The following is a 124,789-nucleotide window of genomic DNA, read 5'->3' as shown; positions in this document are numbered from 1 at the left end:
ACAAATTTAACATCCGTTTAAGTGTTCTTGTGCAAGTGGACCTAAGTAGCTAGGTATTCTGACTGAAGTAACAAAGCGTTTTAGCACTGCATTTGCAACTTAGTGGAGAGCTTAGAGCGCCTTCACACTCACGTTTGTCTCAAAAAAAGAAAAACCCGCGTGTGCAATGTGAAAATACCTCCAAACGCGCTTTTTGTATACGATAGATAGGCTGTAGTTTTAAAAATATTTGAAATCAATTTAAGCAAAAGAAAACACCAAACCAATATACCGACCTAAAGGCCACTATACATTTATCTAATGCATTCGGCTAGTGGCAGACAATGTGTAAATGCTGTTTGCTGCACTCGGCTAAGTAAACCATATGGTCCTGCACACATTCGCCGAGTAAGTTGGGCCAATGTGTAATAGGCTCTTACTATGGTAAACAAAACCTGCAATGCCTACTCCAAGCGAAGCACGATTATGTAGTAAATGAAACGATTATTCGGTGGTCTCGTACCTACTCGTTTCTTGAGCGCAAAACTCAATTTTTGCGGATAAAAGCGCTTCCGAAGCTAATGCCTAGCCCTCACAGCGATTTTTATTCGCGCGATTTATTTTCTGCGTACGTAATTTCACTTAGCAAGCACTGCGAATGCGGTGAGCGCCACACAACACCATGCTGTACAAAATATTCGCGCGAATTTAATTCGCACCGCACGGCACACCGGGTGAAATTTGTATCAAATCGCAGATTTTTTCGCATGATTGCAAGTGTTAGAATTGCGATAAAAAATCGCGTGATTTTTATTCGTTGTGTGAGCTCTAAAAAAGCTGATAACCATCCACCCTCGCGTTCTCGGTGCGTGTCTGGAACCAGCTTAAATATCAATTAAACTTTGAATAACTTTGCTTTGTATTTTTGCATTTTTCCCTTATTTATTGACCTCTGAGGTCTGATATATGCATTTTGGCAGATAGGTATTGCAATTTTGTTTACCAAATTCTTGAAATTATTGAGTACCATGTTTCAAGTATTTATTTCTTTAAGTTCAATCTTCAAGTATGTATTTATTTAAGTTTTAACAATCCAACAAACATTTCGAAAAAATCTCAGATTTTTTGTGTAAAATTCGACCAAACTCAATTATGTAGATATTCCTTAATCAAGCAAAAACAGTTGGACGCCTAATAAAATAAATTTAAATTAAAAAAATTAAAATATTTTCGTAAAATCGAATTCGTGTCGATAACGATAAGCATTGAATAAGCATTATTTTATAAAAACTCGCTCACATAATCAACAAGCCTCTAAGTTAATAAATATTTAGCCGGGTTCACACTAAGCACAGCAGCTTCCTGAGGCTTTGTTTCGTCACAGGCGCCGCGCCATACAGCCGAGCGATGCGGTTTTCATCTTAGTCGAGGCGTATCGAGGTGCCTTGCTGGCATGCCAATCAATGCCTCGTTAGGTTGCCGCGTCTTATAGGCACCTAGCTAATGATGTTCAGCGATAATATGTGTTATAGTTAGATAAGATGAATCGAATCAACAATATTAATCGTTAGTGCTAAGATTTTGTGTCGGTGTTTATTTAAACCAATCGCACATTACAGGACGAATAGCACGAGTCGCAAACGCGATGTAAGTACCTAATACCTACTTATTAGTACCTACTGAAAATGCGAGGACGTCTTCACTCGTCGACCGCATCGGTATAAAGAAATGAATAATTAATAATTTCACGGACGTCCTATAATGTGCGAACAATATTATTAAGCAAAATGAATTAGACAACAGCTAGAATTATACCTCATGGGTCGAGGAGGGGAATTGACTTAATTTATTTTAGAATTAAATAAAGTTCAAAGTGAAAGATAAAATTGTGCCTTAGTGAGTATCAGCCAATTTTGGGTCAAAATAATGGAACGCGCGGTGTTACAAATTGTTACATTAAAACAATTGTCTTACTATAACAACTTAAAAGTAATGCATTACAATCAAAGTTTTGATGTGACTTCATATTCTGTACCCGTGATCTCAGAGTTAAGGACTAACTAGAAACCACGAGACGAAATCTGAAGCTGAAATTTTTATGTCAGGTAAAACTTTCCAAGTCAAAATCTCTTTCCGAGAGCGTGGTACCTATCTAAAACTTAGATGCTTAAAAATTTAAAACCACATCCCTTGCACTATTGACGTAGCTACCTATTTTTCAGTACAAGCAACTGATAGCTGTTATTTAAACTCTATTCGAATTGAATAAGGTTAATACTAAAGTATCCGCAGGAAAGTGCTCGTGGAGTTAACCTACAGTCTGTCTACTCTGGCGCAAGGCCAGAACAGATCTCGCAGCTGGGCCTAAAAATCAGTTTCAAAAGCGAGGAGCACAGTTGGTGCGCTTTAGTAGATGGGTTCCCAGCATTAGAATGCTTCTACCCTTATTTGAAAAAAAACCGGCCAAGTGCGAGTGAGACTCGCGCACTACTACAGTACCTACTAATTTTTCACACACACATTTTTTTCTCGTGTGATGTAACGACAAATTCACGGTTTTCGGATTTGTTCTTTACTTGTGTATAAGACCTACCTATCTGTCAAATTTCATGATTCTAGGTCAATGGGGTTCCTTTTTCGTTTTGATGTACGGAACACCAAAAATGACACTATACTTACAATAATATTCTCTCATTAAAAATGTAGGTAGGTAAAGCGAAAAGTTAAGCAAACACATTAAATCTAATGACTTAAAAATATCTTTTACTTTTGGGATTTCGGTATTCTAAGGGATTGCCTTGGAAACCGCGTCTCAGGTCGTATCAAAAGTGTTTTAGCAGCCCAAACACTCACTATCAGTGAAGCGACAACGCTTTCCACGGTTATTTCATCAAGTATTGAAGAAAAAGTAAAAAAATGTCTCGCACTGGTTAAAATCGGACTGCAGGCGTGTAGTGTGGTTTTTAGTTTCGTCCTTATTCTGAGCCCATGTTGTATCTCTCGCACTTCACACAAACAAAAAATGCACGAAAAATGTTCTAGACTATACTAAATATTGTGTTAAAATAAACCCCTTCTGATTTATAGTTGAACTAAAATAATGCAATAATATTTTGTTTTATTCGATGTTGTAATGGATTATTGATTATTATATTTACATTATATTATTATTATTATTATATTATAAAAAGTAGATCAGTCTGTATATGTCGTAGCAATAATTTAAGAGTGGCAATAAGTCTAGTGGATTTGCTTTTGTGTCTTTGAATATATTATTATTAATAAGGTGTATAGAGTTCCCTTCTCCTCACTAGTCCACCCAAATCCTGAGGCTATGTTGAGACAACGATATTTTGTAAAAATAATTGTCAGTGAAATTATTCAATTTAATCAAACTTGTCTAATGCCTACCAGATTTTACCTTATGACTATGGAAACAATTTTGATAAAATGTCGCATACAAAAGGTTTTCGTTATTTATTTCGTTAAGTTATTAATTATCGTTGTCTGAGCCTAGCCTTACGCTGTACACTGCTTACTGAACCCCTACAATTAAGTTCGAATTATTGACGTTTTAAAAATATATTTTATGATAATATCGAAAATTAAGTATCTAGAAACGATTTAACTTTAAGTATGTAATATTTCATCGATGTGCGTGGTTCCAATCATAATAAATTAAGTTTTTATTTGCTAATTTTTAGCTGAATTATTCTGCTTCATACTTCGGTCTTTGTGCGTGTAATGCTAAATCCAGACGCGACGAAAATACGCGATCATAAAAGATCAATGAAAGAAAAAATTAATTTTGTTACAGAGTTTTCAAAAATCATTGTAATCTCGTCTTATAACAAAGCAATAGATTTATACCTTCTGTCAGCTTTAATATTTATTAATTTTCTGTTCGTTTTTCAAATTATATTGATTAGTTATCTTATAAGATAAAGTGCCAAGAGACGCAAACCTTTCCTAAGTGCAATTCCTTCTCAATTACTGTACCTCTGTGTGTTTTATACGATGTACTCACCAAATCTTCTAAGATACGAGTAGCATTAAAATCATGTTATATTGCTTAGGACTAACATTTCACAGGATACTTTGCAATCATTCAAAAACATTTTCAAATAAAAAATCTGATGCTTATTTCGCCAAGTAATTAGCTTTAGTGCAATTAATGAGATCAAATAAACAATTTTTTGGAGGTATCCTGTGAAGAAAAAGTGAGAAAATTTAATCGAAATTTTGTATCAAGTAGATTAAAATTGTAAAAGCCGATATTCTAAATTATGTTTTGTAGTCGATGTTTTTTCGAATATAGTCGATAGTGAACGGGATCGGGAGAATGGTTTACGCAGAATTCGGCTTCGTGTTGTATGTATTGTCCGCGATGTGCGCTTAGCGTAAGGTCATTGTCATTACGGTTCGTCTAGGCATCGCTGCGTAACTTCGCAAGGGATATTAAAGCGTCGGGCCGTTTCATTTAAGGTAGTGCGTGTTAAATGTAAGTGACAAACTAATGATAGTATAAAATTGTTTACCACACGCCCCCCAGCGGGCGTTAGACGAAAATATTATTTTTCTTAGATCACATTATATTGTAATAAAATGGTAAAGTCTAGCGTACGCGGGAGCTGGCGAGGCTGGGGCCGCTTCAGAAAAGAGTATTTTTTTACGAGCCGCGCCCCCCTCCCGCCACATATTTGTTATGTTTAAGAGGAAATATCTATTGTCTATTCCAAGGGTTGAATAACTACCAACACTTTTTTATATTACAATAATTATAGAAATTATTATTGAAATCTGTTGTTTTCTTTTACGCATATATTACCTTTATTTTGAAAAGAGTAATCGCAGAGTTCCTTTCTGCCTACTGATTCGCTAACACATAAGAGTGGGAGCGGTTTTCACCCGTGCCCGCCAGTGCAGCGGGACCCGCAAACAACCGTGCATTCCGGGGGATAAATCGCGTCAAGAAAACTGCTATCCACATTTCCATATATTTCATGTTCGTACGAATGTTGTGGTCCTGCAACCACGGCGCAAACACCGCTTCGTGAGTTCCTAGTTATCTTTTTCATATTTTTTTATTTTTTTTGTGATGTAACCACAAATTCACGGTTTTCGGATTTTTTGGGCTAGAAGAGCTACCTACCTACCAAACTTCATGATTCTAGGTCAACAGGAAGTACACTATAGGTTTTGATTAGTTTTCTTGACAGACACGACACAGACAGACAGACAGACAATAAAGTGATCCTATAAGGGTCCCTTTTTCCTACTGAAGTACGGAACTCCAATAAATGAAGTACAGTACGCGGCAGAAAGTAATGTACATCGACCTTTCGAAAGAGGTAGCGGTTTTGTAGAGCATTGTCTCAGTCGTCGAGACCGACGAAACGTCACATAGGTATGACTGACAGAGACAACGCTCTACAAAGCCGAAATGACATTCTAAAGATCGATGTAGCCTTCTGCCGCGTACTGTACGGAATGTGGTTACTTGAATAAAACACCTCTTACAGTGGAACTTATAGCAAGTTTATTGATTTCTCACATGCTTCTTCTTTTTCTTCTTTGTATTGGAGTGTGCTTCTATCAGCTCGTCGATCTCTTTGCTGTCTTCTCCCAAACGCTTTTCACCACTGGAAGGAGAAAAAAAAATTATGTTGGATTATTGCTTTGTATCGTTAGAGCTTTGCATTTCATTCGTTGGTTGTACCGTCAATCAAGGGATATAAAAATGTCTTGTTAATTGGTTTTTTTTTAAATGAAGTGACCAAATAAAACTTCCTCATTTTGTTGGAGAAAATCGATTTTCGATGTCTACAAAATTGTTTTCGGATTTTTTGAAGTCAACGGGAAGTAATAAGTCTACCAATCCGCACATGGCCAGCATGCCACTAGCAAGGGTTTTGGCACTATGGCCGAAACCCTTCTCACTCTGAGAGGAGACCCGTACTCTGTAGTGAGCCGGCGATGGGTTGATCATGATGATGATGAACGGGAAGTACCCTCTATAGGTTATGGTTCCTTTACGAATGTCAAAAATATCATGCGGCATAAACGGTCGTATCTTTTGCTTTCGTCGACTTAAAACTTTCATAGTTCCAAGGGATTGTAGAACTGAGTATTTCATATTGTTTTCAAGTTGATACCTTCACGCGTTCCTGAGAAAAATGATTTTGATAGACACGACAGACAGACAGACAACGAAGTGATCCTATAAAGGTTCTTTTTTAAGGGCTCCGTACCTCAAAAGGAAAAACAGAACCCTTATAGGATCACTTTGTTGTCTGTCGGTCTGTCAAGAAACCTACAGGGTACTTCCCATTGACCTAAAATCATGAAATTTGGCAGGTAGGTAGATCTTATAGCAGACATTCGGGGAAAAATCTGAAAACCCTGAATTTGTGGTTACATAACACGAAAAAAAATTAAATTGTGGTCATAAACAAATATTGCTATTTTCAACTTTCAAAGTAAGATCCAATTAATGAGATCAAATAAACAATTTTTTGGAGGTATCCTGTGAAGAAAAAGTGAGAAAATTTAATCGAAATTTTGTATCAAGTAGATTAAAATTGTAAAAGCCGATATTCTAAATTATGTTTTGTAGTCGATGTTTTTTCGAATATAGTCGATAGTGAACGGGATCGGGAGAATGGTTTACGCAGAATTCGGCTTCGTGTTGTATGTATTTTATATGATATGTTTCATATGATACCCAGTCGGGTATCATATGAAAGGGCTTTACTTGTACATTCTAAAACAGAATTTTATGTGCAAAATGTCGAAAAAATACGACTGTAATACGGAACCCTCATTGCGCGAGCCTGACTCGCACTTGGCCGGTTTTTTTTCCTTTTGAGTTACCCTAAAATACTGACCTCTTAACAGAGACGATGTGTTTTTGATTAGAGGTGGTAAGGGCTTGTCCCCAGTCGAGGTCGCTTCCCTTGATGCGGTATTGTGCGAGGTCTTCGCCCATCAAACGAGACAGCTCTTTGCGTTGCTTTCGTTCAAGGTCCTGTAAAAGTCCACAAGGTAATATTAGAACTAGCTGATGCCCGCGACTTCGTCCGCGTGGAATTAGGTTTTTAAAAATCCCGTGGAAACTTTGATTTTCCGGGGTGAAAAGTAGCCTATGTCACTCTCCAGGTCTTTATCTATACCAATGCGAAAAATCACGTCAACCGTTACAGCGTTGCGACGTGATTAAAGGACAAACCAACAAACAAACACACTTTCGCATTTACAATAAGAATACTGATAATCTCTTCAACCGCGTCTCCGTTGTGCAAGTATCTTTAGTGCTCGACCGAATCTTCGGCTAAGGCCACCTTCAGTCCACGGATCTATAATATATACTTGGATTACTTACTCGTAATAAGCCTGTGATAGCCTAGTGGTTAGGACGTCCGACTTCTAATCGGAGGTCAGGGGTTCGATCCCGGGATCCACTAACTTTTCGGAGTTATGAGCGTTTTAAGTAATTAAATGTCACTTGCTTTAACGGTGAAGGAAAACATCGTGAGCAAACCTGCATGCCTGAGAGTTCTCCATAATGTTCTCAAAGGTGCGTGAAGTCTGCCAATCCGCACTTGGTCAGCGTGGTAGACTATAATGGCCAAAACCCTTCTCACTCTGAGAGGAGACCCGTGCTCTGTAGCGAGCTGGCGATGGGTTGGTCATGATGATGAATACCTACTTGAAGCAAAATCTACTTATCGCTATCTCACTTCAACCGCCGAGCGAGAGCAGTTCGCATCTCACTGGGGTCCGATCTCTCGCTCTAACTGGGCAGTCGAAGTGGGATAGTGATAAGTAGGTATTTGCTTCAAGTAAGTAGACAAAACAACAAACCAAACAAAACAATGCGATTCTTTTTCAAAAACCAAATTTATTCTTTACTTTCCATATACTAATAATAACACCACAGACTAATAATACCTTGGCAGCCTTCGTCAGTTCTTCGTGAAGACTCTGTTTCATTGGCTCTCGAGTTGTAGCTTCTGATACTTTATCTTCTATGCCCATTTCTTTAGCCACGGTTACTTCTAGAATGGAGTTTAGTGCCGAATTTATCTTCTTGCAAGCTTCGTAGAATTTGGCTAAGATTTGTGAGGCGGGGAGGCCTAGTTCGCTTGCTATGTCATCTACGTCTTTCATTTGGAAACCCATTGCTACAAAGAGAACCTATGGAAGGGAAAAAGAAGAATATGAATATCCCAAACACAATGTCTTCACGATAAATTACGGCAACTTTTACGACTTTAGGACTATTTACTTGTTTGACAAACATAATCAAATCGAGATGATAATAATCGGTTTTGCTTTTAAAATCCATCATTATTTTATAGTTTTGAGGTGCATAAAGAGTAATAGAGCATGAAATACTATGCCGCTGTCGTTGTGACGTCACAGCGCATGAGTGATACTGACAAAAACTTCGGATGGAAAAGCGCACTTTGATCTTCATTATTCCTTTTTATAAAAAATACGAGCAGTTTTTCGCGCGCTAATGTTAACAGCAAAGCAGTTATGTGCCTTTGTAGGGCTCAAATAAATCTACAATTAAATCTACACTACATCGTTTTCACTCTCTGAGATATTACCAAGAGCAGTAACCATAGAAAAAACTATGATATATAAGAAAATATTTACGCGCTGTTAGCCAAAAATATCAACTTTCAAGTTCAATCTGCTTTTACACATAAGCTAAGTCACTGTGACGTCACAGTGCATGAGCGATTCTGACAAAAACTTTGGATGGAAAAGCGCACTTTGATCTCACTGATTTTTAAAGATATTATTTAAAAAAATCCACTTATAAAACTTGGTTAAAAGACTTTACACTATGTTAGGTTCTAACATCTTCGCTTATAAAGTTCTTACCTGTTGTATAGCGTCCAATTTTAGCTTGACTTTGGTATGGAATATGATATTCGCTAGCGGCGCCAACAGGTCTGTTATGAGTCGATAGTCTGCTTGTTGTCTGCAGTACGACTCTATCCGGGATTGGTCGTGCCCGGACAAGTATTGTTCTATTATTTGTTTAGTCAGTTCTGAAAAAATATAATTACTTAAGTATGAGTTGCCTGGAAGAGATCACTGTAATGATCTCCTTGCTTTGTTTTGCTTTTTAAAGTGTATCCTGCACTCTTACTCTTTATAATTTTGTTAACAATAAAGATGTTTAAATAAATAAATAAGATCAGCGGTATAGGATAGCTGCTTTAGGAAAAACGAAGTAGGTTCCCACATCAAATGTGGGAACATTGATAAAATAAACAGATACAATTAATATTATAAATTTAACTGGCAACGAATAGACCTAAAGTTATTATCAAAGTCAAAGTCAAATGATTTATTCAGAATAGGTAGCACGTTCGGTTCTTCACGAGATACAGCCCGCTGCCAAACAGACAGACAGACGGACGGACAACGGAGGCTTAGGCCTTCGGGAACGGAATCCTACAAACGTACCTGGCTTATTAATCTTCACACTATCGTTGAGTAAAGTAGACAGAGCCAGAGATGCGGGTAGTTTCCTAAACGCTCTCCCCAAAAGCCTCGAGAACCGTTGTCTAAAATCCGCATTATACGCTGCAAGCCATGTGGAGTCTTGTAGCGATCTCAACATTATGCAGGAATGTTCACCCGTTAGTTCGTTTGCTTTTTGGCTAAAAAGGTTAATAAAAATAGTCAAATGTGAGTCGGATTCGTACAGGAAGGTTTCTGTACCATCGTGCAATGTATGTATAGAAATGTAAAAACCCCTAAATAAATAAAGAAAAAAAAACACTTTCTAGTTTTTTATAGCTAGAGCCTCAATAGCTCAACTGGTAAAGGAGTGGACTGAAAACCGAAAGGTCGACGGTTCAAACCCCGCCCGTTGCACTATTGTCGTACCTACTTCTAGCACAAGCTTTACGCTTAGTTGGAGAGGAAAGGGGAATATTAGTCATTTAACATAGCTAATATTCGTTAAGAAAAAAGAAATTTACCACAACTTCACGATTTTGGGATTCCTCCCTATACTTGTGGGTTCCTTTATTCCCTACAGACACGGGCAAAAAAACGGTAAAATTAACGGTAAACAAGCTAAAACTAACCGTTCATTAAGACTGAGGACTTTAAATTCTAAGTATAATAAGTTCAAAAATCCAGTTAGAGCATAAATTAATGCATTTGGGGAAATGCTTAAAGTTAGTATAATGCGTAATTTGAGGAAGGACTGACGTATAAAGGATGTGTCCATGTCAACTGTCATGCCCAAAGTACGGTTTAGTATGGTAAACAGACAAGTAGTACGGAAGGACAAAGAGAACAAATGGCGAGTGTTTCTCAAATTTTAAGCATTATAGTATTTATAGTACGGATTTTAATTTTACATTATGTTTACAAAAGTTTTGAATAAGGCGGCAACGACAATAGCTGTAAATAACTTTATAGAAAAAAGTAAATAATCTTACCTGAGATAAACTGGCATGTATTTCTGAGATTTCCAAAATTTGAGGAGTTCCTCAGTGAGTCCGAAACTAGTTCCCAAATAGTCCAAATGTTCTGGTTTCATTTCAGTTAGCCGTTTTAGCAAAGTTGGCGGTTTAGCTCTGTAACATACAATAGGGATGTTGCCAACTAATCAGCAAGTCTTTATAGTGCCCGGCAAACAACTTGGACATGCATCAGGGTAGTGGGAGAAAGTTGCCGAATCCGGGAAGCGAAAGTCGACGTATCAACCAATCGCGTGCACTCGCACTGACTGATCAACCAATCGCGTGCACCCGCTATTCGCCAGCCAATCGTGTCAATACTCAAGTTGTTTGCCGGGCACTGTACCAAACCTCAAAATGCGCATTTATTGGGAGCTTGTATGAAATACGACGTCGTAAACAGTTGACGTGTCGGATTACACGTCAAATGTTTACGTTCTATAGATCACATTCACAACCTCATTCTGATCCCGGCAGAAAACCAGCGTATCATTTATAAAAACCGGTTGAGTCATTGAGTAGATACGAGCGGACACAGGAACGGGTATAATATATACATTCAGGTCAATATTTATTTATACAGATACAAGTTAGCCCTTGACTGCAATCTCACCTGGTGGTAAGTGATGATGCAGTCTAAGATGGACACGGGTTAACCTGGAAGGGGTATGGCAGTTATTTATTAAACCCACACACCTTTGCTTTCTACACTGCATCGTGCCGGAACGCTAAATCGCTTGGCGGCACGGCTTTGCCGGTAGGGTGGTAACTAACCACGGCCGAAGCCTCCCACCAGACAAAAAATTAACCATCCTTTTGGGCTTCGCCGCAGTCGAGTAATAAAGAAACCCTTTCCTATTGCTTCACAACGCTGATAATACTATTGTTAAGAAAGAGCGTCTAGTCTTCTGATTCAGGGGTAGTTCTCGTACTCCTAAAAGAAGGCTCCAACCTCCTAGAGCTACCGTAAACTTAAGTTATCAGTACCCATATTAACCCATATTATAAATACGAAAGTGTGTTTGTTTGTTGGTTTGTCCTTCAATCACGTCGTAACTGAGCAACGAATGGACGTGATTTTTTACATGTGTGCAGTTTATGACCCGAAGAGTGTCATATGCTACTTTTTATCCCGGATGATCAAAGAGTTCCCGCGGGTTTTTTAAAAAGAATATTAGCCAAGTTTATCATGCCGACTAATATTCCCCTTTCCCTCCAATTAAGCATAAAGCCTGTGCTAGGAGTAGGTACGACAATAGTGCAACGGGTGGGGTTTGAACCGGCTACCTTTGGGTTTTCAGTTTGCATCTTTAACCGTTGAGCTATCGAGGCTCGGCATCAGCGAGTAAGAAATATGTCTATCCTATTGTGTTCCTACCTTGGAACGATAGTTTCAGTGTGCAGCGACGCAGCTTTGGAGTCAGTTTGCGCGTCATCATCATCGCTAGCTGCGTCGTCAAGGCAGGGGATGTCTCCTGCATAGTAAGCCGCTAGCTGCTGTAATGCACGCTTGCCGTACCCCATCTGTTTGGATCAAAAATATGTTTTCATCTCAACCAGTACCCATATTATAAATGCGAAAGTGTGTTTGTTTGTTGGTTTATTGGTTTGTTGTTTTGTTGGTTTGTCCTTCAATCACGTCGCAACGGAGCAACGGATCGACGTAAATTTTGCGTGGAAATAGTCAAAGACATGAAGAGTGACATAGGCTCCTTTTGATCCCGGGAAATAAAAGAGTTCTCACGAGATTTTTACAAACCTAAACCCACGTACACACGTACTAGCTGATAAATAAAAAATAAAATAAAATAGTTTATTTCAGACTAGCTGATGCCCGAGACTTCGTCCGCGTGGTAAATCCACGCGAACAAAGTTCGGGCATCGGTTTCGGGTTTTTGAAAATCCCGTGGGAACTCTTTCCGGGACAAATTTCATTATTAAATATCAGTGAGTCAGTTTCTAAATATATAAAAGGAAAAGGTGTCTGAATGATCTATCAACGCCCAGCTCGAACTACTGGACAGACCGGGCTGAAATTTGGCATGCAGATAGCTATTATGACGTAGGTATCTGCTAAGAATTTTTGAAATAGGGGTTTGAAATGTGTGTAGTCCACGTGGACGAAGTCGCAGAAATAAGCTAGTCTTCTTATATAAAAAAAGATAGATTAACATTTATCGTCAGTATCAAACCTACCAATAAAAATACTCTTACCCTCTGATATGAAGGATGTGTAGCTATCCTAACGACTCTGGCTCCGGATAGTTTAGGGAAGTCCTTATCGCCATACTGTTCACAGATGTTCCAGGGTATCAAGTCGCCCGCTGCTTTTCTACCTCTGCCTAGACTGTCTTTTAAAGACCTAGAGAAATCAAAATACTGGTCAATAAATAAAGTAATTTCACCAAAAAAAAATAAACATCGAAATGAAACCCTTTTTTTGGAAGTCGGTTAGATAAAACTCTAATCTGTTTGCAGTTTTTGGTTCTCAGAAGAAAACAAAATGAGGTTTTAGATTATACCAATGTTTTTTTTTAATTTATAGACTAGCACTTGGCTGCAATCAGACCTGGTTGCAAGTGATGATGCAGCCTAAGATGGAGCGCGCTTGCCTAGAAGATGCCTATTCACTCTTGACTTGAAGGTAGGTGCCTATATTATAATTGGAGGGGAAAACTGATGATGTGCGCGCGGCCTTATAACCATAAGGTGGTTTGCGCAAGTCACAATTTTTCTCCAATGCACAGTCATACGCCTTGTGTTCAGATTGGACTACTTATTTTACGTGCACTATAAAATTGAACTAATATCTCCCAATATGGTTTCAATTCGATAGCAGTATCCTTCCGCCTCAGGAAAGTCCAAAAGTCATTTGTGGGTATTGGTATTACCTTTTATAATAAAATCCCGCAAACTATTTTGGACTTACCTTTGCACAAGTTTAAAAAATCTATTAAAAATATGCTCCTGAAAAAAGCATATTACACAATTGAAGATTATCTAAATGATAAAAGAGCGTGGATTTGACCTGCAGCTCGTTCCAGCAACGCACAAGACTGCAAATACTATTTTATACATGGCATAATTTTGTACCTATATCAAATATTTGAAAAGAGCAACCGCCGAGTTTCTTGCTGGTTCTTCTCGGCAGGAAAGGCATTCCGAACCAGTGGTAGATGCATCCGACTATTCGTAAGCACTTGTAAAAGTTTATACGAATAAAAAAGATTTTCATTTTCATTTTCATTTTCATTTATATCAACTTGTTTATTTGAAATAAATGAAGAGGTTTTAAAAACAAAATCGGTAGCCCAGGTAGATACCTATTGTAAATACTCATACCTGTGTGACATTTTGTCGGTCCCAACGACAGAGACAACGCTCTACGAAACGAAAGCTCTTTCGGAAGGTCGATGTAATAAATTTCATGCCGCGTACCTACTGTATCTTAAAATTTTAGTTCCACTCATATTTAAGTAGATAAATGGAAAACTAAAACATACAAAAATAATTACAAGTTGAGTATCTTAAAATTTTAGTTCCACTCATATTTAAGTAGATAAATGGAAAACTAAAACATACAAAAATAATTACAAGAGTATTTTAAAATTTTAGTTCCACTCATATTTAAGTAGATAAATGGAAAACTAAAACATACAAAAATAATTACAAGAGTATCTTAAAATTTTAGTTCCACTCATATTTAAGTAGATAAATGGAAAACTAAAACATACAAAAATAATTACAAGAGTATCTTAAAATTTTGAACATCACAGCAATTTTTCTCTACATAGTATAAAATAAAGTCGCCTCCCGCTGTCTGTATGTAATGTATGTATGTATGAACGCGTAGATCTTTTAAACTACGCAACGGATTTTAATGCGGATTTCACCAATAGATAGAGTGATTCAAGAGGAAGGTTTATAGATATAGTTTAATTCTCAAAAACTTAGAGATCCCTAGGGACATTGAAACAATATGAATTAGGTCCGAAAAAATCTTCTCATTTGAGAGTTTCCGAGGCGTGCGCTGTCTAAAGGCATGGCATTGCATTGCATAGATAAATTAGTTTTTAATAAATTAACAAATACCTGTCCGATAAGTTTCCTTCGAGGCAGAGTTGAATGACGCACAGGATTTCCGGCATAGTTGTGGATTTGGGAGGCGTGGGTGCGAGCAAAACGAACAGACAGTGTGCAGGCGCGTCCGCTAACAGTTGAATGTCGTTGGGGCTGTTCTGTTAGGATTTGAAAATGTTAATTAATTATAGCATAAGCTAGTCTGTCCAATATTTCAGGGAAATAAAAATTCTGCTAAATGACTGGGATCAAAGAAAATCAAAGCTTTCCATATCAGTTTACAGATAGCTTTGATTTCCTTCATAAATTGGGAGCGTTAGATAAGTCAATTTTGGTTTTTTTAAAATAAAAATAGCGAACAAACGAACAGGCGGTGCCAATCATTATTTACTATATATAAACTTGACTACTGTGAAACACGCACGCTGGCGATTTTTTTAAATGTCCAGGAATGTGCTATTAAAATATCTCCATCTGTTGGTGTAATACTTTTATGGTACATTTCTGGAGGTCGAAAGTGCCTATAAAAAGTTCTTTATGCACACGTCTATTACTACTGAACTATTAGGCTATACAAGAGGATCATAATAATTATGTATTTACCTTATAATGACTGGCGACGTATATAGCGACGAGGCGATGTAGAAACGCCTCCGCAGCTCGATGGTAGCAAAACAACGCATCGCGGTTGACCCTCAACAGTTCACAGGACGCCGGAGGAGGGGACCCCACTCCTAATGACGGAGCTGGTGCCTCGAGGCACAGAAAAGAGTTCAGCCAACTCTCTATGGGATCTCCCGCACGGTAACGGATTGGTTCCTCTAATTTAATCTGTAAAGGAAATGGAGGTCAATAAAACAGAGATTGCAAATAGGACCATGAAAATCTAGTTTTTTGTCAACAGTTTCGTCATTAAACATTTAATCCAATTTTTAGGCATTTTAAAAAGGTATATTCAAAAAGGCTTCAATAAAATGCTTAAAAGAAAAGACTAATTCATACATAATTTCTTATTTTTAAGATAAATTATTTCTCTTAAAATCAAAATTTTCAAATTTATCTTTAAATTTAATAAACTTAACATGTTTTTGGCTAAAATCGACATTATTTAGACTGATTTTGCAAATATTAAAATGGGTAAAAAGTTGCATGTCTTTAAAATGCATATTAAAATGGGTAAAAATATCTAGAAATCACTTTTACTTCCTGTAATGAATAATTTTCTATATATAAATAAAAAGGTATACAAAATTTGTAGGACAAGTTGTACCACTTATGCTATGTCGAGACTATCCTTCTTCATTCTTTTGAATCCTTAGGCTGAGATTATAGAGCACACTTTGACTTTGCTCAGATTTAAGATTGAGTCGAATTGAAACGAGACAGATTTATGTGAAAGATATAGCTCTCAGCGGCGAAGAGTCAATATAACACGATTCCTATCGGCTTCCCTTTAAGAATTGGCATAATATAGCGTAAGTAGGTACTATTCACATAAATTCCGTAATACATTCGTAAATACAAAGGTTCGATCGTCACAAATGCTATTTTTTTTTTGTTGTTATTAAGTACTAATTTAAGTTAAAAACATAACAGCTAATGTAAGTAACATACACCTACAGTCCTACACCATACAAGCCGTAAAATATCGGATTCCCTAGTTAGATTTTTGCTTAGTATTTATCTCTTTCATTTCCCTAGCGAAAGCGAAAGGAACGAACTAGGTCTGTCTCGCTCTACGGTCGACTAATAAAGAGCACACCAATTTAGTCTGGCCCAGTAGCGAATACGAATTTGGAACTCTGACAGGTCAGACAAATTTGACGTAAATAGCTCGGTTGGATCCGAGTTACCCTATAATACCTCCAAATTAAAAATTATATTAATACTATTGTTTTAACAGGTACATGCTACTATTTTGAGTATTTTGTATTTTGAAGGGTGATTTGATATCGATACATTTGTTTTTGTGAAGCGGCCATGCTTGTTTGTTTAAGTTGTTAGTGGTGTTTTATTTTGATATAATAAATTGGGGATGTGATTAATAACTTATAAGTGGTAAGTTCACGGTAATTTTGATTCAGTTTGGTAAGCCAAAATCAGAAATGGCCTTAATTCACATAGATTGTTGTTTAACAGATTTCTTGTTACGTAACGATAGTAATTTTTCTAAATTAAGTTTTGAAAACAAAAATCGAACAGCTGATATTCTTTTAGGTAAGTACGTTTCCGGCTTCCCTTTATCAGATTTTCACCCTTCGCCACTGATAGCTCTGTCTCGTTTTAACTCTGTCTTAAGTCTAAGCAAAGTCAGAGTGCGCTCTATAGATCTCACCATTAGATACGGCAAACTTACCGGTGGTGGAGCGTTATTCTCTGTCTGCAATTGAGCGAAAAGTTTCAAGGACAGCGCTCGTCCCGTTCCCTCATACCCCGACACCGTGGACGAGAGGAAGGCCAGGGGTGCTTTGGCAGCCGCCGCGGCCACGTGTACCAACGGGATGGCCGCTGCCTCGTCCACTAGTACCAGGTCCGCCACAGAGAGCAGAGAGTGGTCGTCCGGGGTTATGTACTGTTTTGAAGAAATGGGGTAGTTTTTAAGCAATTTTTAGGCGAAAATATATTATTATGATTGATGACTGTTGTATGCTTAATTACTTAAGCGCACCGTTAGTTAGTACAGTGCGACAAGGCTGTGTGTGTGGCGCGTGGTGAAATCGGAAGTTGCCGTCAAGTGTCCCCTTTATTCTTGTTTGAATATACCATGAATATTCTAAGCCTTTGTTCTGGAGAAGCGCCCTCCTGTCAATGTCATTAAAGTACCAAGAGAGCCTTGTCGCACTGTATAGTTAGTCCTCAATTAAATCGTAATACAATGATTTTTTTATGTTAATTCATATAGCATCGAAAAATCTATTATTAGCTCCTAGTTACCTAATATTAAGATTATTAAGATCAATTTAAGCTGTTGGTTTTCCAAATAAAATAAAATAAATAAAATTAAAAGATAATTTAAAATGGTTATCACACATAAAACTAACAAAGGACGTGGATTTTACGTACTTTAGAAGACCCTCTATTTAATAATCACTGAGAAACAATAATTTATCCTTGATATCGTCAAATACCGTATTACTTTCCACTTACCTGTACAGTCTGCCTCGAATTCCTAGCAATATTAATCCTCACAACAGCCTTCTTAAAATCTGGATTAGTGGACCTCACGATGTTATAGTCTATATGCTCTTGGTATAGGCACGCATCCAGCCCTCTTAGCACAAACTCGAATAAAGTGATCAAGTTCTCAGGATGTGGGGACGTGACGTAGATGTTGACATAGCCTAAGGCTACGGCGGCGGCTACGGCTAGGCCTAGACAGGCTGACTTGCCTCGGCCTCGAGCCGCTGTGAGGCAGTGAGGTGGCCTAAAAGGAAAAGTATTTTAAGCCTTTGATTGTATCAGATTTTGGTTCAAATGAAGGTACCTTAGGTATTGAGGCTATCTTAGGTATTGAATCGATCGATGGTCGACTTAGAACGCCTTCAATTTTGCCGCATAGTACCGCGCGGAGGCAGCGCGGCTGCAGCGCTGCCAAGCTGCTTTGTAAACTCATTTTTATTAGGGTTCCGTACCTCAAAAGAAAAACGTAACCCTTAAAGGATCACTTTGTTGTCTGTCTGTCTGTCTGTCTGTCAAGAAACCTACAGGGTACTTCCCGTTGACCTAGAATCATGAAATTTGGCAGGTAGGTGGGTCTTATAGCTGGCTTTAGGGGAAAAATCTGAATACCGTGAATTTAGGGTTGGATCACACAAAAAAAATTAAATTGTGGTCATGAACTAATAATTACTATCTTCAATATTCGAAGTAAGATAACTATATCAAGTGGGGTATCATATGAAAGGGCTTTACCTGTGCATTCTAAAACAGATTTTTATTTATTTTTATGCATCATAGTTTTTGAATTATCGTGCAAAATGTTGAAAAAATACGACTGTACTACGGAACCCTCAGTGTGCGAGCCTGACTCGCACTTGGCCGGTTTTTTAACTAGTAGTAGTAATATGGGCCTTTGAAAATAGTTTCGATAACTGCAAAAGTGTCGCTACTAGGTGGCATAAACAGTAGCTGCAGTACTGAGAAACACGAATTTCGTCACTGGCAGCAAGCGTGCCGTAGCTTAGTGGTCAGAGCGTCGGGCGCGATCCCAGGAGACGCGGAGTCGATTCCTGCCGGTCCGCAATTTTTGATATTGTATTTAAAGTTATTAACCTGGATTGTTTGTCAGCCAAAGTGTTGATGAGCGCAACTAGCGCTGTCGCCTGTTCGTACGTGCGACAGAGAGCCACTAAAGGACCAACGGGCGGGGTGTCGGACAGGGATGACACTAGTTCTGTCAGTTTTGGATTTACTCGCTGAAAAAAAATAATATTATCATTATCTTATTACCTATGTAGGTACATTAATATTGTATCTATGACTTTTAAATAATTGCCTTTTCCTCTAAATATATAAGCCATATAATTAGAAGCTCACTGTCGGGAACATAATATCTATGAAACTACTATGAATATGAAAATTTACGAAAAACCAAACGACTACTTTGTAAGTCGCGGCTATTTTGTGAAATAGCTTAGCAAACATTAAATCCTGAAATATCAGAATGTTATTTACCTCTGGAACAGCATCAACAGGTTCGATTTGAGCAGTTTTCGAGGATATAGGCAGGACTGTCAGCGCGTCATCCAGAACAAGACATCTCGGGTTATCAGCTAGTGATAATAGAAACCGCTCGTTAAAACGATTCACTACTGTGTCGTACGCTTCTGTTTTGAATCTAGATGAAAAACAAAAAAATCGGTCAAGTGTGAGTCAGACTCGCACAGGAAGGGTTCCGTACTTGGTGCCATCGTGCAAGAAATCATCATCATCATCATAATCATCAACCGAATTAATTATCAAAGAGAATATTTTTTTTTAAAATAAATTAAAAGAGAAATCATGATTTTTATTTATTTTTAACGTGAGCGGAAGGTGAAAAACTGAAAAATATTTGTCGTTTACGCCATGTGACGTCATTAATCGCTTACTGTACAGCTGACGTTAAAAAATTAATTATTTTAAAAATGAATAAAAATCATGATTTTTTAAAATATTCCCTTTAGTAATGAATTCTAGCCCCATAAACTACCGCTATACAAAAATTCACGACATTTTATTACCTACTACAGTCCAAGACCCTATTGATATGATAAGTAAAAAAAAACTATGTGTAACTTAAAATTTAATTGTTAACTACCAGCCAAAAAGCCAAACTAAAGGACGGGGCACTACGTACCTTTTCTTGATTAACTATTTATTTCTAATAATACCTTGAATGCACATCCATAGTGATAGAGTGCAATTGCCTCAAGGAGTCCATAGTTTTGAGCAGGAATATAATAAGACCACCTCCTTCTACTGTTTCTATTGTGCGAGCCATCAAGTTTGGTGTTAGGGCTTCAAAGTCCTGTTAAAATATTATATAAAAAAGTATACCCATCTAGTTACTGGAATAATATTTTATATGTGAAAGTGTGGATGTTTGTTACTCAATCACGCAAAAACGGCTGAACGGATTTGGATGAAATTTGGAATGGCGATTATATCCTGGATTAACACATACTTTTTATCTCGGAAAATCAAGGAGTTGCCGCGGAATTTAAAAAAATGTAAATCCACGCGGACGAAGTCGCGGGCATAACTAGCTAGGTATAAAACAGAAGAAATTTTTGTGTCTGTTCATTTTTTATGCATTGGCATATATTGTTCATACAATTGATTTGAAATTATATTGTTGGTGTTGCCATACAGTTGCCATACGGGACTAAATAATCTTTAAACCCCTTTTTTCTCCCCCTTTGGGATTGTAATTCAAAGACCCTTTCTTAGCAGATGTCATAACAGGTATCTGCACACCAAACAACCTGATCCGTTCAGTAGTTTGAGCTGTGCTTTGATAGATCAGTCAGACAGTCAGCTTTTCCTTTCATAATATATATATAGAAGACTTACTTGTAAAACACACACACCATAAGTCTGTCCAAGCATAGCATGGCTCTCAGAGTAGTATCGTCCATGTATTGTTGTAGCTACCCTGAACGAGTCGAATAGAGATTCTTCTGACACTTCCAGTTTACCAGCTGCTATCTTCTTTGCTCTCTTACGTCCATGACTAAAATCAAAATAATTATGATTAAACATAGTAAGAGAAATAGAAAAAACCGGCTAAGTGCGAGTCAGGCTCGCGCAACGAGGATTCCGTGCTACAGTCGTATTTTTTCGACATTTTGCATGATAATTCTAAAGCTATGATGCATTAAAATAAATAAAAATCTGAATTAGATTGCACAGGTGAAGCCCTTTTATATGATACCCCACTTGATATAGTTATCTTACTTCGAAAATTGAAAATACTAAGTAATTATTAGTTCATGACCACAATTTAATTTTTTTTTGTGTGATGCAACCCTAAATTCACGGTTTTCAGGTTTTTCCCCAAATGTTAGCTATAAGACTTACCTACCTGCCAAATTTCATGATTCTAGGTCAACGGGAAGTACCCTATAGGTTTTCTTGACAGACACAATAACAGACAGACTGACAGACAGAAAGACAAAAAGGGTTCCTTTTTCCTTTTGAGGTACAGGACCTTAATAAGTATAATTATTAAGGTTAATAACACTAATTAACATCAACAGCATTATCAAAGCCGGAAGAAGATTAATTAAATCAAGAAAACTTGAACTCACTTGCTGATAGCTTCGTCTTTATTCTTGTAGCACCATAACACTGTAGGCCTCGCTTTTACTGTTGACTTAACAAGCATGTCATATAAAATAGGTACCTGAAACAATCATAAACAGTAAATTAAAAACAAAATCATAGACTTATAAATCACTTGGATAACTTAAACACAAGTAGGACTTACAAGAACATACATGACAGAATATTGGAAGAGCCGTTCAGCATTCTCAAATGTTCAATACAAATATTGTTATCTAGATATACTCTTTACTCAACAAGTTAACAAGCCAGCAAGCTATAATAATAATAACATATTGTTTATTATTCAAAAAAGTATTGGTACAAGTATAAGTATTTAGTACAACTACAAATTACAAGTCATGGTGATAAGTGACTAGCTAGGTGTATATTTGCTTACCTGTACATTACATAAAATTTTACCAGTGGACCCTACACTAGGAAAAGCAGAGTAAGGATAGACATGTTATTACCTACAGAGGTTCAACGAAGCTATCTAGACAGAGCAATCGTGCGGCAAGGGAGCGACCCGAGACGGTCTCAGTATTAACGGGACTGTTGGGATCCTGGCTAAGTCGTGGTAGTCATTTACCATGAGATCAAAGGCGTTGGATTACTGTGTATACTGTGGCAAAAGTATGACTTCTTTGACATGTTTACTATGCTTTTTTTATACGATTCGATCTTACCTAGTGGTGATGATAGTCTAAGATAAAAGCAGGCTAGCTTGGAGGGGAACCAATACCCCTAATTGGTTTCTACGCAGCATAGCTTGGCGGCATGTCTTTTCCAGTAGATAAGTATAATACCTAACTCTCGTCTTTTAGTAGTTTCTGGTAATAATATATGAACTTACTTGATCCCTGCTTTTGTCTCCTACCAGGAGAAACATAGTTCGGTGGCCTAGCTTCACCCCATTTTCTATCATAACCCTTATACGGTTATCTATTTTTTTCTTCACCATGTTTGAAGTGTATTCTAACACCTTTATAAAAGTTAAATTAATTTAGGTTTTTATAACCTAAAACCGCATGTCTGTTTACAATTTTCCACCCACAGCAATTTTCATAGACAAAACCACAGACAAAATTGTAGAATTGACACTGACAGACGCTGTGGGTGACAGTGATAAATTATGGATACACAGAACCTCATTAGAGTTCGGTGATGACGGGTAACTTTAGAAGCATATTATAGTCACGCGTAAGTCAACAGGGTCAATGGAAAGAGTTGCCTGCGAGTTGCCACTGCCCAGCAACTAGCAAGGTTGCCCGGAAGACCGGCAACTCCGTGCGCATATACACAAGATGACTTCTTATATCGGTCGACTGTGCGCTATGACACTTAATATCAATGTTACCCGTCTCTCCGTTCAGCACGCTGCTGTCACTGTCAATGTCAAACGCGGAACGCCGTCAAAGCGTCAAAGGCGTGAAATTCTACTTTAGTTCAGGGCAAAGCTTTTCTAATTAAATCATTTAAAACAATTGGTAAATCATTATTTAAATGTATTATCATGTTTCGTGATTAGTTTGTTCGTAAATAGAGTCGCTTACTTAAAAGCCAAAGTGTGTTTGCATTAGTAAATCCTGCTTGCTTCTTCGCCACTTTGTATAGTGCAGAAATGGCCAAATCCCAAATAAATACGAAATCGAGAAACTATTCGCGCGATAAAGAGACGTTTTTAAAGGATTTGAAGCAGTTTAACGAAAGTAAAAAGTAAGTAACCCTTATAGCTTCCTATTTATGATCTTATACAATGTGATTTAACTTAGTATGATGATATGGGATAATATAAAAAATGTGATGTTTATTTCAGTATACCGTATAAAATACCGGTAGTAAATGGAATCGATATAGATTTGTACCTACTTTATTCACTTGTGCAACAGAGAGGTGGTCTTAGTAGGGTAAGTTGACTTGAAATTCTAGCGCAGTGCTATAAATATTACTTATGCTATTGTTGCTGTAGGAGCAGTGATAGACAGTAGTTAATACTGGCCTCCTATAGGTCTGGGGTTCAATTCCAGGCACACACTTCTAACTCTTTGGAGTCAAGCAATTAAGTATCACTTGCTTTAATATATTAAGGTTATTTTATCACTTATTATCACACCAGGTAATAAGTAATTGCTAACCTAATAGATGTAATAAGTAAGATGTATAAAAAAAATTCAAAATTTATGCAAACTTCTATTATATGAAAAACTCCTTAAAACATAGAAATTGATAAGGTTCTTTTAGTTTACATTATTTGTTTTCTACTATCTGTTTAATGAAAACTCGTCATAACACAATAAAATAACTTCAATTCAATTTTGCTATATTATTTATGATCAGGAGGTGGATCGCCCAATAAACTCAATCTTTATAAATACATAAAATATAATTTATTATATTAACAGAAAGACATTACTTTTTCCAACGATAACGATAACTCACAAGTGACAGACTTACAAATATAGAACGCTATTTTATTCTTTCTTTACTTTAGATGTAATGAGTTTACATACAAGTATATCACGTTCTAATATATATAGAGTTTACACTATATTTAAAGTTGTTTCTGTCTTAAATTCAATTTACCCAAGTTAATTAGCTTGGCAAGTTGCTATGATTGGTTTATAAAGAAGTTTTATTTACAGGTTAATCAAAATGATAACTGGGAGTCATTTTTACGTCAGCTGAGGTTACCACATCCTTGTATCAATGGATCTACCTTGCTCAGAAAAATCTATGGCACCTATTTGGAGAAGTAAGTGTTTGTATGAATATTATTTTGTCAAGCTATATTTACAAAAAAGTAGGTATTTTAAAGTACCTAGTTACTGTATATTGTGTAATACTAAACTTGTTGGGACAATGCATGGGTGAAGTGAGGGGGGCCGGCGCTGCTTAATGGGGTCATATAAATAAATAATATATTATAGTAATGACGAAATTCATAATAATAATTTTATAATGTTTAAGGTATGAAAAAGCAAAGGGGCCACCTCGTCTGGATGATGATAATGATATGGATGAAGATATATCCAGAAGGGGAAGGGGTGGCGGAATGCCAAGAATCACGTTTGGTGGAGGCACCTACATATCAGGTTATTTTATACTTTGTTAATATTACCTCTCACTTGACCAGTTTTTTAAAGTTGTAAAGAGCAACCGCCGAGTTTCTTGCTGGTTCTTCTCGGTAGGAACGGCATTCCGAACCAATGGTAAATTAAACTTGTTAACGATTCATAAGAACTTGTAATAAGTCTACTTGAATAAAAATAAATTCTATTCTATTCTATTCTGTTGGTTAATAAAATTAAAAATTACTTACAGCATCAGGCGAGCCTCTTCGCACAGGCCATAAAGTGGCTGGTCCCTCAGAAAGATTGACTTTGTCGTTACTATCGCCTATGCCTAATGAACAGGACTTCGCCGTCAACGTGTGCACGGTTCTAGCAGCGGACCACTCTAACAGACTGCCTTTAAGCACCACTCCTCATATATTGGACTTCTTACTGGCTCATGCGGGAGTTTATAACCACCGTAAGTATTTTATCATGATCAACCCATCGCCGGCTCACTACAGAGCACGGGTCTCCTCTCAGAGTGAGAAGTGTTTTAGCCATAGTCTGCCACACTGGTAGACTGTGTCTTCCGGTGCGAGGTCGCCATTCCAGCACCTTGGGACCCCAACCTCTATCGGTTTTCCGAACTATGTGCCCTGCCCATTGTCACTTCGCAAGCTTCGCAAGCTGTTGAGCTATGTCGGTTACTCTAGTTCTCCTACGGAGCTCCTCATTTCTGATTGAAGATTATATTTGGAATAATCTAAATATAATCTTTAAAAAATATTTAAAACTGTGGATGGTGGAAAAAATATTTGACATGAAATCTTTCAAATAGCTTTTCCAAACACCTCTATAAAATAATCAATAGAAATAGATTAGTTACAATAAAATCATCTCTTTCAGCAAGTCTTAGAGACACGATCGGCCGATCATACTTCGAAGCCCGTGGCAGATATCCTCACGATTTCTGGCAGCTCAGAGCAGGAGGTGGTGGAGCTAAGGAGCTAGCAGATGAGACCAAGTTCATGCAACCTGGTCTAGAGCAGCCTGAACTGATGGTGCAAGCGTTGGCTGCTCACAATACACTGACTGACTGTCTGATGCAAGGCGAGGAGGAAGATGATAGCTTGGAGAAGATTGTTGAGGAGGTAAGAACTGTGATAAACTCTTAAGGAGCTAGAAGGTGAGTCTTAAGTTAAGGCAACTTGGTATACTAAAAATTTAGTTTCATAAATTACACACAATAAAAATAAATTGTGTTTTTTATTCTTTACAAATACTTAATAATAAAAGTAGTAGTAGTAAATCCATCCATAGTAAGTATAAATGCGAAAGTGTGTCTGTCTGTCTGTCTGCTAGCTTTTCATGGCCCAACCGACCGACTTTGGTGAAATTTGGTACAGGGTTAGGTTATATCCCAGGGAAGGACATAAGCTACTTTTTATCCCGGAAAATTAAAGAGTTCCCACGGGATTTTAAAGAACGTAAATCCAAGCGGACGAAGTCGCGGGCATCATCTAGTACTTAATAATAGTAGACCACATCAATGTAGATATTATAAAAACCCTCTAACCAAAGTCTTAATTCATATAAAAAATGTTGGTAACATTGTATTCATGATTTCCATAGCATAAAAAATACTGGACTTTTCGTCTATAAAATTGCTGAAAAGTAAATTGCACTTGTTTATAATATGAGGTCTCATAGTTTTGTCTGATCTCTTTAACGAGACATTTATTTTAAGGATCTGCTGGAAGACTGGGTGACGGAACCATCGGAGGAAGACCAGCTGTTCGCACCAGAGCTATCAGGTGGAGCGAGCTGTGTGTACACACAGCGTGTATTGCAAATTGCATCTATTGTACGCTCGCTGTCTTTCCATGACGAAAACGTGCAGTATCTCGCCAGGAACACTACGCTTATAAGGTACTGTTGGTGTCATGTAAACAGTGGTGATGTAAATAATAATCCATACTAATATTATAAATGCGAAATTGTGTCTGTCTGTCTGTCTGCTAGCCTTTCACGGCCCATCCGTTCAACCGATTTTGACGCAATTCGGAACAGATATAGCTTGCATCCTGGGGAAGGACATAGGATACTTTTCATCCTGGAAAATTAACAAGTTCCCACGGGATTTTGGAAAACTTAAATCCATGCAACGAAGTTGCGGGCATCATCTAGTCAAATAATAAATCATATATTGTTTCACCAAAACTTACAGCCAAGATTAGGTTAAACCACTGATGCCTAAAATAAGTTGTACACTCGTGTTATAGGCATCAGTGCTCTCCCCTTACAGACTAGAATATAAAAACAATAAAGGAAATTTATGAAAAATATTATTCAAAACAAAATCATTTTTGACATTCTCTCATTGGCAGAGGATGAATATCCTCTGCCAATAGGCTGGAAAGATTCTCTATCTTGATAACTCAAACTCAAACTTAAATTATTTACTCAGAATAGGTAAAATTTTATGCTTCCTGATGTGAATATTATATTGTAGTACAATATTTGAATAATGGAACACTGTTCCAGTTCCATTATTCAAATATTGTTCCAATATTGTTAAAATTGTAAATATTGGAATGTAAAATAATAATATTATAACAATGAAAAAATATCGTAGTTTCTGCAATGATATATTATATAACAGCTAGCCAGGGAAACTTCAAAATTATTATTGTATAATTTTTATTTTTATTTTTTTCAACACTTGCATATAGCTATTATTATTTATTGTATTACAAAACACTTTTGTTGTAGGTTCTTGTTGCTATGTGCAAATTGCTGGGTGGGAACATTGCGGCAGAGTGGTTTGGACACTCTTGGAAATGTTTCCACAGAACTGATTATTAAGGTAAACATAATTATTAGAGATTCGTCATCATCTTATCCATCACTGAGCCGCACCGCACGGGTCTCCGCTTAGAATGAGAAGGGCTATAAGCTGCCACGCTGGCGAAGTGTGGATTGACAGACTTCACACACCTTTGAGGATGTTATGGTAAAAGACAAAGCGGTGATAGCCTAGTGGTTAAAACGTCGGTTTCGTATTCAAGTTCAATCCCAGGCACGCATATCTAATTTTAAGCAATTGAATATCACTAGCTTTAACGGTGAAGGAAAACATCGCGAGGACACCTGCATGCTTGAGAGTTTTCTTCAACATCTTCAAATATATAAAAGGAAAAGGTGACTGACTGACTGACTGACTGACTGATCTATCAACGCACAGCTTAAACTACTGCAAGGATCGGGCTGAAATTTGGCATGCAGAATGCAGATAGCTATTATAACGTAGGCATCCGCTAAGAAAGGATTTTTGAAAATTCAACCTCTAAGGGGGTGAAATAGGGGTTTGAAATTTGTGTAGTCCACGCGAACGAAATCGCGAGCATAAGCTAGTTAGAGAGAAAAAACCAATTATACCTATTCTTTACCATACAGGCTATCGTGTATGAAAGAGTATTTTATATGTATTTTGTTCCAACCAGGATCCGGCAACATGTTTAATATCTCGCCACGTGATATCAACAATCCAGTCGGCGCTCATATCGCAGGACCGCGCCAGAGTTCTAGCGGCTTTAGAGCTGCTCAATAAACTGGCCCAAAACGAGGCCAATGAGGATGCTTTGCTTAAAGCGCTGGAAGCTAAGGTTTGACATGGTCATTTTACTATAATAAGTATACTTTAAATTTTACTCTCTTCTAACGCGTCTAAACACAAAAAATAGAATAAAAGTGCCAATTGTTTGCTTTATTGCGTCGGCTAAATCTTAGTATATAATGACTACGATGTATGGCTTTCTATAATTTTATATGACCTTTTCGTATGAACTTGGTTTTGAGTAAATATTATCTGTGGTTGATTGGTTCATTCAGATTCTTTTGCAAAGAATATTAAATTCTATTTCTATAGGCATAAATCTTAAAATCAACTGAAACGCGACAGCATTTTCGTGGATATTATATGGCCGTGCGACGTGCGCGCAACGCATGTCCTTATATGTTCCTTAAAACAAACTTAAATTGAGCCTTAAAACAAGGCTGTTTAGTTCCATTTTACTTTGATGTTATAGTGATTTGAGACTTAAATTATATCAACTTTGTCAAGAATCGAGGTGTACCTAGAGAAAAAAATATCGACGAAATCGATTCAACACAGATTTACAAAAATAATTTCATTTCCAGGTGTACAGTGACGTATGCGCATTACTAACTCTACGTGATATCATGGTGCTGGTTTGCACGTTGGAATGCGTATACGCACTGACGGCGCTAGGTGACCGCGCGTGCGAGGCGGTCGCTAGAGTTCCCGGGTTACTGCAAACACTAGTCTCTTTAGTTACGGTCGAGGTAAGTCACTGAAATAATATTAAAATACCAATCTGCAGTACGTCAGATATCCATGCATCATCATCATCATCATCATCATGATCAATCCGGATTGGTAGACTTCACACACCTTTGAGAACATTATGGAGAACTCTCAGGCATGCAGGTTTCCTCACGATGTTTTCCTTCACCGTTAAAGCAAATGATATTTAATTAATTAAAACGCACATAACTCCGAAAAGTTATAGGTGCGTGCCCGGGATCGAACCCCTGACCTCCGATTAGAAGGCGGACGTCCTAACCACTAGGCTATCACAGCTTATCCATGCATACTAAACTTAAATATATAAAAGGAAAAGTGACTGACTGTGTAACTGACTGACTGACTGACTGATCTATCAACGCACAGCTCAAACTACTGGACCGATCGGGCTAAAATTTGGCACGCAGGTAGCTATTATTACGAAGGCGTCCGCTAAGAAAGGATTTTTGAAATTTCAACCCCTTAGGGGTAAATAGGGGTTTGAAATTTGTGTTCTATAAGCTAGTATTTAGATAAGAAGGATTTTTCTTATTATAGTTATTATTTTTACAGGCACAAAGCTACGGGCCCCGTGCGTGCATACTAATGCGCGTAGTGGAGACCGTGAGTGGGCCGCAAGCCGTCGCCGCTGTGAGTGAAGCCCCACCACACCAGGCCCCAGCTACGCAAGTAAGAGATATATCATGATATATGCCGCACGATCCAATAGAAAAATGGCGAGTGGATCATTTGATTCCTTAGTACACGCTCCGAAATATATCCTAAATCCAAATGCCTAATAAAGGTCAGGGGTCGTACAACCGACAAGTTTTGTATGAAAATGTCAAAACAATATTGAAGCATTACTTTAAGCGATGGTAGTAGGGCCCCACCCCAGGTCAGCCATGTACTTACTGTGTTTATGAGCAGTGCGCTAACTGAGGCTTGGTCTCGAGGCCCATACACCAATAGACTTTAGCTTGTCGAAGACACAACAACAATTAAGGCATTAAATAAATAAAAATATTTTTTCTTCTATTAAACTTGTAGGCACGCATCCACCGTCGTTGTGAGACTATAAAATCGGATACGCCGTTTGTAGTGATTATACCTTCCCGATAAAAGACGCCCTAAGCACGTCCTCAACGATCCCGACGATCAAATCATGACCGACAATGCTCCCTATCTCGTAGGGCTACACAATACAATCTCATCACAGCGTCTTCGCCGGCGAAGACGAGGTCCCCGATTTCTAACGTCACCCGGACGTGGACTCACGCCACGGCCTCGGGGGCGTACGGACTAACCAGTAGTCCAACAACTCCACCCATCCCAACATCATCCTAAGCCGTGGTCCGAGCCTCACAGGAGGCGCCCTTAGGAGGACGTTGCCCCCCGACCTCTCGAATTATTTGCTCTAGCCCTAGGGCTCACCCCCAGGCGGAGCTTCGCGCTCGCCAACCCCCCCCGGTGACGCTGTAGCGGCCATTAGAGCCTACGCAGCATAGTCAATCCGAAACAACACACAAAAAATTGTAGTGATGCATTATTCGTGTGGCTCTTGTCGAGGGCACTACTCAGTAGACACTGTACTGTAGGTTATTATAATTGTTGTTGTAACCTAATGTGGTTTAAGATGTTGAGGTTATAGTACTAGGTTGTGGTGTGCTAGGTTAGATGGTTGGTCTGGGACCGGTATGGGGATGGAGGAGCCGGTGTAGGTAGGGCCTTAGTTAGTGTTGTCTATACTCATAGTAGACGTTGGTGTCACGACTCATAGCTAGTGAGGGTTGCTATAGTTATCGTCGAGGGTAGATTGTGTTGTCTCTCGTAGTGTGCGAGAATATTGTCAGTGCGCCCACGAAGGCTCGGTTAATCTAAAGGTTTTAATCCTGACGTATCCGGTTAACCATTACCTAAGGTTACTTTTAGTGATTTAGTCTTCAATCTCAATCATAATCGCATCCTTCTGGAGGTGAAGAGCCTGCAAACTTTTACAACTATTTATGAATCGTCACTTACCAAATTTACCACTGGTTCGTAATGCCTCATTAGTTTTCAAAAACCTTGAAAATAATATGTATTTCAGTCGCAACCAACTACGCCATCGAAACCGACTGCAGAGCCCCCGCCCTTGGCCGCAGCATCGAACCCCACACCCACGGCCGTGCCTGCCTCGGCGCCCATGTCCACTCTGCAGCAGTCACACTTACAGCAACGAACTGTGCAGGTATAACCAGTGTTGCCAACTTAGTGCTATCTCCAGGGAAAAATAGGCCAAGTGCGAGTCTGACTCGCGCACCGAGGGTGCCGTACTACAGTCGTATTTTTTCGTCATTTTACACGACAAATCAAAAAATGTCACTACTCCTATTATAAATGCGAAAGTGTGTTTGTTTGTTGTTGTTTGTCCGTCAATCACGTCGCAACGGATCGACTTGGTTTTTTGCATGGGTATAGTTTAAAACCTGGAGAGTGACATAGGCTACTTTTTATCCCGGAAAATCAAAGTGATCCCACGGGATTTTCAAAACCTAAATCAATGCGGATGAAGTTGCGGGCATCTGCTAGTTTCTTTACAATAAAACCGTTTAATTAAAAAAAAAATGTAGTTACTTTATTGCGGTCAGTTTAGTGCATTTTTCAGGTTGGTTTTGGTAGTGATTTTTATGAAAAGTAGTTGTTAACACTCCATATAACAAGTACGCGTTACCAACGCGCATTATCTCTTAGGACGTTTGTGCACTCATCCGTATTCGGTTCGTATCCGTGATTCTTCGACATTGCCGTCATACAAATACGTACAGTACGCGGCCGAAAGTGATGAACATCGGCCTTTAGAATGACATTTCATCTTTGTAGAGTCTTGTCGTTGTCTCTGTCACTCATACCCATATGACGCTTTGTCGGTTTCAGCGACCGAGACAGTGCTCTACAATTCTGCTGTCTCCTTCTGAAGATCGATGCTTATCACTTTTGGCCGCGTACTGTACTCTTTCGATTCGTATTTTTACGGAATCCGTGATTTCACGGATGAGTGCACAAAGGCCCCTCTATATTGTATCTTCCGTGTATTTTCCAGGAAAACGAGCATTTCGTGCAAGCGTGGCTGCGTGCTACGTACGAGGCTCTACCGCCCAACGACAACAGCACATGCGATGCGGCAGACGTGTACAGGCAGTACCTGACGTGCTGCACCAAACTCTCGCGGAAAGGGGTCATTGCGCCTGCGCACTTCCCAAGGCTTGTTAGGTGGGTAAACGACCTAGCTTGCTAGTCCTATCCACTCGGTGAGATAAGACCTTATTAAAGATCAAAACTTCATTGAAGTCTTCACAAAAGTCGCATCCGTAAAATTCGTTTGCGCAGAAAAGAGTAACCTAACGCCGACTGAAACCAAATGTACACCAATGAAATGCAGACCTTATTGCTCGACGTTAAGATTTTAAACACAAGAAAAAAGAAAAAAATCAAGCAATTCGTCCTGACCAAGAAGTCTTGGTCAGCACGAAATGCTCGTTTTTTTTTCTTACACACCTGACTCTTATCTTGCTAGTCCTATCCACTCGGTGAGGATCGAAACTTCATTCAACCACCTGGATGCCTGGTACACGTCGACCGCCCGTTGTGCTAGATCCCTTTTTCTTCTTATTTTTCGTCGTAACACTCTTTGCAGTGTGGTTGTGGTCATCACGAAGTGATGTTTTTGCGGGCAGATGTTATACGCCTCACGAACATTCGCCACTTCCTGATGGCCGATAGTCTGGTACATTCGTGCACGGTACCGCCCACAGCGGACTTAATATGGTCGGTCCATCGCGTAGGTGACCTTCCTCGCCCTGTGGTACTCTCCACCTTACCGTGCACTACAAAACGCTCAATGGACTCTGACGCCGGGAGACGTATCCGAAGAACTTTAGTATGCGACTCTGTTTTGACGCTAAAAGACGATTTTTTGGAGTATAGATACTTTGGTACGAAATTCAGTCCATGAGACTCCTAGCATTCGCCTACAGCACCACATCTTCAGAGCATTAATCTCGACCAGTCGCAAATCCAAGTCTAAAAATGTGGAAAAAACAAGTGTTTGAACGAACCAGATCTCGTAGCTCCTTCCTTCTTCCACGCACATGGAAACTGTGGAACCAACTCCCTTCGGCGATGTTCCTCCACACTACCTGTGAAATGGTCTATCTCTAATGAAAACTATTGTATAACAAGAATATTTTTTCTAATTTTAGAACTGTATTCGGAGGCACAGTGGGACCTAATACCATAAGCACATCGACCGGTGAAACTCAGCACGTGTACATCGGCATACGACTGAAAAATCCGCCCACTAGGACCAACCCACCTGCTGGTAAGTGACACTGATTTCATATTTATCTGTATAAACAGCCCCCCGATTGTGTAAAAAAAACCTATTCATCGTAACCGTAATCGGCAGCAAATCTACCCCTTGATTGGCTGTGAAAAAATGTAAACAGCTAATTCAACCAATCAATGGGCAAAAATAGGGTCTTGCACTGTAGTAATAAAATGACGTGATTTTTTTGTACAGCGGTAGTTTATCGGACTAGAATTCTTTATTCTAGACAATAATTTAAAAATTTCATGATTTTTATTTATTTTTAAAATAAATCATTAAAATCAATAAAAAAATCATTTTTTTAAAATTATTCTCTTTAATAATAAATTCTAGTCTCATGAACTACCGCTATACAAAAAATCACTTCATTTTATTACTACAGTCCAAGACCCTATTGAAAAACATCTTTCTCATAAGCAGGCCCATCGTCGCCCATTCTGAAAGCTCAGCTGACGAATAAGCCCGCAGTAAGCGAGCCCAAGCCACCGCCGCCTCAGCCTCAGGTAAACTATGACTTACAAATTATACTATGACTTGGTGGGATTTCTAAGCTTTAACCTCCAGTACGATTAAAATGGTCGATTTTATATCAATTTTATATGCCAATAAATTACGCTCGGGCGCTCGACTGGCGCCACCCGTCATGTCCACAGATCCGCGCGCTACGACTTTGAATGCTTTCCTGTTTTTTGTATGAGCTTAGGTTTGAGTGAATGTTGTATATATCTCTATGGTTCATTCAGATTCATACTCAAAGAATATTAAACTCTATTTCTATAGGGATAAGGCTTATAATCGCCTGAATAGATCTGAAAGGCGACCGCATCTGCGTAAAAAAAGTTGGGTCGGATCCGCCCCGGCGACACCGAGGCGGCGCGCGCTTTTTGGTCACGTGGCTCCGGTCGGAGCGGATACAAATCGTAGAGAAAGTAGCTTAGAACATCCACGCAAGGTTTCACCATTGTCAACCGATATAGGTCTGCTGAAAATAGGTCTGTTGTAGGGACTTTCAAACGCCACACCATTAATCTTTTTCCGTTGCAGCGTGACGTTAATATAATTAATTATGTTAAAAAAAAGAGTTTTTTTTTTTATATTATGCTCATCAGTACCCTTATTATAAATGCGAAAGTGTGTTTGTTTGTTGGTTTATTGGTTTGTTGGTTTGTCCTTCAATCACGTCGCAACGGAGCAACGGATCGACGTGATATTTTGCATGGGTATAGTTAAAGAATTTTTATCCCGGAAAATCAAAGTTTCCCCTGGATTTTGAAAACCTAAATCCACGCGAACGAAGTCGCGGGCATCACCTAGTTAATAATGAATTCTAGCCCCATAAACTACCATTATAAAAAAAATTACATCATTTTATTACTACAGTCCAAGACCCTTTCCTACTTTAAGCTAAAGTCAGAAAAGCAGGTTAAATTTAACTAATTTTATAAGTTATTAAAATGTTCCCTCATATAAAGTTTGCACGTGGATATAGATCACGACGCGTAAAGGCTCATCGGGAGTTTTAATCTTTAAAATAACCCAACTGCAATATTAACTTGATTAGGGCACAATTGCTATTGCAACCACATAATCAAAGTAGCGACCTAAACACAAAAAGTATTTAATAGTCGTCGAGTCTCGAGTCGGAACGAGACTGGCTTTTTAAGCCAGTTTCGTTCCTTTGTGTTGTTTCGGATTGACTATGCTGCGTAGGCCCTACTGGCCGCTACAGCGTTACCGGGGGGGTTGGCGAGCGCGAAGCTCCGCCTGGGGGTGAGCCCTAGGGCTCGAAGAAATAATTCGAGAGATCGGGGGGCAACGTCCACCTAAGGACACCTCCTGTGAGGCTCGGACCACGGCTTAGGATGATGTTGGGATGGGTGGAGTTGTTGGACTACTGGTTAGTCCGTACGCCCCCGAGGCCGTGGCGTGAGTCCACGTCCGGGTGACGTTAGAAAACGGGGACCTCGTCTTCGCGGCGAAGACGCTGTGATGAGGTTGTATTGTGTAGTCCTACAAGATAGGGAGCATTGTCGGTCATGATTTGATCGTCGGGATCGTTAAGGACGTGCTTAGGGCGTCTTTTATCGGGGGGGTCGTTTCGGTCAGGGTCGCGCTTAAAAACCTTCAAACACCGGTATTTATACAAATCGATTCAAGATGGCTCCCCCGCCACAGATCGTGTGACATCGGATGAGTCAAATATTGTCTAATTCATTAAACTACCTTCAATAAGCTAACACTACTTTCAGATCGTGCAGCAACCCCCCCACCCCGTGCTGTCGCAGGCGTTAGAGTCGACTCCATCCAACACGTCCCTCATCAAGCACCTGCTGGCGCACAAAGTAAGCCCCGCACCTGCATCGCACGCGCAAGTAAGTCCACTAACACTACTAACTTACACACAGCACTTATAGATTTGATACATGATTGTTTTTAGTATAATATACATATATCGGAGAATCGTTTAGATTTAATTTTACGTGGTCTATTCCAATGTCTGCGATGTTGTTTTTCTCATTTTTTAGCAGTCAATGCACACATGCGGTGCAGTCAGTCTCTCGTCACGAATGTGTCGACAGAAAGCACTATGAGGAAGTTTCAGGGCGAACGTTCCGTAAAATTTTCATATATGGCGCTGTTTACTGCACCCACTAAAAACAAAAAATGATTTCCGAGCGAAGGTATACGCTATAATAATTTGTACGTAAAGCATCCTGCAAAACAACGTCAATAAAACATACAGACAGCCAGACAGCTCTTTCAGCTCTGTCCTCTGAGGTTGTTAACTCAAGACTGGTTGAAAACTGCAGAGACACCCTGGCCCAATACCGGGTGGTTCTACGCTAGGTACCAGAGCATGCTGGAATAGTTAGCAACGAAAATGCTGACATTCTGGCTAAATCATATAGATATTGGCATTATTTTTCTTTTTTAGTGGGTGCAGTACACAGCGCCATCTATGAAAATTTTATGGAACGTTCGCCCTGAAACTTTCTCATTGACTGATAATAGTTTATTATCTATGGATTGTACTTCTTAATTTACGAGTAGGTTCTATTCAAATCATTTTAGTAAGGATTATGAAGTCGTATGTTCGTATGCATTATAATATTCTCCGACATATTATAGTACTTTGATTTCACGTAGGCATACTTTACTTATGGTAACCAAGTGTACAGACACGCTACTTATGTGTGTGTGAAGACGAGTAGCGTCAGTACGTAAATCTTTTTTTAATTTTGATTTTTAAAATTTTTTTTTTTTAGTATTAATTTTAGCCCCATAAAATGCCGTTATACAAAAAATCACGTCATGTTATTACTACAGTTCAAGATTCTGATTTTCACTATTACTTAGATAAATAGATAGAATAGAATAGCCACTAGAAACATGAATGAAATATTTTTAGATCTGTTCATTAAATGTGATTTTATTTTAGATTTCTTATACTCTAGACAGGAGAAAAGGTTGCGACCTGATAATAATATGTTGACCATATCTGGTAAAAAACGTTTATAAAAAAACAAAATTAACAAAATGCATGTACAAAGAGTACTTATTAAAACACTAAAAGATATGAATTTTGATACGTAGTAGCAAAAAATAGTTGCGCATGTCAAAAAAACTAACCGTAATTTTGGGTAGAAATCGAAACTAGGCATGCAAAGATAGCTTATTGGAAGCATGTTAAGGTTTTAGCTTCTTTTTTAGGGTTCCGTAGCCGAATATCAAAAAACGGAAGCCTTATAGATTCGTCATGTCTGTCTGTCCGTCTGTCTATCCGTCTGTCCGTCCGTATGTCACAGCCACTTTTTTCCGAAACTATAAGAGCTATATACTGTTGAAACTTGTAGATGTATTCTGTGAACCGTATTAAGATTTTTACACAAAAATAGAAAAAAAAACAATAAATTTTGGGGTTCCCCATACTTAGAACTGAAACTCAAAAAAAAAAATTTTCAACAAACCTGTACGTGTGGGAATATCTATGGATAGGTCTTCAAAAATTATATTGAGGTTTCTTTTATCATTTTTTTCTAAACTGAATAGTTTGTGCGAGAGACACTTCCAAAGTGGTAAAATGTGTGGTCCCCCCCCCCCCGTAACTTCTAAAATAACAGAATGAAAAACTAAAAAAAAATATATGATGCACATTACCATGCAAACTTCCACAGAAAATTGGTTTGAACGAGATCTAATAAGTAGTTTTTTGATTTATCGTGCAAAATGTCGATAAAATACGATTACGATACGGAACCCTCAGTGCGCGAGTCTGATTCGCACTTGGCCGGTTTTTGTTGTTGAATTTTACTAAAACTTAGATATCGTTTGATTTAGAAATAACTATGAATACAATTTATTCCGTAGGAATGTAAAATTATGTATTTTTTGGATGTTTATTACGAATTTGATATAATGTTTGATGACTGAATCTAAATATATAAAATGGAAGAGGTGACTGACTGACTGACTGATCTATCAACGTACAGCTCGAACTATGGACGGATCGGGCTGAAAATTGGCATGCAGATAGCTATTATGACGTAGACGTCCGCCAAGAAAGGATTTACGAAAACTCAACTCCTGAGGGTGTTATATAGGGGTTTGAAATTTGCGTAGTCAACGCGGACGAAGTAGCGAAAATCTTCTTTCTTCATTCTGGGCTGGTTTCCGCACTTAATTAAACGTTTAAAACGAAACGTTTCCGTCTGTTGTGCGTAAATCGCGAACATAAGCTAGTATATAATATAACAAAGAATTAAAATGTATATAGGTTGCGCAAAGGCAGCAGAGTCAACAGAGGGTGGGGCCGGCCCAAGCTGGGACCGTGCTGGTGCAGTCTAATCAGACAGTAAGTTACTGTTTACGTATTTTTACTGTTTAAGGATTCGTACCCAAAGGGTGCCCAACGGGAACCTGTTACTAAGCTTCCGCTGACCGTACGTCTGTCTGTCTGTCAGTGAGTTGAAATTATTACAGAGTGTGTATTTCTATTGCTGCTATAACAACGAATAACCCAACCCCCGACAGACGACAAGTGGGAACCGGATCTTACTAGCACTTGACCGCACACACACTAGAATCCTGAGCGTAGCGAGGATTCTATTGTGTGTGTTTTTGAACCACTCGCTTCTATTGTGGTTCAACCTTCGGGCGTTTGTGCACTCACTCCGTATTCGGTTCGTATTTTTGTTTTTAGGTAGGTAACCAAAAAAAGGGATAGTCGTGTTTTTGCTTACATTAAAAAAACTAATACGAACCGAATACGGATGAGTGCACAAACGCTTTTAGAGTCCTTCGCTGGCTCGGAATTCAATACACACTCTCGCCGCAAGACCGCAAGGCGTAAGGCGGCAAAATAACAACTTTGCAGCCTTGCGTAACAAATAACTATTGTAAGTATTATTCTGAAATAGTAACTAGAAAAAGTTGTGGACTTCTTTCATTGGGCACGTTTGAGATCCTCGTTACTTTAGTTTTAAGTTTACGTAATTAATTACGTCAATTATTATCAATTGACAGTCAAAAATTGTATGATTTCACCTATTTTGAATAGCTTCGAATTCGAAAATAATACATACAAAGCTTATTTAAAATAGTTGTAATACCTAGCTGTTAATTATTAACTATTCATATCTTATGTTTGGGAAGGCATTGGCCCCTAAGACACGGGATTTCCTAGTTTAGGGGTCAGGATTCCAGAGAGTTGATTAATGTACTGAGTTGTTCAAATAAATAAATATATTATTATTAGAGGGTATTTTTTAAAATATTATAGACCAGCGCTTGGCTGCAATCAGACCTGGTGGTAAGTGATGATGCAGCTTATTATTGAGATAATTGGAGGGGAAAACTGATGCTGGAAGGGCGTTCCAAATCTTAGCAGTTTGAATTAGAAATGAGGAGGCATATTGCTTCGGACATATGGTATTATTAACATTGCACTCTTTCGTCTATTTTGCTCGTAACTTGTATGAATTTCAGAGTATGGAGGTAGACCCAGAAGCTCTGATCAAGTGTACAACAATAATTCCTGGCGGAGGAGTTACTACCAATCAAAATATGCAAGGGGAAAAGGTAATAATGCAGTGACTCGACAGTGGTGTTAATTCTTTAGGATAAATTCTAAACTCAACTAAATTGACAGATCTATTGCCATCCTTTTCCTCAGGGAAACAAATGGAATGGGAAATATAAGGGGAACGAGGGAAAATATGACGTTTTGTCGGTCTCAACGATCTATCAACGCACAGCTCAAACCGCTGGACGGATCAGGCTGAAATTTGGTATACAGATTACAAATAGTTGTGACGTAGCATCCGCTAAAAAAGGATTTTTGAAAATTCAACCCCTAAGGCGGCAAAATAGGTGTTTAAAATTTGTGTTATTCACGCGGACAAAGTCGCAGGAATAGGGTAGTTCAATGATAAAACATTTGCGTCAGTTTTCGTTTTGGTACTAATAATAGTTTCTGTTGTCTCCACTAGATGGCGATGTACGCTATTTGCACCGCGCGAAAGTTAGATGTTTTCTGATATACAAAGGCCTGAGAAACTTTGCTTATCGTTACAGACAGACACTTTCGCTATTTTTATAGCTGATGCCCGCGGTTTTATCCGCATATTTTTGCAAACCTCATAATAAAGAGGTTAATAATTAATATAATATTCATGTCATGTCACTTGGCAGTTGGCCGTTTTTATCATTATTATTGGGTCTTGTTTGGACTTTGGATCGTCTATCTACTATCTAGTATCTGGAGACCGACGCCTTACAAGTTACAGCCGAATTCTCATTGTCTATAATGAAAGCTGAGTGAAAAATTGATGCAATAATAAATCGGTCAAGTGTGAGTCAAGACTCGCACACGAAGGGTTCCGTAATTCGTGCCATCGTACATGAATTAACTTTCTAACACTTTTTTTTTTTGAATTTTGATGTCGGCAATATCGAAATTTTTATTACTTATTTGTTGGTATTGCGGCCGTAGAAACTAAAAATACATAATATTATGTGAAAATTTCGACTTTCTACCTATTACGGTTCACGAGATACAGCCCGCTGACGGACAGACGGACGGACGGACAACCCTCCACCTCCCATGGCCCCATCAACCTCTCGGTTATATGGGCCGAATCGCGGGAGGGCGCCCGTTCGGTACTTGCTCTTGGACGGACGGACAGCGGAGGCTTTTTAATAGGATCCCCTTGGCACTTTTCGGGTAGGGAGCCCTAAAACTTAGGTCGTCAAGTTCCTTGTTAATCCAGTCAGGATTAACAAGGAATAAGCGTAATTGCTACTTTATACTTTAAGGGGGTGCCCCGCACGTCACCCGCGCTCGCCTGCACAGGGTTAGCGCGGGGGCTGTGCGGGTGTGTTCAACCTGTCGCGTATACGTTTCGTTTTTTCGACGACGACAGGGTCTTCTCCGGTTGGCCGAAGGCCAAGCGGGGGTACGGGCCTCGAGGCGTAGCCTCCTTACCCGGGTAGGGCGCGGGTATTCATGTTACACCGGTGTTGGTCTTCTAGCCGGAATTTCACTGGCTAGGGCCCGCCATCTTGGCTTGGGGCCTCGTGGCTGGTTGCGTTCCCCGTGCTGCGGGCGATAGATTCGCCGTCGCGCACGGGGGTGGTGTCTGGTCCGGTGGAGATCTCCGCGCTGCGGTCGATAGGCTGGCCATCGCGCGCGGAGATAGTGTCATATCCGGTGGGTCTCGCGTCGTCATCATCATCGCTAGGATCGCCTGCGTGCCACGCTAGTGGTGGCGGTCGTAGGAGTTCCCGAGGCAGAGGACGCCCGGTCGGTGGTCGAATGGTCAGCGGAGCGATGCCGTGAAGGTGTGTGTAAGGTCCGTAGTCCGCGCGCGCTTTTTTTCATTTGTATTCACAATATAGTTTTCTTTGCCTGTACTAGATGGCGCTGTAAACTTTTGCATCATATTAAAATTTACCTGTGCTCTGACATACAATGCCAGAAAACTTTATTTTCATTACAGACAGACTTTCGCACATTTTTATATGATGATGATGATGCCTGCGGTTATATCCGCATATTTTTGAAAACCTCAAATAAGAGAGGTCGTAAAATCTCCAAATTGAAATATAGTCCCGAGTCCGTACAAAATGACATGATATTTACACAAAACGTTAAAATGGCGCGTGAGAAGTTAAATTTTACGCGCTATACGTAGAATAAACAGTACCTACGACTTATTGCCTGTTTCACGACCGCCAAATAGAAGAATGAATTTGTCATTTTCACAGATTCCCAATACAAAAAGAAAAACCGGCCAAGTGCGAGTCAGACTCGCGCACCGAGGGTTCCGTACTACGGTCGTATTTTTCGACATTTGTCCCTCGTGGCGTTTCAACGTCGTTTCTGAGCAAACGATAATAATTAGTTTTTTAATTTTTTCTTTCAGATGGTTGTGAGCGCAGTGGAAGAAGTTTTAGGTAAATATTCTGATTTTTTAAATGATAAATTAAACTAGTCCTCCATACTATAATTCCATCCTTCCTTAGTTCCTAATATTTCTTTTTCTTTTTAGTTCCAAAAGAGGAGCCGGTACAAATTCAGATTGACGAACAGGCGCAGTTGACTATCGTATGTAAAAATTATTGTAAAACTGTCATTTTTTGATTCTAATAATTTGTTGTTATAAATCAATTGTACTACCAATCTGAAATCTCAAACATTTCACGCTGTATAAAAATAAAAAACCGACCAAGTGCGAGTCAGACTCGCGCACCCGAGGGTTCCGTACAGTCAAATACAGTCGTATTTTTGCGTCGTTTTGCATGATAAATCTAAAACTATTATGCATAAAACTGTACAGGTAAAAGCCCTTCATATGATACCCCACTTAGTATAGTTATCTTACTTTGGAAAATGGAAATATTAATTATTTTTTCATGAACACATTTAAATTTTTTCGTTTTCAAATTTATTCCTCTACCTGACCTATGACCTGACCTACCTACCTACAAAATTTCATGATTCTAGGTCAACGGGAAGTACCCTATAGGTTTTCTTGACAGACGGACCGACAGACATCAGACAGACAGCAAAGTGATCCTATAAGGGTTCCTTTTTTTCCTTTTGAGGTACGGGACCCTAATAATTGCAACTTTTTTTAATTCAATTGAATAAAAAGTACAATATTAATTTTATGAAAAATGGTCTACAGAAAACGGCTCAAAACAAAATGTTAGCAGACCTCCTAGAGAAGAAGTCCAATCCGCCAGTACAAGTTGTACCAATGGGCCAACAGATCAACGCGCCGACCATACAAATAACAGAAACGGGACAAATAGTACAAGTCAAATCCGAAAACCCGCTCATACAAATCAATACCGACAACATGCAATCAAGCGCACCTTTCTTCCAAATCAAAAACGAACAAGGGCAACTGATACAGATTAAAAATGACCAAGGGCAGATAATACAACTCAAAAACGATCAACTCCAAGGTGTACTTCAGTTCAAGAACGACCAGGGTCAAATAGTGCAGATCAAAAATGATCAGTTGCTCCCTCAAGTTGTCCAGCAAAGTGTGATCCAAAGTGTGAAGTCGGAGAAGGAGCAGTTGATTGAAACAGTGATTACTGATCATTCGTATACGGAGCCTCCGAGTAAGAAGATGAAGATTGAGGATAAATCTGAGGTATGTTTTATGTGATAGCCTAGTGGTTAGGACGTCCGCCTTCTTATCGGAGGTCGGGGGTTTGGTCCCGGGCACGCACCTCTAACTTTTCGGAATTATGTGCGTTTTAATTAATTAAATATTACTTGCTTTAACGGTGAAGAAAAACATCGTGAGGAAACCTGCATGCCTGAAAGTTCTCCATAATGTTCTCAAAGGTGTGTGAAGTCTACCAATCCGCACATGGCCAGCGTGGTAGACTATGGCCAAAACCCTTCTCACTCTGAGAGGAGACCCGCGCTCTGTAGGGAGCCGGTGATGGATTGATCATGATGATGATGTTTTATGTTATGTTATGACTATGAGGTATGGTTGAGGTATGATAATATAATAAAAGTTTAGTCGCCGAATTGGGTAGTTGACTACATCAAAAATAAATTATTTATCAGTGATTATTAAATAGAGGGTCTTCCAAAATACGTCAAATCCACGTCCTTTGTTAGTTTTAAGTGTTAAACCATTTTAAATTATCTCAGCCGGGTATTTTTTCTCTTCGTACGTGCCCATAGAATGTCGCGTACATAAAAAGATCAAGACTAAAACATGAACCCCTTTTTACAAAGAGTTATCCAATTTTTATTTCTAGAGCAATTCTCCACAAGAGAGCGTGTCGAAAACTGCAGCAAATCTGTACGCGGCAATCGCAGCCTCCGCTCTCGAGGACGAAGACGATTTGGTGAGTGAATATTTTTAACAACAAGGGCGCGTCCATAAATTACGTGAGATGTTTAAGGGTGGGAGGGGGTCGAGTCAAATCTCATCTAATCTTACGTTGGAGAGAGGGGGGGGGGGGTCTCGGCAAATATCACGCAATATTTTTTTTCTGAATGAAACGAAAAAATTATACTATTTTGGTCTATTTAATCCAGATTGTACATGCTTAAGATTTAATCTTAAGCGTAATCGTAATACGATTTTAGTAATCTATTGTTAAATTTTTATTACACTTATAACTCAGCAATATTGATTACTAGTCTTAACTAGTAAATAAAAGCACGAAGCAATTTTTTCGTGTTTCCTTTAGTGCCTAAGCCTTCAAGAATGGATTGCTGCGCAAGCGAATTGAACTAGGTTATCGGGATATGTAACAAACTTCTAACACCCCCTCTTTTTCGGGGTTAATAATAATGAGCTACTGACATGATAGGGCTCGTTTTAACCCCCGACACAAATAAAGGGTTGTTGTGACGGATACTTCAACAAAACCACAACGTTTTGGCACAGCGTATGCGCTCTTCAGCACGTATTTCGTATGCAATGAAAATATCAGTCAAGAGCGAGTCGGACTCGTACACAGTGTTCCGTACCATATTACAAGATAAACACTTTTTTCATGGCAGTCATTTTGATTTTTTTATTATTTGTTAAAGCAGCAATAGAAATACACATATGTACTGTGAAAATTTCAACTCTACCTATTACGGTTCACGAGATACAGCCCGCTGACAGACAGACGGACGGACGGATGCACAGACAGCGGAAGCTTAGTAATGGGTCCCGTTGGATGTGGAACCCTAAAAAGTGCGGGTAATTGCCGCTGCTATTCGCCTCGTCCTCTTCTTTCAAAAACAATGTGTCAATTCTGACATTTTCTACACCTATGTAATATACGAATTACGTTGCGTTTCAGCGGCGGTCTAAGATATTGTTGCAATAAGTAACAAAAACAATAAACAATGAGCAGTATAAACTACACAATGATAATTCAGATTATAATTGTATTTGTAGGTTAGGTTATACTGGGTGTAACCAGAACGCTGGTCATTGCAAATAACTTGAAAAATGACGGATTTTCATACAAACTTTTACCCCTATTTAAGGGTTGGAATTTCGAAAAATGTGGCCGATTCTCTTGTACACAATCTCTAAACTAACTTAACAGGTCTAAATCTAGTGCCTATCCTTTTCCGCAAGCAACATTATGAAAGGGATAGCAATAGATTTAGACGTGCCATTTTAGTTTAGTTTAGAGATTGTGTACAACGGAATTAGCCACACTGGTTACCAAAAACACACCCTCTAAATTTCATGTCTCTAGGACCGGCGGTTTAGGCTGTGCGTTGATATATAAGTCAGTCAGTCAGTCAGTCAGTCACTCAGGATTTTGAATTTTATTTAATATAAAGAAACAGTAATCGTTTGTCTTTTTTCATGTCTGTACCAAATAGCGACCCCGTGGGATCATATTGGCTGGTGCCTTGGCTAAGGTGTTTAGGATAGAAAATTGTATATTTTTTGATTTTTTGCATATTATGTTCTACAAAAATCTGATTAGTAAAACTATCTTTATCTTTTATATATTGTTGCTTAGATATATTATTTACAGTTACAGTTATATAATAAAAAATCTATATCGTTTTCATAGTTAGATTTAAATAGTAGTTTTTTTTTAATAAAAAGCTTTTAAGAAATGACAGATTGCAATATATTTCTTGCTTTAAATCCTCTATAAAAGATCCTGAAACAGTTAGCTTAGCTGGCATAACGAGACAGATTTATGCCAGCAGTATAGCGCTGTCTCTTTTTCACAGGAGTGTTATAGTGAAATTCAGTACAACTTTATAACACTCGTTTGGATGCTTTAATGGTTATTAAGATATTGGGTGTTTTAATGTTAGCAATAAGCTAACTGTTTCAGAATCTTTTATAGAGGATTCATAATATTATGGGTGTAGATAAAGTCTTGTATGCAACTGTTGATAATTAGGTATTAAACACTCAAGTCTTACTATTATCACACTCGGCTTCGCCTCGTGTGATAAACCGACTTTCGTGTTTTAATGCCCCTCGTTATACAACAGTTGCATAAATAACTATTAATTAGATGTATATAGTCAATGGCCATCTTTAGCCGGTATATAGTAGTATCAGATTTTAAAATTGATTGAAAAATATCTGTACAAATCTTAATATTTAAGTCAGATGAATGTGCTAATTAGATGCAGACAATCTCTAAACCAAACTAAATTAACAGTTATAAATCCAGTGCTGTCCTTTTCCGCAGGTAGCATTATGAAAGGTATAGCGAAACACTTAGAACTGTCATTTTAGGTTAGCTTAGAGATTGTATAGAATAGAATTAGCCACAGTGTGTTCAACCGAATTAGCAGCATTGTAGTTTTGTATTGAAATAACTAAATTACTAATTATAATTTGGAATATTGTCAAGGTACAACAACCAACCATGCAAGTGCAACAACCCACACTGCAGGTACAACAACCAACTCTGCAAGTGCAACAACCGACTTTGCAAGTACACCAGGCTTCGGCTATGCAGGTATGGAAATATTGTCAAGGTACACCAACCAATCATGCAAGTGCAACAACCCACGCTGCAGGTACAATAACCAACTCTGCAAGTGCAACAAACGACTTTGCAAGTACACTAGTCTTCGGCTATGCAGGTATGGAATATTGTCAAGTGTTGAGTTACAACTCTAAACACCCGTGCAAAGCCGGGGCGGGTCGCTAGTTTATAATATTAGGGTGTTTGTGCACTCATCCGTGATCTTACGGATTCGTGAAAAAAATACGAATCGAATGTACGTATTTTATGACGGCCACTTCGAAAAATCACGGATACGAACCGAATACGTATATGTGCACAAACGCCCGAGTGCACTCATCCGTATTCGGTTGTGTGGTGTGGCCGTTATACAAATACGTACATTCGATTCGTATTTTTGACGGATCCTGGGACAACTCTCCACCTCCCATGGCTCCACCAACTTCTCGGTTATATGGGCCGAATCGCGGGAGGGCACTCGTTCGGTACTTGCTCTTGGCATTTTCCCGGGCTCCTTTTTGACTCCCTACAAATTATTTTGTCTCTTCCTTATGCTTATGCTCACTTGCCACACGCTGCTGCTCCTTCGTGGTGTCGGCTTGGCATCCGTACGCTCCGAGCTGCTAAGCTCTTATGCCAATGTTGTAGTTCCCCCGATGAGACGAGGTTCGTGTAGAAGACGGGCCGGATTTTTGACGGATCCGTGAAATCACGGATAAGTGTACAAATGTCCTAAAGTTTGGATTATTATTTTGTGCAGATGCAACAACCAACTCTACAAGTACAACAGCCGATGCTCCAAGTACAACCGATGGACGTCCAAAACATTCTCGCTTCTCAATCGGGACAGATTATATTACAAGGTAATTAGTCTTCTCCTTTGCCGACTACCTTCTTTTTTAGGCATCATCATCATCACTATCATCATCATCATTATCATCGTCATCATCATCACCATCACCATCATCATCATCATCATCATCAACAACCGATAGACGGCGGACGTCCTAACCAATTTGCTTTTAAATGAACTTAATTGAAATTTCGCGTAGACACTCCCGTAGTTGTATATCCTCATAAATGTTCCATATACCTTTCACCAAATCACATCTCGGAAATCAAGCCCCAATTATGCGTATATGTGCAAAATTTAACGAAATATCAAAAAAGATACCTGGCCATATTTTATGACTCAGCTACTACATTCAAAAAAAAGCTATTGTCATTTTACGATGGGTTCATCTTCTAAGTAACTTAGTTATTTGTTTAGTTAAGTTCTTTTTATTTTTCAAGATATTTTGCAAATGCTGTGTACACATTTTATAGATACATTTATCAGCCTGTGTTTTTATATAAGTGTCGTAGTTTGTGTTAAATTAATGTATTGTATGTGTTCCTAATAAAATAAAATAAAAATAAAAAATAAAGAAATTTCTGTGATCAATAAATTAAAAAAAAAACTTGACCGGGTTTTTTTTTTCAGAAAAGCAGATGCCATCACAAACGACGCAGTTCATGCAACAGCCGATGCAATTCATTGCAGCGCCGGGCACTTCGCAGGGTAAAACTCATAATAATATTTTAAGAGTGCTCTCCATGGTCGCTTCAAGTCAAGCGGGAGAGCATGCTATTGCAATCAACATTTACAGGCGGGACATAGTCGAGAGTGAGATGCATGATGTGTGAACAACGCAAATCAACGTTTGATATTGCGTCATTTTTAACGGACTTCCAAAAAGGAGGTAGTTCTCAATTCGGCTCGTTTTTTTTTGAAAATTAATTCATATTTTTAACAAACAATAGACATGTGAATTCATTATTACGTAATGTTTGCCTTAAAGCCAATTGTGTCGCAATTTTGCAGTTTCTTTTTCTTCTTTTAAAATATGGCTTTTTTCAGTGCCATATCATAGGTGACACAAAGGAGATTGACCGGTAAAAATGTGCAGTTAAAATTTTGAACTGTTTACTGTAATAGAAGAGTTAAACTATTAATAGAGATGTCTCACGGGTAATGAATAAGTTTCACAAAATATAGTTTTACTATATTTATTGTTTTAGGGCATAGATAATGAAGAAATAAATCGATATCTTGGCCAATTTTAGATTTTAAACAACAAATAATAGAATAATAGGCGTAATACGTTTGTATGGAGAAGCGCAAAAGCGTAACCTTAATGATCCAAACGCACTTACGTACATCGGCCTTTAGAATGACATTAAGGCTTTGTAGAGCATTGTCTCTGTCACATTTTCGGTCTTAACGACAGGGACAGCGCTCTACAAATCTGCTGTCTCCTTCTAAATAAATAAATAAATAAATAAATAATTTTTATTTCAGGCAATGAAAATACAACCCATAACAATATACACAGTATGAAGCGGATTAAATTAATATTAGAATCGATTAGAATATAATATAAATGTAAAAAAAAAATGGAGCTAACAATTTAAAAAACTAATCTAAGTAAAGGTCGATGTACATAACTTTCGGCCGCGTCCTGTACTATAGTATTGGATAGTTAGAAAATTTCACTTATTCTATATCCGCAGGTGGTCTCAGCTATATATCACAAAACATACCCGGCAATATGATGCAGAAAACTATCATTATTGTACAAGGCACCGGCGGCGGACCGCTTACTCTAACGGTATGTAATTCCAATATAAAGCATAAAACTAATAATCTCGTATTTTTATATTGCATAGTTAAAAATTAAAATACACGTAAATTATGTGTATAATCTGTCTCTATTAAAAACGGTTCTAAACAAAAAAAAAAATTATCGTAGCATAGAAACTAAATTGAATAACAAAGAGTATCTGCATCTTTTTCTTTTTAATATTGCTAAAACGGGACGGAACATGAATTTTACATTTAAAGACTCTTAATTTTAGTGCACGCTACTTTAAACAATAGGCTCGCGACTGGCAGCTAAAGTCACGAAGTTTGACAGCTCTAAATTAAATTTGATACTGTCAAACTGTGTCTGTCCTTTTCACATCACGTTAGTAAGAAGGGGATGCAAATACTCTAAAATTTGATTGTGCTACCACAGTACCAATGATGTAATGCTGATAATTAATTACCTTATCTTGAAACTAAAGCTACGAGGGTTCCAAACGCGCCCAATTTATTTTAATATTTAACAGTGGGGATCCACATGACAATGAAATGTAACTTGGCTAGACGTCTTGTGGCGCCCTCTGAGATCAGTTTTGCCTGTGGATCCCCATTAACTTTTAAATCTAAGTATATAAAAGGAAAAGGTGACTGACTGACTGACTGACTGATCTATCAATGCACAACTCAAACTACTGGACGGATCGGGCTGAAATTTGGCATGCAAATATTAATTGTGACGTAGGCATCCGCTAAGAAAGGGGTTTTGAAAATTCAACACCTAAGGGGGTGAAATAGGGGTTTGAAATTTGTGTAGTCCACGCGGACGAAGTTGCGGGAATAAGGTATAGTATTTGATATAAATAATATTTGTCCCGGCTGTACTCACGTGTCTAGTCGACGTTAGCCCGACTAGTGTCGCGGCCCGCAGTCACATCCGCGGCGCGTGCGCGAACTGACTCCCTTGAAAAAGGATCCCGGATGGGTTCGAAACTAGTCGGGCTAACGTCGACTAGACACGTGAGTACAGCCGGGACAGATATTATTTATAATGGAAATCACTCACGGTAGTTTAAACGCTAAAATAGTATTTGATAATTTATAACAAATATACTATTAAAGAAACCGATTGAGATGCTGATATGTCTCTATAAACCCCATTATAATAAAATGTATCATGTCTTATTATTGATATTTCCACGCAAGGTGAACAACCCGGCTGGTCTCGACGAGGCGACGCTAAACAGCCTTATTGCGCAGGCCACAGATGCGATAACCCAACAGCAAATCATTCAGGTTAAACACTTGAGGATTTAGCCGCTGTACTAACCCGCTGCTGCCCGACGATTTTATAATTTTTTTGACATTAGCGATTCTTTTTTTTTTTTCAACTTGGTGTACGGCTCTGGGAATTAGCCCTTTTGAGCCTATGTAGCGATTCTTTCGAACTGTGGCGAACTGTCATATTATGGATGCGAAAGTGTCTGTCTGTCTGTCTGCTAGCTTTTCACGGCCCAACAGTTTAAACGATTCTGATGAAATTTGGTACAGAGTTAGCTTACAGCCCGGGGAAGGACATAGGCTACTTTTTATCCCGAAAAATTAAAGAGTTCCCACGGGATTTTTAAAAACCTAAGTCGCGGTCATCATCTATTCACTTATATAATACTAATCTAATATGGTATAGACAGTCAACACTTTAATATAGTTCTTGCATTTCACGAAGGCCACTGACTCATGCTTGTGTTTAAGTCGTATACGTAAGGTACACTAAATGTGTGCGTTTGACAGCGCTTGCTCGCGACTGATTGGTCCGACATGCACGCACACTTACGCAATGACTATGTAAACGACGTTACCACAAGTAAAGTTCGATAGCCTTCGTGAATTACTAGAGCTGTAACAACACTGTTGTAATGTGCTCCAGTTAGTCAAGTCAGAGTACTCTCTATAGATCTCAAAAAGAAAGAATATAATCACTAATGTTCGGTATTTCGCCCAAAGGAGGTGCTAAATGTCGAACAGATTACAGAATCAGGGCCCTGGTTATTTCTGCCTCGACTTATCACCACTTTTTTTTTACTAGACTCGTTAACAAATATCATTCTAGACTCTTTTCTGTTGCACATTTTTAATGGCTGGAAGTCTCGTACTGAAAACTTTGGACTAAAGTTTATAGTCACCTATTTTAGATAAGGCAGTGGTCCGACCGCCGACGATGAGCGAGAAACGAGTAGAACTAGAAACTTAAACGAGTTGGCGATCAGCGGGAAGCGAGTGTGTAGTTTCGATAGTTTTGTCGCCGAGCTATAAGCGAGTGTGCAAGTGCGACGAGCGATTACTCGCGCCATTCGCCCGCGGTCGCTCAGTCCTGTGCAAACTGCGCGCGCGTTCAAGCGAACAAGCATCGCTGAACGAATATCGCTGAGCGAGTTTATATTTGAAAGCTCGTCGCTCAGCGAAAAAACTAGTAAAGCGATTCGTCGCCGGCAGTGTGAACAGTCATAGAGCAACTTTTGATATATGCTTCTTTTTCGTCTACACGGAATGTACATTTGTTGTGCGATTCTTGAGAGACAAAATCGCCGATAGTTAGTTGTTTTCTCGCCGGCGGTCGGACCACTTCCTTATTAGGATGGGTCTGAAATGTAACTTTTCCTTGAAAACTTATAATTAGATTTTAGCGTCTGTATGGTTAAAGGTGTCCATAATAATGACAAATATTTTATAGTCCAAAGTTAAAGTCTTACCCTCTAACAAATAAACCTGGAATAGCGCTGGAATAGTTATACTCTGTTTTGTCTTTCTCTGTCATCAGTAATTTGACATTTGAAGGAAAAAGACAAAACAGAGTATAACTATTCCACCGCTATTCCAGGTTTATTTGTTAGAGGGTATAAAATTATGTTCAATTACTAAGTTTCGCTTTTAGATTTCCACTCATTTTTTCTGAAAATTTTCACAGTAGTATTTCTAATTTTGATTATAACTTGAATTGTCTACCATCTCCTTTCAAGTTAGTCCGCTTCTATCTGATCCCCCGTTCCTACTTGTCGTCTGTCGGGCCTGGATTATAATCGAATGTTCCAATGGCAGAACATTTTATATGAAGCTATTCACACTTGTCGGAAACCGATTTTGTGTCAAAATCTTCTACCACTGCAACATTCCGGCTAAAATCCCGGCTGATAGACGACAAGTGGGAACGGGGGGTTAGACTGCATCATCACTTACTACCAGTTGAGATCGCAGTTAAGGGCTAACTATGTATGAGACTAAAAAAGACTACAAACATGTCTAAAAAGGGCAGCACAATGCTTACTAATAAGTGCACATATTTTACTAATTCTGTTTAACTACTTGTATATTTTTGTTTTTTACTAATTACCATAATATGGTGTTAAATATATGTGTTCTATTTTTATCTTTTTGTCTGATCTTAACGAATTTTCTATTTCTAAGGTCAAGGGCGAATTTTAATTGTCAAATAATTTCCGAGGAACCTTTCCGAGGAGGAGTTCTTAGGCTTCCGTACACAGAGGTTGCCGAATTTGTTGCCTTGATGTTGGTACGCGGCATCTATTTTGTTATTTACTAGAAGAATTTATATCCTGAAGTGGTACGGAACTCTTTGTGCGCGAGTCTAATTTGCACTGTATATAAATCTGGCTTTATTCCTCTGTCAATTATTTCAATAGAAAACAGTCCTTAGATATTTAATAATGAATAGAGGCGTTAAAATAAACGTTAGGTTGGAAAAGTAATATCACAAAAAATGGAGGGATTTATAAAAATAATACAAAAAAAAGTATTAAGAGCAATATCGATAAGCAGTGATATCAATTCATAGGAGATAGGATTCAGAAGAGAATATAGGAGCCTTTTATAGGCATCATACATCCACATTTCTTTATATAACTAATCTAACATAAAAAGTGCTTGTTGCATACAGAATTCGGGGGTGATTCAGTCGACGCAAAGGGTGATAGTGAGCCAACCTACCCTCGTCAGCACTTCTCAGCCCATAGCCGTGGTGAAAACCACCTTTACACAGGTTCATACTGCACGGCTTTTGTCACATGTACTACATGCATGACCACAGAATTCTAAATAAGCTTATAGAAATGGAATCTGCTGTCTTTGATACCGGGTTAGGTAGTGTTGACGTAAAAATCAAGGAATTCAACGTCCCTGTCACTCTCCCACAACCCGCATCCAGCCGCACGAGCCAACCCAGTCAAGCGGGACACCTATATAAAACTTATTTCAATATGTAAGAGCGTGCTAAACGCTTACGATTTTTTGACATAATAGTATGTTATATTATGAATAAAATGTCAGAAATCGGGCACTTGACAATTAAAGAGATGTTTGTGTAGGTATTGCCGTCACTCATACATAAATAAGACATCTCTAAATTCTTGCATCCAAAGCAATGTAAATTCAACTGTTACTTCATGATACGTCTGTTTTTACAATAACGCGCACTGATGTTTCACAAGACATCAGTGCGGCAACGATCTCACGCTTCTTTGCCATTTCTATACTTATTTTGAATTCTGGGTGCATGACCGAGTATCTAGACTCGTAGAGTGTTTTACGGGCTTTCCTAGTTTTTGGCGGCTGAAGTATCGATGATGAGATTAGAATTTAGTAAAGGTTTTATTTATTTAAAATCTGGAATAGTCTCCAATCGAAAAGATTAGTCTGTAGAAAAACTTGAATATATGTATTAGAAGTAAATTTTGTACTATGGCATTATAGCCACAAATGTATTTAGTGTAGTTATCATTCTTTTATTGTATGTATATAGCTATTTAAATATATAATATAACAATTTCACAGCCAGTAGTATAATTATTATTATAAGTCAATTATTTTTTATTTACGTTGTATACCCGTACTTTGTAGATTTTGTAGAACACACAAGTAGACCAAAATTATTTACATGGCATATTATTTCTGCTAGCTGGGTTTCTTTATTACACGGTTCATGGTATATATTAATATACATAATATCTTTGGTTTTGGGTAGTTTATAAGTGTGGGTCATGTTTGCACCGCTACTTATTACTGTTTGTATAAATGTTTATATGTACTTAGTTGGAAATTGTAGTTATTTTTTTATCTTAACGTATCAAAAGTATAATATTCCTATAATGTATAACTTTTGAAACTCACTCGCCATATTTGCTCTAATTGTCAACTGTCATGTCAAAATTACGTTTTAATCTTAGATTATGGACTAAAATCGTACTTTTGACATGACAGTTGACACATAGAGCAAAAATGGCGAGTGAGTTCTCAAAATGTATGCACTAAGTAAATACTGATTTTTGTTTCCGTAATCTAGAACGCGCCACAGATAACACCGAGTCAGCAACCAATAATAACAACCCAGCCGCAACCTCACAAAGCTCAAATAGTCAACCAAGCGCCAACGCAACAGATCGTTGTAACCCAAAAACAACCACCCGCTTTGATAAGTACGTCAACCAACAACCAAATTATCGGTAACCAGATAGTTGGGAGCAACCAGCAGATAATTCAAGGTAACTTACACATAAAAAAATACATTTTCTTATACCATTGTTTTCTTGGCCATTGGACATATTTTACTGTTCAAAGATTTTGAGATTTTAAGTAATAAGAACAACTATTATTAATTTCTAAAACTTATCAAAAGATCATTTTGAAATATTATTTTATTTTTACAATGTGATGTCAAAAATCCACGTTGGCCTAACGCGGGATATAATTTTTTCGCGACGGCTTAAATTCTAAAATTGGCTATTTTTTTAGGAAACCAGCAGTTATTGCAAGGCAACCAGCAGATTATAGCAGTGTCGAACAACCAGCAGATCATTATGAACGCACCGATGAAGCAAGGCATGCACAGAGTGGTGCAGCAACCACAGAGAAGCCAGGTTGCGACTGCACCCATAACCAGCACGGCGTCCACTGGTGATATTAAGAGTGGTGCAATACAAAGCATTGTTAGTAAATATTATTCGTTTTCGACTATGGTAACCTAAATAAACCTGACCTACTCTAACAAAACCTATAATACTGTGATTAAGCAAGGAGTTCACAAAGTAGTGCAGCAACCACAGAAAGAGTAACCTAATGTAATACATAATCTACTTGACGCTTATATGTGAAAATTGCCAAACGCAATCTCAGAATCCATTAAATATGTTTTTACCCTCAACTTAAATATTTGCCCTCTACATAAACGTCTCGGATAAAATGGCTTATTTTATGCCCTTGTTGTAAAATCTACTATTTTGTTGTGCCAAATAAATTTATCTTATCTTATTTTTTTATTTTTGTGATACTACAAAGGATTTTTTTTGTAGAAGGGCCAGCAACCAGTTATGAGGCAAGTTATAACTCGACAACCAGTTATGGTGGGCAATACCAAGATTGGCGATAAGGAGATGGTTATCACGCAACCTGTTACAGAGGTAACATCCAGCATTACAGGCATAGGCATAACTGAGAAGGTTCCTGCGGTAGTGGAGCGGTGCGGGAGGGGTGTGATGACGTCACGCGAGGTCAGTGATTCGTCAACTTGTGACAACTGTCACCCTCCCGCACGGCTCCACTACCGCAGGAGCCTACTCAGTTCTGGTTATGCGCTATATACCTACAGTAGTTCTAAAAAAGTCAAATCAAAAATCAAGTTTTTTCAATTAGGACCTTAGGACTCATAGAAAAGAATTTTTCAACATTTTGCACGATAAATCAAAAACTATTATGAATAAAAACAAATAAAAATCTGTTTTGGAATGAACAGGTAAAGCCCTTTCACAATATGATACCCCACTTGGTGTAGTAATCTTACTTTGAAAGTTGAAAATACTAATTATTTGTTCATGAACACATTTTAATTTATTTTTGTGATATATAACCACAAATTCACGGTTTTCAGATTTCCTTATGTCTGCTATAAGACCGTACGCGGCCGAAAGTGATGAACATCGGCCTTTAGAATGACATTGCATGTTTGTAGAGCGAGCGTTGTCTCTGTCACTCATATCCATATGACGTTTTGTCGATCTCAACGACTGAGACAGTGCTCTACAAATCTGCTGTCTCCTTCTAAATTTCATCAGTTCATCACTTTTGGCCGCGTACTGTACCTACCTGTACATGACAGTTGACTCAGAGTTAAAATGGCGAATAAGATCTCAAAATATACGCACTATAATTATGTTTTATACCTCTCTCTAATTTGATTAACTGGGATTTACATTGCAGACCAAACCACCACCCCTCAAGAAGACAGTGACTCCGCCTCCTCAACCTTTGCCCGCTGGAGTCGAAGATACACCGTGGATTTGTCACTGGAGGGGATGTGGAAAGTGAGCTAACTAGGCCCCATACTGTTCCTTACTGTTTTATTTTTAATTTTACATTGTTATAGAAAGAAAGAAGACAAGAAAGAAAGTTGTGCCACATATCCCAGGATCTTCCTTGGACTGGGGGCACACGATACGTTGCGGCGCCGCACCGCAATGATTTCACTGTATTAGCGGGCACACGAGCGGTGCGGCGCCGCAACGTTGTTATGTCGCAGTGGCGCCGTAGCAGCGTTGGATAGTCTGTTAATAAAAACAACTGAGCGGCACCGGTGCGACGTCGCAACGCATTCACCCCTCCCCGCCTCGTCTCGGTGGTTGCAAGTCCGGTGCGGCGCCGGAGCCCAGCGTGTGACATGCCACAGATACTTCTATGTTACGACGCAGCGAGACCGCTCCGGCGCCGCACCGCCGCCGCAACGCATCGTGTGCCCCGCTCTAAGGGTTTGGTTATCCTTTAAAAAGTTTACCATATTTTGTAATAAAAAAAGATTATATTTGATATTGACTATTGATATGCTTTTTTCCTGTTCCTTAGGATATTTTCAAACGCATCGGAAGTCTTTAGTCACGCTGCGCGCACGCACTGTCCCAACACAGCGGGTGGCGAGGCGCCTTGCATGTGGCTGGACTGCGATAGGGTGCCACGACGAACCTTTGCCTTGCTCAACCACCTCACTGACAAACATTGCAGCCCACACGTAAGTATCCCCCCCTTTTCTCTGTCTTTCTCTCACTCCCTCTTTCTCTTCCTCTCTTTCTCTAGTGTCTCTCTCTCGTCTCTAGATATACAGAAAGTGTCGAATCTTAAACCTTTTCTGAGATACAGTTTGAAAATTGGGTATGTTCAAGTCAAGAGTGAATCTATATGCAAGTACGTTCCAACTTAGGCTGTGTCATCACTTGCCAGCGGGTCTGCTTGCAGCCAAGCGCTAGTCTATAAATTTAAAAAAATACGGGACCTACACACTGACTCATCAAAATGCATTCTAATGCAAATGGTTATTTTAGTGAAATAATCGTAGAAGCACTTTAATAAAACACTTCCCGTGTATGTAGAAATTTGAACGGTGGGATTAGTGAGGTTTTAGCTTATAAACAAAGGAAAATAATACCAAAATTTGCATTAGATCGACCACTTCTAAAGATACATTTCTCAAACGTATCGGAACTCGGTAGTATTTAGTCACGCGCACGCACTGTCTCAAACACAGCGGTCAATATGTGTAATGCGTGTTGCAGGCACTCAAAGCGATATTCAACTCGCGGCGTCACATAGCGGCCGAGGCTGAAGCCAACAAACCAGTATCCGTGGGATACCCGCCCAACGCAGCGTTGGCGGCCTTGAACAAACACGCCACCGACACTCTAAACCCACGGGAACTTATGGTAATAATTCCTTTGCTAATATATTTGACTATCACAGTGTATATATGGGCCGAAACACAAAACGTTGCAACGCGATGCGAAATCAGGTCAAAGCACACATATCAACTCGGGAAGGGATCATCACCGTATCAATTCGAGCGGTCCAGTATTCTTTGTATGAAACTCCTTATTGCAACGCACACTAATTGGAATCGTAGCGTAATCGCCTCGCCTCGGGACAAGCTCACGAACTGCGGTGCGGTCAACTTGCAGTTCCCGCGCCTACGGCTCGTCTCCGCACTTACAGTCTCTCTATACGTCTCTTCGTCCACGCTTGCCTGTGTGCGGTCAGAGAACTGTAAGCGCGGCGTTGCCTGAGCCGTAGCCGAGTCGACGTACTGGAACTACTGATCGGCGTTTACATTAGGTTGACGCCTGGTTAACGTCTAGGCGAAATGCAATACGGTGACGATACCTTGCCGAGTTGATATGTGTGCTGTCACCTGAACGCAACGCAAAAACTGTAATGCGCTGCGATTTCGTGCCGTAAGGCATCTTTCTGCTATTGAGGATTTGTGTTAAGGATTGGAAAAAGCGTGTTGCAATTCAGTTACGTAAAGAAGTTTTTGCCAAGCTTTTCCTTCTTCTTTTTGGGAAGATAGGCCTTTTCCAATGATTTTTTTAGGTCCACGTGTACAAAAGGTGCTTAAATACGTTAAAGTTACTGTTAAAATTTAACCGTGAATAAAAACAAAAAAGGTGGCACAAGTCAGAGTTTGTTGATTTTGGCTATTTTACTTTAATCATGGAGGTATGAATACTGACTTGTCTAACCCACTTTGCTTTTTATTGCTGGGCAAAGTTTAACGGTAATCGTATCGTAATTTTAACCGCCTGCCATGCAACTAGGCTTTAGACTTGTCAATTCAGTGAGATATCATATTAGATATCAATTCAGGTAGAGATTTGTATCAGCTGAAAGAGAGGTAGTATTATTTCAAGCTTATAGTTTTTTCAGTTTGCTTGGCTTTAATAAATAAAATCGGTAAATAACAGATTTCTCACTAAGTAAATAGGAAAAGGCAAAATATGTTTTCTGCACATTGAAATTATTGTTTTGCAAATATGTATATATAACTAGCTGAACCGGGGCGGCTTCGCTCGGGTGGAGTTTAGAAAATTGAAGGGGAGGTTGAATTAAATTTTTCTGTCCGTAAGAACCATCCTCGTACTTCAAGGAATATTATAAAAAAGGAATTAGCGAAATCGGTTCAGCGGTTCTCGAGATTTGCGATGACCAACACATTTGGTGATTCATTTTTATATTATAGAATGATCAGCCTATTCTACAATTATGTGCAAGCATAACATTAAAATTACACAATTAATTACACACTCTCTAAACTAAGTTGACGGGTCTAAATCTAATGCTATCCATAGGGAGCATTTTGAATGGGATATTCAACACATTTTTTTTTTTCAAGTTAGAGATTGTGTACAACAGAGAGACACAGACAGACTTTGTGACAGAGAGTCACAAAGGCAGATAGTAATTCGGTTGATAGGTCTAAAAGCATTTATTTTTAGATCTGTCAATGTAATTTAGTTTAGAGAAATACACAAATGGCTTGGCATAAATTTCGACCTCAATCTATTCATTTAATGTACCTACCTATTGAATGTATATAATTTAATTGGTATAAGGTTTTTATTTAATAAATTACTAAACCCAATCTGTTAATTTAACACTGGGTTTTGGTCGTTAACATAATATAAATTTTAATTTAAAGTCCACTTTTGTAGCAAACACACATTTTAATGTAAAGTCCACTTTTGGGTAGCAAAGATATAATATTACCAGTGGTCTCTCTGTCACTCTCTTCATACAAACGTAGTTTCATTCTCATTTGAATACGAGGCAACCAAAACCAATGAAATTTGTAGACACGTTTTAGAAAATAATATCTGTGGTTTGACAGATCTCCGTTAAAATGTCTAGTTTTAAAAATATTGAGTTTGATTGGTTAGTAGGCAAATGAGAGCTAAACTACACTACTACCACTTTTATAAGTTACGTCGATGTACCTGCGCAGAATGGTGCGAAAATATCTCAGCCAACAATAGCGCGCGTCCATCCGCTATTGGTTGTTGCCTACGCGCCATGTTTTGTACAACGTGAAATAAGAGCGGGATAGCACGAGTTTCTGTTGTTTTTGTTGAAAATCTTAACGTCAAGCAATAAGGTCTACATTTCATTGGTGTAAATTCGGTTTAAGTCGGCGTTAGGTTGCGGTATTCTGCACAAACGAACTTTGCCGATGCGACTTATAAAAGCGGTGGTATTGTACGCTACGAATAACAATATCTAAGCAAATGTAACTCAAGCTGACAACCGGCCAAGTGCGAGTCAGGCTCGCGCAATGAGGGTTCCGTACTACGGTCGTATTTTTCGACCTTTTGCAGGATAATTCTAAAACTATGATACATAAAAATAAATAAAAATCTGTTTTAGAATGCACAGGTGAAGACCTTTCATATGATACCCCACTTGATAACTATCTTACTTAGAAAATTGAAAATACTAGTTATTAGTTCATGGCCACAATTTAATTTTTTTGTGTGATGTTACCACAAACTTCCTCATTGACGTTGAAACAGTGTGAGCGTTTAATATTGTAATGCTTATGTTGGTATGCGTTATGGTTCCAAAGGAGATGGACAAAAATTGTATAGACGCGTGCCCCAGAATGTACAGAGATGATATATGTGCCATTTAATAGGAAAAACTTCTACTTTAAGAAAAAAAGTCGCATGTTGTTTTGCAGTCGTGGCATTAAGTTTGTGATAGGCTTAAAAGACTTCCATCCAGGGCCGCAAAGTTAAAAAAGGGAAAATCTTGGCCAAAATCGATTTAAATTCTTATTTTTTTCAATTATTTTCAGTGACTGTTTTTGAATGTAAATAGTAAAATTTAAAATTCATTGTATATTTTATCTGAATTTATTATAATACGTTTATATTTGTTCAGCCTGGGACAAATTTTGTCCATCTCGTTTAAAGGCGTCATTGTATGAGGGTTACATTTCTTTAGATATTGTTATTCGTAGACTGTACGTTTGTTTGGAGCGCACTAGGAATTAACCCATCTTAATGTCAATCACTGGTGCTGTGCCCACTAGTCAGTAACCCGCGCGCGCGCGCAGCACAGGGACGATGTGAGTTGCACGCCGGACCAGTTGGTGAGATTCGTTTGCATTGCTTTGTGACGGGGCTTAGGATAAAAACGCCTCGACGAAACGAAACAAGATAGAGTAAGCGACAGGTCGAGATGGCAGTCGAGGTAGACACAACCCCGTGCTAACCCGCGGGGTGATTAAGTAAAACGTTGCAATAGCGACAGCAACGTGACAGCAGTAGCAATGCGACAGTTCATTTGCTGTCTCTCTTCTTCTTCTTCTTCTTATTTTGCTTTGTGGATATTGCTGTCTCTCTCTAGCCGGACGTTTGACAGCAATGATCGCGAGTGTCGTGTGGGTGTGCCCCCGTCCCCTTGCCTCATACCCCGATTGCCATCTTGACTTATCGCGAACTATACGTGCTATGATACTGGATACCTTGATTTACCTGTTTCTGTGCTGGAGACTCTTGGTATGAAGTAGCGAGTGTACTGATTCGGAATGGAGACATGTCCTTCAGTTCAAAAGGTCCGAGGAAGTCCTGAAGCCCCGTTACGCATGTTGTCACCGAGCACTAGCTGTTTTTTGTCAGTGTTGTCCGTCCTTTGTTTTTTTTTGCAGCTTACTGTGTCATAATACTCTCGAATACTTATATTCATTATATTTGGTGTTTGTTCTCATCCCATTGGGTATAGTTCTTGCATTTCAATTGTATAATATTGGGTAAGTGAGGTACACTCATGGCCTACAGAAAGTGGGTTCACTCAATATATGGGTTTGCGAGCGCTTGTTCGCGACTCATTGGTCCGATATACACGCACACTTGCGCAATGCCCATGTAAACGACGTAACCACAAGTTAAGTTCACTCGCCTTCGTGAATTGCAAGAACTGTAAGAAATAATAAAAGTCAAAAAGGTGGGTGAATGATCTTCGTCATAGAGCGGCCATACACGGAATATTTTAGTATGAGACTTGACATCTCAATTCTCATCCACGTTAATCGAATTCGAGAGTCGAAACACACAGCGGGAGTAAAATGGGCCTAAATATCCTTGATTTAATGTCGAAAATTCAGTATCATCGATTTAATAATTTCTTCAAGGTACCTGTATATGGCCGCTCATAAGCTTTCATATAAATGTATCCCATTTACGACTTTTTTTCAAATAATGCTTTTTTTGTATCTGTGTATTAATCGTCGTTAATACGTCTTTTCAATCAAAGTATGTTTTTTTAGATGATTCATCAGAAGTATCTAAATCATTCACAAGAGTTATCTTCCTTCATCATTATTATGATTTAAAAAACCTACTTTAGTTAGCAGGTTATTAATGTTAAATATATTTTGATATTTATTTAAATTTTTAATATAATTATTGTAGCGTACTAATATTAATTAAAAGAAGATGGAATTTGTGTACTTTTGATTGCTTATAAATAGTTTGTTGCTTTTATTCGCTTAGTGTGCGTCCGCGTCCTTGCAATGTGCTATGAATTCTTCTCAAGTAATGATATGTTGTTTATTATTTATCCTAGGATGAAAACGAAGGCCCGGTCACGAAGAGTATAAGACTCACAGCTGCACTTATATTGAGGAATATCGTCATTTACTCCAATACTGGTCGAAGGTAAGGTAGCATTTAACTTAATAATATACTAGCAAGGCCACCGATTGCTAATCTAAACATATAAAAGGAAAAGGTGACTGACTGACTGACTGATGGACTGACTGACTGATCTATCAACGCACAGCTCAAACTACTGTACGGATCGGGCTGGGCATGCAGATAGCTATCATGACGTAGACATCCGCTAAGAAAGGATTTTTGAAAATTCCATCCCTAAGGGATAGAAAGGGATAGAAATAGGAGTTTGAAATTTGTGTAGTCCACGCGGACGAAGTCACGAGCATAAGCTAGTGAAAATATTTTTTCAAAACGATCTGACGGTGTTGCAACACTTCTTCCAAGTTAGCCCGCTTCTGTTTTTAAACTGCATCGTTACGTCTAACATAAGAAAAATAACGTCTGCTAACTTGAGAGACTTAACTTGACATAAGAAAAATAACGCCAAATGCAGTAAACGAACTGTCTAGTTTAAACTCATTCTTGTGATCATAATTATGATAACTTTATATTTAAAAATAGTTCCCTCAAATCCTACAAATCGGTTAATTTTATTCGGCACTGACTAATATTTTTTTACAGACTGCTCCGTTCCTTCGAAGCGCACCTAGCAGTAATAGCGCTCAGCAACGTGGAAGCTTCTCGAACGATCGCTCAAGTTCTATACGATATGAACAACATTTGAGAATCGCTTGACGGACTGCGGTCCGCCAATAACTGACTGTTGTTTTATATTGTGTGATGCAGTAAATAAAGTATTTTTTAAACCACTGTTTCATCAGCATACTTACACTGGCAAACAAATTAAGCAAAGTGCAGTATTGAGTTTTGGTAGACCGAAAGAGACCACGCGATTGGTTGATCAATCGCCCCTTATAACGATGCGCCGATTTTCCCCCTCTACAGTGATTTTTGCTCAAGTTGTTTGTCGGACACTACTTGGCTGGTCCAATGACCCAAAGAGTATCGTGGTCTCTAACACTATAGTCGACGCATTTTAAACTGAGTCGTCGAGTTATGTCTGTTTCGCTCGCACTTACAGGTCGTAGGTAAGTGCGAGCGAAACACACAGATAACTCGACGACTCAGTTTAACATGCGTCGACTATAGGGCTGAAATCTATAGGTCGCACTTTGACTTAGCTCAAACTTCAACCCGAGTTAAAACGAGATAGATTAATGTAGAGATATAAGTCTGTCTCGTTTTAACTCTGTCTTAAGTCTGAGCAAAGTCAAAGTACGTTCTATAAATCTCAGCCTGAAAGCCACCAATATATGCCTGTCTTGCTTTACCAAAAACGTTGATAACCTAAACACAATTGTTTTAAGGTTCGATTTTGGCCATTGATGACTTCGGTAAAATCAAAATGTTGAATAGAAAACATTAAAACAACGATCTCTAGGCCCTTTTCCTGATATCTATGGTCTAATGTTTTAATGGTCGAAATCTATCAACGTCGTTGAAAAGTGAATACATTAACTAAGAGCTTATACTTTTGGTTAATGTATTCGCAAAACAACAATTGCGCGCAAAACAAGTAGTCTAATCTGAAATTATTACATGGCGGTTTGCGCAGAGTGCAGACTAAATATCTAATCCCGACTAATCGCGAGATTTACGCCTGTTGCAAGCCTGTCGCGAGACACGTAATCACCCCGCCCGGCTGAGATATCTTTTTGCACAGTCATATACGAGGACCTCGTAGTCAAATTGGAGCATTTTACTGTATGGAAAATTTAGGGAGGTGTAACTGGCCGACCGAGCATATACTAAACGGTGTAGCATACTTTGTAGCATTAACATTATTGTCGATTAGTGTCGCAAATTATTTTTACACTATTTAATTAGGTTAATATTAAAAATAGAACGTAGAACAAAATATTGTACCTACCTATGTACTTACTGATTAATATAGTATTTTCCTACTTTTAATTAAAAGATAATCACCTGAATCTACTGTGTAGTGTGCACTAATTTTATCTAAATCCGTCCAGTATTATTTGAGTGAAAAAGAACTTGTCTTAAATCATCAGTTGTTACGAAAAACTTTGCAGTTTTTGGGCTTATCCACCCAATAACAGCTGTAATAAGGTGTATTCTCAGAAACGTGTGTTAAACATACTAAACTAAACATACACGAAATCGCACTAAAAATAAACGAGATGGTTAAACGAACACAAGTTTCCGAGTATACACCCTAAGAGCGCCACCACCACCACCACCAAGGTACACACTCATTCGATCCGAATCCGTGAAAATATGGATATAAAAAATATCTACGTCATATGTCCACAACCACCATACAAATAGTTCTATGACAACTTTGGAACGTATGTATTTTCACGGACTCGGATCGGACGAGTGCGTAACCGCTGTAAGGTGGCTGCTTTAGTGCGAATAAACAGAATAACCCGTTTTTTATCTATCCCTTACCATTTATTATTTATTTATTTATTTATTTTATATCTTATTAGAACGGCAGTGCCACTTACACTAACTAGATGATTAATAATAAATTTAAATACAAATAAAGGTACAAGAAAAAAGACATAAAATACAAAACGATAAAAGATCAAAGGATTTTGAATATGTACGCTGAATGAATATGAACATTGAATGACATATTAATGCAAATGTGTTACTAAGTACTTTTTGTATATGACAATATTAATATAGATATTGTGGACTGTAAATTAGGTGTATGAGCATTATGAACAGTGAACATAGTACCTACTATATAGTATGTATACTGTTCGTATTATACATTTTGAAGCTCATTGTGAAGGAGCAGACTTCGGATAGATTCTAGGTTCTAATACCAAGCGAGAGTGCCGTCATCCGTACGCCTAGCACGTCATGCTCTACATTTAGTTAATATTGGTAATATTTAATATGCCCAATAATTTTAAGGATATTTCGTAATTCGAAGACAATATAAGTAAATAGCGGGAACCGTAGTCTGAATAAAAAAGCTAGACTAAAGTACTGTGTAACCATCGCTCGCGACGTAACGATGAATAACACGACATTGTGGCTAATTCCTTTGTACACAATCTCTAAACTAAACTAAAATATCACGTCTAAATCTATTGCTATCCCTTTAATAATGTTGCTTGCGGAAAAGGAAAGCACTAGATTTAGACCAGTTAATTTAGTTTAGTTTAGAGATTGTGTACTAGAGAATCGGCCCCAATAATTACCATTGTTTAGTAGTCAATATTTGTATTAACCGATCAACAATATTTGTATTAAACGTTTTTCATGTGAAAACAAGTAAATAACTAATGAGAAATACAATGATGCCACGAATTCTCAAAGTTTGTTTTGCAACTAAAGTTGTATTCCTTGAAAAAATCGGTTACACGATAAGGGACAAAAAATAGGTTAGCTGCGTCTCTGTTTATCACATTAGTAACTTTATCTGTGCTCTCTTTTTAGTGTGAATGAGAAAGCAAAACTTTCCTTTGTCTAGATTTTTTACTCCGTCTACGGCGGGAACGTAAAAAAGAGAGCAAGAAAGCGGGTAGTTCGATACTGCCCGTGACTGCTCTAACTTTACCTCTCGCAGCACCGCAGTGCCCTCGTGATCACGCAACTGGGTCGAAATATCGATAATTTTAAATTGTCATAATATTGATCGTGGTACTATTGCTATTTACCTTATATTATGCCCACAGAGAATTCAAACCCAAGAGTACGCATATACAAGGTAGTATAATAATTATAGTTGCCAATAGGGCCGATTCTCTTGTACACAATCTCTAAACTAAATTAACAGGTCTAAATCTAGAGCCATCCTTTTCCGCAAGCAACATTATGAAAGGGATAGCAATAGATTTAGGCGTGACATTTTAGTTTAGTTTAGAGATTGTGTATAATGAATTAGCCACAAAATCTGAAGCAGTAGTCTGAAGTAATTATTAGATCTGAAGAAAACTCCCTGTACAAAACTAAAACCAATGTGCAAAAATTTAATCATTATACTCGCATAATAATATGTGTACTGTACTGATTGTATGTTGGTACAGACCTACCTAATATGTTATGTAAGACAAAATAGTCATAAGAAAAATTTAGAAATAAATAAGTTTAATATTGCGGTATTTTTTATTTACCTTCCTTCTTAAAAATTTAATACTGCCCGCGACTTCTTCACACTGAGCACAGATATTTTCTCAGTCTGAGTAGATTTTAGGCCACAGTCCGCCACGCTGGCCTAGTGCGAATTGGCAGATTTCACACACTTTTGAAAACATTATAGTCTCAAGTATACAGGTTTTCTCACGATGTTTTCCTTGACATATTTGCATAAAACGCACATAACTCCGAAAACAATCAACACTAAACACAAATCAGATGCGCCGAAGCACATGCTATCACACGCACGTGGGCGTGAATCTGCATGAGAGGAATAGGGTCCTTACGCAAGCGGAATACTTAGTACACGACAGGTCGAGATGGCAATCGGGGTGGGGAAGCCCCGCCTCATACCCCAATTGACATCTCGACCTGTCGCAACTCGCATACTTACCTATTACTATTACGGTAATTACCAATTCTTTCTTTTCTTGTTTGGTGGCATTTGAAGTGCCAGATCAGCACAATGCCCTTTGCCAATGTCTAAGAAGGCACGAAGATTGGCAGGTAAAAAATATAGTATAAAAAATAGTTTCTGAATATTGTTCTATAACAGGCTAATATTTCTGATTGTTATCATGAAAGAAGTTGAAAGAAAATTCAATAGCATCTTATTTCAGTACAAATCTGTGCAGTTGAGATTAAATCTGGGAACTTACGAGTTGCGAAGTGTTTGCAAACAAAAACGATGTCTTAGTTTGTTTTATTCAATAGAACTTGGCAAGAAAGACAGATTGAGTAAGTTTTATCCAGTTTTACCTCGATAGACGCTCGCGAGTTGCGAACTACTCAAAACTGATGGAAATAGGTCATTTTGTGGGGCTCTTTTACCACCTTTCCACGAAACACCCTTACTAAGTAATACCTACCTAGGTATAGCACACTTTTGGAGTTTATACCTACAAGCGAAGTGATTTAATTACCTATATTTGGACATATAGTCGGGACAGCGGCCTGCCCGCACACGATTAAATTGTTTGTTATTTGGTAGGGCTGAGGTCTTAGCGAAGCTATGCTAAGCTAATAAATGTACACAGAGTACAGTACGCGGCAAAAAATAATGTACATCGACCTTTAGAAGGAGATAGCGGATTTGTAGACTATTGTCTCTGTCGTTCAGACCGACAAAACGTCATATAGGCATGAGTGACAGAGACAACGCTCTACAAAGCCGAAATGTCATTCTGAAGGCCGATGTACATTATTTTCTGCCGCGTACTGTACTACAATAATTAATATTGAGCCTAACCTTTCTAGAATGAAAATGAAAGATAAACAGCTTAGCTTATTAAATCTCAAGTAGGTATAAACCCTACTGTATGCTAGGTATACCTTATTTACCTAGAACCTTGGTATTTCAAAAAACCAGCATTTTTTCAAACTGTGATAGATAGTGAAGCTGTTAGCCCTTGACTGCTATCTCTCCTGATGGTAAGTGATGATGCAGTCTAAGATGGAAGCGGGCAAACTTGGAAGGGGTATGGCAGTTACTATATATGGCAGGTACTAAGCCTTATACCTACCCTCCCCCCCGATAAAAGACGCCCTAAGCACGTCCTTAACGATCCCGACGAAATCATCAACTCATGACCGACAATGCTCCCTATCTTGTAAGTTGTAGGGCTACACAATTCAACCTTATCACAGCGTCTTCGCCGGCGAAGACGAGGTCCCCGTTTTCTAACGTCACCCGGACGTGGACTCACGCCACGGCCTCGGGGGCGTACGGACTAACCAGTAGTCCAACAACTCCACCCATCCCAACGTCATTCTAAGTCGTGGTCCGAGCCTCACAGGAGGCGCCCCTAGGAGGACGTTGCCCTCCGACCACTCGAATTATTTCTTCGAGCCCTAGGGCTCATCCCCCAGGCGGAGCTTCGCGCTCGCCAACCCCCCCGGTGACGCTGTAGCGGCCAGTAGGGCCTACGCAGCATAGTCAATCCGAAACAACACACAAACTTATACCCTTGATCGGTTTCCACATGGCATTGTACCGGAACGCTAAATCACTTGACGGCACCGCATTGCTGGAAGGTATTTCGTTAAACTGTGCTGGTAGGGTGGTAACTAGCCACGGTCAAAGTCTCTCATCTGTGGGGTGATTCTCTAACTCAGTGAACGACACTGAACGATAGCCACCGAGCTCATTTTTTAATCCGTTGAAGGTTTTCTGCGAAAAACTATTTTACTACCACCCAGTGAAGCAGCAATGTAGAACAAACCAACCTCGGTGGCTAACATTCTGTGTTAGACACTGAGTTAGCGAATCACCTAGCTGAGCATTAAAACTTCCTATTCTGAGTTACTTTCTTATTCATTTTTTTTAACATGTCAACCACCACACATTCATTACGAAATGTTCATTATTTCGAAATGCAAAGTTTCCACAAATAGTCCGCGACAAATCGAGATAGCAATCGGGGTATGACGCGGTGGGACGCCCCGCACACGCGCACGTCACCTGCTCTCGCCCGCACCGGGTTAGCGCGGGGGCTGTGCGGGTGTGGGGCGTTCTTTCCCCGATTGCCATCTCGACCTGTCGCGTAGTTACTTTATGTAGCTCCAAGCCCTGAAAACAAATTTAAATGTGAATATTTGAATCAACGTCTTATTCAAATGTTTCAAACCTTTGAATGTTTTGAATGCAGCAACATTTCGACGTTTGTAACTTAATTTGTTTCATAATCCCGACACGAGAAAATTTTGAAACCGCAACTGTAAATGTGGTAGAGATAGATATACTTAGTCGTATTTTTGAGTGGTAAGTATGCAAAATATATTTCAAGAAAATTTCTCGAATATATAAGATGTGCTTCAGATATTTTCTATCCTACTTATTTACTTAGTGTTTTTTAATTAAAACCAGTTAAAAGCGTAACACGTATCTACTTACCTAATAGCAAAGAAATTAATTAGACCACGGTTCCTTCACTGCCGATGACGAAATTTTCGAGTAGATGTTACTGTGATATTATAGAAAGTATATGTGATAGAAGCTGTTATCCGTGAGCCGACCTCACAGCTTTAAACTTTAAAATCAGTAGGTACTTCTTATTATAAATGCGAAAGTGTGTTTGTTTGTTGGCTTGTTGGTTTGTCCTTCAATCACGTCGCAACGGTGCAACGGTTTGACGTGATTTTTTGCATGGGTTATAGATAAAGACCTGGAGAGTGACATAGGCTACTTTTATCCCGGAAAATCAGAGTTCCCACGGGATTTTTAAAAAACCTAATTCCACGCGGATGAAGTCGCGGGCATCAGGTAGTTTTTAATAAAATTATGATAAGTAAAAGAGCTACTAACTAAACTACTTACTTTTGTTTTTAGCGCACTACGAATAACTTTGATCTAAGTACGCATAAGTGTGCCGTGTGCGTCTTATCGTTGTTGCTTGAAGGCCTTGAAGGTAGAAAATAATATCAAACATCCACATGGGAAAGGCCTCCAGGCGATCGTCAGTCGCACGGTAGAATATAAATAGGAATCCGCCCTTTGAAATCCCTACCTACACAGAATCTCTGCAGAATAAAATAACTTATAGCACTTACCTACTATAGGATAAAGTGGGTACCTCGCACTTACCCACTAAGTATAGGAAACAAATAAAGAAAACTTATTATTTTAGGTTAGCTTGGGACACGTGATGATAATTTTAATCATGTATAAGTATTTAATACGATTTAGTTATATTGATTGATTGAGTAATATATGTACCTACCTCTACTTAATAAGTCTTTGCCATATTTTTCCCAATAAATATTTACTTTACAATAAATATTTTTAGATAATGCCTAAAAAACGCTCGCAAGAGGGTCCATCATGACATGAAAAAATATTCGTGTAAAACTTTATTTTTCAAGTTTGCTATATTATATAACTTAATACCTATTCAAGGTAATGGTGCTTTTTTGTCGCTTGATGTCGGTATGGCGTTACCAATATTGAAGATCTACTGAGCACGGTCATCCTCTCAGAATAAGAAGGGCTTAGCCATAGTCTACCACGCTGGCCAAGTGCGGATTGGCAGACTTCACACACCTTTGAGAGACCTTCACACGCCTTTATGGAGAACTCTCAGGCATGCATGTTTTTTTACGATGTTTCCTTATCTAGAAATACGTAGATAGAAGAAATAAAGTCCGCGACAGGGTGAGATGGCAATGGGGTATGAGGGGTATGAGGCGGGGAGATGCCCCGTACACCCGCATGTCACAGGAGGCTGTGCGGGTGTGCGGGGCGTTCCCTCCCCGATTGCCATCTCTACCTGTCACGTACTATAGGTAGACAAATGAGCAGTACAATAAATAATCCTTAGAATAAGAACACTGGAAATAATCAATCTTAAGTGCTATTTCTGAAGGATGGAAGAATCTATTATTTATATTACATGCATTTTTGTTCTGGACACTTTTGACGTGAAATCGATTGCGTCTATTCAGAGGGCGATGGGAATTAGGTCGCAACATGTCACGTAAGACGGCTACGCGTGACATGGGATTACACACATCGCCGAAGCCATTCTGCAATACTGAGATAAGAATATTTAAATGCAAACAGGCATAACAAATTGTGTAGGTATTATGTGCCTACTATTAGATCAGTTGCACAGAGTTCTAGAAATAATTAAACTAATCGTTCGCCACAATGCAATCTAAGATCTCGTGTTCCTAATTGGCAAAGAGGAACCTTTTGCTAGGAAAACGTGTATTATTTACTTCTTTATTTGAGAAATGTTTCACATTAGGTAGTAAGATTATGGTATAAATTTAATAAAAACTAAAATAAATTAAATTGAACCGTAACCTCATCAAGAACATCGTAGCAAGGCAAATTAAGGCGATATGCGTCCCAAAAGTGAGACACATTTCGAATGTTTAAAGAATCAAGTTTTGACTTCAAAAACTACAAATTTGTATATTTATTTTAAATATTATAAAAATTAAAGATATTCTTTATTGAATTACGAGAGCCAAAACATGCTTGACACAATTTGGTTCGATACGAATCGCGAAGTTTCACCAAAATACTTTCGCATTTTTTACACGTTCATTAGGAGAAAAACCAGTTTTATTCGACTGATATAAAACCAATTTCAATAAAATTTCGTATTTACGTTCAACGGTCATACACTACGCACACGCGTCTCAGAGAGCACCCGTGTACAACTTCAATCCCATTTCGCCTTAAAATTTAAAATTATCTACAGCTTTTGTTATAGGTAAAGGCTGACTCAAAAAATTGTTCCATTTATGGTACAATAGATACTCAGCATTTCTATTGATGGAGTGTGCGCGGAGTGGGAAAAATAATATGTGCAAGCCTTAATCATGATGACACATTAGCCTCAACTAGCAGATATGCAAGTACTTGTAATATCAATAGGAAATAGGATAAGTATTTATTAGATTTTAAAAATGAAACCTTTAAGAAGTCCTTGTTTAAATAAGATTCCTACTTATTGACGTAGCTTCACCTTTTTATGTCATGTCTGTTGGTACGTCTATCTAACCTCCCCAACTCCACTCAAGGAATAACAACATAACATAACTTATATAATGTAATTGAGCTTTTACGAAGTTTGCGGAGCTTCCTTACAAGTTTATATTAGTTTTGAGAGTGATTGCGTTCTTGCTGAGAAGTTTATCCGCATTTCGTTTTAATACTTTTGGCTGCTTTGGTTTTTTTGGGGAAAAGGGTTTCGAACAATTGATCCCATGATCTCACGCTCGACTTGGAGCGACTAATGGAGAGCACTCTTAAGAAATGATATCAAATTGATGTGGGAAAAATATTTACCTACTTAAGTACCTAATGATATTTAATGTGAGAGCAACATGAATTTGTAATAGATTTCAGACATCCATTACCCTAATGTTTGCTCGTCGGAAACGTTTAAGGCTCTTAAGGCAAAGGCCACCACTAACCCTTTCGCTACCGGCTGCAATAACACTTAAGCCGTGAGCACACTCTGTAATGCATGGACAAACATACCGAGTGAACAAATTCACACTAGCAAAATTTGAATTGGTAATACTATTATGTTAGGACTTAGGAGAGCGTTAGATAATATAACATCCAAAGTAAAGTAAAGTAAAATGTTCTTTATTGTACACCAAAACCAAAACAATAAAAATATATACCTAACAAGGATGTTTGCAAGTACAATAGGCGGCCTTATCGCTAAAATAGCAATCTTTTCCAGGCAACCTTAGGGAGGATATAATAAAAATAAAAGAAAGTTATTCTATATTAATTCTAATTCTAGAATACAGGCTACATAGCTACTTCTTCAATAAGTTTTATTCTTCCTTACTACAGAAAAAAAACAAAAGGCCTCATCATAACAAAATGATTGTACCTAACTACAATAAATTATTTCCCTTTTACTATAAGGTTGAAAATCGTTTACTTAAATAAAAAAAACACCTTTTACGCGTAATTTTACTGACGAATCTCTGACGATTTGTACATTTTTATCAGAGACCATTTTTAAAATATGACCGAATATTTCTGCTCATTTTCACGTTGAAAAGAGATATGGACATTTTTGTCAGTTTTATCTTTTACTAGCTTATGCTCGCGACTTCGTCCGCGTGGACTACACACATTTCAAACTCCTATTGCACCCCCTTAGGGATTTAATTTTCAAAAATCCTTTCTTAGCGGATGCTTACGTCATAATAGCTATCTGCATGCCAAATTTCAGCCCGATCCGTCCAGTAGTTTGAGCTGTGCGTTGATAGATCAGTCAGTCAGTCAGTCAATCAGTCAGTCAGTCAGTCAGTCAGTCACCTTTTCCTTTTATATATTTAGATTTTGTAGGTAGGTAGGATTCCATACCTTTTTCTCATGTTTTCTAAGATAGTTATCATACATATTTTTATGACAAGGAAAAATATCGAAAGCCCTTTAGATCTGACAATAATTAAGTAGGTATACCTAGTCCGCACAAAATGACTTTTCACGTGCCATTTTACATTGCGACAAGGCTCTCTTGGCACTTGAATGACATTGGCAGGGGGGCGCTGTTGGAGAACAAAGGCTTAAGAATATTCAAACAAGAACAAAGGGGACACGTCTTGACGGCAACATTAGTTTCGATTTTCGCTACGCGCCTAGATAGCCTTGTCGCACTGTAACTCTATGGGTCAACTGTCATGTCAAAAGTACGGTTCATTTTAAATAAGGACTAAAATCGTACTTTTGACATTTTGACACGTAAAGTTAAAATGCCGCGTGAAAAGTAATTTTGTTCGTATAATATTTGCATGACGTATGGACAATATGCGCAACATTTTAGTTTAGGGCTACGGAAAAAGCGATAAAGTAGCTAATAGTGCTTTATGGTGATTATGTTTGGGGTGCTACCCTCATAAACAATGGGGTAGTAGACACTGGCACTTTGTGTTTAAATTTTACATAAAAGAAACCCCGTGTGCGGGCGAGCTTTATTTAAATAATATAAGTCCTTACCCTTTATAAATAAAAAAGAAAAACTGTTTGGCGTATCAATCAATGTGAGTACCCACATTAATTGAACCACAACAGAAACGCTGGGTCTAGAAACTATTTATTCGTAAGACTGACCATAGAGACTGACAGTATAGATAATTTTGTAAGTATAAAATCTCTAAACTAAACTAAAATGTCTAAAGTACCTAGTATTGCTATCGCGTTCGTAATGCTTTCTGCGGAAAAGGATGTCACTATACTCTATCCGCGGAAATAAGTTACAATACTTAGTGCGCTCTCTGTCACGTAATCCCATACGAATGATAGAGCGAAAAATCTCAGTGGGCGTTAACCATTTTGAGTCACCAACTAATCACAACGAACGTATCTACTCGTCATGTACGACTTCCTTGGTGCGGTGGTAAGCGCTGTGGTCTTGTTAGTGGGAGGTCCCGGGTTCGATTACCGGTAAGGTTTGTAATTTTGTTATTTCTAAATCTCTGGCGATCAGACCAGACCAGAGTCTGGTGGGAGGCTTCGGCCATGCCTATTTACCACCCTACCGACAAAACCGTGCCGCCAAGCGATTTAGCGTTCTGGTACGAAGCCGTAACCAAAGGGATGTATCATGTATGGGTTTAATAAAAATTGCCATACCCCCTCCAGGTTAGCCCGCTTCCATCTTAAACTGCATCATCACTTGCCACCAGGTGAGTTTGCAGGCAAGCAATCTTGGATCTGAATATAATAAAATAAAATGTTTATTTCAGGTTTAAATGCATATTGGTTTCCAACTATGTATTAGTAACTGCAAAGTACTTAATAATAATTGTCCATTTTTTCTTCAGGCCACATAACATTGTAATGTGGTAACTTGGGCAGTTAACCAAGATAACGACCACTTTCTAGGGTAGACTCTTTATAGACCACTTAAGTTTTTAACTTATGCTCCTTACTTTGTTAGCGGCGTATAAAATATGCTTTATGATAGCACCCTTGACTTTGCAACGTTGTGGCAGATTTTGTTTTACAACAATTACCTAATGTATTTGATGAATAATTCAAGCGATGATAGCTTCGTGGTGAGCCTACTTTTAGAGGGGTCGGTGGTTTAATTCCAGATACATTTCTAACTTTTCAGAGCTACCTACATACCTATATGCAGCAATTAAATATCGTTTGCTTTAACGGTGAAGGAAAACATCGTGAGGAAGCCTGCATGCCTGAGAGTTCTCCATAATGTTCTCAAAGGTGTTTGAAGTCTGCCAATCCGCACTTGGCTAGCATGGTGGACTATGGCCAAACCCTTCTCATTTTGACAGGAGACCGGTGTTCAGTAGTGAGTCAGCGACAGGTTGATGATGATGATGATGATGATGATATGGAAACATATCTATATAACATTTTCTGTATGACTAGGGACATAGCAAAATCTGCATTAGGTACAATAAAAACAAAGGACTGTACAAACATTAATTTCCCTCATTAAAACAAAAACTGGGAACATTTGACAAGGCCTTTGATTTCGTTAACCAAATGTCGTTTTTGGGGTGTTCTTAATTACGTGTACCCAAGCGTGACTAAGCGGTGCCCGGCGGAAAGGAAAGAAGGTAATTACCCCAGTTTTGACACCTCACTTTACTGCCAAGCCTTTTATGGCGGCCCCAACAAGTTTTTTAGGCTGTGACTGCATATAGGCGGACGCGAGTTGATTTATTATTGTAGAATTTTAAGTAAGTATCGTATGTAGTAACTCATATTATGTACTCAATGCTTATTAATACCTATTACCTTTATACAGAATCGTAAAGGTCGTAAGGTGACAACCGGTACTACTTACAGAAAGAAAAGATGTTTATTTTACAACTGTGCCTCACATCACGTCTTATAACTAAAAGCTGGTTACTTATGTAAAGCAGTAGTTTCAATAGCTACAAGTTTTGTCAACATTCATAGTCCAAAGGTAAGTTTATTACTTATTCGATAGCGGGATTAACTAAGTTGGTTCTTAGTTAAGTTTGATGAAAAGTATAGTTCTTATCTCAGTGTAGATATTTCAGTCTTACAACGATGATAATTGAAGGAAAGAAATTAGAAAAAAAAACCGCCCAAGTGCGAGACAGACTCGTGCACCGAGGGTTCCGTACTACAGTCGTATTTTTTAGTCATCACAAATTATAATTTTCTTCTTGTGATGTAACACAAATTCACGGTTTTATTGAATGAATTGTCTTGTGGTCGCCGTGTCGTTGTCTTGTCATTGCCGTGTCGTTATCTTGTCGTTGCCATGTCGTTGCCGCGTCGTTGCCATGTCGTTTATACTCATGTTTAGATTCTGTGAACTCGGTCTGTTATCTCATTTTACATGCTAATTTCTCAGAGCTTATCTTTACTTTGAATGTTTATTCAATGTCCAATGGACATTTAGCTTTACACCTCACCAATTAAAGTTTCCATCCTAAAACAATACTTTAGAAAATCAAACTGTATATTCACCAAAGTTACTAAGTTCACTAAGTTACACTACTTCACTAAGTTACACTCGTACTAATGGTGAAGTTATATTTTATTTGGGAAACAAACCTACTATAATTTAGATTTTAGATGTTTCCTATCATAGCATTTTACCTACTGTGTACGAACGAATAGTATAGGTATAAGCCATCAGTGTGCTTACTTAGTATGAGATTTTACATCTCAGCAACGTTTATAGAATTCGAGCTTCGAAGTATGTACCTACTTAGTGTTAAAGTAAAATAGCTTGTTCGTCCATATATCTACATCTACAGCCAGTGTTCAAAGCAGAAACCGTACGAAGTTAAACTCAGCGGTGCTGAATTATCAACTTTAAATCTAGAAAATTTAAGTTCCCTTTCCTCTGGCAATTTTATGTTTCTAAGTATCATCGTTATGCCTGGAAGAGATCGCAAGGTCAAGGATAAAAGTGGTCATGAGCAGTTTACCAGATTTTCAATTCACCAGATTTGCAATTCACAAGTAGACCTACGGAAACTTCAAGCATAGCTCTGAGGCCCATAGTTAGCGACCATGTCTCGGATTCATGTCATCATTTGCGTTTGTACGATCGATTTCTATCAACGCTGTTAGATTCTATATCGTTGAAACGTTGGTGAGATCTAAAAACTTATACTAAGCCTACTAGGTCAGGCCCTTTTCATGAATTAAATGAGGGTCAGTCGTACAAATGTCACCGGTATAATTCTCTCATTGGCCCGTTTAGTTGTATGTTCCACTATTTGGACAATGGGTACATTTATTGTGACATTTTACGGACAAAGGGCATTCAGTGTACACAAAAGGGTAAGTGCGAAAAATAGGCTGACGTTAAAGAGCCAGGTATTATACCGAGGCTTTAGTCGTGGCCTCTATTGCTATTATTACAATGTTAGTTAAGAGAAATACTAAAACAGGGGTATATCCCGAATACCTACTAACGAGGTGGATGTTTTAATGTTAAAAAAAATTATGTCAATCCGTTGCACCGTTGCGACGTGATTGAAGGACAAACCAACAAACGAATAAACCAATAAACAAACACACTTTCGCATTTATAATAAGGGCACTGAAATAAGGGCACTGATAAGGGTATACCTACTCATAATATGTGTAAGTATGTTTGTCTTGAAGGTATGTAGGTACGGGCCGTCCATTTTACTGATTTTGACGAAACTTGATGCACAGGCTGCATTCTGTATATGGATATAAACTACTTTTTATCCCGGAAAATCAAAGAGTTTCCATCAGATTTTTAACAGCCCCAACTGTTAAACCGATATTTTTTAATTATATTATTACAGAGATAGATTGCATCACAGAGATCGTGAATGCCACTTTTATCCCGAAAAATCAGAGCCCTCACGGGATCTTTAAAATCCACGTGGACAACGTCGTAGGCATTATCTAGTTTATAACAAAATTGAAGAGGGCCGAACGTAATATTTGATAAGGCTATTAAATTATATTTGGGAAGTATATTGATTTGGTTCCAAAACCAAAAAAATACGAAGTCTTTGAGATTCTTCAGCACTAAACCAATAAAAAACCTCTCTAAGAATTTATATGTCTACTCTAACCTTGACAAATACCCTAAAAAAATCAGCCATTACTTCAGTGGATTCACAAAACAAAGTTGAGGGGAATCTATATTTTATGAGGAAATTATGTACTGTAGGCTTAGTACGAGATTTTATGTCTCACCAACGATGTTAGTATTCGAGTGTCGAAACACTTCCGGTTATAGTAAACTGGATCTTAATCACTTAAAGCTCAAGCTTGTCTACACATCTACAGCCAGCGCTCCAAGCGGAAACGTTGAGAAATTAATATCGGTGGCATTGAATTTTTGACTTCATTTCAAGGCTGTTTACGTCCATTTCACTTTGACGTTATTGTGTTTCGAATCTCGAATTCTAGCAACGTTGGTTGGTGAGACGTAAAATCTTATACTAAGCGTACTGTAGGTACCCCGTGACATTGTAGTTTCCTACTTCCTACTGCAAGGTCGTGAAAACAAATAAAAGTTTCCCTTTGCCTTCAAATATCTAGGGTTGTCACCACCTTAGTAAAAATATAAGTAGGTAAGTAGGTATTTGTGTGCAAAAAGCCATATTAATATAGAGAAGCTAAGTTCTCTACTACTACCTACTCTGCACTTCGCTAGTATTTCGCTTATGTAGGTACTCACATGGGCATATAAATAATAAATAAATAAAAATCTTTTTTATTCGAATAAACTTTTACAAGTACTTTCGAATAGTCGGATGCATCTACCATATATATATCATCTATAGGAAGCTGTGCTAGCCTAGTGGTTAAGACGTCCGCCTCCTATTCAGAGGTCGGTGGTTCTATCCCGGGCACGCACCTCTAACTTTTCGGAGTAATGTGCGTTTTAAGTAATTAAATATCACTTGCTTTAACGGTCAAGGAAAACATCGTGAGGAAACCTCCACACATTTATACGGCTTTACTCACGTATTCGCGTGCGGGAACTGAGCTGTGAAAAAGGACCCCGGATGGGTTCGAAACTAGTCGGGCTAACGTCGACGAAATACGCGAGTAAAGCCGTTTTATCATACATGTATAATGGAAATCACTATAAGGAAACGCTAAATTACCTATTAATACCTACTGAAAAACAGAAAATTTCCTCCAGTCGTTTTGACCTTTTGCAACCCTTTTTTTTCGCTGGGAAATGCTTTTACGCATCCTCCCCGGAAGAAACGCAGCTGAACCACGTTTCTTCCGGGTGAGGTATGTGGGACTCACTGTAGACTTTTTGCAACCCTAGAATTAGCTAGCACGAGTAAGTAAGTAGAAAAAATCTGTTTATCTATCGCACCCCAGGAAATATTATTATTGTTGGCTGAACCCTGGATATTATATCCTTTGGCAGGAATCAGGATGTAACGTTATGTAGGAGAAACTGATTCGATGATACGGTTGTCTAGAAGCAGAGTGACAGACTACGAATAACAATCATCATCATCATCATCATGATCAACCCATCACCGGCTCACTACAGAGCACGGGTCTCCTCTCAGAGTGAAAAGGGTTTTGGCCATAGTCTACCACGCTGGCCATGTGCGGATTGGTAGACTTCACACACCTTTGAGAACATTATGGAGAACTCTCAGGCATGCAGGTTTCCTCACGATGTTTTCCTTCACCGTTAAAGCAAGTGATATTTAATTAATTAAAACATAACTCCGAAAAGATAGAGGTGCGTGCCCGGGATCGAACCCCCGACCTCCGATTAGAAGGCGGACGTCCTAACCACTTGGCTATCACAGCTTATACAACAACAATAGATATTGTTATACGTTGGTGACAATAATGGAAGCTAAAAGCTGATGCGGTACGATTAGGTATATCTATCCCAGCTGCGCGATTGCGGCACAATGACAGCTACAATGTCACGATAGCAATCACCTCTGATTGGTTGACGCTCGCTCACTATTGGCTACAATGCATTGTTGCAAGAAGAATAGCACAAATTCAGCCAATCACAACAATTGAGATTGTAATAATGATTGATGCAGGTTTTACGAAATCACCCAACTGATCAGTGATCACAGATCACGACGTCTAACAATGCTATTGTATAGCAATTCATATAATACGCCTGCTTCTATTCAGGAGTTTTTAGAAAAATGTACCTACCATTTATGAAATAATGACCACCAAAATTTTTAGCAACTAGCATAGTTACAGAATCCTACCATATGTTTTCTGACACGCACTTGACCAGTTTTAGGGTTCCGTATCCGAATGGTGAAAACGGGACGATATTGCTAAGACCGCTGTCCGTCCGTCCGTCTGTCTGTCAGCGGGCTGTATCTCGTGAATCGTAATAGGTACCTAGAGACCTGAAATTTTCACAAAATGTATTTCTATTGCCGCTATAACAACAAATAAGTACTAAAAATTTCAAAATGATCCCCATAAAAAATTAAAAAGTGTCTTGTACGATGGTACGGAAGTCTAATTCACGTAACCTAAGTAGGTATAAAGTAATTTGTAACATAGACTCTCAACTTCAACTAATGTACCTATAAGCTCATACACACATAGATTATAATTAACATCCACCCGCTACGCCGTACTTTCCTTAACATCTTGTTTCCTTGAAATGTATTGTAATTAAATATATGTTACCTTAGGGAATTATATTATACTAGCTTATGCCCGCGACTTCGTCCGCGGGGACTACATAAATTTCAAACCCCTATTTTACCCCTTTAGGGGTTGAATTGTCAAAATCCTTTCTAATCGGATGTATACGTCATACCTAATAGCAATCTGCATGCCAAATTTCAGCCGGATCCGTCCAGTAGTTTGAGCTGTGCCTTGATAGATCAGTCAGTCAGTTAGCTTTTCTTTTTACTCATATATTAGGGACAAAATCCGTAACCAGGAAATCCGTAGGAAAACCAGAGTGACAGACATAGCTCAACGAATCATTCAGCTGAAGTGGCATTGGGCAGGCGCCACGTCTACCACAGAATCGATGGCCGCTGGGGCAGCTTTCTACTGGTGAAATAATTTCCAAAATTGGTTCAGTAGTTCCAGAGATTACTACAAACAACCTTACAAACTTCATCTCTTTATTATATTAGTATTGATTAAAGAAGTAGGTAGGTACTCATCCCATACCTTTACGATGTTTTCTGGTAAAATGCAGCGAGCTGGTTTTGTGCTTGCTCTATTTTCTGGAAAGGTTGAAATTATAAAGAGCAAACTATATAGAGCGTGGTATGGTGAGGGGAAAATGGCTTGGCTCAAAAATGTTGGCTTGCAATTTGGAGGGAATTTGGCTTTCTGTACGTTCTCTGCAGCCTAATGTTGCTTAATGTAATCCAAATCTCAAATGTTAAATAGGTAGGTTTGACCTTTACTCGTGCTATAAGACCTACCTACCTGCCAAATTTCATGATTTTAGGTCAACGGGAAGTACCCTGTAGGTTTTCTTGACATACACGACAGACAGACGAACAGGCAGCCAACCGGTGATAAGGGTTCCTTTTTTACCTTTTGAGGTACGGAACCCTAAAAAGACTTAAAAGTAATTATATTACTTTTAAGTCTTTTTAGGGTTGCAAATTATAAATATAGGGTTTTAGGGTAGGGACCCAAATCGCGTCGAATGAAGCTTGCTCGCATAATTTGGATCGAACTTCACTTACAGGTAAGTTCGTTTGATCATAAATTTTGTAAACAAATTAAATTTTCGTTAGGAGTCACTTGATGTTGATGATCTTGTTTATAGTAATATGCAACTCGTTTCAACAAATAGGTACCTATTTAGACGTCTAGACTGAAAAACGATCTCACTTCTGATATTGTGATACAAAACAACATCAAGGTTATGTCGTCACTGTGCATTGGCATAAAATATAAAAGTAAGTAAGTATCTATTTTATGGAATTGCATTAAAGCTATAAAACAACTTTTTTAGGCGATTTATGATTTAAAGAATATTTTAGAACACGAAGAGCCGAAAAATTTCTGATATTCCTTTCTTAGTAAAGTTTTACTTTATAAAGAAAAGCTACATGGAAGTCTTTAAGTTTGTAGATCCAGCAGTCCATACGTTGATATGTCGTTCATCATCATAATCATCCATCGCCAACCCATCGCCGGCTCACTACGGAGCACGGGTTTCCTCTCAGAATGAGATGGGTTTGGCCTTAGTGCATCACGCTGGCCAAGTGCATATTGAACATTATGGACAACAGCTCTCAGGCATGATGTTTTCGTTCACTGTCAAAGCTAGTGATTAACGCATAATATGATTTTGATAAGTTACAGGTGCGTGCTTGGGATCGAACCTCGGACCTCCCGAATAGGAGGCTGACATCTTAACCACTAGGCTATCACCATTCTTCGCCATTCGATTAATAAAAACCGGCTAAGTGCGAGTCAGGCTCGCGCACCGAGGGTTCAGTACTACAATCGTATTTTTCGATATTTTGCACGATAAATCAAAAACTATGATGTATAAAAATAAAAAATAAATCTGTTTTAGAATGCACAGGCGAAGTTCTTTCATATGATACCCCACTTAATACAGATATCTTACTTTGAAAATTGAAAATACTAATTATTAGTTCAAGACCACAATTTAATTTTTTTTTGTGTGATGTAACCACAAATTCACGATTTTCAGATTTTTCCCCTCATGTCTGCACTAAAACCTACCATCCTGACAAATTTCATGATTCTAGGTCAACGGGACTACCCTGTAGGCTTCTTGACAGACAGACAGACAGACAATAAAGTGATCCTATAAGGGTTCCGTTTTTCTTTTGAGGAACCCTAAAAAAACCTTTAACCTAAAATAAGATAACAACATTGTAGTCGCTTACTCAAGCATGTAATTCCACCACCAAATACATATATGCATTAAATGTCTTTTTCTCTTCTGAATAATTCAGCAGTCACTAATGATTTCGGCACATGCGGATGAAAAAGCGTTATTATGTTGATATGTGAGAGTTGACACCACAGAATTTAGAATAGAGATAGAAGTGTTAATAGAGCGTGAGATTATCGCCACGATGATGATGTGTAGTCGAACATCAGTGTGCGTTATTGTTAAAAAATCATGTAGGTATCTATTTGCATTTCGTTGAATGCTAGAGATAATTTCACACTCACTACCTGGGTGCATGGTGCACTTCAATCACTCATTGTGGCAGATTTTACTTTTCAAGCACATGCGAATTGTAGAACCAACTCCTTTCCCGCTAGATTTCATCATGGGGTTTTGCAAGGGACGGATTGAAAAATTTCTGAAAAGCCGGTAACGCATTGGCGGTTCGTCCGGTGCTGCAAATGTTATTGGGCGCCGGGCTGCGTTGATTACTTATTACCAGCTGACCTACCTCCTCCGAGTAGACACTCGCTATTTACAAAAAAACTTTATGTTCTTCAGAACAGTTGTTGCACGAGTGAGTTTCTCAAAATTGGCAACACGCTCGCGCTATCTCGACTATCGATATTAAAGACAGCAGTTAGGTACTATTTCTATTAGCTTACTTAGAATTTTGTGTTCCCTACTTTCGTTTCAATAAAAATACAATTTGCTCGTGTATTAAGTACAATTTCTTTGAAAAATGTGCGTAGCAAGGTCATTACGTTTAAGTGAATAAGTTGATTTAACGATTTTTAAGCTGTTGTATAGAAGCAGGCGTTATTTTGCGGAAGTCCATGATATAAGTACAATGAATCAAAAGCTTAATTTGCTATAATCCGCTGAAACAGGTCGAATCTGTATGATGCACTGCTAACCACGCAGGAAAAAGCAGCTACCAGGCAAGCAATACGCACTCGCACCACCACCACGCAGCATGCATCATACAGATTCGATCTGTTTCAGGCTTTCGATTCATTGATTTTTAAGCTCCTTTAGTTATGATTTGAGTAGAGTCGATTTTTCCCTTCACCGTTAAAGCAAGTGATATATTTTAATTACTTAAAACACACATAACTCTGAAAAGTTATAGGTGCGTGCCCGGGATAGAACCCCCGACCTCCTAATAGGAGGCGGACGTCCTTACACATATTATGCTTGAATTAAATTACTAACATCGAACATGTTTGCACGTGGTGGAAACATATCCAAATAGCAAAATATGAGGTCAAAAGACGCGATCAAAACAATTCCATCTTCCAAAAGGAAAATTTAAGAAAATATCTCGTATCCAAAAGTTTGAACAGAAACTCCAGTCAGAGTATTATAAGTAAGCATTATTATTTTAGTGGAACATTTTTCCCTACTCCAAAACTGTCAAACTTTTATTATTGCTCAGTATTATTGTAACGAAACACTTCCCAATTTAACGGCGATTTCTCCGTCACTCGCTCCATACAAACTTTAGGTTCTGATTTGAATATTAGCCAATCAATGTGGCTAACTCCGTTGTACACAAACTCTAATCTAAACTGTCTAAACTAAAATGACACGTCTAAATCTATTGCTATCCCTTTCATAATGTTGCTTGCGGAAAAGGATAGCACTAGATTTAGACCCGTTTTTTTTAAAGAATATTAACTGACTAATATTCCCTTTTCCTCTCCAACTAAGCGTCAGGCTTGTGCTAGGAGTAGGTACGACAATAGTGGGGAAACGGGCGGGGTTTGAACCGTCGACCTTTCGGTTTCAGTCTACTCCATTACCGGTTGAGCTATTGAGGCTCTAAATTTAGTTTAGATTAGAGATTGTGTACAGGAGAATCGGCCCCAATCTCGATTTAATTTTGTGGACACGTTCTAAAAACTAATATCTATGTCTGTGGTTTTTCAGATTTCCGTAAAAATAACTAGTTTTAAGATTTGTATGCGGTGATAGCCTAGTGGTTAAGAAAAGACTACGGGTCCCTACGTTATGCGTGTTCTGAGCCCTTGACCAGTTTTATAGTTTCAAGCCCTTTCTACTTTGAAAGGGAAAAGTTAAAACAATACGCGTATATAAATAAAAGATTTCTTTAGAAACTGACTGTGAAATGGACTTTATGAAATTGTAAATAAATTAATAAACAGTTTTTCACTCAGTCCAAGTTTCAAAGCAAATTAGCATCAACTGTTCGGAGTCTTTCATATTTTAATTTTATTTTGTGCCTACCTACTTAAATTGTTCGTTCTGAAATGATTTTATATACATTATCCTGTACCTACTTATTTACATTTTATTTTTTTCATTCAGTCTACTCATAGAAATGGCGTACACGGAATTACGCGATTGTGATGTTAATAAAATTGGGCTCTATAGAAATTATAAGTCTTTTAAGAATTTAGGTCTCGGTAAGAACGGCATTCTGAACCAGTGGTAAATTATTTTGACGATTCAGAAGCACTTCTAAAATTTATTTGAATAAAAATCTATTCTATCCTATAGATAATGGTCTCAAATCTCATAAAATCTGTGAATTAGATTTAGAAATTAATCATAAGTACAATACAATTACAATTTCAGCTAGGTACAATATTATTACTTACTAGCTTATGCTCGCGACTTCGTCCGCGTGGACTACACAAATTTCAAACCCCTATTTCACCCCTTAAGGGTTTTGGAAAAGGTCTTGAAAATTCATTTCAACAAGCCTTTCTTAGCGGATGCCTACGTCATAATAGTTATCTGCATGCCACATTTCAGCCTGATCCGTCTAGTAGTTTGAGCTGTGCGTTGGTAGATCAGTGAGTCAGTCAGTCACCTTTTCCTTTTATATATTTAGATTAGCCCAAGGCTAGGTAGATGGTAGTAGGAAAAAAGCTGTCATTATACAATGTGCTAAGTGACCGCCCGGCATTTCTTGAATATTTGTATAATGGTGTTTTATAGTTAAAAAACCTTTTTGGCGCAGCCCGATGTAAACAAGGCCTGAATTCTTTCAATTCTGATGATGAGTCTGCCACTAAACACACTCTGTTTTGTGTTAACACGACAACTTTGCCTCAAGTATATGGTACTGAAATATGCGGGACACAGCGCCTCGTTCACAAATGCAAAGTCACTAAGCGACCAATGGAGAGATATGTGTTAGGAGTTTCTATTAGGGGTTAAGATCCGAAATGAGGAGATCCGCAGGGAAACCAAGGTCACTGACATAGCCCAAAATATTTGCAAGCTGAAGTGGCAGCGGGCCAGCCATGCTTGCCGTAGGGGTGATAGCCGTTGGAGCCGAATTTTTTTAGAATGTAGACTGTGTATACCTATATACGGTGCAGGCATAAGCAAGCGTAGTGTGGGGCGCCACGGTCTGACTATTTATAGTAAATTATAATCTACAGACAGACCTCAACCTTATTACAGCGTCTTCGCCGGCGAAAACGAGGTCCCCGATTTCTAACGTCACCCGGACGTGGACTCACGCCACGGCCTCGGGGGCGTACGGACTAACCAGTAGTCCAAAAACTACACCCATCCCAACGTCATCCTAAGCCGTGGTCCGAGCCTCACAGGGGGTGCCCTTAGGAGGACGCTGCCCCCCGACCTCTCAAATTATTTCTTCGAGCTCTAGGGAGCCCCCAGGCGGAGCTTCGTACTCGCCACCCTCCCCGGCCAGTAGGGCCTACGTAGCATAGTCAATCCGAAACAACTACAGACAGACAGACAAACGTATGGTCGGAGGGAGGGGCAGTCGAGGTTTAGTCCTGTTGGCACCCTTCGGAATCCTAAAAACAGAGTAGGTAAGTATACGAGTATGTGGGATTAAAAACGTCTCTCATTCCGAGATAATATCGTGAGTGCTCTTTTCTTTAGGCGCGAAGATATTGTCGATCGTGACACGAATATGGAGCATGGGATGTGGATTCGCGAACTTCACGGCTCGTAAACATGGATTGAGCTTGGTGAATTTTGAGTTTCTTCAGAGTCATCTTCGATGATTCTTAGTTCTCCAAGCATTGACACAGTCATATTATTTTGTAATTAATATTTGTTTCCAATAAAGTAGGTGGGCATTTGATGAGGCTTGTAATTTAGTCGTGGATTTAGGTTTGTGTGCTAACGCTTTGATTTTCAGGGTCAAAAAGAAAGCTTTGTCTGTCTCAGGGATGCTTGCGTCAAAATCGTTAAACGGTTAATCGGTTTAACGGATGGACCGTGAAAAGATGGAAAGGAAGATCAGTCGTGTCAATAATATGACTGTAAGTAGGTACATAGTCAAGAGAAAAAATCGGAAGAAAAATAAATTCCGCTAATCTACCCACCATCACCTACTTTTCTATTTATACCACTACTATAAAATAGTCATTTTACAAGAGGAAAATTTTCTGAGCTATTTTAAAGATAGCACTTCGGTGGAGCTTTTTAAATTTAATGGTCGAGAAACGTCCTTTCCGCAATCATGCAGCGTAGAACTTTTGAAAGGTTTTTAAAGATCTTACATATCGAGTCTCGAGCCACAGAATAGATGCGTAACAGAAGTTCCACTTAGTAAAACGCGCGATAACACTCACTCACACTTACGCATAAGTACACTATATTTAATCCTTCATTTATTAACCTGTAATATGCATCAACGGATTGCGAAGCTGAAGTGGCAATGGGCAAGGTACTATTAGAATGAAAACCACTTTGATATACTTTAGAAGGTGGTCTGTGTTCACACACAGACCACTAACACTCGTACACTACGTATTATTGTACGTTTTATTGAGTGTACCTTCTACCTTACCTCTCTATTTCGTGCTCGAGCTTTCAATGAAGGCAATTCTAGATAATAGCGCCATCTCACTGCGAACTGTGGAGGACTGTATTGTTTAGTCCAGTTATTATGTGGTCTTCTTTAGTGTAAGGACATTATTCCGCCGAGAGAAACTAGATACAATTAATTAGACGGCCCAGTTTGCAGATTCAATTAGAGTGAATAAGATATTGTGAACGAGAATGAAAATGAACGATTTATCATAATAAAGTCAGTCATCATCATCATGATCAACCCATCGTCAGCTCACAACACAGCATGGGTCTCCTCTCAGAGTGAGAAGGGTTTCGGCCATAGTCTACCACGCCGACCATGTGCGGATTGGTAGATTTCACACACCTTTGAGAACATTATGGAGAACTTTCAGGCATGTAGGTTTCCCCTCGATGTTTTCCTTCACCGTTAAAGCAACTGATATTTAATTACTTAAAACGCACATGGCAACATCGTCAACATGAATTCAACATGAATGTTGAAAGTAAGTTTCCTCAAAATCTGTATATAATTTCTCGACAAGTTACTTACGAGTCTATGTTGTCATTCATCGAACCATCAAATAAAAATTGCTCAATAGCTTATCGACAGATAACGGACAGATTAGGTAATTTCAGCCGTAAGTAAATGAAATCTATCCTCTAACTTTTGGCAGTTCACGTCAAAATCGTTAAACGTCAATCGCGTCAAAGGGACGGGGTTTTCTAAATTAGCTCTCCCAGACACCTCGTTATGAAACTTAACAAGAAAATTAATCTCGCTAAGAGAACGAAGCCCTTTATTTCAATCCCTAAGATAATTAGAGGCTACAAGTTATTAAGTAGGCCCGTAGAGTGATTGCTATTTGATTCTCGCAATTAGTTAAGAGCTGGGTCACTGGATGATCTATTTAGGTTCGGCGATCGGAGGACAACCCTCCACCTCTCATGGCTCCACCAATCTATCGCATAAATGGGCTGAAACGCGGGAGGGCGCCCGTTCGATACTTGCTCTTGCATAGGTATAGATAAAGACAGAATGACATAGGCTACTTTTTATCCCGGAAAATCAAAGAGTTCCCACGGGATTTTCAAAAACCATAATACCACGCGGACAAAGTCGCGGGTATCATTTCTAAGATCACAGCGTTCATCACTGCACCAGGGAGGTAGCCATTAAGTATCAATGTGATTAAGGTCATGTGTATTTCATGTAATAAGGTTATGGTCATTAGTCTCCATAAATAAAACATTACGTAATCCTACACGTCATTACTCATTACATAGAGTGACTGTGCGTCTTATGAAAATGCGAGCCGAGATTAATGCGTGCAATATACACTGGAATACAAGACGCGGCAGATAGTAAAGAACATCGACCTTTAGAAGGAGATAGCAGATTTGTAGAACATTGTCTCTGCCGTTGAGACCGACAAAATGTCCCATAATAGGTATGTATGAATGACATTTCGGCTTTGTAGAGCACAAAGCCGAAATGTCATTCGAAAAGGCCGATGTATATTACTTTCAGTCGTGTCGTGTCGTGTCTCAGTTTTTATACTATCTATTAAATAATACTTACTTAGACTAGCTGATGCCCGCGACAATACAAGAGTCCCGAAAAAGTTGTTAGGCAGCAAACTATATACCATACCATACCATACCATACCATACCATACCATACCATACCATACCATACCATACCATACCATACCATACCATACCATACCATACCATACCATACCATACCATACCATACCAGACCATACCATACCATACCATACCATAACAACCATAGGTATAGGTATGGGTTTCATAAAAACTGTCATACCCCTTCGAAGTTAGCTCGCATCCATCTTAGATTGTATCATCACTTACCACCAGGTGAGATTGCAGTCAAGGACTAACAAAACCAGAGGGCGAGGGAGATCTAGAGGATCTCTTTGATTTTCCGTGATAAAAAGTGGCCTATGTGACATAGGCTATGTCCGTCCCCGGAATGAACTCTGTACCAAACATAAAATTCGGTTAAACTATTGGGCCGTAAAACCTAACAGACTGACAGACACACTTTCGCATTTATAATATTAGTAAGTACCTATTATTAAATTATCACTTGCTTTGACAATCAAGAAAACAACAGAAGTGAGGAAACCTGCATGCCTGAGATTTCAAAGGTTTATGAAGTCAGTAAATCCGCTCTTGCATGTCCTAAGCCCTTCTCTGATAAGGGCTTAGGACATAGTCTACTACGTTGTACGTGCGTGAGAAGACTTCTCATTCTGAAAGGCGACCGATGGCTTGATATAATGATGATGATGATGGCACAAGATTGACCTAAATATATAAAAGAAAAAGGCGACTGACTGACTGATCTATCAACGCACAGCTCAAACTACTGGACGGATCGGGCTGAAATTTCGGCTTACAGATAGCTATTATGACGTAGGCATCCGCTAAGAAAGGATTTTTGAAAATTTAACCCGTAAGGGGGTAAAACAGGGGGTGGAATTTTGTGTAGTCCACGCGAATGAAGTCGCGGGCATAAGCTAGCTATATAAAACTCTTTTAATAGTACACATTTACAATTATATAATATTCTTGGAATTATATACTTCGAAAAAGAGAAGGATTGTTCAAATTTTGTAAAAAGCGATTAAATTGAATCCAGTTCATTCCAATGAATAAATTTGAATTTTAATACCCCACAGAAATTGTATCGTAAAATACAGTCGGAACAAATTTCAGCGAACATTCTATTCGAAAGCATCGTCAACGTTTTCGTATGAGTCCCGCAAATTGCTATTGCGCTGGAACCATGTCTCTTTAACATCGAAACGACGTCATTTTGACGTCAGCAGAAATAAAAATATACAATCAGCTTGAAACTTCAGTCTAGTGCTGACGTCACTAAAATGCGGCCACGCGCATTAGCAATTTGTGAGACTTATAAAACGTAATATTGGGGCCGATTCTCTTGTACACAATCTCTAAACTAAACTAAATTAACAGGTCTAAATCGGTCGGAAAGGGTTAGCAATAGATTTAGACGTATAATTTTAGTTTAGTTTAGAGATTGTGTACAAGAGAATTAGCCACATTATATCGGTAAAGTGCAGGGGTTTTCCATCATTGATATTAAAAATGAAAGATACGCAGTTAAATCTATGCTAGCTTATTCCCGCGACTTCGTCCGCTTGGACTACTTGAATTTCAAACCCCTATTTTACCTCCTTAGAGTTTGAATTTTCATAAACTCTTTCTTAGCGGATGTTTACGTCATAATAGCTATCTGCATGGCAAATTTCAGCCCGATTCGTCTAGACACGAACGGGGCGAGGCGGGGATAGATCTTCTCTATAGTATAAAATGAATCGCTAAATGTGTTGCTCATCGCAAATCTCGAGAACAGCTGAACCGATTTTGCTAATTCTTTTTTTATAATATTCCTTGAAGTACGGGGATGGTTCTTACGGAGAGAAAAATTAAATTCAACCTCCCCCTCAATTTTCTAAACTCCACCGGAGCGAAGCCCGGGCGAGTCAGCTAGTTTGTAATAATAATATGTAGTGATATTATATAGGTAGTGATACTTAGTTATAAATACATTCACTAGCTACACTTGCAAAATTATCTTACCTATAATTTAATTGCAGGTTATAGGTAGGTATAGCACTATTTTGTACCGTTATTTCGTGACCACGTTGGTAGGTACAGGTTGTAAATTGCAGTGCCGATATTTTATTACGTGGCAAAACTAAGTTATGATATGAATCTATAGTACCAATTAATATCGTTAAGCATCGTCGAAAGGTTTCCAATATCAGTATACACAATTTCTCTCTATCGAATTCAGCGCTTTCTACGTGGAAAGGTATTATAAAATGACGTTATGATAACGTTGTACCTAAGCTTTGCATACGTTAAACTAGTTTGAACCGGTTCATTTTATAACACTATCAGGCAGTATGCTCGTGGCACTACTAAACTTATCTAGCATTTATAGGTGTACTTAGTACGCAACAGGCTGAGATGGCAATCGGGGAGGTAACGCCCAGCACACCCGCAAAGCCTCCGCGCTAACGCAGTGCGGGAGAGTGTGGGTGACGTGTGCAATAGGGGGATAGGGGTTTGAGGTCCACGCGGACGAAGTCGCGGAAATTATTATCTACAAGCTTATTTTGTGATGTTTTTTGTCTTAGAGAATTAATTTGCGCTTCGTTACCAATGAGTCTGATGCACGTGACTTTATCCTCTTGGATTTTTAGTTCTTAAAATCCCGTTTCTTAGTGGGAGTTCGAGATTGCTTTAGAAACTTAGGCTCAACTCACACTAGCGCAGAGTCAAAGCGACGCGACGCGTCATGTTTTGCAGCGTAACGCGCGCCTTCGCGCGGCGAAGCGCGTCTGTGCGCGACGATGCTCGTTTCATTCATATTTCTGTACTAAATCTTCGTATATTTTCCTGTCGTGATCGGCGTCTGACGCGTCACTGCGCCCGAGCACTCGCGGCGACTCGCGAATCCACTAGATATTTACATAGCACAAATTTGTACTTAAATAATAGAACAATAGAAATGAATATGCTGTAGGCGGAAAAAAGTGTGACTTAACCCTTAGAATCATAAAAAAAATTGCAAGTGTAATGAGCAGCTGTGTGATGTATAATATCAGTCAGTCAATCCCTTTTCCTCCTATACATATGTGTAGACTAGGGCTCCTAACAGCCCATAGCGGCAACAGCTATGAATAAACAAAACGTTAATATGAAGGATGTACCCAAAAGTGTGTTAGCCTGAAATGTTTTCGGCGCTCGCAAATTCGTTGGCAAAAAATTGGATTCTTCACCGTGTCGTTATAAAACCAATTTAGGACTGATAGCCACTCGGGGCGGTGACGGCTCCGAGGGCCCTTACAAGTAATTTAGATTCTAAAATACTTTTTATGAGGATAAAAATTATATTTATATTAAAATGCCCTCTGACATCGCTATTGAACTTATAATGTGCTATGAGATTGTTCAAAACTAATTTCGTAGCAAACTTAGGTAACTTCAAGTCTAGAGTCATCTTCTATATAAGCGTGCTCCATCTTGCTGCAACATCACATGCTAGCAGGTCTGATTGCAGCCAAACGCTAGTCTATAAACTAAAAAAACTGACTGTCTGTGAGTGTGAATCAGTCTGAAAGTTTCAATTAAATTAGAAGATTAGAAGTAGCAGAAAAATCAGTTGGTTACCAACTTCGATGGAATGACAACAAGAACAAGTCAAAGTTAGCCCGTTTCCATCTTAGACAACATTATCACTAACCACCAGGTGAGATTACAGTCCAGGACTAACTTTTATCTGAATTAAAAAACTACTTAATGCAAGCTTTTAAATAAACCTACAAAATAGAGATTCCTTTTAAATCTACAAATCCAATTCACTTTTGTTTTGCAAAGGCATCGCAAAGGCCATATTTTCTGTGAGCCCGGAAAACGTCACGGGCACCGTTTCCGATACACGACATGACATATTTAGAGCTCAAACACACTAAAGACAAAAATATTGTCTGGTTTTGTTGTTACACACTACGGAGTGGACACGACAGAAGGTCCGCGCGAAACGTCGGCGTCGTATGAGAAATATTTACGTTCGTTCTGTCGTGCGATCTGTGCAGCTCCTATAAGGCCCAAACCAAAGTTGTTGTGGATGCCAATATTTTGATGCGGATGTCTGAATTAATGCGAATGTTCCGCATTTGCGGATGCGGTTGCAAATATCCGTAACACCCCTGTTAGGTAACTGACCAAACAAAATGGTAGGTACAAGTTTTGATTAATCAGTTTGCGAACGAAGATATCAACTAGTTAACACGCGCGAGGCACACGCCACTCTAGCCCTACCCACTTCCTTAGCAGATTGTCACTTGTTGTCCACATTAATTGATGCGGATGCGGATGCCTGAATTAATGCGAATGTTCCACATTTGCGGACGCGGATATCCGTAACACCCCTGGTCCAAACGCACTTACGCTGCGCTTCGTGACGCGACGCGGCATGTCAAATATATTTGACATGAGTTTGTATGGAGCAAAGCGCACTTGAGCTATGCTGCGCGACGCGGCGCAGCAAATAAATATAGTTTGTATGGAGCAAGGCGTTGCTGCGGCATGTCACGTCGCGCAGCGCAATGTAAGAGCGTAAGGACCTAAAAGAACGTGCGTGGACTTTTTGTCAGTCATACAATTTTTTTTGTCCCTACTCCGTAGTGTTTTTTCTGTCTTACTCACTAGTCAATTCATATGGAGCCGCACACACTATCGCGAAAGAATAGACCGTCCTTCCCCTCCGACAGTCGTCGCGCAGACGTTTTGTCCTGTCCGGTCCTAGTTTGTGGGGGTTCTTAGCGTAAATAATGTCAGGAAATCGAATTCCGCTGGGAGCTGCTGGTAGATAAAATTTTATTTTTTGAAACCAGAACAGATGTGGAATTCAGAAGTTTGATGTGGAATTCATTTTTGTTTAAAGGCATTTTTTTCGTATGGTAGATTAACATTACAGTACGCAGCCGAAAGTAATGTACATCGGCCTTTAGAATGATATTTCGGCTTTGTAGAGCGTTGTCTCTGTCACTCATACCTAAAATTGAATATGACGTTTTGTCGGTCTCAACGACAGAGACAGTATTCCGTTTTTGCGTTGGCACTGGTACTGGCAACCGTACTGGTAGAACGTAGTGTTTATATACTCTTTGAGTACTGGATGGGCGAAAATGGGTGAGTTGCGCGGAAGCGCATCACATCGAGGTGCGCAGATATTTCCGACGGGTTGTAGGTACACTGTCACATTAGGACTCCCTGTCCCATTCTCATTATGATAAATAAATAAATTTTATAGTACTGCATTCGGATGTCATTTGCGACAGCGTCTGAATTTAATCCAAGTTTAAGGGTTGTTGAAATATTCCTCCTACATCAATGTTGGATAACAAAAGATACCTTTGTTCCTACAGTTGAGTTATCGAGAATTTTTCTGTTTAAAGAGAAAAGATTTCCTTTAATAAGAAGACACAGACAGTGCACTTAATAGTGCAACAATTCATTACTTTTTTAATAATCATTTTTCTCTTTTGCCTGTTTACCAAAGCTCATAAAGCGAGGCGGAGGCAAATATTGCGAAGTTAGTTATTTTCTTATCTCTTTTATGCTCCGCTGGACTTACAATCTGTTGGTCGTTTTATTTCTTTGCATAATGAAAGTCAGCGTTATACTGTCTATGATATCATTATATCAACGTAAAAGTAGATCTACTTTGTAGAACGCAAGCAATATTTGCGCGAAGATATAAAATTTCATCTTAATCATCATCATCATCATCATTATCTTTATATTACACTATAGTCATCGCAAAATCTCGCTGCCCGCGGGCAACAAAACTTCTATTGTTGTGAAGCAAACAACAAAAGTACTTAGTTCTATGGCCCCGCGGGTAGCGAGTCTTTGCTATAAGTATAGCTAATGCCTGCGATTTCATCTGCGTGGATATATATGTTTTAACTCCGCGGGAAACCTTTGAGTTTCCGTTATCAGGGTGTAAGGCTATTTGCATTCACAGCTAAATCAGTTTTTTTAGTTGTGTCATTGTGGCGTAAAAGAGTAACATATCTCCAAACTTTCACAATCCATACTAATATTATAAATGCAAAAGTGTGTGTGTCTGGCTGTCTGTCTGTCTGCTAGCTTTTCACGGTCCAACAGTTTAACCGATTTTGATGAAATTTGGTAGGTACAGAGTTAGATGGCCCGGGGAAGGACATAGGTAGGCTACTTTTTATCGCGGGAAATCAAAGAGTTGCCACGGGATTTTTAAAAATCTAGTTTATAATATTAATTAGGCAGATAAGGATCATCATCGTCATCATGATCAACCATTGCCGGCTCACCACAGAGCACGGGTCTCCTCTCAGAGTGAGAAGGGTTTTGGCCATAGTCTACTACGCTGGCCAAGTGCAGATTGGCAGACGGATTAGGATATTGGGATAGTATAAAGTCTGTTTAAGTTTGATCTGAACAAGGAAACGTTCATAATATTTGGTCAATTAATTAGATTCTTCTAACGGATTTGTCTTTTAATAAATTAGCTTATGCTCGCGACTTCGTCCGCGTGGACTACACAAATTTCAAACCCCTATTTCTCACCTCAGGGGTTGAATTTTCAAAAATCCTTTCTTAGCGGATGCCTACGTCATATTAGCTATCTGCTTGCCAAATTTCAGCCCGATCCGTCTAGTAGTTTGAGCTGTGCGTTGATAGATCAGTCAGTCAGTCAGTCAGTCACCTTTTTCTTTTATATATAAGAAGACTTTTAGATAAATTAGATAAATTAATTAAACCTAGTAAAATTATTTTTTACACCTCAAAAATCAAAACACAATAGATATTATGAGGTAAAAGTAAACAAACATCAGTGTTATCAATTCTCATTTACATAAAGGCTTTCTAATATATTATTATCTCTTCCACGTAATCCGAAGGGAGTATATAAACTCTCTTCGGCTAAGGTTCAGGCTGTCTCAACGGTTCGTAAATATTAATTGTGGACGTATACATATCTACCACGAGGGAAAATAATCCGTTAAATCTCACATACGACGTCGCCCTTAAGCAACGTTTAGATTATGTAACGTGGATTTCATTTATACACATTTCTAAGTAAGTATTACAAACTAAACCGTAACTACTTGTGCTACTTAAGGAGACCACAGTCGACCGATAATATAATAGTCGGTCCGACTGACATAAACTCACAAAAATTTGTGCTAAAAATCGGAGTCATACTCAATTATCATCATCATAGTGAGCCAACTATAATAATGAGTCTTCTCTCATGAGAAGTATTTGGTTATAGTCTACCACGATCGGATTGGCCAAGTTCGGATTGGCTGACTTCACACACTTTGAGGATATTATGGAAAAGTTTCAGGCATGCAAGTTTTCTCACGATGTTTTCCTTCACCGCTACGCTTATTTCACACTACTATGATATAAACTATGTTACAGTCCGGTCAAAAAACATATTCAAAGTTACAATAATTCGCATAGGGCTAAAAATTGGTACGAATGTTGGGAACATCAATATAAATCAATGGGGACTTTTCACAATTCATTTATACATTGGTGTTCCAAACATTCGTTCCAATTTTTAGCCCTATGCGAATGATTGTAACCTTGAATATCTATTTTGACCGGACTATAATATAATTTATAACCCGTAATGTGAAATGACCGATACTTACTGCGTAAATCAGGCTTGTCACCGTTTTAGAAGGTTGTTGTCTCAGCCTCAAACAAAAAGCGGTTATCTACGTTGAGCTTTAGAGATTCAAAGTGATATTTTGTGTTACAGTTTTTAAAAAGTACAGATTTTATTCTCGCTTGTAATATTTTGTGTAAAAGGAAAATGTACAACCGATCCATCATGGCTGGAGTATTGGGCAGATGTTGTAAAGTACTGAGTGCTTATACCCTAGTGTTAGAGGTAATGTAATTTATCGGATCGAAAGTTTTGTCCCTTGTAAACATCGAAGTGAGATAAATTCTGTCCCGCGAGATTCGGCACAGTAGACCTAAAACTTATTCTGGACTTTCACTTGCAAAAAAACTTGTATTTTATGATAGCCGTATTTATCAGTTAGCAAACAGAAAAGTAATAGGTAAATACGGCACAAGCTAGCAAATACTATCAAAGCCATACTAATAAGTATTATAATTATGCGAAAGTGTGTCTGTCTGTCTGTCTGCTAGCTTTTCACGGCCCATCCGTTCGACCGATTTTGATGATATTTAGTACTGAGATAGCTTGCATCCTGGGGAAGTACATAGGCTACTTTTCATCCCGGAACACCAAAGAGTTCCCACGGGATTTTTTAAGATTTAAATTCACGCGGACGAGGTCGCGGGCATCATCTAGATTCTAGTGTATCAATATACTATTTCTATCCCTTACATTTTGTTTCTCAGAACATAAGTAAAGTCTGGCGGCACTGGGATCTTGGATCATGACGAAAAGGAGCCGAGTCATTCTAATAACTAACTAAACTCAGCTTTGTGTACTTTGACATACCGTTGATGTTACTATTAGAGTAGGTACATAAGATTTTTCTCTGCCCTAGCATCGAGTCTCACTGAAAAGTGTTCCTTTTCCTTTTATTTTAAAAGAAAGTGGTATAAAGAAGCGAATCCTTATTTATAAACGACACGCGCTATCATTCCTTCAATGGATCGGATATTATTCGATATGTCAATATATGCAAATTTAAAGTGGGATTTTTCCATACTTTGTGTAGCTATTGCATATCAGATGTGAAAGGAATGAAAAATGAGCGTGGGGATTTAATATCAATGTAAATTTTATACGAACGTGTGGGCGAGGAATAGCCAGCAAGAGAACAGGTCAAGGATGCTGTGGGGGTTTCTTTATTTATTGCACTTTTTATTTTATTTTATTTTATTTTGACACAAGTTAGCCCTTGATTGAAATCTTACCAGGTGGTATGTGACGATGCAGTCTAAGATGGAAGCGGATTAACCTTAAAGGGATATGGCAGTTTTTATTAACCCGTTCCCTAACTGGTTTCTACGTGGTATCCTGTGGCGGTATCATACCTGAATGCTAACGCCAGTGCCCTAAGTATGAGGTTTTACTTCTCACCAATTTTGATAGTATTCGAGAGTCAAAATAACATCAAAGTAAAATGGACCTACAGCTTCTTGATGTAAGGTCAAAAATTCAGTACCATTGATTTTAATTTCGCAACGTTTTCGCTTGGAGCGCTGGCTGGAAATATTTGTACAAACTTGAGCATTAAAACAAGGCAGATAAGGGCCATTTTACTTAACGCTAAAGTGTATTGACTCTCAAATACTATCAACGTTGGTGAGAAGTAAAATCTTATTCTTAGCGTACAGAACAGTTTTTTGGTAGGGCAGTAATGGTTATAGACCCATGGCCAAAGCCTCCTGACAAAATAGGTGGTCGATTACGGAAAAGCTGCATCAGATCAGTCACATTATTACAAATGGTTAGAGCGCGTCGGCCAATCAGAGCTGATTGCAATCGTCACACTGTAGCTATCAAGATGGTAAGCCCCTAGAGCAAAGAAAATTCAAGTTAAACGAGCCAAATTAAAATGCTTTATTTTAAGTAAATTTTGATTTGTAGTCTTAAATTAAAGCTTCTTACTTATAATAGAATAAGCTAGAAAGTATAATATTGAAATTGAAAATTGTATAATTTTCTCTATTTATTATAAAACTTTCGAAATATTTCAATTTTTATGATAAAATACTCGCAAGTTTTTTTACTATTCTCTGTTCTGCGACAACGTTAATTGGTCTTAAACATAGAGCGACACGTATCAGCGAGGACATAGTACTTTTCTTCTAAAATAGATCTGGCATTTCGGACGGGATGTAACTGCAATTCAAGTATTATGTGATAAAATGTAATTCATTGTTTTAACAACACATGGAAAAAAGAACACCGCAAATACACACTCATACTTAAGACTGTTGAAAATAATAGCTTTTTGATTGGTAGGTATAACCCTATTTAAGTTATAATACTGTACTAAGTTGTGCTACCTCCTGCTTACTTCACTTAAAACATCGTTTAACCTTACTGCATTTGTGAGTCAAGTTAGCGGTATATTATATATATAATATTGTGTGACTTTTGTCCACAGAAGACAAACATTTATCACTTAAAACACCTGCATCACATGATGGACTAATATTACGGTGGCTAAGTACAGTGATAATGCAGTCTAATCAGAACCATAATATGACTGCGTAGTGTACAAAAACAGATCTCAGCACGGCTTGTGTCCTTGATAACTACACTTGTGCAGACTGTCGCGCGACTTAAAATTGGGCTACCTACTTGATTTGCGATCACTGTAGAAGTGCAGACGTTAGACTGCTGTCCTCTGCGGACATTAGTCTTTAGAGCGGGCTCTTATTCACAACACCGTATTATTTGACCCATTGGTCAGGTATTGTGGCAAAAAGAAAAAGAGAAAACCTGTGAGTAATGGGTTAGCTTTTTGTACTTAAACTTATCTGGAAAACTTATCTTGTTAAAGTTTACTCAGACTAGATAAAGTAGATTGTTTTATACAATCTGAAAATTGAATCTAAAATGCACTTAGAGTTTGTTCGTCCGTTTTAATAGCACTTTTCAATATTATCAACGAGTGTCTGAAAAGTAAATCTTTGAATTTTTAGTAAAGTTATTTTTAGGGTTCCGTACCTACCCTATAAATATATGCTGTTTATCTACTTTTACTTTACCATCCCTGTATATTATAGTCGGACGACGTTAGGCTAAGGACGAATGCGGCTAAATTTGGCGCGCGTACATCCGGTAGATTTTTCCCTAGCCTTTTATTTAAATGAACTATTCATGGAAATTTAAAATAAGTAAAGCAACAATTCAAGCCCACTATAAAATACCTAGACAAGCAACAAGCTGCACCGGCATTCGTGAAGCAGCTAAAATTCAGCGATATAAATGTACCACTAGTGACTAGATGCGGCGCTTTATAGTTTATGTTCCAACGAACATCGGTGTCCGCACTTCTGTTAATCCGCTCTTTAAACGCAGTCGCAGTTAGAACAGACTAATGCGCACTAAAGCAGGTAGCTATACCTACTTAAATAATTATGATAACGTGAATAATAATTTAGAATTAATCGCGTAAACTAATGATTTTAAGCTTATTTCGTGGTTTAACGACATATTTTAATGTAGATAACGGGTAGATACCACGATTAATTTGATGTTTTTATTAGTCGATACTTCAACCCAATTGCACGGGTTGTGGTCACGACTGCGGTGCTGCGAGAGATGAAGTTCGATCAAATTAATCCTGGTATGTACCCGTTATCTACATTAAAATATGAATCGCGTAAGTTTAATTTTTAAAAACGGACTGTGTCTAAAGTGGATTACGATTTGCAAGAGTGTGGATACCGCTGTCCGCTGGAACATGTTGTCAGTTGTCACGATGAAGTGCCGCATCTAGTAGAACATGTATATCGCTGCTAAAATTAGATTTCTGAGCTACCTATCTCTCAGACCAGCGCTCTAGATATTAAGGTTACAAACAATGCCGAGCTCTCAAATACTGGATTTCTACTTTCCGCGTCGCTACTTCGTTTATACCTAGCTCTTTGTGACAGTAAATAGCTTGTTGAGATTTTATACAATAGCTTATAGAAATATTACTTCAATTTTAACTCAAGGAATAAGCTTCTAAAAATTAAAGTTGGGTATCATTATTTCATTACAAGTTAGCCCGTGACTGCAATCTCACGTGGTACCTAAATGATGATGCAGTCTACATAGAAAGTGGACTAACTTAGAAGATGTATGGTATTGGTAGTTTTATTAAATCCTTACTAGGCCAGTAAATAAAGCCGTTTTTTTGGTCAACCTCGGACTAAGTTTCCGATCCAATTTTATTTTATTTTTAAGTGACCCTTACACTTACTGACCATAAAATCACAAAATGCTGACAGATCCAGGTGGAGCTTCGATCACAATCTTGAAGGAAAGTTTTTGGCTTATATCTCGAAAACTATCCACTTTAGGGCAAAAGTTATACAAATCATTATTGTAGAAAATAAAATTTCGCATCTTTTGTTTCTTGTAAACTTTTTTGTAAAACTTACCGTTTACGATTTATGGCCGATTTAATGAACCGGTTTTTCCAATATTTTAAAAGTTATCGGCCGAAATAGAAAAACCGCTTCATTCAATCGGCCATAAATCGTAAACGGTAAGTTTTACAAAAAAGTTTACAAGAAACAAAAGATGCAAATCTTTATTTTCTACAATAATAATTTTGATAACTTTTGCCCTTCCGAGATATCAGACAAAAACTTTCCCTCAAGATTGCGATCGAAACTCCACCTGGATCTATCAGCATTTTGTGATTTTATGGTCAGTAAGTAAACCTTACATAAAAAAAATTAAAATTGTATTGGAAATTTAATGCGAGGTTAAATGCTGTATTTACTGGCCTATACCCCTTACCGGTTTTAACGCGGCATCGTACCGAAATGCTAAATCGCTTGGTGGCACGTCTTTGCCGATAGTTTCTAGTTGTACAATATTTCTTGCCGGCTACTGTAAAGAGATATTTGAGCCTTAGCCGCTATATTGAAACGGCGTTATAGCACAATATTAACATCAATTAATAATTTGTGAAACTTAATTACGTATTTGACAACAGAGTATTAATAATTATTTAATTAATTATTCATTGGTAATTTTACGCCCCATTTATCCATGTGATTGATCATTCCAATTAATCGGTATTAAATTATAAGTTTACCTGCGGATATTTTCATTTCATCAGAACTATTTGAGCGGAGAATTTTTACAGAATTTGTAAGAAAACAATTACAAATTACAGTTTACGATCTCTAGGCCACAGGACTTACCACCTTAAGAAGGTAGCGGAATGTGGGTGAATGAGGGAGGTGGAGGACAGTTTAAGGTGGAGCGCTTTTGGAAAGGCTGTCTAGCAGTGGACGTAAACAGGCTGATTGAATAAGTAGTTTACGCTTGGAAAACTCTCAAAATTTTCATGGAGTTAATCAATAAAAATTTACATTATTATAATATTATTATATCGCCCGCATCGAGCCCGCACCGAGGTACCGCGGGAGCTATGCGGGTGTGCGGGGTGTTCCCTCCCCGATTGCCATTTCGACCTGTCGCGTACAATAGGTATAGATCGGCCAATTTTGCATGAAATTTTGTGTGTGCAATTTTGCACAATTGCACACACAACATTCCAGCCATGGACGTAAATCGTACATACCTATATCCCATGTATCTCTTTTAACAAAATACCTATAGTTTAACTAGCTTATGCTCGCGACTTCGTCCGCGTGGACTAAATAAACTTCAAACCCCCATTTAACCCACTTAGGGGTGGAATTTCGAAACTTCCTTTCTTAATGGATACCTACCCACTCTTTACAAAGAACACTCCCTCCAAATTTCATGTCTCTAAGACCAATGGTTTAGGCTGTGCGTTGATATATAAGTCAGCTAGTCAGTTAGTCAATCAGGAATTTGAATTTTATTTAAGAAGGTGTAAATTAATGCTATATCAAAGATTCATACCTTTAGCTATAAAACCAATGTAGGTATTAGTTATTACGTAATATTTATACGTAGCCCTCAAAGTTTAGGTAAACCTTTTAAGTAAAACGTAGAATATACATTCATATATTTCTTGTATAAATAGTTCGGTTGAGCGGTCATAGGGACCCTTTCTGGTTCATTGTAATGTATAAGGGTCACTAAAACAAATGTCGGCTCAGAGAAAATTTCTCGTCGGACACCGCACCTTTATTGTGCTCGTAGATAGTCTACTATTATACTATACTATCATCATTCTTATCAACCGACAGAAGTCCACTGCTGGACATAGGTCTCTTGTATAGGGACTTCCACACGTCACAGTCTTGCGCCGCCACGTCTGATGTAGTCCGTCCACAAAGTGGAGGGTCTTTGATAGTAGATACGCAACTTAAATGACCTAAGAGAATAAGTAAAGCAAGTAAATATCACTTGCTTTAACGGTGAAGGAAAACATCTTAAGGAAATCTGCATGCCTGAGAGTTCTCCATTATAATGTTCCCAAAGGTATGAAGTCTGCCAATGCACAAGGCACTGGGCCTACTAAACACGTATTTTCACGTTTGATAAAATTTACTGATTTGATTGGTTGACAATAATATTTCTATTATTCAACGTTGGTTTATTCTGAACTCTCTCAAAGACAAGTTTGTATCAAACTGCGTGACACTGCTTAGGTATTCAATGCAGTGCGGAGTGCGGCCCAAATCTTTTGCGCGTTACAAAACAACACCAGATACAAATATCTTAGCGACAGACGGCAGTAAAACGAATATTAAATCGGCCATTCTGTTCTGTTCAGTTGTTCTAAATCAACGTTATATTTCATTTTTATTGGTAAGCGCCCATTTTTAAACAATTTTCTACGAACACTAAGAATACGAAGATAAGTACCTATAACAAAAAAATTGAATAGGTTTTGTTTCTGTTTTATGCAAAGTTTGAGGAGCGTATGGCCTAGTTGCGACAACACAATAATAATATTATAACGCATTAAACAACGTTGACCCAAGTCGGTAACTGGATGGGTGACTCGCTTTAGGAGTTCAAATTTGACCTTTTCGTGTTCTACGTATCACGGAGATCACGCTGTAACTTCGTCTGAAGTCATACCATACACAATTACTAAAACTAAACCAGTTAGAAAAAGTTATCCTAATTATAACTCAACCATAAAACGAAATACGTGAATTTTTGCTTGCACCTGTAAACCAAACGTGAAATAGTTTGAAACTTTTAACCAGATCCACTTCGCTTCTTTCAAGACTTAGACTTACTTTGAAAATACGTAAGTACGTTTATAAGTTTAATAGACGTAGCTGCCGCAGTACTTTAGTTCTTCAACGATTGTTACCAAGATTTGAGAATATTTTTGCTTGTTGTAAGCACTCTAGAAACTCTAGATCCAATAAGAGGCGAACATTTTAGATCGTTCTTATTTTTTGGTTCAAAAAGTTATAGATTCTTATGTTATATGAAAATGAGAAATGGTGGCTAACTATGGACCTCACAATATAAGAAGGTTCAAAAGCTAAACGGGTTGCGAGCTGACGTGGCAATGGGAATGATACATACTTAGTTCGAAAAAACGATAGACATTGGTGTCCCAACCCAAGGTGCTAGAATGGCGACCTCACACCGAAAAGCGCAGCGTTTGAAGACCCGCCACTGAGGGGACAGACGCCGCCGTGGCGTGTGTTTGAGAGAACTATGTCCACAGCAGTGGACGCCTGTGGGTTGCCGAGTGAAGACAGGGAGGGTACGTAGTTCACGTTTAAAATGTCTAAATTAATGGTCTTTAAACCGAAAATGGTACGCAAAGATAAATTTCCCCGAGACCTAGTTTGCAGCTGGTTGGAACTGATCAACGTAATAATTTAAAAGTTTAATTGTTGCCGCAAAGTTTAGTTCTTTGACGATCGTTACCATAATGAACTCTCTCAGTTCATATTCTGCTTTACTTTGATCTTCTTTGATGTTTTTGTCGACATTAGGCGTAGTTTAAATCATTATCTAAACCTCTCTATTTGCAAAAATACACGGTTCACATTATTATTTTGGGCTCTAGCTCCCAAAAAAGTGAAAACTATGTTATGGGATTTGGTTCCTTCCTTTATATCAGTGTCTGTCTGTCTCTGTGGGTGGGTGGGTGATAGTGATAGAGTCTAGAAATCCATACTAATATTATAAATGCGAAAGTGTGTCTGTCTGTCTGTCTGTCTGCTAGCCTTTCACGGCCCATCCTTTCAATCGATTTTGACGAAATTTGGAATAGAGATAGCTTACATCCCGGGGAAGGACATAGGCTACTTTTTATCCCGGAAAATTAAAGATTTCCCATGGGATTTTTAAGAACCTAATTCCATGCGGACGAAGTCGCGGGCATCATCTAATTATTAAATAAACTAATTCTATCGAAAATACTTAATTAAGTACAGTAAGTAGAACTAAAAATAAAATAAAATAAGTATAGTATTTAGTTTAAAATTTTACTGCAATTGTAAAAGTTTAACTCAAAGGTGGAGTGTGTAGCGCCGCACTTTACCCACAGTTAGTTTTTAGTAGTAGAATTTCACCGAAGTTTGAAACTTTCGACGACTTTTCATAACCAGAGGGGGAACATGATATACTAATGGTAGGTGTACCAGGCGACTACAAGACAATGCTTCCCGAAATTCTAATAAAAGTAACACTACTTAAAACTTATAAATGACACTTTATTTAAAATTTACAAATGACCCTTATTCGTAGCCGTTAAAATAAAATTTTATTTAGAAAACTTTCAAAGAAATTGTGTTTTTAGAGTATACCGTAGTAAAATAAAGAACTGAGCATGTCTGTTCGTCTGACTATCTGTTTGTCAGTCCGTATGTCCGTCTGTCGTTCTGCTTATCTGTCCGTCTCAAATGTCCGTCTGTGTATCTCAAATGGCTGTGATTTGAAAAATAAATAATAGGCAAACGCTGTAAACTTGAAATTTAGCACAGTTATAGAAACTTGTTACCACTACACAAAGGCATACCTTCCTTAAGCTGTGATAGCTTTGTGGTTAGGACATCCGCCTCCTAATCGGAGGTCGGGGGTTCAATCCGTTATGTGCGTTTTAAGATGGTTTTAAGTAAGTTATTAAATATCACTTGCTTTAACGGTGAAGGAAAACATCGTGAGAAAACCTCCATGCCTGAACTCTCGTTCTCCATAATGTTCGCAAAGGTGCGTAAGGTCTGCCAATCCGCACTGCCAATAGCGTGGTAGACTATGGCCAAAACCATTTTCAATCTAAGAGAATCGTGCTCTGTAATGAGCGAAATGGCGATGGGTTGATCATGATGATGATGAGATTCGTTATACTGTTGGAAAATAAACTACCACTTAAGTAGGAATAAACACCAATTTTTTTTAGCAACTAGCATAAATATTACCTACCTACTAGATGATGCCCGGGACTTAGGCCGCGTGGAGTTAGGTTTTTTAAAATCCCGTGGGAACTCTTCAATTTTCCGGGATAAAAAGTATATTATGCCTAAAAAAAAGCCTATGTCCTTCCCCGGGATATAAGCTAACTCTGTACAAAATTTCATCCAAATCGGTTGAAAGGTTGGGCCGTGAAAAGCTAGCAAACATACAGACAGACAGACAGACAGACTGATACACTTTCGCATTTATAATATTAGTAGGTATGGATAGTATGGATATTTATGCTAGTTGCTATCTTATGTGTGTTCGACAGGTAGTTGGCCAGTTATAACGTCTGTTATGCTCAAATATGGCAACACCAGACCATTAGAAGTCTTGTATATCTCTTTTACAAATTTCCCGACGGTGTACTGAGGAAAAACTTTCTGCAACGTTATACGACCGCCTAATTGGTTTCAAAGTTATCTTGTTAAGGTAGACTCCTGGTTACAAGAAAGTCGGTACTTTACTTATAAACTATGTATCATTTGGGGTCCCAAGGTGGTGACCTAGACTGGCGACCTCGCACCGGAAAGCGCAGCGTTGTAAGACACCCCCACTAAGTGGACAGACGACATCAAACGAGTCGCAGGGAGCCGCTGGATTCAGGCGGCACAAGACCGTTGGAAGTCCCTATAAGAGACCTATGTCCAGCATTGGACATCTATCGGTTGATAATGACGACGACGACGATGATGATGATGATGAATATGAAGATGATGCATTATTTAGAGTCATTATTAGCTGACCCGCCGCGGGTTCGCTCGGCTGGTATTTAGAAAATTGAGCCGAGGTTGAATTTCCAAAAATCCTGAAGCACGAATTTCTTCATTTGTGATCGAAACCCCAAATACAAGTTTTTATGCAAATAATTTGAAAAATGACGGACTTTCATACCAACTTTCATCCCCTATTCAGCCCCCTAAAAGTTGAATTTTCAAAAATTGTGAAATACTTAGGTACCTACGTATTTTCGAAAGCTTAAAATATACTAATTTTCATCGATGCTACTTCAAAAATGACGGACTTTCATACAAAATTCCATCCCCAATTTGACCCGGGTGGAATTTCGAAAAATCCTTTCTTAGTGGATACTTACTATTTACATAGAACACACCCTCAAAAAACGAAGCAATAAACCAACAAACCAACAACCAATAAACCAATAAACCAATAAACCAACAAACCAAGAAACAAACACACTTTCGCATTTATAATAAGGGTACTGATAAAGAAGAATAAGATTAAAAGTTGTTACAAATGCGATGTCGTTGGCTTGGCCCACACACTTTTGAGGACACTATGTGGAACTCTCGGGCATGCAGGTTTCATCACGATGTTTTCCTTCACCAATAAAACAAGTGATATTCCATTGCTTAAATCGCACATTATAATGGTAGGTAACTCCGAAGAGTTAGAGGCGGGGATCGAACCCCCGACCACCTGAATAAGAACCACGACCGAAGTCTTAACCACTAGGCTATCACCGCTCGGTACAGGAGCACTAGCAGTATGTAATTTATTTCAGCCAGGAAGCCAATGGATATTGCACCAGTTTAAGAGGCGAACCGGTGAAGTCTGAAAAATGGCCCGCCTTCGTTACCTACGTGTATCGTCTAGCCTTCTAGGTAGGTATTCTAAATAATGCAGTCGAGTCACGTTCCAGATATAAATCTTTGGCTTTTATCTCGGTCGATGTGTGAAATATAGAGTCTAGAGTCATAAATCTACCTATATCATAGCTACGTTCGTATCTACGTATGGGTAGTCTAGTTTCGTAGCAAAGTCAAAGTCAAAGTCAAATGATTTATTCAAAATAGGTAATTAATAACTCTGTTTTTTTTTTTTTTTTTTTTTTTTTTTTTTTTTTTTTTTTTTTTTCGTGTTCCAAAATTGTAGTTACAAAGTAATAATAACTCTTTTTGATGGTCAGTTGATGGATTTCAAGATATAGCATATTTAGCATATTTTAGTACTAGCTGATGCCCGCAACTTCGTACGCGTGGATTTAGGTTTTTTGAAATCCCGTAGGAACTGTTTAATTTTCCGGGATAAAAAGTAGCCTATGTCCTTCCCCGGAATGCAAGCTATATCTGTACCAATATCGTCAAAAATCGGTTGAACGGATGGGCCGTGAAAGGCTAGCAGACAGACAGACAATCAGACACACTTTCGCATTTAGGTATAATATTAGTTTGGATGATAGTCCAATGGAAGGGTAATCTGATACGACCGTCCCTTCGCGGGCAGCATCTAGTTAATAATAATTAATATTAGCTATTATACCTAACAAAATAATAATAATTAATATAAGCTAGTATACCTAACAGAATAAGAAAACATTTACTTAATAAAATATCAAAATGAATCAGTAATGATTCCTTTCTTAGCTTAGTTTAATTCGAACAATAGATCAAATTAATGGAAATTAATTGGGTTATTGAACACTGAAATCATTCGGGAGTCGGAACCCAACATTCTATTGCTGTTGCAAGCAAACAAAACTCCTAACTTCGTAAAGGAGGCGTCAATTCCAGAGAGATTCAAGTTTTCGCTTTGATTAAACGTGCTTAATAGGCGATTAACATTTGAACAGCTGGCGAACAAAATAGACTGATTAAATATGAATACATTTTTTCAATCCGGATGTTTTTGGCCCAATACAAATCTGAACATATTTCCAAGCAAAACGGCTGTGTTAAAATTTGCCCCAATTTCATGATTTTGTTACCTAAGTACCTCGGTACAACCTTGAACTAATTCCCAAAACCCAAGTAAAACGACCTAACATTCTACTAAAATTGAGCCCAAAGTGCGCGATTTCTATCATAATAGTACAGTAAAGTTTCAGCAGCTTTAATTTAGTTTTTTGCTTCTCCTGTAAAATTTTATTTCGTACAATTACACCATTTTGTTCGTCAGCTCCTCAACTTGAAAAGCACCGCGTATTTCGCGGATCGAACCCCCAATTAGGGGCTGATGTCTTAACTACTTCGCTTACTAATGATACAAGTTTTAAATAAAAATAAAAATTAAGGAAGCTGCTACCCGCGGGTCAAAGGAAGCATAATCAGCTGCTAATGCTAAGTCGTGAAAGGATAACAAACAGATAGTTAAGCAGAGTTACTTTCGCATTAATAACATACTTATGGATAGAAGAAATGTCGGAACTACGATGTTGTAAAAGTTTCTATTACCGATAAAGCCCACACGATATCTCAATAAGAGAACTGAGAGAAATCTAGTGATGTAGGGCGCAAACTTTGTTCATTAGTGAATGACCACACTAGCGACTTATTATCGTGCAGCATTGACTGCGACTACACCAAAATGTTAGAAGCGAAACTTCGTTTGAGATGGTGGTCTTGTGAAAATTGAAACGAATGAATATGACCATAAAACGTGCCTCATTGGCCAGGCAGCATGTATTGTTGCCTATTCATATAGGCAACAATGCGTGCTGCATGAATACCACAAAGTGCAAGATTTTAAATATAACGCGTAAGAAGTTTCACTTTTCTGGGGTGTGCCATGCACCTTTAAAAAAATAAGTTAAGTCGATGGTTTTCCTGTCATTGATGCCAATAGCTCGAGCATAGTCAGTCTGATGTACATAATATCTCACTTGCGGTTTTTGTAACGCTTTCTAAAAAGCTACGAGAAAGTTTTCGGCATTTGTTGTGCTTAGTCTGTGCAGTAATTGTTTTGCAAAAATAAATAAAGCCACCTTTGAGTAATCAGTACCCTTATTATAAATGCGAAAGTGTGTTTGTTTGTTGGTTTGTTGGTTTGTCCTTCAATCACGTCGCAACAATGCAACGGGTTGACGTGATTTTTGCATGGCTATGGATAAAGACCTGGAGAGTGATATAGGCTACTTTTTATCCCGGAAAATCATAGAGTTCCCACGGGATTTTAAAGAAACCTAATTCTACGCGGACGAAGTCGCGGGCATCATCTATCTAATAATAATCTAATAATAAAAAAATCGAAAAAACGCCGTCTGCGGTAGTTAGGTTAGGTTAGGTTATTAAGGCCCGTTGGTACTAAAATATTAGTGGCACCGCGACCTTGAAGTGTGAGCATTATAAGAAACGTGAAACCATTGTAACAAAGAGGAATTTTTTGTCGTGCGACACATCGATAGTGCATGTCTCAGCAATAGAACCGCCACAATCCAGTGATATAGTAGAGCGCAAACTTCGTTCATTACAGGCGTTAGAGAAAGCAATCATACCGGAATCTCTGCCACAACTTTGACGAAGACACTCGTACGTGACTGACATAACACGCAGATAACACGCTGTAATACAATTCATTTGTCTTTGAAATTATGTGGGTGACGATTCGGGGTAATACTTAATTATTTACTTACTACATTTTGACGGAATGTGGTAGTCAGAAACACTGTAATCCTATACTTTAGACGAGAAATTCTTGTTGTACGCGTATATTATTATGTAATTGGTTTCTCAGAAACGGGTCTGATCATGCACTTACATGGGCAATTTTTTAAGCAATTGTTGCTCGGTTACACGTATGGATCGAACTGGAGCAATTATTTCTCATAATATTGCTGAAATTTTCAGGTATTGGTACTGGGTATTGCAGTAAATTGCTTCGTGTGGCCGTTACATCACAATTGACTAAATGGCCTGGAATGCGGAATTAAAATTGCGATTTGGATATATTGTATTTAAAATTAAAATGAATTTTGAAATGAGAAAGAAAGACTAAATCCTTTTTAAAATATTTTTAACTATATCCCCGTGAATTCCCTATGAGAATCACGTCTACAGGATATTGAAGGATAAGCTGTGAACCGGAAATTGATCATTACTATCCTAGACACGTGACATTTGTGTAGAAACACGGTGCACGAGGCAGACGTGCCGATTTGCGATGAAATACGTGTAAGGGTGATAAATTGGGCGGAATAGAAATATACCCGGATACGGAATAATCTACCACCTTACAAAGATTAGAGGGAAAAAAAATAATTTTAATTTACTTTACTTGATCTATCTACCTAGTAAAGAATAGAAGCTAGCCGTCGACTCCCTTGTAATGCATATGAGGTGTTATAAATGAAATTTGCTAGATGTTAGGCAAAATTGTTTTTAATGTAACTTTTACCGGGGTCGCTTAATACATAAGGATGGCTAATAATGCTTAGTTATTCTAGCTTAATGCCAAGACTTAATTTAGATACATTAGAATGCCTTAGGTAGATAGTACATAAATCTATGTTTTAAATTTAAGATGCCATTGGCATGGAATAGACAATGACACAGTAAAATTCATAAAATTGTTTCAAAATAAAAACTCAGTAGTAAAGACAGGGTTCTTACTGTACACATACACTAAGAAGGTTCACTAAACTGTTGCAGGATACAAACATTTGCTTACTTGTAGGTGCGAAGACTGCAAGGTAGCTGGACGGCATCGGCCAAGATCCAAAACTCAATTTAACTTGATTCTTCACAACCGAAATGTTTCCTTACAAAGATTTTCACCAAGTCTTATCCATAGCAATTAAGTTGTCAACGTGAATGTGCAAAAGAAATAAATACGAAAACCGAAAACGCAAACGGAAAACTAAAACGGAAAACTGAAGCTAAACGTAAAACGTAAACGTAAACCCTGTAACAAAGAAAAACAAGATTATAATTTGTGCTGTGTGAAAATTTCGACACGTGGAATTTTCCCGATCAAACACAACTCACCTATTGAACTCCTGGCCACCAATGGTTTTCAGAAGTCCACCCACAACCCATTATCCTCATTTATTTGGGAAGTTAAAATAACTGGAACTGAAAGAAATCATGAGATTAGGATTTTCTCTAACCAAACCGCCATTTTGTCGAATCCACATTACTTGATTTTTCACTCACCATAACTGATGAAACATTGAAAATACGTTAGGATGACTAAAATTTATGACTATTGTATTTTTCCAGGCGAAGCCATGGGCGAAAAGAAGTGAGATTTTCCTGGAACGAAAAAAATTCGTCTTCACATGTTGACTCCAGGAAAATTCTAAATCTCAGCAATCGGTGTTGCCAGACGCAACCCGAGTGTGGCCGCTCTCAGTTAGTTTGATCATAAAGCTAATTCATTTTTGAATATTTGCGGAACCTAAGGATATATTATAAGAACCGTTTTGTTAATGACTTAACAATAAACAAATGATATTATGGTTTTATTTAATTATTTTGTTTTATTTTTACGACAATTGACAACGAAGCAAACGCCATCTATTGTGGCTCGAATGAACTCTGAACATCGACCCACGCGTAGTTCTGCACCTTGATGCTAGGTGGCACCAACATACTTTGAACAAAATAGATTTTAATTAAAAGCGAAACGCTAATTAGTAGTTCAAAATTTACAACGTCACAATACTTCCCCTCCTACGAAAAGGTTCAACAGGTTGAACCACGCTGCCCTCAGCGTCATCCAACAACTACTAACAATTTGCCTGAAACAAACAAAAAAAAACACAGAAGTTACGCGTGAACGCACATCTACTACTAACAAGGAAAATTGTCTAACAAAATAAATATACTGAAAACAGTGTAAGGTTTTATACATTATACTTAACTACACAACCCTAACTTCTAAAAAGAATATATACAAAAAAACTTCATGGTGTCTAAGACACTTGAGTGGAAACATCTTGGCATCATTCTTCAGCTGACTGATAGAATGCGTCTAGGCCTACGGTGGTTCACTCTTTTAAACTACCATCTTAATATTTGTTACTCAACAAATACGGAAAAACTGGTTGTGAACGGGTCCATCTGATATGGCAACCGTTCTCTATCCCATTCGGAAAAATAAAACCGAATCAAAATCGGAATATGAGAAAAAAAAAAACGAAATAACTCTCCTAGAAAATAGATCTCGGAACAGAATCGGAAAAAATAACAGAAATGATCCATTATCTAGAAGGAAAACGAAAACAAAACACAAAACCCCCCCCTTTTCGTTATCCCCAAAGTACGATATTTGCATTTTTACTTTCTCAACCGGTTGGTCTACCACAAGCATTCCCATCATCACATATTCATCCCTACATACATCCACTACATTCATCCTCAACTGAACCATGGTAATGTAACTGTTAACTCAGAACATCACTACACTCATACAAATTCCTAATTGAATATTGATAACTTAAATATTCAAACAGTTTAGACCAAACTAAGTAATGGCAAATATCTACTTCTTAATATCCTTAATATGCCAAGTGCCTATTGGGTGGTTGTCAGCTACTCTAACTAGTTCATAAACCAAAGGTGACAAAACCTTGACAACCCTGCACTTTTCATACTTAGGTGCCAGCTTAGCTGCGAAAAAATTTGTAGCGTCGCTTTGTGGATAGGTCTTTTTCCACACTATATCCCCAACAGAATAGCTTGCAGACCTACGCCTTAAGTTGTAATGCGTTGCATACTCTGCATGAGCCTGAAACAAATTTCTCCTAACCTGACCAAATATGTCCTCCAAAGTTCCAAACTTTCCTGCGTATTCCTCCCTTGGAATTCCGGCCTCGTACTCCTTATCCGTGTCCTTATAGAAGGAACCATTTAAAACCGGTTCTCTAGCGTGGACAAGGAAGAACGGGGAGAATCCAGTGGATTCATTAACCGCACTGTTTATGGCGAACTGGACCTTGTACAGGTTTTCGTCCCAGGACCTGTGGTTATCTTTCACAAAAGCGGCTACAGCAGTCATAACAACCTTATTGTACCTCTCAACAAGGTTAACTTGCGGAGTGTACAGTGGTGTGTAGTGTAATTTCGGAATATTATAACGCTTAATGAGATTACGGAATTCAGATCCTGTAAATTGGGACCCATTGTCCACAATCACAGTCTCTGGAACACTATGGTTCAAAAATACAAAATTCTCTAGCGCTTTAACAACAGCGGCACCTGTGGCACGCCGTAACGGAAACAACATTGTATATTTCGAAAAACAACACGTCACCACAAAAAGAAATGTAAATCCTGATTTAGACCTAGGCAAAGGTCCGACTAAATCAGCCGAAATGACCTGAAAAGGTCTCTCGCAGACTTTAGGCTTCCCCAGCAGACCTGGAGTGGCTGATGTCGTGTGTTTATACGCAGAGCAAGTATCACAATTCTTAACGTACTCAACCACGTCCTTATACATACCACGCCAAAAATATCTGAGGGATAATCTGCGATGAGTTTTGAACACACCAAAATGACCTGCAGTTGCATCTGCATGGTTTTGTTGCATAATTCTAATGATGTCGTTCTTGTGGACTACCTCTTTCCAGTCGAACTCACTGAGAAGCTGGTATTTACATTTACTGTAACGATATAGTTTATCGTTCAAAATACTAAAATTCGGAAAATTTGCTGGATTGATTTTACAGCCATTAAATGTTTTGTCATACCAGTCATCTACCAAAACTTGTTGACTAGAGTTATCATTACGATCACCAACTACATCTACGTGTATGAGTCTCGACAAGGTATCCGGAACTACATTATCACAACCCTTCCTATGTTCGATAACAAAATTATACTGTGATAATCTACAACCCCATCTGGCGAGTCGTCCTGAGGGATTTTCTAAATTTAAGAACCACTTTAGGGATGCATGGTCTGTGATAATTGTGACTGGCTTGGAACCAAAATAAGCCTGAAATTTCTCCACTGCAAAAATCACAGCTAGAGCCTCGCGTTCCGTCGCGCTGTAATTCCTTTCGTTTTTATTTAGGCTCCTACTGACATACGCAATGGGATGATCGCAACCATCGGTTTCTTGCGTCAGCATACCGCCAACACCATATGCAGAAGCATCACAATGTATTTTGAATGGTTTTTCAAAATTCGGTACCGCAAGAACAGGTGCGGTTACCAACGCATTCTTCAATGTATTAAATGCTACCTCTGCCTGTTCGCTCCACTCAAATTTAGGTGCGTTCTTTCCTTTACTCGTTAGTCTATTGAGTGGTGCAGCGATGGTTGAAAAATTCCTAATAAAGCGCCTGTACCAAGAACAAGTGCCTAGGAAAATCTTTACCTCCTGTGCAGTTTTTGGGGTCGGAAAGTTCAAAACTGCGGCAACTTTTCCAGGATCTGTGCGTAAACCAAATTCATCCACTATATACCCTAAATATTTCAAAGAGTTTCTAAAAAAATTACATTTTTCAAAATTTATGGATAGTTGAGCCATTTTTAGTTTATCCAGAACTCTGTTTAATAAAATTAAATGGGTTTCAAAATCAGCAGAACAAATAACAATATCATCTATATAACAAAATACTATTCCATTTTCAATATCACTACAAAAATTTTGATTAAATAACTGGTCCATTAACCTCTGCTGTCGTGCTGGTGCACCGCATAGGCCAAACGGCATGACTTTAAATTTGAATAACCCTCTACCAGGAACTGTAAAACTGGTTTTTTCCTGAGAGTCGTTAGCTAACGGAATTTGCCAGAAACTTGAACTTAAATCAATCGATGATAAAAACCTTGCCTCTTTCAAGCTATCTAGAATTTGTGGAATGTACGGTATTGAGTATGAATCCCCCTTTGTCACTGAATTTAATTTCCTGCAATCTAGGCAAAATCTCCAGTCTCCATTTGCCTTTTTCACTAAAATTGCTGGGTTATTCCAAGGGCTTTCACTCGGAGTAACTACGTCCATTTCCAGCATCCTATCTAACTCTTTACTTAAAGCTTCCTTCTTTTCGGGAGAAAGTGGATATTGTTTTATTTTTATTGGCAAGGCATCACCGGTGTCAATAACATGTTCAATTAATTTTGTTCTACCCAATCCAATTTTCTCTGAAGAAATATCTAAAAATTTATTTACTACAGATTGGGCTAATTCTTTCTGTTGAGATGATAAGTTTTCAAAAGAAGTGATGGTATGAATTTGTTCATTATCAATCGCACAAATATTGTAAAATTGAGAAGGTGCCTTAATTAATTCTAAATTATCAAAATGCCAGGGGCTAACTGAAATGTTTTCCAAAAGTCACAGCCAAAAATAACATCCGCTATTATAGAGGGTACTACAAAAAATTTTATTATGTGAGTTACGGAATTATAAGTAATCGGAATAAACATATAACCCATGCAATCAAGTTTGTCTCCATTTGCCACTGAAAATGTGGTATCAATACTGCTATGCAGTTTATAACCGAATCTCAAAAAAACCTTGTGCGCCTGGTTACCCAAAATTGACGCGCAAGCACCGGAATCTAGTAAACCTGTAATCTCAAACCCGTCAACAAAAACCTTTAAATGTGGCCTAAAGTCTCGTTTATCCACTGAATACAGAACTGTGTCAGGTAAAAGGGATGTTTTGTTGTTAATGACCAAGTTCTTTACTTGTGTCTCTGCACAGTTCTTACTAATTAGTTTTTTTGAATTTTTGTCCGGAGCGGGTTTACTAATCGCCTTTTTACTACAACTTGGACATGTCTTTACTGTAAAGTTCTGACGTCCACACGAAAAACATCTAATAAATTTCGGAACTGTCCTGCAAAATTTAAAGGAATGGTTACCCTTGCCGCACTTGTAACATAGTTGTTTATTTGTTTTCGTAAAATTAGTGCCTTTACTTGTATCAACCTTAGGTGCAGGTGTGACTGAAAGTGTGTTTATCTGTTTTGTCACTTGTTTGTAAGCAAACTCTGAACTTAAAGTTGCCTTACTGTTAGTAGGCTCAGAAAATAAGGCGGAACGCTGCCTCGCAGCCTCTAGTTTGCGACACTTTTCCTTCAACATTGCGACAGACTTAATGTCAACAAGAGCTAATTGTTCTGAGTAAAAAGGGCGAATATTATGTAATAAAATTTGTAACTTTTGTTCTTCGGAAAGTGGTGTTGACAACCTTGAAAACATGCAAAACATTATAGCGAAATAGATAGACACAGGTTCTTCAGAGCCTTGTGTTCTTGCTCGAATTTCACCTAGCAACCTGTAGTCATAATCTACTGCATCAAATTCCTCTAAAAATAAAGTTTTCAATTCTGACCAAGACGAAACTTGACATTTGTTGCCTCTGTACCATAACAATGCTCGGCCTGTAAAAAGATGAAATGCAGAAACAAATAATTTTCCATCTGAAACGCCATAAGATCTTTTATATTCCTCAACGCGTTCGATGAAACTGCGCGGATCACCCTGTCCGTTGAAATTTAACTTCCACTTGGCAACATTTTTATCACCAGTGCAGTCAACGGCGGTACTCTCGGAATCCAGTGATTCGTCGTGAGACGACTCATTGTCAGCATCTAATCTGGAAATCAAACTCTGCAACTTTGTATGTAATTCACTCTTCCTACTTATTAAGCTGAGTTCGGAACACTGTATTCTCAAAATTCTAAAGTACAAATGTGAAGCTAAAGCTTTAGACCTACAGAGGGCATGTCTATCTTTAGTGTCAGAACACTTTTTTAATAAATCTTCTAAGTCTTGAAGTTTTTTAGTAATAACCCCTAACTCACTTTCAGAAGTGAAATCTGTCTCTAAAATTGATTCAGAAGGAATTTCCTGAATTAATTGTTTTAACTGTTTCTTTAAACCTAGCACTGTAGGTGCTGGAGTTTCGGAACGAATGGATACCTCATAACACAATTCGTCCTTCAAAAGTGAATGAAACTGGGCAAAAGTCTGTTCCATTGTGTTAAGTCAAAACACATTTAACAAAATATCGAGCTTGTGTAACTGTCTATGTTTAGCCTTATACAAATTGGTTAAACACAAACACAAAAGAAGTTATTTAAACTATTAAATATACACAAGCAAAATACACAACAAAAACAATATTCTTAAGTCTATCCTAACCTATTTTATCAATTATGTTCCTATTCCAAAATATTGTTAATAATACAAGCACATATTATTACTATAGTAAACAAAATATAACAAAATAAAACTTCCCAAAATTGAATAAATGATTGTAAGGTGCAGTATCACCTTTATGAGTACACAGTGTGTTACAACCTTTACAATTACAAAAGTAAACAGGCAACAAAGTTGCAATGAACTCTGACTAGCATATTATCTTTCAAAAAAACAAAGAGATTGTGCAATGGTTTGATGGCTGTTACTTTACACTTTTAACACATAACCTAAAATACAACAAAATCTGTTTCTAAATGTCACTTTAAACTACCAGCATTCAATTAAACTTAACATGTTTTGTGTGTGAAGTAGCTTTTATCATAACCTTAACACAGCTCTAAACAAAATTTCAACAAAATAATGAAGTATCAAGTCACTGACAAAAAAAATTGTTCATAACTTCATACTTGAACTTAATGTAATCTCTGAATATAGTTTATATATTTAGTTTCACAAGTTGTAACTCTTAGTATTTATAAATGTATGTGTGTAACTAGTTAACAGGACATAGCGTTTCAAAACTTTAATTATACTAGGTTACCGGAATTTTCAAACATAAGATGTACTTACTATTGAAAGCAATACCCAACAACAACTCAGTTAAGCAATGTTTATTACTAAACTGAAGGCAAACATTCACTTATACACCTCCAAGGTAAGTCAAATAACATAATTGAACGGCATAAACACCATTTATAATGTGTTAATTAAATAAGAAACAACCACTGTTGGACTATACTCAGAAAATTACTTAAACTATCAAACAAAATTTCTAACTATTAGTTATTATTTAGTTAGTTAACCATAAAAAACAGCTTAGTGCTCTTTGCAATGTGTCACTACTTAGAAAATTGTACAATCAGCGGAGTACATTTCATAAAATTCACAAAATTTCTCAAAATATACTGAAATAACTATATAAAAAAACGTTCGGGCGCCATTTGTAAGGGTGATAAATTGGGCGGAATAGAAATATACCCGGATACGGAATAATCTACCACCTTACAAAGATTAGAGGGAAAAAAAATAATTTTAATTTACTTTACTTGATCTATCTACCTAGTAAAGAATAGAAGCTAGCCGTCGACTCCCTTGTAATGCATATGAGGTGTTATAAATGAAATTTGCTAGATGTTAGGCAAAATTGTTTTTAATGTAACTTTTACCGGGGTCGCTTAATACATAAGGATGGCTAATAATGCTTAGTTATTCTAGCTTAATGCCAAGACTTAATTTAGATACATTAGAATGCCTTAGGTAGATAGTACATAAATCTATGTTTTAAATTTAAGATGCCATTGGCATGGAATAGACAATGACACAGTAAAATTCATAAAATTGTTTCAAAATAAAAACTCAGTAGTAAAGACAGGGTTCTTACTGTACACATACACTAAGAAGGTTCACTAAACTGTTGCAGGATACAAACATTTGCTTACTTGTAGGTGCGAAGACTGCAAGGTAGCTGGACGGCATCGGCCAAGATCCAAAACTCAATTTAACTTGATTCTTCACAACCGAAATGTTTCCTTACAAAGATTTTCACCAAGTCTTATCCATAGCAATTAAGTTGTCAACGTGAATGTGCAAAAGAAATAAATACGAAAACCGAAAACGCAAACGGAAAACTAAAACGGAAAACTGAAGCTAAACGTAAAACGTAAACGTAAACCCTGTAACAAAGAAAAACAAGATTATAATTTGTGCTGTGTGAAAATTTCGACACGTGGAATTTTCCCGATCAAACACAACTCACCTATTGAACTCCTGGCCACCAATGGTTTTCAGAAGTCCACCCACAACCCATTATCCTCATTTATTTGGGAAGTTAAAATAACTGGAACTGAAAGAAATCATGAGATTAGGATTTTCTCTAACCAAACCGCCATTTTGTCGAATCCACATTACTTGATTTTTCACTCACCATAACTGATGAAACATTGAAAATACGTTAGGATGACTAAAATTTATGACTATTGTATTTTTCCAGGCGAAGCCATGGGCGAAAAGAAGTGAGATTTTCCTGGAACGAAAAAAATTCGTCTTCACATGTTGACTCCAGGAAAATTCTAAATCTCAGCAATCGGTGTTGCCAGACGCAACCCGAGTGTGGCCGCTCTCAGTTAGTTTGATCATAAAGCCAATTCATTTTTGAATATTTGCGGAACCTAAGGATATATTATAAGAACCGTTTTGTTAATGACTTAACAATAAACAAATGATATTATGGTTTTATTTAATTATTTTGTTTTATTTTTACGACAATTGACAACGAAGCAAACGCCATCTATTGTGGCTCGAATGAACTCTGAACATCGACCCACGCGTAGTTCTGCACCTTGATGCTAGGTGGCACCAACATACTTTGAACAAAATAGATTTTAATTAAAAGCGAAACGCTAATTAGTAGTTCAAAATTTACAACGTCACATACGATTGAAACATCGCGTAGTTGGTCCGTGCCGGCGCGGTGGAAATATTTTGTATTTGCGAAAATGTCTGACTACAGCCAAATATTTTACAATAATTGAGAAAAGCTTATATAAAAATTCTGTACTTAAATGAAAATATTGGTTTACCGGCATGCTAAAATGTCTATATTGTTAAGAGCATAATATTATTAATGAATTATGTAATACCTTTATGTAATACCTTCTAACTGATCTATAAGAAGAAAAAAAAATATTTCAGAGGCTTTGGGCTCGGATAGACGGTTAGAAAAGTACAAATTAATTCGAGTAGACACAGATACCTTGTTTAGCTTATAATATTAAAATAAATAAATAATCTCTTATTTCAGACTCAGGTCATAGTTCACAAACTAATTACCTAAGTAATTAGTGTGTTAGTAATAATTTTTCCTTATAATCATGTTAGTAATTAATTAGTATTATTAGTACTAAGCTCTAGGCCCCAGCCACATAATATTAATGTAAGTATGCTGTTATATTTGTTAGTTTTCAATCTCTCTCTCTGTTTTATTTCTCCTCTTCTTTTTCTATTAAGACCGCTTGTCTTAATAAAAGTAGAGTTACTGAGGAAAACTTCATAAAAACTTATCATTATTCAATAACAATGTCCGCGAAGTGCGAGTAGGCCAGTGTTTTATCACTTTTGCATCAGCTCGAATAGGAGTTACAAAAGGGAGTCCCTAAACTCCATTTGAAAGACAAGTAGGTACTCAGGCGACAATGTTCGATATTCGTCGCAAAAGTTTCCCGTAAAAAGCTTTTCTATACATATTGAAGTAACAAGGAGTTTTCCTAAGTTTGAGAGATAAGTTATCGAGTTTTTTAAAACTCTGAACCCGAAGGGTGCCAACGGGACCGTATTACTAAACCTCCGCTGTCCGTGCGTCCTTCCGTCTGTCTGTCAGCGGGCTGTATCTCGTGAACCCGTGCGTGAACTATAACAGGTAGAGTATTGAAATTTTCACAGAATTAAATGACCGCTATAAAAAGTTGCAAGCAAGCAAGCTGTGATAGCCTAGTGGTTAGGACGTCCGCCTTCTAATCGGAGGTCGGGGGTTCGATCCCGGGCACGCACCTCTAACTTTTCAGAGTTATGTGCGTTTTAATTAATTAAATATCACTTGCTTTAACGGTGAAGGAAAACATCGTGAGGAAACCTGCATGCCTGAGAGATCTCCATAATGTTCTCAAAGGTGTGTGAAGTCTGCCAATCCGCACATGGCCAACGTGGTAGACTATGGCCAAAACCCTTCTCACGCTGAGAGGAGACCCGTGCTCTGTAGTGAGTCGGTAATGGGTTGATCATGATGATGATGATGATAAAAAGTTAAAAAATTAAAAAGTGCTTATTTCTTGTACGAGTCCGTCGTCCTTCGCGTGCGAGCCCGTCTCACACTTAGCCGGTTGTTTTCTTATTAGGAAGTGAGAAGAAGAGTGCCAATGAGCTCAAATTGAACTACGACCTAGCCTAATTTCTGGCTATTTAGTAGTTTTAACCTACACTTGTAATTTATTCTATACTAGATGATCCCCGCGACTTCATCCGCGTGAATTTAGGTTTTCTAAATCCCATGGGAAATCTTTAATTTTCCGGGATAAAAAGTAGCCAATGTCCTTCCCCGGGATATAAGCTAACTCTGTACCAAATTTCATCAAATTTGGTTGAACGGTTGGGCCGTGAAAAGCTAGCAGACAGACAAACAGACACACTTTCGCATTTATAATATTAGTACGGAAGTAAGAAATATGAAATGGATACTAAGAAATTGACCATTGACACATCTTAATCTTTATTGATTCAACATCATTATCATCAATCCATCGGTGGCTCACTACTTAGCACATACCCTCTCAGAATGAGAAGGGTTTGACCATAAACCACCACGCTGGCCAAGTGCGGATTGGCAGACTTCACGCACCTTTGAGAACATTATGGAGAATTCTCAGACATTTATGCAGGTTTTCTTAAGATGTTTTCCTTCACCGTGACTGCTTCAAACGCACACAACTCCGAAAGTTAGAGGTGAGAGCCTAGAATTGAACTCCGGATCCCCCAACTAGCTATCAATTTGTTCGCGTATTGTCTAAAATAAAACACAATGCACTTTTGCGTTGCCTGAAAGCCATCCTCTTTATTTTTGTAAGCAGATCAACTACATAACTATACTTAATACTTACCTGCTCGTATATAATCTTGCTTGATATCTTAATCCTTACATTTTTACTAACATGTGTCGTTGTGTTCAGGACGGCCGTATCATCCAAGCAATATCAAACTGTACACCACAGTAATAGAGTCTACTTTTTAATAGCATGTGGTTAATGTTATTATAATATTCTGGGACAAACTTTGCCTCGTCACTTATATCAATTCAGTATCAAGATTGATGTTAGTAGGGACATAGATTACATGAGATAAAGACTTTGAGGACCTCTGACGAAGGGATTCATGAATGCGAGATTCCGGGTTGTTTTCCTGAGAGGCTAGCAATCTAACTTCATATTCTTGCTGCTCCTAGACAATAAGTGCGACACATTAAAAAGAAAAATCGGCCAAGTGCGAGTCAGTGCGAAGCAAAAAAAATATTGGCAAAATTTAACCTAGATAGGTATTAGTCTGTCTCTGTAAACTTAAAACTAGGTCCGTACTCCGTAGTATGCTCGTAGGCAGTGCCTACGAGCATACTACGGAGGCGTAGGCCTCTATGACCTGCACGCCACTGCTCGTAGGCAGTAGCGTGCAGGTCATAGAGGCATAAATGCACTGCTTACCCCAGTTGTAATAGCTCAATGCATATTTTTCATTAGGACCTGCCAGTAAATAGGTTCCTACCTAACTAATGCCTAACCTGGCTTCAAACCCTGTGCACGCCACTGCTCGTAGGTAATAATATACCTACGTGTATATTTTGTGCCCGGTGGTAGTAGGTACCTACTGGAACGGGATTGCACCTCCAGCGAATAGCCAAAAACTGGCCGAAAACTTCGAATATAGCCAAAAATCGAAATGTGTGAATTTTAGTTGATATATTGCCGTGGGCGGAAAACATACATTTCTAGCATTTATATTACTTTGACGGTGGACTGATATCCAAAAGGCTGAAGGTTCAAATCTTATCTGTTAGATAATTTTGGATGCCTATTATCTAGCCTCAATAGCTAAAGGCGTTCAAGTTAATGGCTAGATAAACCTTATAGATAGACCGCACACGCGCACGTAACCCGCGCTCGTCCGCACCGGGTATTATTAAAAATAAAAAACCAGCCAAGTGCGAGTCAGGCTCGCGCAATGAGGGTTCCGTACTACAGTCGTATTTTTTCGACATTTTGCAAGATAATTTAAAAACTATGATACATAAAAATAAATAAAAACCTGTTTTAGAATGTACATATGAAGACCTTTCATATAATACCCCACTTGATATAGTTATCTCACTTTGAAAGTTGAAAATACTAATTATTAGTTCATGAACACAATTTAATTTTTTCTGTGTGATCTTACCCTAAATTCACGGTTTTCAGATTTTCCTCCAAATGTCAGCTAAAGATCTACCTACCTGCCAAATTTCATGATTCTAGCTCAACGGGAAGTACCCTGTAGGTTTCTTGACAGACAGAAAGACAGACAACAAAGTGATCCTACAAGGGTTCCGTTTTTCCTTTTGAGGTACGGAACACTAAAAATTACCGTTATATAAAGAATAGACCGCATAGGTACATATTACATAGTTCTTTTATTTTCATTTGAGCATATCCATGTCATCCCCATTTTAGTTAGGTACATATACAACCATATAACAACCCTGTTTATTCGTGCGTTAGCCAAATATTTGTTCAACAAAACCAAAGCCCTTTGAGGATGTTGGTACGTATACCTAGTGAGATTTACTACAAATATTTGAAGATAGGTATACTCCATGACAGGTTGAGATGGCAAACGAGGTATGAAGCGGGGGGGGGGGGGGGGTGCACCACATACCCGGACGTTATCCGCGCTCAACCACACCGGGTTAGCGCGGGGGATGTGCGGGTGTGCGGGGCATTTCCTCCCCGATTATGCGGATGAAATGTGGGCGTCATCTAGTATACTTACAGTACTTAGTGTTATATTTTAGTAGGTATAGTACGCGACAGGTCGAGATGGCAATCGGGGAAGGAACTACTAAC

General features: G+C 38.3%; 2 protein-coding genes and 2 long non-coding RNA genes across 15 annotated transcripts; 1 reads left to right on the top strand and 3 right to left on the bottom strand.

The window, feature by feature from the left end:
- Window positions 1-5,495: 5,495 nt before the first annotated feature.
- Window positions 5,496-22,428, bottom strand: l(1)G0020 (RNA cytidine acetyltransferase l(1)G0020). Its single transcript, XM_034980568.2, has 18 exons — window positions 22,216-22,428; window positions 21,347-21,441; window positions 20,610-20,769; window positions 19,928-20,064; window positions 19,230-19,392; window positions 18,828-18,970; window positions 17,703-17,979; window positions 16,912-17,127; window positions 15,159-15,386; window positions 14,568-14,713; window positions 12,690-12,837; window positions 11,854-11,999; window positions 10,455-10,592; window positions 9,466-9,662; window positions 8,875-9,044; window positions 7,930-8,175; window positions 6,867-7,006; window positions 5,496-5,621 (listed from the first exon to the last, which is right to left on the bottom strand). The coding sequence occupies exons 1-18, from the start codon at window positions 22,321-22,323 to the stop codon at window positions 5,519-5,521; spliced, it is 2,961 nt and encodes a 986-aa protein (XP_034836459.1). The 5' UTR covers window positions 22,324-22,428; the 3' UTR covers window positions 5,496-5,518.
- Window positions 22,429-22,807: 379 nt separating this feature from the next.
- Window positions 22,808-65,320, top strand: Bap170 (Brahma associated protein 170kD). Of its 12 annotated transcripts, none has more exons than XM_069506152.1 (38): window positions 22,808-23,078; window positions 23,179-23,269; window positions 24,005-24,114; window positions 24,330-24,454; window positions 24,684-24,893; window positions 25,322-25,566; window positions 26,163-26,344; window positions 27,188-27,281; window positions 27,919-28,080; window positions 28,616-28,780; window positions 29,355-29,471; window positions 30,871-31,011; window positions 31,864-32,033; window positions 33,023-33,141; window positions 33,571-33,653; window positions 35,400-35,522; window positions 37,925-38,002; window positions 39,136-39,228; window positions 41,574-41,604; window positions 41,700-41,755; window positions 42,339-42,815; window positions 43,441-43,530; window positions 45,023-45,061; window positions 46,024-46,131; window positions 46,901-47,003; window positions 47,624-47,701; window positions 48,694-48,791; window positions 49,970-50,059; window positions 52,716-52,817; window positions 54,117-54,315; window positions 54,566-54,759; window positions 55,123-55,230; window positions 56,027-56,130; window positions 56,666-56,828; window positions 57,370-57,516; window positions 60,675-60,734; window positions 62,210-62,301; window positions 62,881-65,320. In XM_069506152.1, exons 1-38 carry the CDS (start codon window positions 22,984-22,986, stop codon window positions 62,981-62,983), a joined length of 4,845 nt encoding a protein of 1,614 aa, XP_069362253.1. In that variant the 5' UTR covers window positions 22,808-22,983; the 3' UTR covers window positions 62,984-65,320. The 12 variants fall into 12 exon arrangements, with proteins under 12 accessions (XP_069362253.1, XP_069362256.1, XP_069362254.1 ...); XM_069506155.1 differs by having other exon boundaries at window positions 33,568-33,653; window positions 35,400-35,492; XM_069506153.1 differs by having other exon boundaries at window positions 33,568-33,653; window positions 55,126-55,230.
- Window positions 65,321-111,781: 46,461 nt separating this feature from the next.
- LOC138403898 (uncharacterized) lies at window positions 111,782-112,345 on the bottom strand. Its single transcript, XR_011238020.1, has 2 exons — window positions 111,975-112,345; window positions 111,782-111,891 (listed from the first exon to the last, which is right to left on the bottom strand). It is a non-coding gene; the product is annotated as an uncharacterized lncRNA (long non-coding RNA).
- A 7,369-nt stretch (window positions 112,346-119,714) lies between these two features.
- Window positions 119,715-119,989, bottom strand: LOC138403897 (uncharacterized). The gene is made up of 2 exons (XR_011238019.1): window positions 119,908-119,989; window positions 119,715-119,824 (listed from the first exon to the last, which is right to left on the bottom strand). It is a non-coding gene; the product is annotated as an uncharacterized lncRNA (long non-coding RNA).
- Between the last annotated feature and the right edge of the window lie 4,800 nt (window positions 119,990-124,789).

This window comes from Maniola hyperantus, chromosome 22 (genome assembly GCF_902806685.2).
Source record: "Maniola hyperantus chromosome 22, iAphHyp1.2, whole genome shotgun sequence".
NCBI classification, from domain to species: domain Eukaryota; kingdom Metazoa; phylum Arthropoda; class Insecta; order Lepidoptera; family Nymphalidae; genus Maniola; species Maniola hyperantus.
This window is presented reverse-complemented; position numbering and strand designations above follow the sequence as displayed.

Excerpts from the sequence above, each read along its gene's own strand:
- Bap170 (XM_069506151.1), top strand. The coding sequence starts at position 22,984 with ATGGCCAAATCCCAAATAAATACGAAATCGAGAAACTATTCGCGCGAT. Across the intron at positions 35,523-37,924 it reads CACCTGCATCGCACGCGCAA|GTTGCGCAAAGGCAGCAGAG; the intron begins GTAAGTCCACTA and ends AAATGTATATAG. Across the intron at positions 56,131-56,665 it reads CACTGGAGGGGATGTGGAAA|GATATTTTCAAACGCATCGG; the intron begins GTGAGCTAACTA and ends CCTGTTCCTTAG.